The sequence below is a fragment of the Spodoptera frugiperda genome, chromosome 14 (assembly GCF_023101765.2).
Source record: "Spodoptera frugiperda isolate SF20-4 chromosome 14, AGI-APGP_CSIRO_Sfru_2.0, whole genome shotgun sequence".
NCBI classification, from domain to species: domain Eukaryota; kingdom Metazoa; phylum Arthropoda; class Insecta; order Lepidoptera; family Noctuidae; genus Spodoptera; species Spodoptera frugiperda.
The window spans coordinates 642,395-749,682 of record NC_064225.1 but is presented as its reverse complement, the minus strand read 5'-3'; the positions used below and the strand labels follow the sequence as shown (position 1 = coordinate 749,682).

General features: G+C 36.3%; 2 protein-coding genes and 2 long non-coding RNA genes across 13 annotated transcripts; 3 read left to right on the top strand and 1 right to left on the bottom strand.

Moving 5' to 3' along the window:
- Positions 1-23,717: 23,717 nt before the first annotated feature.
- Positions 23,718-24,021, top strand: LOC126911363 (uncharacterized). The gene is made up of 2 exons (XR_007705892.1): positions 23,718-23,919; positions 23,953-24,021. It is a non-coding gene; the product is annotated as an uncharacterized LOC126911363 (long non-coding RNA).
- A 2,449-nt stretch (positions 24,022-26,470) lies between these two features.
- Positions 26,471-73,628, top strand: LOC118279358 (insulin gene enhancer protein ISL-1). 4 transcript variants are annotated; one of them, XM_035599036.2, is made up of 9 exons: positions 26,471-26,986; positions 59,688-59,877; positions 66,807-66,937; positions 67,223-67,290; positions 67,828-67,933; positions 70,340-70,457; positions 70,777-70,939; positions 71,501-71,701; positions 72,209-73,628. In XM_035599036.2, exons 1-9 carry the CDS (start codon positions 26,881-26,883, stop codon positions 72,311-72,313), a joined length of 1,188 nt encoding a protein of 395 aa, XP_035454929.1. In that variant the 5' UTR covers positions 26,471-26,880; the 3' UTR covers positions 72,314-73,628. The 4 variants fall into 4 exon arrangements, with proteins under 4 accessions (XP_035454929.1, XP_035454927.1, XP_035454928.1 ...); XM_035599034.2 differs by having other exon boundaries at positions 26,477-26,986; positions 71,477-71,701; XM_035599035.2 differs by having other exon boundaries at positions 26,477-26,986; positions 70,322-70,457.
- Positions 73,629-79,624: 5,996 nt separating this feature from the next.
- LOC118279348 (uncharacterized) lies at positions 79,625-86,523 on the bottom strand. The gene is made up of 2 exons (XM_050698244.1): positions 86,385-86,523; positions 79,625-81,729 (listed from the first exon to the last, which is right to left on the bottom strand). Exon 2 carries the CDS (start codon positions 81,707-81,709, stop codon positions 81,266-81,268), a length of 444 nt encoding a protein of 147 aa, XP_050554201.1. The 5' UTR covers positions 81,710-81,729; positions 86,385-86,523; the 3' UTR covers positions 79,625-81,265.
- Positions 86,524-89,767: 3,244 nt separating this feature from the next.
- LOC126911376 (uncharacterized) lies at positions 89,768-104,759 on the top strand. Of its 7 annotated transcripts, XR_007705910.1 has the most exons (6): positions 89,770-89,921; positions 90,083-90,160; positions 90,262-90,394; positions 92,598-92,730; positions 102,291-102,422; positions 104,620-104,759. It is a non-coding gene; the product is annotated as an uncharacterized LOC126911376 (long non-coding RNA). The 7 variants fall into 7 exon arrangements; XR_007705915.1 differs by lacking the exons at positions 90,262-90,394; positions 102,291-102,422; positions 104,620-104,759 and adding exons at positions 92,393-92,470; positions 100,285-100,346 and having other exon boundaries at positions 89,768-89,921; XR_007705911.1 differs by lacking the exon at positions 102,291-102,422 and having other exon boundaries at positions 89,769-89,921.
- The last annotated feature ends 2,529 nt before the right edge of the window (positions 104,760-107,288 follow it).

Below are 107,288 nucleotides of genomic sequence, written 5' to 3'. Positions count from 1 at the left end.
ATTTTGGATCACACAAAGTTTTGTACAGCGTTGTAATAAATCGTGTAAGGAAGTTATTGCAAAAAAATATACTACAAATGGAGATTATTTTTACTTTTCTATCGTGATAGCTACTGAATTTGTAACTGTTAAACCAACGAGCAAGTTATTTAACTAAAAATATGCTTATTTAAGTCTACTATATTTATAAACGGCGCATTCCAATAACCTACCTATCGGTAGATTTGCCTACCAGCGGTAGAATTTTGACATAAGCTCCATACAAATCTACCGATAGGTAGGTTATTGGAATGCGCCGTATATCTTATGACAAATAAAGCAAATTTACTATAAAACACAAAATCACCTTACTCTCCATCTTACACTTTAAACAAAACCCACCACAAAGACTACAATTCATCACTCGGTGTCCCGCTAACATTGCCCGCCACTACACAAGGGGCGCACCTCCAATTTCCCTAAAAGCATCGCGGACGGCGCCGGGTGGCTCGCTAGTGTAATAAATTGAATAATAACTACCTACTTTGATGTATTGTTGTGCACTATAGCTTTTGTGTATGTAGGAATATAGGTATATGACGTCAGATGTTCAACTTTGTGTTTTATGTAGATAGATTGTGGACATTGCTTGTCAATTTATTATCATCATCTGATCATCATCATCGGCTGATTCCGTCCGCCACTCAGACACTCACACCCGAAACAACAATTTGTGGATTACACAAAGAGTTGCTCCGTGCGGGAATCGAACCCGCTACACGTTACGCGGCAGCCAGTTGCCCAGCCACCGCGCTAATCGTGCAGTCATCTTTGTTAAAGGAACAGAGAGTAAAGTTCCCTAAGATCGGAAAAGGAGGATCCTCCGTTCTGCCTGGTAGGCTATCTGTCCAATTGTTGTTCGTTGGGATTTTCAATCCATGTTCATTCGCATGAAAACTTCATATAATTATGCGATGTAGGATTTGTGACGTCATGTATTAATTTACTTGTCGATTGTCTAGGTGCGACTTCTATCATGAATCAGTTGTCAAGGACTTCTTCCGCCTTGGGTGAAGCGAGAGGGAGTGTCAGACTCTTACTGACTAAAAACCACCCCGTTCCTACTCCTGCTTTTGGAGCCGGAGCCTCGGTAACCCGCTAGGCAGTCCGCAGCTCCGGATTAGACATTAGCCTTACTGGGATAATGTATTGGCTTAAGCTGTAAAATTATGCATGTTTTTTCTACTAATAAATAAATGGTTAGGTACATATTCATTTAGGTATGCAATAATGCACCTAATGTTTCATCACCTGTGTTCCAATAGTCTAGATACATTTATGATCAGCAACTTCATCGTCTACCAATCAACTAATGTAGCGTACAAAGATAAAGCCAATTAGTATTGGTTCAAACCTACCATCAGGCACAATTCCTACCTACCTACTAGTTACTACTGAGAATAGGGATGATGACGGGGTATGGAAATTAAAAATGTATTTAGTCCGTCAGTAAGGTAATGAAAACATATTAGACCACGTATTTTTTCTTTTGTCATATAAGATAACAAATTAACAAATTGAATCAAAGTTTAGGAGTGCGAGCAATTACGTCATTTCTATGTGTAAAATGAACCTAGAAGTAACGTCACGCGGTATTTCAAATTGACATTTCTTCAAAAGTATTTGTTTCCGTAAGAAAATAAAAAATACGTGTACCTAATGTGTTAAAGTAATATACAAGACGGACAGCAAAATAAAAAAATGTCATTTACCCTATCATTATCATTGTAAAAAACTATCTATATCTAAGTCTTTGACTGCCAATAGACAACTGTTGAAGGCAAATCCTCCGCTAACGTCGGTCACCGGTGACCATCACGGCGTTCATCGTGTTAATCCAAACTCAACATCAAATGACGTCATCAACCGCAACAACACCAAAAAAACATTACGAGATTGGTAATCACACATTACCAGTAATAAATGTAAAACTCCAAGGAAAACAGGATTGCAGTATTAGTATGTATTGGCAGGGTGACAGGGTAGGGTGCATAGAAGAGATGTATGTGTATAATCTGGTAGGTGCATTTATAATCTTATGTTTACTTTGTGGACACCCCCGCGAGGACGGATTCGGGATTTTATTGGTATTTCTATTTTAGATGTGTTTAATAGAAAAAAATTAAGCATTTTTTGGTCCTGTAGTGACTTCAGTAAGTGAAAAACCAAATGTTAATTTTAAGTTTATTTTTGTATTGAAAATTTCCGGCTTAATCTTAGGTTGATTGACGAGGAACTCGACTAGTTTTAAGCCATGCTTTTCTTTTTTTTTAAGGCGGAAAAATCATCTGATGACTTCTCCCGCCTTGGTCGAGGCGAGAAGGAGTGTCAGACTCTTACTGACTAAAAACCATACCGTTCCTACTCCTGCCCTCCTCCTAAACCCGCTAGGCAGTCCGCAGCTCCGGTTCAAGCCACACTAGAATGGGCTCACGACGCGACGTACGTACCGCACATAAGATTGTAATCAAAATTTTTTTTCAGCACCTTCTTCTTAAGTATTTTCCTTTCCTCGTAACTATTTTGTCCTAGTTCCATTTGCAATCGGTCGCCAGACCATAAGCGAATTAGTTGATAGTCAACATGGCGTTATTGTGGAAAGCCAAATAACACCTACATACTTATTTTGAAGTAGTTTCCTGCACCCTTATGTAGCTCCACAATCAATCTGGGTAATGCGTTGTAGTGCAATACTCCTGCACTGGCGCGCTTCAACCGCATCGCGAGTGTGACGCGTTCTTTTATAAGCCGCTACTGCGGGATAGCGGAATGTATTAGCTTGTGGACGGTGGTATGGAGGAGTGAAACAGTATTATATTAAAGTGAAAAAATCTTTGGAATACTTCAAAATTATTAGGCCAGGGTAGTACAGTGGTAGACTATGAGCCTCCCATGGACACTCGAAGTGTTACCAGTGCGTTACCGGCCTTTTGGGGGTTAGGAATTGAAGGGTTGTTGGGGAATCTGGGTTTTCTGTGAGGCCGTGGTATCACTCCGGAAGCATGGCTCTCCCACACTTTCTTCATTTTATTATACATCTTTTGGCTTTATTATTTTAGGGTTTTAAGCTTATTAAATTTGTGTTACTATATATAACCTTAAAAATAAAACCAAAATAATAAAAACATGTTTCCCTCTAACATAACACAAAAATAATTTTCCTACTTCGAACATCAAATACCACAATAAATCGGCTCAGCGCGATGACGGATCGCCGGCTAATCCAAGCCAGGGGGTTCGATCCCCGTTGCGGTCACAACCAATACGTAATTTATTAATTTATCTAAGTAGTAACATAAACTGTTGATCGTATTAACGGATAGAGTTAATATGGCTGACAGCTTTTTTGTTCAATGTCATTCTTTACAAGTATTTTTAAAGAGGAAAATTAATGTTAGAAGACTGTTTGGTTGGATTAGTTGCTGCACGAGCTAGAGATCTCGGGTTCAATTTTGTGGTCGGGTCAAGTGTTTTTTGTTACGGTATAAGCCGGTAAACGAGCAGACTGATCACCTGATGGTAAGCAATCGCCGCCGCCAATGGACACCAGAGGCGTTACAAGTGCGTTGCCGGCCTTTTGGAGGTTAAGAATTTAAGGGTTGTTTAAGAATCGGGTATTGGGATAATTGGGCGACCGGTAAGCTCACTCACAAAACGAAACATAACGCAAGCGTTGTTTCACGTCGGTTTTCCGTGAGGCCGTGGTATCACTTCGATCGAGCCGGCCCATTCGTGCCGAAGTATGACTCTCCCATACTTAAAAGGTTTTTTTGATTATTTGAAAATTATTTTGTGATATACCCAGTGTAATGAACACCAAAGTATTCATCAGTCATGTTATAAGTTACATATAATAAACCTCTATCTTACTTCTCATAGGAAAGAATTACCAAGAAAATCTTAACAGAGATTCCCTGTATAACAAAAAGAGATATAAATCTGTGCTGTTACAAAAAAAAGAATATTATAAAAGATCATCCCCATCATCCAGAAAGGAGGACAACCCCAAAACATCCGTTTAAACAAAGATTTGATCCGGAACATCTATCATCCGTATACCGGAAGCGGAAGTATTCGCGGATAGATTTATCATCGAGAAAAAATACGCTTGTCAAGTGTAACCGCCATTTCGGTAATGGCGGAAACTCCCGCCAATTTTAATTCAATATGGCGCCGATGGCGAGGGAGAATTGTTTATATTTCTTTATTTAATCATGTTTATGGAATCCGTGCTAGACTGATGTTATTGAGAAGATTTAAGTTTATTACAAAACCTTATGATATTCTTTAAAATGTAATGTTTATGTGTTTTGAGTAATTCGGGATAGTAATAATTTATTCTATTGAATTACATTTTTATTAATGAGGACGGATTTTTTTAAATTAAACATTAGTATCGACTGCACGGTTCGATTTTTTTAGCTAATTTTCCAGAAATATGTCTGCTATTTGACGTAAAAACCTGATGAGGCCATAATTTTATACAAAATGCATAGAAAGTACGGTATTGTTTCGAAAAAAGTATTGAATTTCACTAGTAAGAAACTAGCCATTATCTAGCGGGTTACTGGGATAGGTAGTAGGAACGGCGTAGTTTTAAGTCAATAAGGCTGACACTCCTTCTCGCCTTGCACAAGACAGGAGAAGCCATTGGATGATTTCCCTCTTTTAAAACAACCTTACTTCCAAGTTTAAATCACCCCCTTTCTTCACACGATTCAAAACTATCCTTTCAAATGTGCCCAATATGTAACCGCGGCCGTATCCAGCCGTGACGTCAACAATAGCCCACATTAGAGCCACGTGGCGTACGGACGGCGTACGGACGGCGCGACGTACGGCGCGACGTACGGCCGCGTGCCGCACATCCAGTCATTACGGTGTTTTGTGTTGATTAGATTAATGTACCCACCGCCTTCTACTGGAGATAGGGACGGCAGGAATTTCAACTATTTTATGGGTGGGTGCTGTAAAATATTGAGCGTTTGGAGAAATAAGTAAAGTGCTGTCTAAAAACGTATGCGTTATAAGTAGTGTTAGTTAGGCCCACTTGTATTTTATATGCGTCTTTCTCTGTACTCCCAACTACGTGTATGCAATTCCAATAAGATTGGTTGAGTAGATCTTAAATAGATTATAAAGAGTTCACAAAGACACAGTAAAGAAACTTGCTTTTGCACCTATTATTAGTTTGCTTAGATCATGACGCCCCTTTGGATACCTGATCCGGAGCTGCGGACTACCTAGAGGGTATACTGGGGCTCCGACTCGAAAAGTAGGAGTAGGAAGAGTCTGACATTCCCTCTCGCCTCGTCTAAGGCGAAAGATGTCACTGGAAGATTATGCCGACTTAAAAAAAAACACCATAGCCCACTATCACACTTGCGAACACTAGACAACCGAAACAATCTAATATTAAAATAAAAAAAAATATCAATATCAATAACAGTAAGAGTAATTTCGTTCCTCGTTCATAATTCCCCTCACTTTAAAACCATATGACTTCGGAAATGTTAGGGTGTGTCCAGAACTTATTTTATTTCATTCGTACTGACAGCTACACATCAAGCTATACACAACCAGTTTAAAATGGTCTCGGTTTGTATGAACTTTAGTACTTTCAAAGGTCAGTTTATACTGGTTTGTGTAGTTTGATGTGTGGTATTACTGACAATATGTGACCGCACGCGCACACTAATGTTTCCGTCACGGGTAACTGCATCGCTAATTGTATGCATATTGTTTTTTTTTTATCATCAATGGTGAGTTATGGGTTTGTAGTTTGATGATTTTTCTCTATTTCGTTTTAGTTTTCTTTAGTGTCTTTTGTATTAAAAATATTCAATGTTTCAATATTTTTCCTGAGAAATACAACCCGGGTCTTTTCAAGGTAAGAGAAAATAGATACTATCTAAATCTGTGTGCTCCATCCTCGGCCACATCTTTGCTTCGCCGTCCTTACAGAAAAGGGGTTGGTGACCAAACGGAGACTTATCAACGTTAAAAAAAAACTCAATTCTTTATTTGCATTCTATGAGTTATACAGGTGTTATACACTTAAAACATTATATAGAAAACAATATATAGTCCCGGTAGGACACAGCATAAAGAGGTTAGCGTGCCTATTCATGTTGGTGCCATTTTTCATTTCATTAGTTAAACAAAACGTTATTAAAATTTGTTCATTCTTGAGTTTAAAGGCAAAAGTGAATCGATGAAAACTTTAAGTTTTATTATGTTGTTATTCTATTTGGATCATGCCAATTAGCAGATTACTTTCTTAGGTATAAGATTCTCATTATAACATATTGATTTTAATGAATACGTCTAAATCCGTCAATAATTAAAAGAAAAGCTAAAATAAAGACTTAAATTTCTCTTCACGTGTATACTACGTGTATATAGTAACATATAAATTATTACAATTCCATAATGACTCGTACAAAAAAAGCAATCAACACCAAGATTTTAGTGATAAACAAAACTAAAAACGGTACAATGAATCGGAAGCGACCTAAGATTCACCCCTGCGGCACACCCTACCATTACAGTACATTTTAATCAAAAAATCTATGGGTGTGAAGCCCAAACAAACAGGGGAATACTTTCCCATAACGATAATGAAAATAATGGAAAAATATAACAAAAAAACATGATTTTTTGTATATATTTCACGTGTGTCAGTTAATCAAACGCCGATCAGAGATCAGGAAATAGTTTCTGTAAACAATTACTGTGATTGTCGCGGTGATTTTTATTACAACTTTGATAATTATATAGAGGGAGCGTCACCGTCCGTTTGTTGTGTCTTTTTATTTGATATTGTGTGAATATTTCTACTATACCAATATTTGAATTTATCTATGATAGGGTTTTGTTTTACTATTGTGATAATGGCGTGATATCGGTCATTCTAATTGGTATTGATTCTCTCGTTTTGTCTAACTAGATATCAATATGTATTTTGATCCTTTGGTTTGACTTTGTTTTCAAATACCAGAGTTTAGTCAAAACAAAGATGTGATCTTGACTTTTAGGCAATTCTAAAGTCCTTAGTGTTATTATATTCTGTCATTATTAAAGCAAATGAAATGTGGGGTTGGGATCAGCCAAAGTATCTTTTTTTCTGTTTCAACTTCGGCAATTAATAAATACCAAAACAAGACGACCTAACTAAGATCGCAGGAAGCCGCTGGATGCAGGTCGCTTCCAATCGGCCTATCTGGAAGTCATTGGGGGAGGCCTATGTTCAGCAGTGGACGTCTTGTGGCTGATATGAAGATGATGATACTAAGTTGGTGTTGGATTTTCACCAATATTTTCTTACTAATCTCGTAACAGTAAAAATAGTCTCCCAAAAAGCACACTTGTAGGCGCGACGTCATGTTTTATAAACAAAATGAAATACTCGTAGGAATTGAGAAATAATTTGAATAGGTAACGAAAGTGAATGGAGTGTAATATAATAACGAGATCACAAAGAACTCAATGAATTGTACCGAGTGAGTGTACTTGCATATGGCGGCCATTAATTTATACTCTATAGGCAGTTTTGATACTTGATGTTTTAAGAAAGCGGGTTAAATTTTGATATGAGTTGTTAGTTGAATATTGTAGTAGTTTTTGTTTAGTAGTGGGATAAGAAATAGATTTTAAATATGTGATTCCAAGGTTAGTATTAGATTGGGCACGAAAGGGCCGGCTCGACCGGAGTGATGCCACGGCATTACAGAAAACCGATGTGAAGCAACGTACTTGTAACGCCTTTGGTGTTTCGAGTGCTCATGGGCGGCGGCGATTGTTTACCATCAGGTGATCCGTCGGCTCGTTTACCGATTTATACCATAAATAAGTAATTTCAATACTAAACTTACATACAACAATACTATTTGCATAATAAATTGCAATGAAATATGACTTATCCTGTTTCTTCATTCTATTTTTTTTGTTTTTTATTTATTTTACACTTTATGTACATTATACAAAGGTGGACTTAATACCAATTTGGCATTCTCCACCAGTCAACCTTGGGGTGATGCAGAGAGACAACATTAGGTGGTGCTGTTTATATTTTAGGGTTCAAGTACCAAAACTATAACACTGCAGTACAGTATACTCACTCCGTTTTTACAAAAGGGTACAACTTGAGTGACGTCTAAATGAATAATTTTTAACACATTTAAATATTAATTATATTATAATGCATTCAAAATATTGCGCCGAGATTCGTAATGTGCACCATTGTGTGCAACGTTGTGCATTTTGTGATGTATTCATTAAGTTTTATAAAAAATAGGTGAAAGGGTAACGCAAGTGTGTTGTTGTAAACTTATAATAGGTAATTCAGTTAGAATTATGGTTGGAATTATGGTTGATGGTTTAAAAAAATTGGATTAAAGATGTAAAGAAGTTTAATTGCGGCAAAGTGGATAATTTTTTTTTTTAAAGGAATATAAGGAGTGTTAGACTTTTACTGACTAAAACCAGCCCGTTCCTACACCTGCTTTTCGAGCCGGAGTTCCGGTAACCGGCTAGGTAGTCCAGTGGACTATTGGATTACTAAGAATCTCATTGTGATACACAATCCAATTCGAGACTTCTGGCTTTACCTCGAATTTACCTGGCTCGTAACAGTCTGACACTCCCTCTCGCCTTGCTAAAGGCGGGAGAAGCCATTGGATGATTTTCCTCCTAAAAAAAACTCTAAACATTTCGAAGTTTAAAGGCACAAAGATATATTTGTAGGTAAAATAGCGACTCAGAAAGTGTATCACAAGCCCTTTAAAATAATTACGCCCTTATCTTGAAGGTAACAAGGTCGACTCTAAAATTTGCTTTCAACATAACCTGCCATAATACCATTCGCATTACCTACATAAGTCTACCAGGCCCTATGTCTTCCCCAACCTAGTAATTTATCAATACAATGACTAGCAATTCATAACTAGATCAGTATAACAACCATTAATATCAATTCTTGTTGAAATGTGAACATTTTTTAGCAATCTACGCATATGGCGGTGACTGGGCGGTTTTGTACGTTTGAGGGTTACTGAGTAAGTATAGTTTGTGTGTACTGTAGAGTAGATATCACACATACACATCAACAGCTTATTAGTGGCTACTGCTGACTAAACGCCTCTTCTCCCACGGAGCAGGTTTGAGCATTAATCACCACCCTTGCTCAATGCGGGTTGGCGATTTCAAATTAGAAATTATAAGTCCAGATTTCCTCACGATGTTTTCCTTCACCGTTTGTCAGTATTGACTAGTGTCTAAATAATCTTTGAAAGTACATATAACTCAGGAAAAGTCATATTGGTACTTGTAGTTGGTAGGTTTTAAGCCCGTACTCTCATGCATGAGAAGTGGGCGTTTTACATCTACGGGCGACCACGAACACTAAATCGATAATCGATCGTAAGTGTCGATAATCCTTTAATAATATGGAGTCTAGAATTAAACCAGGTTGGCATTAATAGGTCAGCAACTTATCGTCTCCAGGATACGCAGCTAGAAAGGAATAAACCATTTTATATTTAAATAGTAAAAAATATATGCCGAAAAAGAGGATCGAACTCAAACTCTCAAGCCCGGTAGTACCGCTTGCAGCCACTCAACCAACGAAACAACATTTTAAGTAGATAGACAAGTACCTAAATACTAAAAAATCCAAAGTTTCCGGTTTCGACAAAAAAATCGCAGTTTTTTGTGCGACAAATCGTTGTTGCCTTGAGTATGTCGACATGTTGGCAGTCGAGACGTTAAAAAAATCCGTCGCGTGTCGCAGAGATTTATTACTTTCGGTTTTCGAAATGTTCTAACTTAACTAAAGGGTCCATTTGGTGTTTTGGGAGATTTTGATTTTTGTACCATGTGTCATGGGGAGCTGGTGACTTCATTTGTTTCTGACTAACAATTATTTGGTTATTTCTTTCGTGAATTTTTAATTGCCGTGTATTCCTTGTGCCTGATTCCCAATTGGGTTTGTTTGTCGAATTTGTTATTTCTTATAGTATTTCTTTTTCTTATCCTCCATTAATATCTTCTGATTAATTTCGTTGCGGGATCCAAGACAGTCATTCATGTCCCTGGGACGCGCCGGACTTCAGTGCAGTGATCCTGGTGCACAGGAGTTTGGGAGGTTGTGGCGGGTTTGTAGTATTCGAGTTGATTTATTATTTAATCTATATTTCTATAACATAATCACTGAAATTCCATAAATATTTATTTTTTGAAAATTGGTTCTCAGAGGTTTACCGGGGCTCCGGCTCGAAAAGCAGGAGTAGGAACGAGTTGTTTTTAAGAGTCTGTCATTCCTTCTCGCCTCGCCTGAGGAATGAGAAATCATTGGACGATTACCCCCTTAAAAAAGGTATATAGAAATATTTATAATGTCTAGATAATATGGTGAAATCTCGACGTTTCTACCTAATTCTGCCCTTTCCTACGAATCCTGCTCTTTCGGGGAATTAAAGCTTGTGTTAATACACATAATTCCATAGAAAAACCCAGTACTTATCTATTTTCCTGAACAAGCTTATCATAATGGAAAGCCATACATCGGATGATAAAGCAGTTTTATAGATGGGTGTACAAATATGACGAACAAGTTTATCGGCTATCGTAATTGTGCTGGAGTTATCTTAATAAAGCAAATAGTGGACGCCATGCGCCTACTGCATTAGCGATAGTTGGGGATAGCTACCTACTTAACATATGCTGTGGGGACTATGGAATAGAAATAGGTTAGACTTTTTTAATTATTAGGTTTTTCAGCTTATTCATGTACCACTATCAGTAGCAGAGCGACAGTCGCCGCGGCGTGTCTTAAAATGAGCCTCTAGCATGGTTAGAAACTAAAACGTTTTTATTTAGAATTTTGCGTATTGACTACTTATACAAAGTTACTAGCAGTAGTGGTTGTATAAGAAAAGCTGAAGATGAGCTTAGTGCCGATTGGATCTCTCCAATAACACTTTATATGGATATATATTATGATCTCTCATATATCCATATAAATCATCATCATCTTCATCAACAGTTATAAGTGGCCACTGCTGACCAAAGGCCTGAGATTGAGCATTAATCACAATCAAGCTCAGTGCAGGTTGGCGATTTGAAACTTATAATAAATTAGAAATTATAAGCCCAGGTTTCCTCACGAGGTTTTTCTTCACCATATTTCAGTGATGTCTATATAATCTTAGAAAGTACATATAACTCGGAAAAAGTCACATTGGTACTTGCCCTTGGTAGGTTTATGAAAAGCGGGCGACTTAAGCCACCGGGTCACTACGGCATCATAAGAAATAGATTGAGTTTAATTGGTGACTTTCTCACGGTGACACACTCACATAAACTGTACTACAGTAGCATGTGGTTTTGGAACAAAGACTCCATAGTCACATCACTCAAGTGCTTCAATCTACTCGTGTGTAACTTCTATACTTATAAATATTATATACTGCCACACTCAGAGTCATTTAATGGTTACTTAACCCAGTCCTTAGCAATTGTTTTCTATACAAAATCGTTACTAAGGAATGGTTTAAATAACCATTAAATGACTCTGAGTGTGGCAGATAGTGTATTAAAGTTATTATTCCTTTGGGTAGATACCGATGTTACTTATGGTAGTCAAACTATTTAAAAATATTGTCTCTTGGAAGACTTGAGTGTGGGAGAGCCATGCTTCAGCACGAATGGGCCGGCTCAACCAGAGTGATACCACGGCCTCATGGAAAATCGACGTAAAATAATGCTTGCGTTGTGTTTCGTTGTGTGAGTGAGGTTAGTGGAGGCCTAATTACCCTTCCCAATCCCGGATTCCCCAACGACCCCCTATTTTAATTCTAATAATAATAATTTTAATTTATAAAACCAACAAAAGGAGTACAGGCTAAAATATTCTACAATGCTGTCACCATATTCCGCTCAAACTGTTGTGGTTCTTTCCTCAAAAGACCACTACGGAATCAACTTGCGCGGTCCTCTCACATCTTTGATATGTCTGGACTTTAAAAGAGACTATGACCTCTGAGTTTGTTTCGGCATTTCTTCTCAGAGTAGTCGGATAGGAAATGCCGGCCTCATCTAGCTATTTGAGAGATTGACGTGTAAAAGAGTTACATTGTAACCTATTTGCAAAAAAAAAATATCATTTATCATTATCATTTACCATGGATACAGTTTACCTTCTAAGAGCCTGTATACGTCGAATATTACAAAATTTCCTCAAACGCAGGAATCAAACCCATAGCCCGCAATCAAAACATCATACAAGCACATATCTCTAAAACCTTGCATCTGAGTAACATACGAACAACATATTATATTAACCAATAACCAACTTAACAACACACATATACAGCACCTTATGTCATAAAAAATAGAGTTTAATTTACAATAGCAAGGACTTAACAAAGCTTAGTTTCATATATCAGCGTGATAAGGGCGAGCGCACATTACACGATCTTTGATAAGGCTAGGCACACACTTAGTCGGCCGTTTTGTAAACACACCTTTATCTTTACGTTTCGATAAATAGTTACCCGACTGTGCAGAGAAGGGTTATGATTTGTGGTTACGGGATTGCGAATCTCTTTAGTAATAAAGTTTGGGTTCAAGGCTGTGCGTTGCTAAACTGGTTTTTGTTTCTGAACAGGCTTTATACTGGGTAATGTAACTGACTGGGATTTCAAATACTCTTTGAAGATGAGTAAGTAAGTTCGACATTGTTTTTTTTTTAAACGTTACTCCACACTTGGATTTTCTCCTGTGTCGTGTTCCCCGAATCCCCGATTCCCCAACAACCTTTAAAATCCTAACTCCCAAAAGGACGGCAATGCACTTGTAACGCTTTTGGTGTTGCAGATGTTCATGGGCGGCGGCGATTGCTTACCATCAGGTGATTCATTTACTCGTTTACCGGCTTATTCCACAAAAAACAAAGAATTTCACATGCACACGACACTCAGACCCGAATCAACAATTTGTGGATCACACAAAGAGTTGCTCCGTGCGGGAATCGAACCCGCTACCCGTTGCACGGCAGCCAGTTACCCAGCCACCGTGTCAACCGTGCAGTCAGTATTATTGGCCTAGCAACCACGACACGGAAGAAAATCCTAGTTTGGGGCAACGTTATTGGACAAAAAAACTGCCCAACTCGGAAGTCAAACTCAATACCCTTTGCAGCAAGACAGAATCAGTCTTATTAAACAAGCTTTTATATACCAACCTACATCCTACAACCTCTAACGTACTCTATGTTTCACAAATAAATACTTAAAGCCTCTAACATCATCAAAATAATCGAACCTACTACCTCCGTGGGGTAATTAAACAGTCGTCCACACAATAATCTTGGTCCCTAATAATAAAACTGGGGACAGACAGACGGACGAACATTCCGCGTCGGCGACTCACTTATCTGCCAAATAAATTTAACGGACAAGTCCGGCCGAGTGATATCTATGTATTATAAAAGTGGCTGTTTGTCTGTCTGTACCTACGTCTGCGGTTTTGTGGTCTGTTGTGTGTATAATAATATATTGTAGTTGGTTTTGTAATTAAATTCAAGACATTTTAGCTTTTTTCTTATCTAAAATGACTCCAATAGTACTAATATTACTTATATCATAAATCCGAAACTAGTATTAGAACCATACCATGTTTATCTATTTCTACGAGTTTCCGATATTTCTGTACTGTTGCATCGCCATGATCACAGATGAACATTGTTCAAGTTTATAGAAATAAAAAACACGGTAAATATCCCGTTTCGAGTTCTAATACTAGTTTTGGTGACCATGTCGGTTTAAAAACTTATATAAATGCGAAAGTTTGTGTGTCAAAGTCAAAGTAAAATTATTTATTGCAATTAATACATACATAGGTGCTTTTGAAATGTTAACAAATACAGGAATAAATAATAGTGTGTTAGTCTGTCCGTCAGTGATGCTAGTTGCTCGTTCCAATAACATCAAAACGGCTGAAGAGATTGGGATGAAACTTGGAACAAAGATAGATTATGGTCTGCAATAGGTACTCATAACATATTTATAGAATACTTTTTAACTCACGGGAACATAGGTGAAGCCCTTTGCAGAAGCCAGTTACTCTAACCTAAATAAATGTATTTTTTTTTAATAAAATAAAAATGTATTTTTTTTTAGATAAAAGTAAGTACTTTACTATTTTCTTTACTTTCTTCTACGAATAGTTCATTAGTAAGTTACACTAGGCTTTCAAAAATTCCTCAAAAATACACCTTTTACTTAGACTTCGAAGCAAACGAAGCATGTATTACTCACTACTTATTGTTATCAAGAATTCATCTCACATCCACAGCAAAAAGGTTAGACTGCCTCTTTGGGACAATCCTGCACAAAACCATCGCTGTCCAAATAAATAAAGCTTACATAAGAAGACATAGGTACATATACATTGCTCCTTTTGTACGTAAAAACCAGCTTTCACACTATTATAACACTTCAATGGATATTAAAATGCCGGTAGCGCAGTGGAAGCCATTATGATTTTCCGCTTCGACGATTTAAAACGCACATAGGAATTCCACACACGAATTAACAATAAAAAAAAAGTAAAGAGCCAAAGGCGATTATCACATACAGCCACATCGGTGGGTCGGGTGCGTAATCCTCTTTCGTTGCGCACTTGGGTGAAAAAACGCGGCGTTGTGGTGTCGATTTTAATTTTAAGAACATTTTGGTTCAGATGGCCGGGTTGGACATGTAATAATATTGCCTTTTCAAGTGTGACATGCTTCAGCACGAATGGGCCTGGTTCGACCGGAGTAATACCACAGCCTCACAGAAAACCGACGTGAAACAAAGTTTGCGAAGTGTAAGTGAGGCCCACTTACCCCCTTCCAATCCCCAATTCCCCAACAACCCTTAAATTCCTAACCCCCAAAAGGCTGGCGACGCACTTGTAAAGCCTCTGGTGTTTCGGGTGTCCATGGGCGGCAGCGATTGCTTACCACATAGCATAAAAAAATCCTGTTCATTTTGAGAAACTCTAAGATGTAGCATTATTTATATGTATAAAGTCTAGTATATGGTATAGGTACGTCACCTAACCCTCCAACAATGACAGTTAAAAAAATATTTAAACACTGAGTGACACCCTAGCATCGTACAGTTAAAGTTATTAAAGTTCAACGAAACCAAAAATATTCCCGCACAAAATAAACACAGCGTCCAAACTACCGAGTGCGTAAACCAGTAGCTACCGTACTAAAGAGCTTACGCACTAGTCCGTGAAACAGCGGACGTGTGACGTGCTCCCGGTAAACGTGTGACGTGACAATACGTGACACGACGTGACGCTAGTCTGTGACGCGCTCTGTCACGGCACACTACTAGTGTTTTGTTTGAGAAACGAATACAGATAGGTTGGACGGTAGAGGAATATTCCAGAATGTTGGTAGAAGGACATGCTACTAAATATGGTTGATGGGATGTGACAAAATGTGATACAGTTTTGTTGGTGATTTCGGGACATCTGATAAAACTTTCTCTGTAAGAGAGAGAGCATTTGGTTTCTTCTGGGCTACCAATTATTTTCATAAGTGAATTAACAATTTTTTTGGTTGTTTTTTGTCATTGCAATCAACCTATTGCCGATCGTTTCTTATGCAGATATAGTAGAGCTAATTTTGACCTAATATTATACACGAGAAATTGTGTAAGGATGAATGTTTGTTACCGGGGCTCCGGCTCAAAGCAGGAGTAGGAACGAGGTGGTTTTTAGTCAGTAAGAGTCTGACACTCCCTCCCGAATCGCCCAAGGCGGTAGAAGTTATTGGATGATTTTCCCCCTCTCAAAAACAGCTGAATGCTTGTCTAACAAACAACTGAAGAGATTTTCATGATTGGTTGACAGAACATGACTTACCGCCGTACTCAGAGTCATTTAATGGTTACTTTACCCAGTCTTTAGCAATAGCTTTCGGAACAAAATCGTTACTAAGGAATAGTTTAAGTAATCATTAAATGTTTTTGAGTGCGGCAGTTACACTATCCTTTTCATACCCACTCAATGACACTATAGAAAGTAAAAGCGTAACAGACCAAAAGAGCAATATTGTGATGATCTTTTCAAAATATCCATTACATCTCCTGTTTTTATCATCACCTCATATCAAGTTACTGAAGCGGTGATACGTAAACAAGTCTTATGCAAACTCATATTGTCCAGACTTGTCCAGAAAAGGACAAAATCTATTTAAATCTTGACACACTGGACTCAAAGGAAACCGAACACAACATCAAAATGAACAACAATAAACAATGTTTTTTGTCAACAACACAACACAACACTAAGGGCGGGAACAGATTTGCGTTAATCGCATCAAGCGGCGAGCGGCGAGCGTTAAATCCGCACTTTTGTACGCGGCCTAATACGATGTCACCTTCGGAGAAACTCGGTGAAGCCGAAACTTGCCGAAGTGTTACGAAGACTTACGAAGTTAGATTGACTTAGTACTCCAGTTTTGTTTGAAACTTTGAGTTCTATTTCTGAATGCTAATAACAAAATGCTGAAGTTTGATTTTATGTTTTAACGTGCTGGAATTAAGGTTTATTATTAAACACGAAACTGCGAAGTACAGCTAATACGAGTATAAAAATGTGGTTATTACGCTTATAAAAAAAAGGAACGTCACGCCTTTTATCCCCGAAGGGGTAGGTAGAGGTGCTCATTACGACAAGTAATATCGCTATACAATGTACACCCACTTTTCACCATTTGTGTTATAAGTCCCATGTAATAGGGGGTGAGCCTATTGCCATATACTGGGCACAACTCCAGACTCCGTGCTACTACTGAGAAATAAAAAAGCCCAGTAATACTTTGCCCAACCCGGGAATCCAACCCCTTGTCCTGATTTTATGTTTTAACGTGCTGGAATTAAGGTTTATTATTAAACACGAAACTGCGAAGTACAGCTTTTTTTTTATAAAAAATTGCCCCACATAAGGATTTTCTCCTGTGTCGTGGGTGCGTTTACAAACATACAAGTTCACATGCACATGACACCCAGACCCGAAACAACAATTTGTGGATCACACAAAGAGTTGCTCCGTGCGGGAATCGAACCCGCTACCCGTTGCGCGGCAGCCAGTTGCCCAGCCACCGCGCCAACCGTGCAGTCAACAGCTAATGGGAGTATAAAAATGTGGTTATCTACTGAACTAATTTTAATTAACCCTTGATATCGGAACGTAGATCTACACGAGACATAATGTAGTTTTTATTACGTCTCATTTACTGGTAGTTAAAAGGTTGAAACACTTTTGCGCGAGCGAAGCCAGAGGTAGAGCCTAGTTTATTATTTTATTAAACAAAAGCCATCAATATAGCAATATGTGCTTGGAAATTTTAATTATCAGCAGCCTATACGTGGCCACTGCTGACCAAAGGCCTCTTCTCACGCGTAGAAGAATTGAGCTTTAATCGTAACATTTGCTTAATGCAGGTTGGTGATTTCAAACTTACAATCAGAAATTATAAACCCAGGTTTCCTCACGATCTTTTCCTTTAACGTTTGCCAGTGGTGTCTAAATAATCTTAAAAAGTATATGTACATATAACTTGGAATAAGTCATATTGGTACTTGCCGTTGGAAGGTTTTGAAGAAGGCATAATATTCTGGGCCACCACAACATGACGTAGTATTCTCGTTTAAAGAAGACGAATTCGATAGAATGTATTTGCGATTTAATAGCTTTTTCTTAATTATAATGTTATCGGCTTACTCACGTAACGGTTTGACGAGGAACTCGACTAGTTTCAAGCCATGCTAGAGGCTCATATTCATGAGCAGCATTCCACGACACACGACGTGACGACTGTCGCGCTCCTGGCGAATCGAGTATCGCTTCCCTTCCCGATCATTATCTCTTCGCGATCTCTGCTTGGATTTTTTTTCTTGTAAAAAACCATTGATGTTATAGTTCTTTACAAACTAATCAAGCGATATTGACACATTATAGTCACTATCACGCCCCAACCACTGCAGAAAAGAGCAGTGTCGCAAAAAACCTTTAACATAAAGAATATATTATGCAACCAAATTGAGAACCTCCTACCTTTTAGATAAACGAGTAAAATCTTTGAAAATTACGTACATACAATGTGATTTTAGTAAAAAAAAGAAATGTTTATCGAAAAAAAAAATACGTATCTATTTATAAAATGACACATCTTATATAATAATGCGTCACCGACAAAGCTGAACGAGAGATATACCTTTGTCATCGGGATAGAAAAAAAAGAACATTAAAACCTCTTTTGTCAAAATATGGCCGCGTTTAACACGTCGTTGGCGCCATTATAACTTCGAGTGAGATGTTACAGATTAAAATTTAGATAGACATTAGATATTATTGTGTGATTTTTTCATGAAAATATTCTCTTTGTTATGTTTTTACTTTACCTTTCCCTTTCGAGAGATTTTAATCTTGTATCTTTTTTCTTATTGGACAGTTTTTACTGGTGATGGTTAAAAGTCTTTAAAGCTAGTCTTAAGTCTTAATACTTAATTTGTTTACTCTTTAGGTTTCATTTGCAGCGAGTTGCGGATATCAGGCAATTGTCAAAAATAATATAAATGGAGGGCTGGGCAACTGGCTACCGCCAAAGTCAAAGTCAAATTCAAATCATTTATTCCAATTAAACCAGAAATAGGTACTTTTGAAATGTCAACAAATAAAGAAATTATAGTCCGTCAGTCTGACGCACCCACGCCTGTGAAGCCGTGGTATCACTCCTGTCGAGCCGGCCCATTCGTGCCGAATCATGGCTCTCCCACACTACTACTCTCCTAAACGTATAATGAAGTTGTTCTTGATACCCACGGGAAGAATAGGGGTGGCGATAAATATATTTGACTCTGCAATCACCACAAGGGTACTACCTACTCGAATTGAACCAAATTCTACTAAACATCTCTCTCAGTAAGTAGGTAAGTGTATGCGTAAAATGGTACTAATTGAATTAGTTCCTAGTACAACCAATTAACGTCACGCACCATACACATAAAGTGTGGTTCACGTAGTAAGTATCTCGTTTAACTATAGAAACAGAATGTTTATAGTTTTGACATAAATAGCTGGATGAAGGTCTATGTTAAATTCCATATAGGTAGCTCTATTAGTCACCTTTCGGCAACTGCGGTTTTAGTGAAAATACTTGTACTATTTACTAGCGACCCATCCCAGCTTTGCATGGGTGCAATATCCGTTGCATACTATGTAGTGATTATACTATTATATTGTATCCATTTCTTAGAAGAACTCTACCTTTAATCGGTTTTTTTATTCATTTAATCACCAACTATGTTATATAATTATTAACACCAAAAATGTATAAGGCAGGAATCTCTTTCATTAACAATAATTTATTTGTTTTCTTCGCAAAATACCGAGGAAAGACCAAAGAAGAAGTCTTTCAATATGTCTTTTCGAAATATAATTATCTTATGGTCAAAGTATAAAATACCCCTATTAAACTAATATCCTATATCCCCTCAAATATCCTTCAAAATCTCGCAGCATCCGAACTGAGATGTCATCAGCCAATTAGCATTATCATCACAATGGAATGTGGAGCATTTACGAGCAAAAACTGCAGCCCGCACACGAGGGGCGCGGCGCCTGCGGTGACGAGTATATGTTACTGGTGTACATTCTTGTCAAGGACACGGATTGTCTATCTATAGATACCTTTATTTATTTATTTATTACAGACTAATCCAATACAATAGTGGTTCCCTGGCTATTACACAACAACTCAACTTACACACAAAAACAAAACAAAACTGACTTTAAAAATAACTCAAAACAATAACTTTTTACCTAATATATATAGTAAAACTATGATTGGAGCCCTTATTCTAGAAATTGGAAGGAGTATGATATTTGACGCATATGGAAATAAAGTGCAGAAAGTAAGACTGTTATCGGAAACATCACTAATAGGGTATATGCATGTATTTTTTAAATGTTTTTAAATGGTAATTTACATCATTATATAAATGTTAAAAAAAACCAGCACCAAAAAAAAAAAAGGAATTCGGGTAAAAAAAGCAGTTTTAAAATAATAGATTCGTAACAGCATTTTAAACGACCGTCATTTTGGCGCGCTCGCGTGACGTCAAAGTCTATAATAACAGTTGAAACTGCAAAGTGTTTTGGGTCATAATTTGTATATATTTCGTGTTTGTTATTATAGACTTTGACGTCACAAACTACTCTGACCAATAGCAATGCGTTTCAACTAATTTGAATTTCCGCTTATTTTGTGCATTTTGCAATAATTATTTTCTTATTCAAAACAAAATTATATTGAAAATTATTGATAGATTTATAAATCTAAAGGAAAAGAGATTATATGAAAAAAAAATTATCGTTATTTGAATCATGCGCATATACCCTATTGCAATAAACAGAAACATTTAATGATTACTTAAATCAAACTATTCCTTAGTAACGATTTTGTTTCGAAAATAATTGGAGTGAGTTAGGTAAGTTTAAATGACTCTGAGTACGGCGGTTAGTATATTTGAATTATCTAAAATAAGAAAAAAAAGCCATGGCTATTTGGCAGTGTGTTTCTTTTTGTGAGAGGGGAATATCATTCAATAACTAACCTCACCTTGGGCGAGGAGAGAGGGAGTGTCAGATTCTTGCTGACAAAAAATTATCCTGTTAATACTCCTGCTTTTTGAGCTGGGGCCCCGGTAACCAGATAGGTAGTCACAATAAGAGAGCATAGCTACCCTTTTAAGCCGGTAATGCATCTGTAATTTTAATCCCACCCAAAACATAAATGTGAAAGGTTGCCAAGTTCGATAATATTGGAATGCTTCGCCTATAAAAGAAGTGAGATCTAAATAAGTACCAAGTTCCATACACAGACCTCAGTTAAAAATGATATAACAAGTTGGCAAGTTTTCACACACTTTGTTATAAACCTACTAAACGCAATGAGTCAAGTATATAATTTTCTATTAAAACTTGCCAAGTTATATCATTTTTAACTGAGGTCTGTGTATGGAACTTGGTACTTATTTAGATCTCACTTGGCGGTAGGCGAAGCATTCCAATATTATCGAACTTGGCAACCTTTCACATTTGATGTTTTGGGCGGGATTTCATTTATTTTTGTAAGGTTTATGTTCGTTTTTTCTTATTTTACTTTCGACTAAATACAAACCTTCGTAACGAATTTTAGGTCGGTACGGCCATTGGAAGATATAGATATTTTTTTGTTTTAGTTCCTTAGGGGTATGAATTGACACCTTCATTATTTTTAAAACCGACTCACACTTGGCCATTTTCAGATTTTTCTCCTTTAGTTGACCTAAAGACCTACCTCCATGCCAAATTTCAAGTCAATACGACCATTGGAAGTGGTCTAGGTTTTGATGATCTGAGTGAGTGAGTGAGTAAGTCAGTCAGTGGAGTGTATAGTAAAAATAGCGATTTTCTGACGTCAATATCTCAAGACCTACAATAGGTACATTAATGAAATTTTGTATTTTAGATAAGTAAGTAGATCTCGACAGATACTAGAAATTTCATATGCGTAGATAAAATAGATTTTGAGTTATAGGTGGGTTGAACTTGGCCCGAAATGGTTCGTGTAATATAACCCACGGCCGGTGTGTCGGTTTTTTTGCTCGAACTTGGCGGACACACTGCCGTGTGTCTAGATACACCTTTGCGTACCACTGTTACAATGTTAAATATTTATTTGGACTAAACAATAAATATTGTCTCATGTTCGAGATTAATCTGTTGAAATAAACTCTAAGAGCTCTCATCTCAACTCACTGAAAACAATAAAATGAATTAGCCGCAATCAATAAGAAGTCTACGTCACTTCCGGCCGGTCAGCCGCTTCCGTTCGTTTCCGTTTCCTCCCGACACCCGTATCCGGTTCCTGTGGAAAAGTATCGAGAATGGGGAATATTAATTCTCTTTGTGTAAGGATGTTAATGTGTTTGCCTTGTGCACTCATCTCGGGAACTGATGGATCGATTGTGGTGATTGCGAATTCGGATTTTGGGGTGATAATGTTGAACGGTGTTTGAGACATTTTGTAGATGGTAAGTATTTCGATTTTTTTTTTAAAAACGTAGCCCCACACTAGGATTTTCTCCTGTGTCGTGGGTGCGTTTACAAACATACAAGTTCACATACACATGACACCCAGACCCGAAACAACAATTTGTGGATCACACAAAGAGTTGCTCCGTACGGGAATCGAACCCGCTACCCGTTGCGCGGCAGCCAGTTGCCCAGCCACCGCACCAACCGTGCAGTCGATGTTTTTACTTTGTTTTGTAAAGGATGGGAGTTTGTGATTAAATAAAAACTATTGAACCAATCTGAAACAAATCTTTATGGGACTATATTTCAGCTAATCCGCGCCGGAAAAAAAGGATAACGCAAGAATCCCGCAAATCTCTACGTAATCGGTGTACATAGAAAAAAAAACCGAATTGAGAACCTCCTGTATTTTGGGAAGTCGGTTAAAAAACAAAAGTGAAAGATGTGTTGTTGTCCCAGAGTGAAGAACAAATTATTAATTTGCAACAGTACATGAGCAAGTTCCCTACACCGAATAAAATCTAAGTCCTAATAAATTAGTGACTATCTTGTTCTACATAAGGGTTAATAACTTAATGTACAAACTTATTTTAAATATAAAAAAATACACCTACTTACTTCTAAACCCTAATAAAAGAGAAAGGAAAAGGAAATACCAAAAATAACTTCTTAAAAAATCCATTCTGCCAAACATCTGCTCCAAAGATAATGTTATCTATGTCGCTATTTTATCTGTGCTTAACGACTTTTTGGCGCGAACACTCGGCGCCATTTTTTTGCGTCACCTCACACATCGTTGATGAAGTAATTAAGGGGAGAAATTTGATGATTTTTTGTTTTAAAATGTGTTTGTTTTTTGCCAGTATCGAGTGTAGGCGCCGATAGATAGGTGACAGGCTTGTTAGGAAGGTATTGATGGTTTTATCTAGAGATCTGCCTATGCAGTTTATTAAGGAAGTAGGTTTCTTATTTAAAGAATAAATTGTACCTACCAGCGATTTTTCTGCGGAATACCTAGCGAGTTTAATGGGGCTCTGTCTCGAAAAGCAGGATTGGAACGGGATGGTTTTTAGTCAGTAAGAGTCTGACACTCCCTCTCGCCATGCCCAAGGTGGGAGAAGTCATTGGATGATTTTTCACCCTAAAAAGGGTTTTTTTATCAGCACATTAGTGTTATATCAAATTTAAATAATCCAGAAACGCATTCAAAACTTTTCTTCTATAAAAAATGTATTGACTTATTAAATTTTTAATACCCTACTAACTGAATATTTTTTATAGTAATTTTAGCTTTGGCTCTTTGAATTTATTTACGTGTAGGCAATATACCTAACAAGTACCTAAGTTAGTTTAAGTGTCAACAGCTATAAGACATACTACTTTACATCTGAACTAATTACAATAATAAAAAAACTAAAAAATAAACAAAATACTAACTCCGATGTCAAAACTATTAAGTAATTTAGAATTCCATTACCCCATTACACAAAACCATATAAATTATCTCCTTTGCAATCCATCAATGTATGTCCAAAATAGTGTTGCCCAAATTCAGTCTTGGTCTTGCAGTCTTGGTCTTGTTCTTGCGTTTTTGCAAGACCAAGACCAAGAACAAGACCGCGTATTTTTAGCAAGACCAAGACCAAGACTGACCGTGCAAGACTTGAGCAAGAACAAGACATAGCCTGCAAGACTCTTGCGTCTTGCAGCTAGGACTTCGCGCTATTTCACTGAGTAGTTAGGTGTAACAGTTTGGTGTATAGGTAGGTACGCTTAGGAATTCTATGAGACGCAAAAAACTGTATCAAAGAATATGAAAAACTGGACCTATGCGCATTACGACTAATACTATAAACATAGCGAATAAAAAAATATCTACATATTAAAATCAAACTGAGTGCATGCATAGTTATGTTTTAACCATCGGTACTTTGATAATGCGGCATCAAAGGTTTTGTACTTACTTCTCAAAGAAATTTGCCGCTTTTCGGAAGTACATGGTTATGATACACGCGCCGGCGGCTTCTTTTGAAATCTAAAACAATCGTTGCCGCCACGCCGAAATCATAACATTTGACACTATTTGATTGCCGCCATAGGGCGTAGGTATACTCATGCAATTTCGAATTTTAAGAGTACCTACAGGTGTTCCAAAGAATAAATAAGTTTCAGAGTGGTTAGAATGAAAATGAATACATTATACTGATCACGCAAGTAGTATTATGATTAGGATAAAATGGTAAGGATAGGTAGTAGATGTCATATTAATTCATTCTAGTAAGTATATATTATAATATTGATTACTTATATGGTTTTTTTACATGTTTTAGCAAATGTAAGCTTATAAATCATAAATGTTTATTAAGAAACAGTTACTTCCATGGAAAACGACATATAGGTCAGTTGATTTTTCGAATTTCTTATCAAATCTTCAGTTATTTATTAATCTGCTTGATCTTTACTATGACTATGTTAACTCAAGCTCACAATGTTCCAATTCTAATACGTTTTTCTAAGATTTGAAGTAAACTTTAATATATAGTAATAGACTAATAGGTAATTGCAAGACTTGCAAGACTCTTGCTGCAAGACCAAGACCAAGACCAAGACTGGGAGCGCAAGACCAAGACCAAGACCAAGACCTGGTGTATTGGCGCAAGACCAAGACCAAGACTGGCTAAGTCTCGTCTTGTTCTTGCATTTGGGCAACACTAGTCCAAAATAGTTTTATAAAATACTGCCGTAGAATTAGAATGCGTCGCCTGTTAACTATAGTGTTAAGTGGTCTAAACATAGACGCCATTAAAACTAAAACTAAAAATAAATTCTATTTTTTTTTCTGGCTATACATGGCTATATGTATAAATATTTTGAATAAAGTAAGTAGGTATATGTTTGGATAGTGATCACTGATTTATTACTGAAAACTTTTTTTATAACGTCACGCCTTTCATCCCCGAAGGGGTAGGCAGAGTGTACTGAACTGTATTTATTTATTTTATACTTTATTGCACACATACATAGAACACATTTACATTGTAATTAATAGTAATTAGAGTACAATGGGCGGTCTTATCACACACGGCGATTTTTTCCAGACAACCTTTAAATAGAAAATTTTTATTAACCTGTATTCTATCTATAGGAAATTAGTATTTTATCTAGTATTGTTACCTTAAATGTAATTTAGTGGCGAATCAATGCCTATAAAAGATATCTATAGAAAGAGTTAGAAGAAGAGATTCTATAGAAAATCTCCAAATACTAAGAATAATTCTAGATTTAGTGAAAATAAACTTTAGAATCTTTCTACCGCTTTCATAAAGCTCATGAATTCTCTCTTAGGTATATCCTCATCTTAAATATTCACATTTCAACGGATAACGAATTATTCTCTCCTATAACCAAATTGTACGAAAAAAAATACGAGAAATCGTCTTAATTTAAGAAAAAACAATTGAATTTACCAACATATTAACTCTAAGAAATAATAGTATTTGAGAAACAGTTTTCATCAAACTAAACTTACTTACTTACAAAATACTAACTTTAAGAAATACCTAATTGTGTTTGAGATACCTACAGTTTAAATTAAGCCCTTAGCAGCAACCGCGAGTGAAAACAAAAGCTATCGTACAATTTGTACGCAATCTATTAAATTATTCGCTGACGAGCAGCTGATCCGCCCCAGTCTCATCCCCGTCTGACACAGAAACTCCAAATGCGATCAATAAAACGCACCTCCCATCAAATAGGTCGCGCCTAACCTCACTACACAGCCTAGGAACTTAGCTACCTACATAATATCTAAAGGCCCCCATAAAATCAAAACCAGTAATGACGCTCATTTAAAATTCAGCGAACAAACCAAAGCAGAACATAAATAATACCTTCCACACACAGTCCGGATCAAACAAAAATTGGTTCGCGATTAATCAAAAACAAAACACGAAACACCAAAGATTAACATGGCAAGATTATAAAAAAAGTACAAAAAAAAAAAATAAAACATACCGAGTCGACGGATCAAAATCATAAATCATGCTCATTATATCCGAACCGGATTATTTTTTACCGAATAAAATGTTCAAAAAAGCATCAAAAGGCTGTAGGGAGCGCCATTTTGTAAGGGCACCGTCGATTTGGGCGGGAAAATGGGAAGCTATCTGCCAATCAGCGCGCTCGTTGCCAATAGGCGTTCTACGATCCCACCAATCGGAGCGAAGGACGGTCTGCTCATGCGCTTTCGAGTCGATCCATAGAATTATAGATATAATACGGCAGTGTGGGCTTGGCCGGCGCGGGCACACGACGTGCGTGACAAACGAACAATTTTTTTTGTAGAAATAAAATGTCGAAGTGCCTAACAGTAATTAGTGGAATTTTTATTTAAGCCTAATACAACATTTTGGTGTATTCCGTTTGTGATAGACTATAGTGTTTGAAAAGGAACTTTAATCCGAGTGTAACATAGTAGACTTTGGTAAAACACATTTATATTCATACAGTGTGATGTCATTGCAATAAATAAACAACTGGATCCAGTTTTCGAAGCACACAAAGCGAGCTGTTGGTAGGAAAAATAGAAAAAATATAGTCGAAATAAAAAAAACCGGGTGTTAGCGGTTTTTTGTAAGGGATCATTAGTTAAAAGTATTAAAGGTGATCACCGGTGACGATATAACTGCGTCAGTGATGGTGATGGCCAGTGGGGGCGGTGGTGGACTGGTCCAGTCCCCACCCGACATGATGCACCACCACAATATCATGGACACCTCATCACACGTCGAAATGATGCCCAGTGAGTACCATTTTTATTTAATACAATTTTCTAAATGCGGCCCTGGTGATTTGTTGTTGTTTTTAGTTGTAGCAATAGATTTACAAAACAAAATATTTTTCTGATCGCCGATTGATAGCCTATCTCTTGAGTATGATCTAGGCTATTTTATTTTCAACAATATTATTTTAATTATTCCACTTACCTACATTTAGTTTTTGGTTAGGACGGTATGACTTATTCATATTAATACCTATTTCTTTAATTTTTTAATCAATATCTAAGCAAAACAATAAACAACAATCTGTCAATACATCGGTTACACAAAGTCGGACAAATATAAAAAAAATGTTTTTTTTTTGCAAACACCATCCAAATATTACCTCACTTACTATCGTTCAGTCATCTAATGAATAGGTACTTAACCCAGTCCTTAGCAATTGTTTTCGATACAAAATCGTTACTAAGGAATGGTTTAAGTAAAGTCAAAGTCAAAATTATTTATTTCAAATAGATCAGGAAGGCACTTTTGAACGTCAAAGCAAATATTAAAATATAAAAAAATGTCTGTCTGTTGGTCAGTCCTCTAGTGAAGCTATTTGCTCGTTTCAAAGTGTAGATTCTTATGGAACTAATCGTCGGGCAAAGTACCTACTACTTGGCTTTTTTTAGATAATTTCTCATAGTAGCACGAAGTCGGGAATTGTGCCCAGTAAAATGGCAATAGGCTCATCACCTATTACATATGACTTATGACACAAAATTAAATGTTGAAAAGTGGGTGTACAATTTACAGTGGTATAACGTGCCGTAGTGTACACCTCTGTCTACCTCTTAGGAAACAAAAAGACTAACATTGCTAAAAAAAACACTGAGTCGCCGGCAACGTCCCTGTGACTCTTCTGGTATTGCTTACCATCAGATGACCCGTCTGCTCGTTTGCCCTCTATTCCGTAAAAAAGCAAGTTACCTACATTACCTCTCAGCTAAATGCATAAGTCTTAAAATGACAAAATTCCCAGCACATTGTTAGTACAGTGAGGTGTTAATCTAATTATTGAGTGACCGTATAGGTGGCGTGCATGCGACACCCGGTTCGATACCGGTTCGGATCCGATCAGCTTTAAAGAGAAAGGTGACAATTATTCCAAATTATCAACCGGCAACGTCGCGTGGGTTCACCGTCTACGGTATTTTTGTATTTATTTTTATTTATGGAAGATATTTGTTTTTATTTATTACTTATATTCTATATTTTCTATTAAGTTTAGTTTAAAATTTAATTAAAACTAAATTATAAGTTATAATGTGTGAAATATGGTATCTATTTTCATACTATTTACAACTATCAAACTATTTACAAATAAAATATGATGATAAATCTATATTTATCATCATATTTTATTTTTTATTATTAACTTTAAAAAAATACCTACATTCAAATATTTATTTTTATTTCAAAAGATAATGAAATATCAGCACTAATATACTGTTATATTATAAAAGAATATATTTATATTTATTATGTTTAACATTAAAATACTGTATAAAATAAACTTAATTTTACTTGAAAAATAAAATAGATTAAATTATATTTACTGTAATGTAATTGAGACCAATTAGAAGCTTTAAAGATCAAATTACTTTAGATAATTATCTAATTATAATCATCTGTAGGTAGGTACCTATTGGTGTAAAGAACGCTAAGTAAGTACCTAACTAACTCGTTTCTCTTTTTTTTAGTAGAAGAATGTTTTTCACATAAAAAGTATAATTTGTATAAAATTATTAGGTATTTTGTTATAATAGCTGGAATTTATATTAAGCAGAAATGTCGGTTTTAAGAGTTAAAAACACATCATGGAATGTCATTTAAAATACCATTGAATTTAACTGCCTTAAATTTTGCAAAACAACTGAGCGAGATTTTGTATACCTATATAAGGTGTTCTAAAAGTATCTGCCACGGCTTTAATGGGAGGTAGTGTTGTGTTTGAAGATTACAATAGTAAATAAATATAAATTATTGATTATGAGTATTTTTTTCATACAAAAATATCTATGTTTAAGTTTGTTATGTCATTCATAACAAACTCAATCGAAGATCTTTTATTAACTAACTCTTTTATTATTGTTTTCATTTCTTTCAATTGGTTTCATTGACGAAGCGACGTACCTATCGTGCAAAATTTGTGAACCACTTTATGCAGAGTAGAGTACTGCCTCGTTGGCCGAGTAGTTGCAAGTGCGACTGCCGGGCAAGGGGTCTCGGGTTCGATTCCCGGGTCGGGCGAAGTATTACTGGGCTTTTTTCGGATTTTCGAAAATTTCTCAGTGGTAGCACGGAGTCTGGAAATGTGCCCGGTATATGGCAATAGGCTCACCACCTATTAGATGGAACTTACAACAGAATTTGTGAAAAGTGGGTTAATACAGTGGCATTACGTGCTATATTGTGCCCCTCTGCCTACCCCTCCGGGGATTAAAGGCGTGACGATATTTATGTATGTATGTATGTTCTCAAATTGAGTTAACTGGTCCGGGGTACGAAATTTTTCACTATTGTAATCTTTAAACACAACACTACAATGAATTAAAGCCGTGGCAAAAACTTTTAGAACACCTTATATACGAGTACATATATAAGTATATATACGTATATTTAGTTCAACACATACAAAGCTATGTATTCGCAACTTCCAACGAGTCAATATTTCAACGAACCCAAGGCTTTGTGCGACTGTCTTACAATTATATCAAGGTAAACTAAGATTGGGGGCAGTAAGCTGTGTTCTAGAGAAAATTAATTATCTTGACGTCGAAATTATTTATCATTTACTTGACCATGGAATATTGTTTTTCAATTTATTTATATTGACACTCAGACACTCCTATTGACGTATAAAAGAGTTACATTGTAACCTATTTGCAAAAATAAATATAATTTATCATTTATCTTAGACACAAAATCGCTTAGTGCGGTTAAAATCACAATAACTTATTAAAAACACTAAACTAAATAGCTACTAATACGCACGCTTTTATTTATTAGACAAAACTATGCTGAATGTCCCAATGGCGACAAATTGCATTACTTATAGAAAAACAAAATAAAAGTCTACATAACTAATAATCGACTGTTATGTTGTTATTTCTGATTTAAACAACTTGTATTTATTGTAACTTATAACTTGGAAAATGTCACATTGGTACTAGCCGTTGGCACAAACCCTAAGATATTTATAACACTAAACTTGATCTAGTAGTACAAGTATTTCACTAAACTTCGACCATTTTATATCTATATTCCTAGTGAAATAGTAAAGAATCGCTTTTGTATGTTACGGTATATATTGTCTTATTGCAACATATATATATGTATTTCGAATAGGTACGTACGTATGGCAAATGGCCTACAACTTTGTAAACCATGTATTGTCCTCAAAACTTCATATACTGTGTTTATGTATAAAAAATAGTCTCTTATAATATTATTATTAAAATAAAATCGTCTCATAACCAGTCCCTTTATAAAGCCGTATAGGAACGTTAAACAAAGTAAATGTTTATAGCCTAGATTTTATCAGTTAAGTCTATCAAACATTTTTGCGACCAAATTACTTATAAGTTCCTTTTATGCTATAAAAATAAAGGGCTTTTAAGAAACATTATGTTAGAATTAAAATCCCGTTATAACTATATTTATAACGATGCCGCTATTCACATAAAAGTTACATCGCACGCTATTATATTATTATTTTAATGCATTAACATAATATATTATTATCCTATTATAGGGCCATAGGTACTAAATATTCTATGTTTTTTTTTTAATAAATAAGACTCACATTTTGTTTTTAGCAAATACTGTTAAAGTCTACAGGTGTTATTCATAAAATAAAATAATGAATTTTAACACATTAACTTAAATAGGTAACGGTACACTAGTTCAGTGGTCAGGCAAAGCAGTTTTAAATGGTTTTTTTTTTTCAGTTTTTTAAAGTTTCAGAGTAGTATGTGTCTAGCTTAGACTAGTGTCCGGTGTAGTTTAAGGTTTGTTACCTATTTGTAGGACTTAAAATGTTACTATATTATGTAGGTATATGTATGTGTCTTAGTGTAGGAGAGCCATACTTCGGTACGAATGGGCCGTATGAGTGATACCACGGCTTTACAGAAAATCGACGTGAAAAAACACTTACGTTGTGTGTCGTCGTGTGAGTGAAATTACCGGAGGCCCAAATGCCTACTGCCTAAACCTCGAATCCCCAACAATCCTCAAATTCCTAACCACCAAAAGACGCGCAACGCACTTGTTAGGTACGCCTCTGGAGCTTAGAGTATCCACGGGCAGTGCCGATTGCTTACCATAGGGTGATCCTTCTGTTCGTTTACCGGCTTGTACCATAACCTATTCAGATCTACAAAAGAAGAATTTACCTAAAAATGTATAACTACTTGCACACAATATTAAAATACTTTAAACACAACAAAAATAAAATTTAAGATAAAATTTTCAGCGTGCCGAAAATTTTAGTGTAGGCACTTAATCAAATAATGGGGATTCCATCCAATCTTACGACAGAAAGAGGGAGATTTATAAACCGGGGTCGTTTGGACCGGGGCATTATTTTTGGCAGTGCAAGCGTATCTACCCATTAGAGGGTTACGCGGGGAATTTATTTGATAGAGTGAATTATTGTTGTTTAGGTACAGTCTACTGCTACGGCTGTGTTGGGTTATTTTGGACTTTATGTCAAAATATATGCATGTTTATGGGGGTTTAAGACGCCCGCTTCTCATGCATGAGGGTGCGGGCTCGATACCTACCAACGGCAAGTAGTACCAATGTGACTTTTTCCGAGTTATATGTACTTTCTATGATTATTTAGACACCATTGACAAACGGTGAAGGAAAACATCGTGAGGAAACTTGGGCTTATAATTTCGAATTATAAGTTTGAAATCGCCAACCCGCATTGAGCAAGTGTGGTGAATGCTCGAACCTTCTCTGTGTGAGAAAAGGCCTTTAGTCAACAGTGGCCACTTTTAGGCTGTTGATGTTGTTGATACTTATATAGAGAAATGTACATAAATAGATAGAAAACTAAATTTTAAACTTTAAGTAGGACAAATGCTCTGCTGGTATTACTTACCTACTTTATTATATTTTGCAAAAAACGCTTTATTTTCATTACCTTTATATGTAAAATGTTACTTTTCAAATATATAGAAGTAGTTACTGCGACAAATCACACAAAACACGTATTTATTTTAAGAATTTAAACAATCTACGCAGATGAAACGATAGCACATGGAATTTTATAGCAACGGTCGATTCTATTATTTTTAATTAATTATTTGTGGCTACCTACCCATTTATATGAGTGCCAGTTATTTTTAAATGTCAAATTAAATTATTATAAAAAATGTCAAGCCAAATTACTTCGTGTAATTAGTGTCGTGAAATTTTTAAAAGTATATCTATGTAGTCACTAAATATAATGGCTAATTGTGAAATTTAATTAATCGTTTATATTTTTAATTTTGACATGAATTAATTGTAGTATTGGACCATTAGTAAGAAGTTGTTTAAAGGACAGATAGTTTAATTTAATTGGTGTATTTTTATGTAGTTACGATAATTTATATAATTATCGCTACTGTTATTTTCCCAGTAGGGCAGTACCTAGCGGGTTGACCGGGGCTCCGACTCGAAGGGAAGGAGTAGGAACGGTGTGGTTTATAGTCAGTAAGAGTCTGACACTCTCTCTCGCATCGCCCAAGGCGGTTGAAGTCATTGGATGATTTTCTTCTCTTAAAAAAAAGCTACTGTTATTTTATGTATATTTTTCACTATTTTCTGTCAGCGGTTTCAGAATTCTGCTCATACCAAGTTTGTATACCAAATTTCATCAAAATCCGTTCAATAGTTAGTGCGTGATTGGGTAAACATACATTTTTTTTAGTCAATTAATGCTCGCTTTCCAAAGCAAAACAGAATCTCTTTATTTATAGCAGCATACCCTACAACCTATAATATAAGTACCCTATGTATTCACAAATACCTAAATACTTTGATTATGACTTTGAAAATATCCAAATGAATCAACATTGACAATTATAATATTAAGTGTGATTAGTGTAACATAAGGATCAAAATCAATCCACAGCTTAGTCAAATACATACCTATTTGGCAAAAATTTTGCACGACACGTGCAAGCCTCATGTGCTTATTTATTTAGCAGAATATCTCGAAGGCTGCAGCTATAAAACCTTCACTGCATGCTAACCAGTAAACAAATAATTAAAGAAAGTGCTTGCCACTGGGGAACGTCTGTTTTAACAAGACAACAAGACTATGTATGTATGTATGTGTGAAAATGTCTAAATACCATGAGCATAGTTAGTTAGCTCAGGTACCTACAGGTTTTTTTTTGAGGGGGAAAATCATTCACTGTCTTCTCCTGCTTTGGGCGAGGCGAGAGGGAGTGTCAGACTCTTACTGACCAAAAATTGCCCAGTTGCTACTATTGCTTTTCGAACCGAAGCCCCGGTAAACCCGCTAAGTAATCCGCAGCTCCGGTGCTCATTGTGAAGAAGAAGAATATTTTCTATTTCTACTTAATTAAGTATGAAGTATTTTTTGTTAACTCCCTCAATAGAATTGTCTCCTGTACGTGGGTGCATTTACACACATATTAACATACCCTTTAGACGCAGACTTGGAACTAAAGTTAACACGTCGATATCACATCAACAGCCAATATATCTTTTGTCTTATTTCTATCTTTCTTTTGTGGTTAATTCTGAACAAAGACGTTCTCCTACGGAGAAGATTTGAACATAATGAACCACGCTTGCTTAATTAATGATCAGATTTTATAGAATGTGATAAATTGAATTTATAAATATGTGATTATAAAAATAATTCCAAAATTAGCAATATTTTACTTACCATCAAATAAACAGATGACCGCAGCTGGTCTTTCTATACAAAAATAAATTAAAAATTCAAATTTCAAATAACGTAAACTGGATCTGAAGCAGTCTCATAAAAAATATCACTCAAAAACTATTTATCATCCTAAATTCGGTGGCACAAAAGTATGGGTCACTACTTTTTTATGAGCATGGACTAAAAGGCACCTCCATAGACCACCAGAAGGTTTTATGGGGGTGCGAAGTCGGTAGCATCTCACCATGGTGTTTATACTGCAACCCGTTTTCCATTGCCGACGATAGAAAAAAAACATGGCCACCTCTTGTGAGCTACACGATAGCACAGCATTTGGAAATAAGAATTCAAATATAACTTTCATTATTATATTTTACGAAAATAAAAAATGAATAATAAAATAAAATAATGAATATTTTTAAAATAAATAACATTTTATTTCCTTGTAGACAGATGAATATTTAATAAATGTTATTATTATTGAGAGTTACCAATTTTATAATGTGCATTTATGGTAAAAATAAATTTTAAGGAAAGATAACAATAAAATTCATTATGTTATATAGATTTAAAACTAAATAATCATTATACAATAATATTAATAAAAATTCTTTTCTAATTAACTTCGTCGCTTGCTTTTGATCTTTGATTAATTTATATGATACATGATATTTTTCTTATTTAATTGCCATTGGCTACTAGAATACATTCTAAGAGTAATTTTCTAGTCGTTATTTTATTAATGAAACTACCTACTGTAAGAGACGTTAACGAGTGCCGAATTAATTCATAAGTCAATTTAAAGTAGTTTTATTTATAGTCCAGCACATTTGTACGAAAAAATCGTGTGGCATTTCGTTTTGAGAATATTTGGTATACCTATTCGTTCTTTAGTAAAAGTTATTATAATTAAACCATAAATGGGTACTTTTAATATATCAACAAATAAACTAATATATACAATCTGTCAGTCTGTCCATCTGTGAAGCTTGGTGCTCGTTTAGACGTTCGTAGTTTGAGGTTATTGAGTTAAATCAAAAAGATGCGATATTCTGGTCTATTAAGCTGTTGTATTTGTAGTAGTTTAGAAAAAACATAGATACAGAATGCAGTGAGAAATTATGTTTAAAGTTTAGCGTATTAAAAATCGAAAATGTCATTAAAATTTAGTTTTGGATATTGATATACATATACCTATCTACACTTCTGCTTACCTCACTAGCAAACAAAAAGCCTTTTGTGTGTACCTATATATGTTTATTGAATTATACATAGAAGAAACAAACAAACCTATCGATTATAGCAGACATATCTATTACCACACCATCAACACAATCGAAAAAGGACATTACCGCACACATATATAAAGTTGAGAATAATTTGCATTCTAATATCGTAAGTGACCATGTAAAACAACTAGATATAAGTATTTACTTAGATACCAATGTAATGGGAGATGATTTGAATGCTGATGCTATCATTTCAGATAAAGATTTTATGCTTTTACATTTAATATTAATAACTATGCATATATTGGTTGTTTGAATATAAAACTAGCTATTTATAGATATCAGGGAAATTATGGTTTAGCTGTGAGCCACCATCAGCGTTTGCTATAAATTGCGACTTAAGTCGATCCTTTAAAAAGGGTAATTTTGTCTCTTCCCTATTAATAACCTAGTACATATTTTATGGTATAAGCCGGTAAACGAGCAGACGGATCAACAGATGGTATAAGGCAATCGCCACCGCCTATTGACACCCGGAACACCAAAGGCGTTAGAAGTGTGTTGCCGGCTATTTGGGGGTTAGGTTAGGTTAGTTTGTTTTTTTTCTTTATCATTTGCAATGGTTTTTACTCTTATTCATACAGATTTTCAAGTATCTCCTAGCGTACAGTAAACGTCAAAATACGCCTAATACAAAGCTATAATTTAAAACGCTTAAATACTTTTTAATTCCTACAAAAGCTTCCGATCACCTTATTAAAGATAATAAAAAACGAATTTGAATTTTACAACTCCTACTTCTACGTGTCGAAACAAAGGCAGAGGCGCGCGCGTGTCGGACGCCATGATCGTCGCATTACAAGTTTACAATCACATTTATAGTGTTAATTTGTGGGCTTTTGTAGTGGACTGCCGCAAGGAAGTATCTTAGGCCCAACTTTGTTTTCGAAAAGTGATGTGGAATATTCTCTTTTTGACTGCACTGACTAAGCTACCGATTGCCACAGCGTAACGTGTAGCGGGTTTCGCAGCATGGAACATCTCTTTGTATGATCCTTATATTGTTGTTTCGGGTCTGGGTGTCTGCATTTGTATGTAAACTTGTATGTTTGTAAACGCACCTCCGATACAAGAGAAATACCTAGTGTAGGGCAACGTTTAAAAAATATCTGTAATCTTTGAATTTAAAATAGAATTTAAGAAGTATTTTCTTTGTTACCGTACCTAAAATTGATTAGAAATATGCACTATTCTATGAACCATTAAATTGTGAGTTATATGATAGGCTTAAAAGGTAACGCCAGCATTATAAAGACCTAGCAACATAAATGTTAATGTAAAACAACAAAATTACAAACTACTTAAGATACAAATTTAATTAAAATACTCTAGTAACTAGACTACATTATCACCGATTACCTTTAATGCTGCCTACCCTAAACCTACCACAGCGTGAAGCTACCACTTAGAGGGTTAACTATAACATATGTTCGGTTGAACCGTTCGTTATCTAAAACAAATACCCAGTAGTTAAAGTTTAACTTATGCAAATAACTGATAACTGAGGTAATACGGTTAACATGTGTATAACTTGTTTGTTTGTCTGTTCGTTTATTAGACAAGCATATGCGGATTAAGGATTAAAGGGAACGTCCATTTATTGGCTTGTTTTGTCTAAGATTCTTTATATAAACTAGACAGAAATTTATTGCATTTTTACAAAGTGAATATATTATATTGACTGTTTTATAAAAGTTAAAATGAATGCAATACGTACATTAGTTTGAATAGGGACGGTTTTCCGCAAGAGATGTGCTATGTAGCTTTGTTACGAAGATTTAATAGCTAATCTGTGAAACTATGTAACCGTTTCCACTGATAGGTACTAAGTTTTGTCACTGTGCGGGAAAGATGCGCCACCGCAAAGACTGTTCACCGATATGACCGACCACAACAGGATTGAGGGCCTCCACTATTCAGCTATGCTTTTGTCACTGTGAAATCAATATTCATGAAATTAATTTACCTAGAGTTTTCTTTCTTGAAATTTAAGCGTCCAGTTAAATATTAATTACTGTACCACACTAAATAAGGAGGAACAATCGTGTGAATACAACGAAAAAATCATTCATTTTCTGTGTCGCAGCAATATGGCAGACAAGTGGCATTGCCATGGAAATATGTGTCACTTATATGCGACATAGGCGGTTAATGGGTCAAAGACCTTTTGTAATCCTTTAGAGATTTCAGCTAAAATTATATACCTAGGTAAAGATGGACAATATTATATACATAAAACACATAGTAAATAACAATCCTTAACTTATACAAACATGTACATAAGCACTTCACTCTAACCAATAAATAACACACACAACAATAAAGAAACAATTATGTAAAAACCTTTTAACTCTGCAACAATTTCATGCAAATCTGTCGAGCAGTTTTCGATATGAAATAAACAAACGAGTATTGATGGAGCGTTAACATGTAAATGCTAGATGTAGGGTCTAAAAGACCTTTATCTTATACATTGATATTCACATGGAGGTAGCCAAAGGGTAGATCTAGTATCAAGAATGCTCAGATGACGGTTACATATGTATTGGTCGGAAATATTTCTTGATACTCGTTTCTTATCTAGTAGATAAGTCTGCAGTCGGTTTTCAAAAGGATATTTAGTAAGTGTGGGTATTAAATTGCATCGGGTATGTTTATTAATATGTGGTGTGCAATGGTTATGTATGAGTCCGCGTAATAAGAGTTCGTAAATAAGTTTTAGTTTTTATGTACTTAAGTGCCGTACTCAGAGTCATTTAATGATTACTTAAACTTAGTGTCAATTTTGTTCCAAAACCAATTGCAAAGGCCTGTATTAAGTAATCATTAAATGTTTCTAAGTACGGCGGTAAGACACTTCAGCGCATGTTTAAAGCCTACCAACGGTATTCTTCCAATGTGACTTTTCCCTATTTATATGTATGTACTTTCTAAGGTTATTTGGATACCATTGACAAACGGTGAAGCAAAAAAATCATCGTGAAGAAACCTGGGCTTATTATTTCTAATTATAAGTTTGAAGTCGTCAACTCGCATTGAGTAAACGTAGTGATTAATGTTTAAACCTTTTTCTGGTGAGAAGAGGCTTTTGATCAACAGTGGCTATTTATAGGCTATTGATAATGACGTAAACTTGAATCTTTTATACTCCGAATCTTCCCAATCCCAGATTCCTCAACAACCCTTAAATTCCTACCCCTCAAAAGGCCGGCAACGCACTTGCAACGCCTCTAGTGTTTTGGTTGTTCATAGGCGGCGGCGATTGCTTACCACCAGGTGATCCGTCTGTTCGTTTACCGGCTTATACCAAAAAAAAGATGTAAACAGCGATCTCTCTCTAATCCGAATGCCATTTGTGGATATTATGACAAGCCCTCTTACATAAGATAGATAGGTACTTCTTATATTCTACATAATATTATACTCTATACATATAAGCCCATAGTCACCGGTTTATTTGAATTTAATACAACTATAAATTATCACGACATCGATCCAAAATATCGTCACAAATATCAATTAAAATTTCCAATCACCAATTTCAGTAAAACTAACCCTGTAACGCCGGCGTCAAAAAATGTTAATCACCGAACAGTTTCCGGTGATTTTGATCAAAAGATACCGCTTAGCGCCTCCAAATGACCACATTCGAATGACCACATTTCGGAAGTCGAAATATGTTGAGATAGGGATCAAAAGTACCAGATAGGCGGCGAACAGTTAATGTATTAGCTTCAAGTGGCCTTAAATTATCATTTTTTTTCTCTTTTTCGTTTACTCTGATTTGAATTTTGGTGCTGCTTTTGTGTAGGTTTATGGAGTCTTTATTGAAAGCGAGATTTGAGAATGTTAGTTAGGGATTCGAGCTTTTTAAAGTATACTTTTAATTGAAGTAAAGACGTATGGAATACTATAATTTCATAATTACAACTGCCTAATAATTATAAGTGCGACTGCCGTGCAAGGGGTCTTGGGTTTTATTCCCTGTTGGGGAAAAAGTATTACTCGGCTTTTATCAGTTTTCCGGAAATTTCTCAGTAGTAGCACGGAGCCTGGAATTGTGCCCAGTATACGGCTATAGGCTCACCTCTTATTACGTGAGACTCTTAACACAAATGATGAAAAGTAGGTGTATATTGTACAGTGGCATTACGTGCCGTAATGTGCACCTCTGATTACCTTTTCGGATAAAAGGCGGTGACGATACGAGTTCAGTTTATTGTCGATCTGCGGTTTCGTTTGTTTAAGATTAGTGCTAATTTGGAATAATGGCAAGAAGGCTCTTAATAATTTATAGACATTTAAATACCACTAAGAGACATTTAAAGATTACTTAAACTATTCCTTAGTAACGATTTTGTTCCGAAAACAATTGCTAAGGACTGGGTTAAGTAACCATTAAATGACTCTGAGTACAGCAGTTAGAATACAATCTCTATACTTTAATACGATAAACGCCACGGGGGACACCGGTGACCGACGTTAGCGGAGGATTTGCCTTCAACGCTTTTCTATTGGCAGTCAAAGACTTAACAATTGATTAACAATAACCAACAGAAACAATACAAAACATATTACAAATCATCATTCAATTCCCACCGCGTCACTCTCTTCAAGAATTATCAATAGCTCATTGAATAGTTTAAATTTAACTCCAAAAATATGACCGTGGTTCAACACTTGAACTCGCGATAAGATCAAAGGCTCCGGCGTTGGTTCTCTCACACTATCCCAATAGCGTTCGCGGCGTGTCTGATGTTCAGTTGTTCAGTTATCTGATCTCCCCATTGACTTCCGAATATGAAGTTCAAACTTTTTCATCTTCTATTTTTGGTGTTTGTATTTTTTGCTCAGTTAAGTGTGCTAGTAGTTTTTTAAAAGTTGCAAATGCTTTTATGTAGTCTGTAGTGTTTGCTTATTGTATAGGATTTGGGATTAAGCGAGCAGACGGATCACCTGATGGTAAGCAATCGCCGCTGCCCATGGGCACACGAAACATCAGAAGCGTTACAAGTGCGTTGCTGGCCTTTTGAAGGTTAGGAATTTAAGGGTTGTTGGGGATTGAGAAGGGGGTGATTGGGCCTCCGGTCACCTCACTTATACAACGCAAGCGTTGTTTCACGTCACATTGATGGTAGTGAAACGATAGAACTTCCAACTTCGACTTATAATTACAAAACCTGAAGCTCAACAAGTTATTTATAAAACCGTGTACATTTACAGTAATATTCTGTCCATTGTTCCTCTACTTGTTATCAAACAAATTCCCATGAACTTTGAAACAGAGGCACATCAGACTAATTAGTATTATCGTTGATAACTCATGAGAAATTATTGTTGTTCACATTATGTATGTATAGTAACTTACATACAAAATGTTACGCATGTTATTCGCCAAAGATGTAAGTAGAGGTTGACAAAGGTGCTCATTTTAAATGTTTTTTTTAAAAGACTTCTAAAAGAAAAAGGAAGGCATGTAATGCCGCTATACAATGTACACTCAATTTTTACCATTTGTGTTATAAGTCCCATGTAAGAAGGAGTAAGCCTATTGCCATATACTGGGCACAATTCCAGACTCCGTGCAACTACACAGAAATTATAAATAAACTGACAAAGCCCAGTAATACTTCACCCGACCCGGGAATCGAACCCGAGACCTCTAGTCCGGCAGGCGCACTTGTTATAAACTGAAAAAAAAACAGTAATACTTCACCCGACCCGGGAATCGAACCCAAGACTTCAAATCACTCGACCAACGAGTCAGAAAACAAACTGAAATAATCATCAAAACCAAAGCTAACCCTTTGAAACTAAAAAATAATTACATCGGCCATAGGTACCTACATATTGAAAAAGGACTTGGCCCTTATCGAGTGTCCCCATAAAAGCGACTGAGCTCAAGAAAAAGGTACAAAAAAGGTTTTATTCCAACCTACGTTATCTCGGCATGGCGCCGGTGGCACGAAATTTCGACTGTTTTTTTTTTTACTCGAAGAATCTCCTCGTAATTGACAGAATTTACGCAGCTGATAACAGTGTGGAGTCTGGACTGGTTTATATGGACCCTGGAATGTCTGGGCTCTGTAGAGGTGACGTCGTGAGTGTTAAGGGAGGTCCTAAATGTGATGGACATTTTACGGTTAGAAACGTTAAATCACAGATTGGGTAGTTTCGTCAGTAAAATAAATATTATTTCGACTTTTCATAACAATAGAATATTAAAAAAATAATCACACTTTCATTCACAGATTTGATTGGCTACTTGATTTTCGACTTTATATAGCAAATTTTTTGAAAATAACTCTGCTATTTGACGTAAAAATCTTAAGACGTCATAATTAAGTGTGTATTTCATATAAAACTCATAAAAAATATTGTTTTTGACGTTTCGATAAAAGTATTGAATTTGACTAGTTGGAAACTAGCCTATTTTGGATACTTTCAATACTAAAGGTGTTACACGCGTATTTGTTTTTGGAAGAATCTCATGCTGTAGATAGATAGATAGATATTAGCCCAGATAGTCCCACTACAGGGCAAATGCCTCCCTATTCTCCTTCTATTCCTCTCTGTTTAAAACTTTTTACTAAGCCCAGTACTGATGTTTCAAATTTAAGTGCAAGTAGTTTTAGGTTCCTCATTTTGCTCTAAAAACATGTATTTCACAAATCCAACAATATTATCAATTCGCACAGATGGCACAGGAAAAATAATAAGGAAATGAATATTGAAATAATCACTACACGCGGAATTGTTGCCGATTTCATAATAAATAATAATAGTAATAATTTGGATAACTAATTGTACAGGTTATATTTAGAATGGTTAACAGAGATAGCTACGAAAAATACAGAGAAATTCCGAATAGGAAACCTTCATGATCGATTGCTTAAATTAATTGTAATTATAATAGGCTCAAGGCTTTCAAACATTACCTACGAGTATAACAAAATATCAAACATTATGTGAAAAATATGTTAAATAATAATAACGTAATAAAATTAGAGACTTAAAATAAAATTGTGCCCAGTATATGGCAATAGGCTTACCCCCTATTACATGGGACTTATAACACAATTGGTGAAAAGTGGTATACATTGTATAGCGGCATTACGTGCCGTAATATGCACCACTGCCTACCTCTTCGCGGATAAAAGACGTGACGTTGCTTTTTTAAAACATAAAAAAAACAACATTTACAACTTTCAACACGTCAAGAGCTACAAAATTATTGTGTTTAAGTTAAGTTTAGACCATAAATATACACATCCAGGTAAACAATGACCAACAGAAATTCAGCTATGACCACAACACCGCAAAATTCTCAAAATATTTTCCAAAATCTAAGCGTCAATCTCAATTTGACAACACTTTTCCCGCCCGTTTGACAGCTGTCATATTACTTTGACAACTGCGTAGCCGCCTTTTTTTTCGTAAGGTTCCATTTTTTTTTGTAATACTTAATTGAAACGTTACAAGGATTTTGGATAGTTAATTATGATAAATGATATATGTGTTGATTTTTTTGCCTGTGGCCTCGCTTGCGTGGATTACTGACTAACGAAATATGAACCCCTATTTTCAACTGTTTGCGTTTCTATTTTCTATCTATTTTCTAGAAATTTTGCCCCAAAACTAACAAAAACGTTCTCTGTACCCTGACCCAAAGTCTTGTACCTACGAACTTTCGACCAGTATGTCATCCCTCTTATTGATAACCAAGACATTATAACATATTGGCCAAAAAAACATAGTTTGTAATTACATATGTATATTCAAACAAAAGCTTTTTTGCTTAATCTTTTAAAATCACAAAAAAATCTACCTATAGATAAACCACAAACCTAAAATGACATTAACTGCCGTACTCAGAGACATTTAATGATTACTTTAACTATTCCTTAGTAACGATTTTGTATCGAAAACAGTTGCTAAGGACTGGGTTAAGTGACCATTAAATGACTCTAAGTAAGGCGATATTAAGCTAAGACAAAGACCAATAGTACTCAGGTTTAGGTCAATTAAATTAACAACACACCAATACCAATCGAAGATGACCTATTTGTGTATTTATTAACCTGTGTTAATTTAAATAAATTAGGAAGAAGCATGGCTCTCCCACATTTAACTCTTAATTTCACCAACTCCCTAAACTGTCATCTGCAGAATTCCAAAGTCAAATCTCACTCCGCCATTTTTTTCAAAGTGACAGGTATTTTTCTTTTTGTTTGAATGCTGTCTTTATGTTGGATGACGTATCGGCTAAATATTTGCTGTAATCTCAAATAACGGGTGTTATTGGCGCCTGTGATTCTTTGGCAGAATCGTGATAGGTTTGTTAAAGGACGGTCGATGTTTTTCAGTTGAGATGAGTAAGTACGTAAATATCTTTTATTGTAACAACAATAGGGTCCGTTATTCTGTAAATAGCTTAGTTGTAGATAAACTAGGTGTTTTCTTTGAAGCTTTACTAAATCTATTTTGAGATAGGATTAGGTTATTTTAAGATTGTTATCATCAGCTTTTCTGTGTAGTTCTCTATTTGTCATAGATACTGTCACATAAAATTATATTTTCTAAAATATTAAGCAAACGTTAAAATGTCCTTTTTAAGAGAGGGATATCATCCAATGATTTCTCCCGCCATGGGCGAGCAGAGAAGCAGTGTCAGACTCTTCCGGACTAAACAAAAACCCGTTGCTACTCCTGCTTTTCGAGCAGAAGCCCCAGTAAACCCGCTAGGTTAAATGTCTTGATTAAACCTAAAATTTAAATATTGAATGAAATAACTCAGCCTTCATAATAACTATCCACCAAATGTTGGTCAGCCTACAAAAACCGAGCAGAAATTTAATCATCCTCAAAGATATTTAGCAAAACAAACATTGGACATTTTTTATAAATGAACAACAGCACTGACCCTTTCTGAGACAAAGATAAAATAATATAAGAAACGTAACATTCACGCACACAGATTCCCGCTCATTCAATTTTCAATCCCATCGCTTACGTATTAAAACTCAATTTTCCAAAACAAAAACAATCCTACAATAGTCAAAAACTAATGCCATTGTCACCAGTAATTCGACACTATTTTACAACAAATACTCTGCCGTCAATCCAGACTTTAAGCCGTTGTGATAGAGCTTAAAGTTTAATGACAAAAAATGAGAAAAAAATACTATACAGTCGTACAAGGCGCCATGCGTTTGTCGCCAGCGTAATGTCGCGCCGATGATATCCGGTGAGGAGAAAAAAAAGTAAAAAATCTTTTTTTTTATTCTCCTCTTTCGGTAGGGTAAGTGACCATAGTGGTCCAAAAATACGGGACTACTAATGATTTATTGTGGACTGCCGTTGAGGAGTTGTTTTTTTTTTATTTTCTATTGTTTTTGTATTCGGTAGTTCCGATTTTGGGGCGGTCTGTTGGCGCCTCCAATTGGCATAGTTTGCACGTGCTGATGGTCGAGATATTTTCGCTAATATGTATGTTTGGACACACAATGGGCTATTGGCCTGATGGCTTGATTGTTTCTTTCATTTTGTTTTACTGATCGTGAGTGTATATGTATAGGTTTCTATACTTGTTTATCTGACTGCCTCGTTGGTCGAGTGGTCCCAAGTACGAGTTGGCTTCGATTCATTAACTAAAAAACTTAACAATCTATAAAGTCTTTAAATTCAAAATAATAGATCTAAGCATGGAAGGTGTTGCAGACTACCTAGCGGGTAAATTAGAAGTAGGTAAAGTAAAATAGGAGTAGGAACGGGGTGGTTATTTTTAGTCAGCAAGAGCCTGACACTCCCTCTCGCTTCGCCCGAGGCGGGAGAAGTCATTGGATGATATTTCCCCTCCTTAAAAAAAGCATTCAAAGTGTATCTACCAGTGAGCTGTCAGTTTGTCATTAAGAAAGCTTAGCCTTCTCCTTGCAAAGCGTATATTCCTACAGACAACTATAAATTAGCAATTAATTATGAAGTATACCAAATTTTTTTAGGAATTTAATGCCTAATTAAACACTGAACAAGGCACTAATTAGCATGGCAACATAAATATAAATTATTTTTATTAAGAACATACGTTTAGACATGGACGCGCGCTTAGTATTAATCAATAATGTCAATAGAATTTACTAGTACATATCGTATATCAGAGAAAATATTGATTTAAAACAAATTCCCTCACGCCTTACTTTTAATACGTGAATGTACAGAGGACTTAGTACAAGTTTGTTTTACGTTTAACGAGATCAAAACGAGAACGCGTTCGGCGCTCTGATTGGTTGGTTCATTCGCGTCGGCCAATCAAAGCGCCGAACGCGCTCTCGTTTCGTTTTCGTTCGACGTAAAGCAAACTCATACTAAGGGTACAGATAAAATTAAATTTTGTATGATTTCTATAAAAAATATTGAAGTTTTAGAATTTCTGAGAAGCCTAAATGTTTTTTATGTTGACTTAACGTCAAAGCATTTATTTTTAATTAGACCATTATGGTATTTTTCGGGAGTATAACTTAGGTCAAAGATCACTTTTAGGTACGTAACTACCTGCTAATTTATCAAAAAAAATTGTTTTTGTAATGCTACATGCCAGACTCCGTGCTACTACTGATATTTTTTCGAAAAAAACCCGCTAATACTTTGTCCGACCCGGGAATCGAAGCCTCTTGCCCAGCTGTCGCATTTGCAACCACTTGGCCAACAAGGCAATCACAGTAACATAATATATAATTATATTTAACTATAACATAACATAACTGACTAAAACTGGTTCTTCCTTATTAAGTAATACCTATATTTTAGGGAAAAATGCAGACTACAAATTTTGCCTGTTTTTAAATAAATATTACAGTTTATACTATAACACTTCCTCGTTCTATATTTGGACAGACATATACACAAATCTGTGTATACATACATATAATATATATATATGTTGATAATAAATTCATCCGGGAATATGTATCGGGTGTAGTTTTTGTCATATTTTTTGTTCGTCTGCTCTCATTGTCATAAACCCTTTACAGTAGCTTGAGGGCTGTCAAAAATGTAAGTCTTTTTTTTTGTTCTACAGTTAGGCTTGGGATACACTGAGTGTAAAGTTTGATAGTGTAGGTAATTGTGGTTTTATATGATGTTGATTCGTTCAGTTTGTACCAGTGATTTGTGTTTGGAATAGTTAATTTATTTTTGGATATTTTTGAAGAAATAACGTTGAAGATATGCAATTTTATTCTTACTTAACTTTTTACAATTAATTGTATTCTACAATTACATGGAGTTTTTTTACTGAATATGACGGATTTTTTATTTTTTTTCGAAAATAAGATAATTAAGTTACATCAGAACTTTTAATACTCGATCTAGATCATCAACCAGCTTTGTTATTATAAGAAGTTAATACGAAAGTTTACCTAAAATAACATTTAACCTAAAATAACAATATTTTGATTCAAATCACATAGGTACCATTGCTATGTATATTTTTTCTGTGGTCGACCTTGTGGGTCCACATATAGTAGCGACCATCAAGGAGGTCACATATTTCCAACCTATTCAAATGAGACCAGTTTGTCTTTGTTTGTCTTAGGTTAATTAATTATTTTATTCAATATCTATTCTATGCATGACATTACAAAACTATGTTTTATTATTACTTATTCGTTAATATTTCTTGAATAAAAATATCTGTATTAAATAGAAAGGAGAGAGGGTTGAATGATTAATTACCTTTAAAAACGCACACATCTTACTAATATTATAAATGTGAAAGTGATTTTATGTGTTTGTGTATGTATTTGTTACTCAATCACGTCAAAATGGCTGAAGGGATCGGGATGACATTTGTAACAGAGGTGGATTATGGTCTAGACTGACACATAGGATACTTTTTACCATACGAGAACGCGGACTAAGCCTGTGGCAGAAGCTAGTTTTCTTTTAATAAAAATAACATTTACTATGAAAAAGACGAGTAAAAAATCCTTAAAAGCCAAAAATTTAATTAATAAAACTTAGGTACGTGATAATTGCAGTAATGCACGTTTTTCAATTAAAAACCAATAAATACATATTGTTTTTTGTAGATAAACACTTACTTTTCAAAACTACATAATATTCTCATTGATTTTCACCCAGTGTATCCCCGACCTAACGAAATACCTCAGTAAGCTGATAATCTGACAGATGACGTTATTAATATTTTTTTATTACAATATCTCAAAACAAGTGCAGGACAGAACTGGATCCGAGGATCGTGTACAGAGGCGCCTCGAGTTATTGCGTCTACCATGAAGTTTTAATATATATCTTGTTAGTGATGATTCTGAACTGTTTCTGGTGTGAATAAAATGTGTGTTCGGGGCGAAGTTGAAAGAAAACAAATATTTCCTACATCTAATTATGATGTTGGTAAATATAACAGTGTTTTGTCTCTACCATTATCAGATAAAGCTAGAAAATTGTATTTACTAGTTAAAAATACTTTTGTTAATAGATATTAAGTTCTTTTATGTTAATGTGTATATTTTGTTAAGGGTCCTTGAGGCTGACATAATCACTGTAAGATTAAACCCTCCAATTTATTTAATAAAGATTTAAAAATATATGTAATATGGTCTCACAAACTATTGCTTATATTTTGTTCTGTCGATATGCCAGGGTACTTAGTGCGAGTTTGCTTTGTGGTTAAGGAGAGCGTGTTTGGCGGTTGTTTTTGTTCAACGTAAAGCAAACTCGTACTTTGGGCGATGATTGAAAACAATCTCAATCTTCCCAATCCGGGGATTGGGAAGATTGAGATTCCCCAATAACCCTTAAATTCCTAACCCGCAAAAGGCCGGCAACGCACTTGTAACGTCTCTGGTGTTTCGGGTGTCCATGGGCGATTGCTTACCATCAGGTGATCTGTCTGCTCGATTACCGGCTTATACCATAAATTTAAGACAAAAGAAAATGTTGTAGGTATACTTGATCGAAGGTCAACCGTTAATATTATTCTATACCTTTGTCCCAAATTAAAGCATCACTGCCTGACAGTCACCCCCATGGAACAACAGTTGCATTTCGACACTATTTACAAACGGCTGATCTGGCCCTGGCCGTATCAGATTGCCTTCCCATCCCGTGCAGTATTTACACAGTTGTGCCTTAGAATAATAATTCGATTGGAGCAGTTCTACCAGACTTTGTCCGAGGGTCCACCTTCGAACTAGGAAACAAAGAAAGTAAATCATTGGTTTCGCTCACAAATCAAGACTAGGTATTCTATTGGCCCCTTTAGTATTCTGAGTTATTGATAGTCTATACTCTATAGGATCCTTATTATTCTATAGGACCCTCGATATTCTATCTAATTTCAGCCATGCTAAAGGCTCATATTGTAGCGATTCTAGCGCTGCTACTAGGCCCTTGGGTATTTCATATTGCTAACTTGGTAATTCTATAGCCATCTTGGCATCCTACTAGTAGTATTTATTATTTTATATACAATGCATCTTGAATTGTCTACAATTTGCTATTTAGTATTTCTTTTAAACGATGCCTTTTAACATAACAATTTTCTTCTGTGTCGTGGATGCGCTTACAAATATACAACTTTACAGGATACATGACACCCGAGAACAGCAGGAACAACAATTTGTGGATCGAACACCCTACATTGGTAGCACGGCAGCCAGTTGCCTAGCCACCTTTCCAACCTTACAGTAACTTTACAAGAATATTTCAAACGTAACTATTCCTAAATAAAATGTCATGCCGCTAACTACAATAAGATTGATTTTCAAAGAATTTCCGATAAGAATTAATCTCAAATCATTTGGTAGTAATATGGACGAGATTTTACTTTTTTTTCCAAGATGGCGTCGCGATATTTGAATGTAGACGTCAGGCGAGCACGCTGATATTATCTGTGGTCTTAATTTTGTGGCCATAAAGGCCGTTGGAAGAATTCTTGTGGTTTAATTTTAAACTGTTAATTTTGTGTGTGATATTTTTTTGATTAGTAAATTAGATGTTTAGTTGAAATTTGAGTTAAAACTTATTTTTTTTGAATTTGAACCCTGTGTGTAACAAATAGCTTCTGGTTATAACTGGCAAATGTTGATAAAAGATGGATTCCTACCGATGTAGTTTTGCCTAATAATTTTATTTTATGAATGATCTTATTTTACTATTTATATTAGCGTGATGGTTCATAGCCTATCCTCAACCTTCCTTAACAAATGGACTATCCAACACAAAAATAATTTCTCAAATCGGACCAGTAGTTCCAGAGATTAGCGTCTTCAAATAAACTCTTTAGATTTACATATTAAGTATATAAATCACCATTTAAAAAAAACTGAGATAAAGATATTACATGTCCTAACCAAATAAACTTCTATCTTTTAAAAATACAAAGACTCAAACTACATCTTAATAACTCCATACATAATCGCTACCGCTCCCACCACAAGCGTATCACCCGCTGGTTCCAAGGCCCCAAACAAGACAGTAGCACTCTCAGACCTTCATACTTGAGATCACATACAATCACACTACCAATTGCTTCCCACGGTGTGACTAATTAGATTACACGGGTTTACTTGCACTGGGCAGCCAATCAGAGACTGATTGACAGGTCTGATTCTGATTCTACTATCTGTATGGTCTTGTATACGATTCTCATATGATTGTGATTAAGTCTTGAGTCTAGGGTTTGTTTTTCAATTAAGTGATGTTAGTGTAGAAAGCTGGAGTAGAGGCTTCGGGCTTCATTAAAAATTTGGATCACTAGGTTTTTGGATTGAGAAAATTCGTTATAGGAACATAGTATTTGAGGTTGTCTTAGAAATCACATTACATCAACACGATTTCCGGAAAAAAATACTTCTCTCGCCTTGGGCGGGGCGAGAGGGAGTGTCAAACTCTTACTGACTAAAGACTACCCAAATTCCTACTCCTGCTTTTCGAGCCGGAGCCCCAGTAACCCGATAGGCAGTCCGTAGCTCAACTGGGCAGGCATCAACCCTATTGGACCATGTCTGTGGTGGTCTGCTGGTAACAACCAAAGCTTATGTCCAAATACTCAAACGCTACTCAATTTTAAGTCGCTCTCAAGACTAGTTCTGTCGCTATCAATTCTTTATAAAATGACAGAGATAGCACGATATTTAAGTACAACTTAAAATTGATAAGCTTTTCAGTATTCGGGCGTTAGAACACTACTAATTCCTTTCAAAAACACAACTTTCTTTCTTTCTTTCTCCCAAAACACTTGAATCCCAAGCACCACAGTCTCCCCAAGAAATATCAATAATACATAAACTCAATCCATTACATTTTTTTTTAAACGAAACGTATTTTTACCGCGTTCGGTAAACAGTGTTACCGCGGCCGTCTTTGGCGGTAAAACGCGGTAAAAAAGGCTTATAGGACGGAATAAATATTGGGTACTTGAGTCACGGTAACTGGGTAAGCAGAAATGGTGGCTTGGATGTGTAAAAAATGGTGTTTTCGAAGGTTTTTTGAAGATTTTGAAGGTTTAAATGATTTTGAGACGTAAAATATATTTAATAGAGTTGTAAATGATTTGTATCGCTTTTAATGATGAATTCATAGGTACTACACAAATCATCTTTGTATTAATTTTTTTGTGGGAAGATTCCATTTTTCGCATCGATTTTTCTTTTCAACCCGTAAGTCACCGTAACCGTGATTTTAAGTTAGTTAAAACAGTCTGATATGATAATGATAAACAGTCAATGTTAAAAGAAGCAAACTCGAACTACAATATGATTATGTACCTAACTATTCCTTAACTCTATCGGTTTATCGATCCCAACACTACGCTCACCTAGTTGCAACTACAAAAAAATAAACAAAAATTAAACAGGCAACAAACTGTAAAATTAACATCCCAGCAAAACGTAACCAAAGGGAATAAAAACATTGAAATCCCGACTCTAATAACTTAACAAACAATTTATCTTTACCTCAAAACACACATAAGAGTCAAAATCCTTCGAACAATTCTGTACAAGATAAAGATTTCGAATGTGTAATTTGAGTGTTGTGCAAGCTATTCTGACCTGTACGTTACATCCTGTTGACTGAAGAAGTGTTTGTAAAGGACGAAGGTTTGAAATTAGCAAGTCCTACTGCGGTAAAATTTAAAGACTTCTTTTACTAATGTTTAAATCAAATATGGAGTGTAATATGGTTTGGGCGAAGGAGTATTGTCGTAGGGGGACTTAATGTGGGCATTTAACGTGTTAGGAGGCTCATAACTGTGGCGCCTTAACAGTCGTTGTGACAATATGGCGCATGGGAATGCTTTGTGCTAGTGTTTGAGGTACGATGCAACTGATGCTAACTGCTGGTGATATCGTTTAACATCGTATAGTCAAGTTAGTGTTGACGTCGATGCGGCGTTAAAGGAGACCGCCCCGACTTCGTGTAGCGAGGTAGATGGTGTTGTTTGTGAAGATTTTAATTAACATATTGGTATATTGATATCCTTTTTGCTATTCGTTCTGTGATTGATAAGTTCTGGTATGATTTTGTAGGACTAAGTTGCGACAGAGTAAACGTTTTTATATTAACCTGTGTTTTAATGGTATAAGTCAGTAAACTAGCAGACGGATCACCTGATGGTAAGCAATTGCTGCACCTCCATAGGTGCCATCGGCCATCGGGTGTCCATACGCTCGAAACACCAGAGGCCACCAGGGAATCTAAGGGTTGCTGGGGTCTCACTCCTGGACTGATGAACAATGGTTTGTCTCTTAGTGTATTTTTTCCATAATCCTCACTCTTGGGCACAAGATCATTATTAGGACCATGCCCCTTAAACTGAACAAAGGTCTTACTATTGGTCTCAGGATCTTACTTAGGTCCCTAACATCAATTCTGTCTGGCTCTTGTAAAATATCTCTTAAATGAAAGTGAATATTTAATTGTAGTGGATGAAATAACACGAGGAGTCGGGTGTAGTATTATTTTAGTGGAGGGCTGCGGCCGCTCCCGCGCCGTCCGCCGTGTCGCCGAGATATCGCGGGTCGTGTCCGGACCGTCTTTGACTCGCCGCCGCTTTGCCGCGCCGCCTCCGATTCTGTTATTGGCTGTAGGGCTGCTGCGGACTTTGGTAGTGTTACGACTTTTTTAAGTCAAAAGACAAAATTATTTATTTCAAATACATACGCAAGTACAATACATACATGCGTAAAGTTAACAATACATTAGAGTTTTTAGTTTTAATTCTGCTTGTAGATGTATTTTTTAACATAAGGTGACGATCATGATGTAAAAATGTAATGTATTGTTAATGTAGCGTAGATTTACGTAAAGTTATGTTTGATTCTATTCTATGGATTTTTTAAGTGTTGTGAGTTGGTGATTTTCCGCAAAGTAACGCCTGATTCTGTTGACGGTTGGTGATTGTTAAAAATACAAACATACGGAAATACTCCTACAAACGATCACATAGACAATTTTATTTTTAGTATAATATGTATGGTAGAAAACAATATTTTCAAGCACACACATTGAAATTATTCGTCAACAATCGATACTACGAGTGACCTATTCCTGCGTAAAAGCCTCTTCTTATACTGAAAAGAATTACCTTCCTTGATCTGCGGTTTTCTGTCGATGTCTCCATTTACTTACTTACACTTAACGATTATTATTATTCATATTTAGTATTTTCAAAAATATTTCTGTTACAAAATGTTCTTACCCGTGGCAGCCCTACCTCACGCGACGCCAACCTTATTATTGACACTATAAATTCTAACGCACGCGTTTTTAAAACCAGCCTCCCACCCACACACGCACACCGCAAGATCAGGTGTGAACACACACACGACGCACACTACCGCACCAATCAAAAGTATCGGTACGTTACGTGAACTTGTTAGGTGCGCTTGCGCGAAATTTAATTCAGTTTATTTTTAAAAGGGTTTTTAAATGATTTATTATTTTTAAAGGGTTATAAATGCGAAAGTTTGTATGTTTGTTTGTTTGTTACTCCTTCACGTCAAAACGGCTAAAGGGATCGAAATGAAATTTGGAACAGGGGTAGATTATGGTCTGGAATAACACATAAGACATTTATTATCTCCTGGGAACGCAGGCAGAAGCTAGTATTAACACATTGAACGCCGTGGTGGTCACCGGTGACCGACGTTAGCGGAGGATTTGCCTTCAACAGTTTTCTATTGGCAGTCAAAGACTAAATAAGTAGCAGTACAATGATTAATTCGCATGTTGACAATAAGTCAAACGGTTTGATCATCAATCATTACGGAACACAACCGGATCTTATTGCGTCAGTACAACGTGACGTCACGTACGTGCGTAGGTAAGTAAGTACACACTGCTTTGTAGCTTTTTTGAGGAAGGAAAATCATTTAATGATTTCTCCCGCCTTGGGCGAGGCGAGAGTGTCAGACTCTTACTGACTAAAAACCACTCCGTTCTTACTCCTGCTTTTCGAGCCGGAGCCCCGGTAAACCTGCTAGGTAGTCCACAGCTCCGGATCAAGCGTCAGCTCTACTGGGCCTGATGCTTGATCTGTGGTGGTCTAATGACTCTTTGTGTTTTTGAACTTTCATGTAATTTGTACGGTAAAAGAACTGAATCGCGACTTATCTTTTAACTATCTCTGATGGCACGAAGCCTAAAGTTATGATAGTTGTAAGACAAAATCTTACGAAAAAATCGTTTTTATGGTTTTGACATTTTAATACAAGTACTTTACGTAGGCTGGGAAGTAATTAAATTTAGTTATTTCTGTATTAATTACAGAAAATTTACGAGGCGACCTTATGCCCATAAAAGTGCTACAATTTAAAAAATCTAAATTAACACCGGGAGTCAACGCAAGGAATCAATTATTGCGAATTTTTATTTGCAAAATGTAACTTAATGCTTGATAGATAGAATCTACATTACATTGTAAAGGATTTAATGCCTTTTATAAGCCCTCGTTATAAAGGGAGAATTAGCTAAGTATCACTTGTAGATTGTAGATTCGTATCGAAGATCTGTGTGGGAAGTGGCGCGGAGTAGACAAGCAATGGAGACTAAACTCACTGGCAATATTTTAAGAATCAAATCAGAGAGATCTTTACTGACACATCACAATCTTAAATACTACTTATTGACCTTTTTGATACGTCAATAAAAACAATATAGTACCTGATCAACTTTTTAAGTCGGTAATATAAAAGAAAATCAGTGTTGAATTTAAAAGTTTACTATTATCATGTAGCAATACCTAATATTTTAAAATATACAATTTTCATCTTACAAGACGAGTTATTTTACGTTACACATACACATCACTCCCTATTTTTGATGATATATGATATATAAACGACCATACGGATTTCCTGATGGTAAGCAATTGCCGCCACCATTGGACACTCGAAACACCAGAGGCGTTAAAAGTGCGTTGTCCACCTTTTGGGGGTGAGTAACCTAAGAATTGTTGGGAAATCAGGGATTGGGACGGGCTTACATACTATACAGCTGGTGCTTTATAAAGGTGCTACTACATATAAAGCTGGACGTAAACTATGTACATAGTTTAAATCCAGCTTTATAATAATTGGCTATAATATATACTAGGTATTTCATTAAATATGTCGTAATTTTTAATGAGAAAAAAGTAACATTATATAGGTTACTTTTTTCTTTTAACTAATGAAACTGCAGGTAGCCAGTTAATGCACCTAAACACTGAACCATATTTATTTATAACCCGAGATTTTAACTGCGTAAATACTTAAAGTCTCTATTAATATCACGAACAAAGGCTTATTAAACCATGATTTACACGCCTTTTAATTAATAGTTTCACTAAAAACTACATTTTTAAACGTTAATGCAACATTTATGACTCTCTTAATACTTTTTTTGATGTTAAAGATAAAATATAGTACTTAAGAGTACATAATTAAGTCTCTCTTAAGACTGCTTCGTTGATCGAGTGGTCGCAAGTGCGACTGCCGGACAAGGGTCTCAGGTTCGATTCCCGAGTCAGGCAAAGTATTGCTAGGCTTTTTTCGGCTTTTCAAAAATTTCTCAGTAGTAACACGGAGATTGGAATTGTGTCCAGAATATGGCAATAGGCTCACCCCTTATTACATGGGACTTATAACACAAATGGTGAAAAGTGGGTGTACATTGTATAGCGGCATTTAATGCCTTAATGTACGCCTCTGCTTACCCCTTCGGGGATAAAAGGCGTGACGTTATATGTATGTATATATAAGTTAAGACTCTGTACAAAGTCATACTCCGTGGCCAAAGTTACGATATCGGCGTGGCTCAGTAAAACGGATCGTTATTCGCCCGCCAAAGCTTACAACGTACTGTTAATTACCAATTAAATAAATGTGTTCATTAAAATTTTATAACCTTTTTAATTTATATTACGTGCTGCGCAAGGTAGCCCTAGCGTGGTTTTTATGGATTTAGCCTATATTAGTAACATCGGTAGCTACTTAATTTTTGATGTGTGTTTTTTTAAATTAATTATGGTTGTACTTACACAGACAATGTAATGTAGGGGAAAGTGGGGGAAACACGAACACCTAAGGGAAAATATAAATAAAACAGTGGGATCAAATCACAGAGTTTCTTTAATTATTAAATTATAAACTTTACTTATCTAGCTAACGTATTACTAATCAACATCATTATTTTTTTAAATAAAATATAACAAAATGACCGAAAAACAAAACCCTTAGTGTTCGGTTTTACCCAACTGATGTCGGGTAAAGCCGAACACTAAATGGGGTAATCACGTACTAACATTACTAAGGTAAATTGTAGTTTTTGGAACACAAGTATTTGCTGCTCTGCCAATGCTGAGTTTCTTGGTTTGAACATCGACTATAGCTTTTTTGAGATCCTCTAAACTGTATTTAGTTTCAGTTTTTCTTTTATAATTACGGGGCATCTGAAACAATTTATTTGATGTTTAGCATTATCAAAATCACCTGACAACATAATTTAGTACCACAAAGAAATCAACATAGACTGGAAAACACTATACCCCATTTGCCAGTGGCTAGTTGGAAAAAAATATGAACAAGGAACTAACAAAAAAAGGAGCGAGGAGTACTTAATGCCGAACGTTCGAGATTACCCGACATGCAGCGTTCGCCTTTACCCCACCGGGTCGAAAAAAATAAAATGCAAAAATATTTTAAGTTATAAAACTTTTACCAAATGCGTCACTGTCATTTGAATGGTTTAGTATGTAAGTTTCCTACTATGTAAAGGTTAAATAACTATTCTCAATAGAAATAAAGCTACACCAAGTTCAATTTATCAAAAAATTACATCGAAAACATTGAAAATATTAAAATTGACATACCTTGAAAAGTATGTGCGTCCACGTCTCCCGTGTCATTGTCTGGCGCTGGTGGTGCCGTGATATTTGAGTTACCGGCGAGTGATATACGGCTATATCTTTCTAACATATTAAAACTATTGGGTTCGGGTTTACCCCGCGTTCGCGTTTACCCCACTTTCCCCTATATTAAAAAATCACGGTTTACTCACATAAATTAATGGAGAAAAGCTCTACTAGTTTCGAGTCACAGAGGGACTCTTCCGCGACTCTTTTTGTTAATATTTATTTTTGCCTGGCTATTGATGGTCGAGTGGTTCCAAGTGTGACAGTCGAGCAAAAGATCTCAAGTTCGATTTTTGGTTCGGGTAATTATTGGAATGTTGGATGATTGTTAAATGGACTGACACAGGAATCTAACCGAAAATCCTTCCTCAGTAGTCACCGGACATGTGATGACCTAATTGGTTACCGGAAATCCGGCTCAAAGGAGCGGGGAATAAAGGAAAAAAATCAAGAGGGAGGAGTAGGAACGGGATGAATTTTAGTCAGATGGACGCTTTCTCGCTTGACCCAATGCGGCATCTCGCCTAAAAACGGTGTGGTTTTTAGTCACTAAGAGTCATTGGATGATTTTCTCCCCTCAAAAAAAAGCATACACCAAACGTAAATCAACACTGTCTCTTGCCTTATCCAATGCGGGAGTCATTGGTTGATTTTTAAACCTTTAGAAAATAAAGGCACTATACGTAAAAAATTTATTGCAAAATCCTCCTTCAACCGATGAAACAAAAATCCTTCATAAGATAACCTAACCGTTTGACTGGTCACAACCTCAGCACAGGAATAAAGGCGACGAGCTATCGGTCAGATCTTCGTTGCATCGCATTGTGTACCGGCCACTGAGCGTGACGGACTGATGCATGTTGTATGCAGCTAGTTATTTATGTGTGTGTGCACTCTGGGATGTGCGTAATCCTTGATAAACGTAGATCTTTATAATAATCCGTACGTTTTGTTATTTATAAACAGATTGCGTTATAATAAATTACCTAGGTGTACAAAATTTAGTACATTATTATTAAACTTTGAATAAAAGAGAATGGTTGTCAATATATTCTTTTTTTTTGAAGTTGCCCGTCTCTAGTATTTTCTCCTGTGTCGTGGGTGCGTTTACAAACATACAAGTTCACATACACATGACACTCAGAACCGAAACAACAATTTGTGGATCAGAAAATGAGTTCTTTGTACGGGAATGTGGATCATACAAAGAGTTGCTCCGTGCGGGAATTGAACCCACTCCACGTTTCGCGGCAGCCGGTTGGCCGCAGCCACGCTCTGCGCCAAACATGCAGTGTTGTCCAGTCCAATCCAGTCATTATAAATTTATCTTCAAATAAATTTAATTATAATAAAGATATAATTTATTATTTAATTAATAATTAATATAATCCCATTGTAATTACTTTGATAAAATCCTTTACATCGTATAAATTAATCTTAAGCTTCTTCGGTCAGGAGGCGCCACTGTCTTTCTTTACGTACAGAGTTCGACATCCGGATCAGACTAAATAAAAAAGAATGTCCTTAGGTACAATCAGACTTAGTAAATTGTAAGTAAAATGATGGCTTACATTTAGTAGTAGGCTAATCTCATATACATATGTATATTTAACTATTTAATTACATACAACTGTTGATCGTTTCTTAAAAAAAAACAAACATGTTTACAATACAAAATGTAACTTTACTTTACCTTGGCATTAAATAGACAACGAACATAACAGAACACAAACTCACAAAGCATTTGCCCCCAATCTCCGAAACTAGGTCTTACACCAGGCACTCTACGTGTGGTCTAGACCTAAAAACATCAGTTCAATTTCAAACCACCTGACATTTTACAATTACAACATCAACCTCTACGAGGGAGCGAGATAACAGCTAAGAAAGAGACGACTAGATTATCGCAGTGCTTAGGCGAGGGGCGGCGCTTAACCACGCCCACATATTGATCGGAGAGCCATAATTTATTCATAATTTCAGTTATTATGCTCTCTCGTACGAATAATATGTGAGCAGAGGGCTATTTCCAAAAAAATGCTAAGTATAACCTGTGTATTAGGTGCAATTACAGAACCATTAAAATAATTTTTACAAGTCAATTAAATATTCATTAAAAATTATTAATGAAGATTTAATTAGGCTGTAAAATTATCTATTTCCTGGGACAAATTGTTATTAATTATGTTCTTATGTAGTAAAATGACGGAGATTGAATATAAATTGCTGGCTATATAACTTTGATTTAGGTTTCCTTGTTTTTGAGGTAAAATTACACAAAACTAGGCCTCTGACTAATTACAAAACGATTAATATTTTATATTAGACCATTAATAACATCCTTTGGGTTTAGTAACTACTTCATTTAAGTAGGTTATATGATATACCTACCTACGAATACTACATCAGGTTTTTATTAATTATATAAAAATATGCAATAGGATAAATGACTAATTTTTATTTTAACGTCCGTCTTGTAGATTATTTTAAAATATTATACACGTATTTTTTATTTTCTCACGGAAACAAATACTTTTGAAAATATATCGATTTGAAATATCGCGTGACGTTACTTCTAGGACATTTTATACGTAGAAATGCCACTCTTTGATTTGTTTTATCTAAGTATTGTTATGTTACAAGAGAAAATAAAAAAACTACGTGTCTAATATGTTTTCAATACCTAACAGACGGACTAAATAGATTTTAATATTCATACCCCGTTATCATCCCTATTATGTTTGGAACAGACAATTCCTATATACATAATTTGACTACACGGTTGGCGCGGTGGCTGGGCAACTGGCTGCCGTGCAACGTGTAGCGGGTTCGATTTCCGCACGGAGCAACTCTTTGTGTGATCCACGAATTGTTGTTTCGGGTCTGGGTGTCATGTGCATGTGAAATTGTATGTTTGTAAACGCACCCACGACACAGGAAAAAATCCTAATGTGGGGCAACGTCATTTAAAAAAAAACTTATTTACCTATTAACCAACTTGAGACATAATATGTAAATGACCATCACCAAAATTAACTCTTCTTCTCTCTTTCCAGAAAAGCTACGGCTCTCGTTATGCGTGGGTTGTGGTGGTCAGATCCACGACCAGTACATCCTGAGGGTGGCTCCGGACCTGGAGTGGCACGCAGCCTGTCTCAAGTGCCAGGAGTGCCGGCAGTTCCTCGATGAATCCTGCACCTGCTTCGTCAGAGATGGGAAGACGTACTGCAAGAGGGATTATACTAGGTAGGTCTTTTTGATGGTAAAAGAGGTAAACGAGCAGACGGATCACCTGATGGTAAGCAATTGCCGCCGTTCATGGACACTCGAAACACCAGAGGCGTTACAAGTGCGTTGCCGGTCTTTTTGGGATTAGTAAATTTAAGGATTGAAATTAAAATATAACAACGTTATCATAGGAATAACACTACGCAAGCTGGTTTACCAACATACAGTTCGGTGGATGAAAAATATTTACTTAATCTAAGATATGTTAATACGGTTGTTTTTTATGTGGGTGGGAATATCATCCAATGACTTCTCGCGCCTTGGGCGAGGGAGTGTTAGACTCTTACTGACTAAAATCCACCCCGTTTCTACTCCTGCTTTTCGAGCCGGAGCCCCGGTAAACCCACTAGGTAGTCCGCAGTTCCGATGTTACTACCGTAAGGTTAAAACTAAAAACTCTAGAAGTAAGTTGTAGTTGATCACTCGATAATAAAATACTTATTTGTTGAATAAATCTATGAGATATCTTTTAGGACAAGACTTCGATTTTAAGAGAACAAGAACTACTTACTTGCTGCAGTAATGTATGTACCGACCGTAACGTATTTAAAACCTAGATAATAGAGGCAGTAGATGGCTAAACCTATCCTCACTTATTTAACCGAACACTTCTGTATGTTTGCCATCCAAACATTGAAAAATAACGCCAAAGATAGAGCCATCAAGAATTCAAGAATAATATTTTTCCAATAAGAAATGTTAGTTGTCGGTTGATCGATCAAATATTGATCTTCAAATCCCAGTCGAATGAAGACACCGATATTCTCACCAAAGCGTAGCATCAAAACTACACGTTCTCATTAACAGGTCTAACAGCGATCAGTAATTTCACATTTAAAAAAAAAATATTAACTGCCTCGTTGGTCGAGTGGTCGCAAGTGCGACTGCCGAACAAGGGGTCTCGGGTTCGATTCCCGGGTCGGGCAAAGTATTACTGGGCTTTTTTCGGATTTTCGAAAAATGACTCGGTAGCGGTAGTAGCACGGAGTCTGGAATTGTGCCCAATATATGACAATAGGCTCACCCCCTATTACATGGGACTTATAACACAAAATGGTGAAAAGTGGGTGTATAGCGGCATTACGTGCCGTAATGTGCACCTCTGCCTACCCCTTCGGGGATAAAAGGCGTGAAGTTGTGTGTGTGTGTAAAAAAAAATATTATCGTGACAAAAAAAAAGGAGAAAAAATCACAACACAACACAACATTGGTAATCGAAAACCTGCTTATCCGGCCGGTGTAAACGGGAACAAACACAGCTCATGTTCCCGCCGCCCGCCGCGCTGTCAAACTGACGTTTGTTTTGGCGCCAAAATACATAATGCTGAGTTGAGCTCCGTTTGTTTTCACTTCGGCACATCACAGTGAGACTTTACCAACACATTTTACTGTTTGTGAAAACGTATTTTCTGTTGCTTACATTCGATTTTAGTCCTTATTGCTTTTAGGTTAGGTTCTTTTGAGGTTATGAAATTTTTTCTACCAGTTGTTACTGCTTGTTTGTATTAGTGTAATACTATATTTTAGCAGCGAGAAATGGAAGGGTGAAAGGATAAACATTAGAGGTTATTTTAGTGAATTTCATCTTTGGTGTCTGCGTGTACAAAGTGGCGCCCGACTTTTGATTGACGTAACGCCATCTTTTTTTAGACGAGAGTTTTAGCCTTTTTGTAAACTGTTGATTAACGGAACAATTTACATTCCTAACTTCCATTGAAGAATTTAGGAATCGATTTAATTCATGCTAAAGGAACCATGATCAATTTGATTATAAAAGTCAAAGTCAAAGCATTTATGTCAATTAATCCTAATTTAGGCACTTTTGAAACGTCAAATTGAATTGTCCGTCAGTCTGTCTATCAGTGAAGCTAGGTGCTCGTTCCAAAGTGTAGCTTCGAATAGAGAGAGAGATGAGAGTTAAATGGATATTATTATAATGAGTTGAGCTGGGATTTATCTAATTAAGACATTACATCATCAACAGCCTATAAGTGGTTTGAAAAGGTGCACAATGCGGATTGGTGACTTTAAGCTTATAACAAGAAATTATAAGCCCAGATTTCTTCACGATGTTTTCCTTCATCGTTTGTTGAATAAATAACTAAGTGGACCCCTAGAATAGTATAAAAAAAATACTTTAAGACACACGGAATGGAGAAACTATCAACCTGTGTTACACAAAATCGTTCCTACCTACCTCCATAGGTACTACGCCTAAACAAATCCTCAGATTTCCCCCTACGATAGAAACACCGGCCTATTTCATCACTAAATATAAAATAATCTGCTCCAAACATCTCCACATAGACAAAACTATGACATAAGTCGGTACCTTTAAACTTCAAATAAAACAATTGATATTTAACACAATTCTTGGAATCTAGCAATAGGTAGCCGCTTTGTTCAAAGTCCTTATCAATAGTTATTTTACTGTTAAAAATCTACTACATAGTCTATGTATGGATTTTTTATCATTTTCTTAGAATTTTTCGTTCAATCCTTGAAATTATAGGTTAGGTGTGTGATGCAATGGTGTACCTTTTTCAATTGTTTTGTCAAAGTAGGTAATAGACTATGGTAGTACCTATGTAGTAAATAGATGGTACTATGTATATCGGGCTATCAAGAAGTATATTGCCCTTGACTGAGGGTTTGTAAGAACAATTTTTACTTTCAGTTTCAATAATCTCTCTTATTCAATCATTGAACACAACAATTTTAAACTCCATCGTTATTACAGAAAATTGACGTATAAATTAGATAACATAGAAGTGCATTGCAAAGCGTCGGAATCGAATCTGAAAGAATTCTGCAGTCAAACCACTAGGAGATGTTGCGAACTGCCTAGCGGGTTACCGGGGCTCCGGCTCGAAAAGCAGGAGTAGGAACGGGGTGGTTTTTAGTCAGTAAGAGTGATATTCCCCTCTAGCCTCGCCCAAGGCGGGAGAAGACATTGGATGATTTACCCCCTCAAAAAAGGGGCTAGAATATATTCTGCAAGCATTTTAAATTGACTACAGGATGTAGTTCCTTAAAGTAATTACCTATCTGAATATAAACCAATAACATTAACAAACCAAAACAATACCAAAAAAACAATAACCAAAATATAATCGAACGTTATAAATAACCCTTCAAACGCTAGCGTTGGACGGAAATGGATTGTTTACACCACCGGTCGAAGCGACCGCGTCCATCATCCCGCGGTAAATATAGGAAATGTACTGAAAATACTTCATTTCACATGTTTGTTATAGTGAGTACTTTATCATCAATCATTTTGAGGAAATGACCGGGTCAAGTGTTGTGGTGTTTTTGTACCGCGCCAGGATTTCCTATAGGAAGTTATGACGTAAACATTTCAGGGTTATAATTGGTTCACTTTTTACGTGAATAAAAGATTAATGTGTGATTATTTATTTTTTTAATTGTCTTTAAAGACGGACTGATGAGGATGTTTTGTTTTCTGACTCATTGATTTTGAACTTAATCTGATTTGAGAAGATTTTTGCTGCAATAATTTGACAAACAAAAATATACATGTCAATTACAAGTTCCATAATATTTATTTAATACAAATAATCAATAAAAAATAAACACATTAACATCAGGGAAATGAAATGTCACACATCAAAATTAAATCAAAACATTGTGACACATAAAAACAAACTCCATTGAAATTAATCCATCCGATTCCAAATTCAAACACACTGACAGTTCTTACTAAAACCAAAACAAAAAAAAAAACAAATTAAAAATAAAATAAATAAAGAATCAATAATGCCAACATAAGCAAATGAATTACGCGTCCCGCAGCTCCCGCGCGCATGCGTCAATTAGCGTAACCTAACACTGTGTTGGCGTATCGCGTTACTGTTTACATGCTATTTACGGTGACGTGTCCTGATGATGGGTGACGAGGCTGTGTGGTCCTAGGGTACGGGGGTGACGGGAAAGGACCAGCAGATTTAGCCAAGCTTATTTTTATTGGGACAAAGTAAGCCAATCACCCGAAACTGCTGCAACTCCTATAAGGCAATTTCTACAGTAGATACAATCATGAAACAATGAAGTTGGTCCTAAGGACACTGACACACTGGACTGTTTTGGACTTTTAACATATCCTTATCAACCCCTTTACCCAGTTGGACAGTTTCTTTTGTGCCTTTAGGCTTAAGTCATTCTGTCTCCTGCATTAAATTCACCAAGGGAAGTGAAAACTATTGTATTGTTTTTCTTCTTCTCTAATAATGTCTTCTGATTTATTTCGTTGCGGGATCCAAGACAGTCATTCATGTCCCTGGGACGCGCCGGACTTCAATGTTCCGGTGTTTTCATGGTTGTATCCACTGTAGATCCTGGCTTACAGGAGTTGCAGCGGTATGGGAGGTTGTGGCGGGCTTGACCCATAAAAATAATCAACCCCCTTGAACAAATTACCAATAGATACAAACATTTCGTCCCCAATTACGTAAACAAACATTATCAAAAAGTCCATCCATAAAAGGAGATAGCGATCGCAAATAATGTTAGCTTACTATCAGACCGTGATAATCATTGTGTTCGTCGATAATATGATGATAAGTGTGATAGACAAGTTCCTAATTCATCATAGTCTAACATAAATATACTATCAATACTAATAAAGATAAATTCGTTCGTTATATTTTTTTCTCTGTGTGGTTTGTTTCGGTTATAAATAAAATATACAGGGGTATCTACAATTTTATATAGGTAGTCCATTTTACTGTTTGTTGTTCGGTAAAAAATGTCTAAAGCCATAATTTTTAATACAAAATATACTACACTACAAGTGGTCGCAAGTGCGACTGCCAGACGGCAAATGCGATTCCCGGGTCGGGCAAATGATTACTGGGGTTTATTCGGTTTTTTGAAAATTTTTCAGTGGTAGCACGGTGTCTGGAAATGTGTCCAGTATATGGCAATAGGCCCCTATTACATGAGACATATAACAGAAATGGTGAAAACGTGGGTGTACCTACACAGTATAGCGGCATTACGTGTCGTAATGTGCACCTCTGCCTACCCCTTCGGATATAAAATGCGTGACGTTAGAAAATATATTAGTGGTTATTAATTAAATAGAATCATACTAAAATAGGTAACATTCCATTAATTTTAGAATGAACATCATCTAAGTAAGAATTGGAAAAAAAATAACAATCTATCAAAACAAACTGACCATAAAATTACGTCTACTAACTAAAGATATATTGATATTATTTCACCACACGACTCAAAATACCATCCAATATCATAATGAAACCGTACGTAGGTACCTAATTCCTAAATAACCCACAATCCAATTACGAAATAGAACCATTTTTTTACTATACCAACATAAAAAGCGGCCATGCTACCAACATAACGAGACGGGCAATTGTGCCAACATGAAAACACGGAATCCAAGTCTGCCAACATACCTATAGTTACAAAGTAAATACGATACAGGTATAGTATGTATAGGCGATGCTTTTAGCAGGATTGCCGGGGGTGGCAACTTTTCCCGGTCAATGACCCCTCCCTACAGGGTGGATTTTAAAAATACATCGCACCACCGTGGCATAGTCGTTCCACAATCTATTTCAGTTTTATGAAGCCGTCCGCTGATTGATGTAAATTCGATTTTGTTACGAAACTTTTTTTTTCGGGTTGACACTTTTTTGTTTTTTTTAGTCATTTCGTGTTTTGCGATTTATGTTTTTTGTAGTTTAAGGCTATCTTTGTCGCAATCTTGATGAATGGGTTAAAAAATATGCTTTAGAAGTGAGAAGAATAAGGAAGATGGCAAATTTTTCTGTTTTTAGTAGATATCAAGGTATACACAAACAAAGAATCCCAAAAATGAATCCTAATATAATAATGTGTATTATGTTGATTTTTAGTGAAAATTTAAAAAGGTGACAGCTTTGTTAATTGTTTTGTCACATGTGCGACTGCCGGACAAGAGGTCTCCGGTTTGATCCTCGGATCGAGCAAAGTATTACTGGGCCTTTTTCGGTATTTCGAAAAAAATCTCAGTAGTAAGTAGCACGAAGTCTGGAATGGTGCCCAGTAAATTAAATGGCGATAGGCTCACCCTCTAATTACCTGGGACTTATAAAACAAATGGTGAAAAGTGTGTGTACATTGTATAGCGGCATTACGTGCCGTAATGTCTGCCTACCTCTGGCAAGTGCATACACCTTCAGGGATAGAAGGCGTGACATTGCTTTGTTTGAGAAGGCTTCACTCGTAACTAAAATATAAAAAACGGTACCAAATAATTAAATAAAAAATATCAATGATGAATCAGTATATAATGTATTAGGATTCCCGTGTCTCTATGTACCTAGTATATTGAAGGTTGCTATGCCTCATGCGGGAACCGAAGCGTGACCCTGAGTTCGGTAGAACGCTACAATTATCTTTTTATGTAGGTAACTAAGGGGAATTTCCTTGTACATATATTTCCTTATATTTTTCCTGTAGTTTATGTAGGTATTACATATTTGAAGGGGTTTTAAATATTTATCACAGTAATAAAATAAATGTGAAAGTTTGTTTATCCGTCAATCACACTGAAACTACCGAACGGATTTTGATGAAATTTGGTATACAGACAGGTATGAGCGGACTTGGGTAATAGCATACTTTTTATCCCACGAAAACGCCGCGAATCCGATAGCAGAGGTTAGTTTAATTTTGAGATACAGATAATCTTGAATCTCGAAATGAACTAAAGTCTAACACTTACCTATGCTGACTATATGTTGGATAAAAAGAGATATACCTATGTTTATACTATGAAAATATAAACCATATCTCCATTACCCGATCGTAAAGCTACAAAAAATATTCAAACAATTTTGTACCTTTGTCCTCAGGTTATTTGGCACAAAATGCGACAAATGCGGCTCCTCGTTTAGCAAGAATGACTTCGTGATGCGAGCCAAAACGAAGATCTATCATATCGACTGCTTTAGATGTTGCGCCTGCGCGAGACAACTTATACCTGGTGAGTATTGTATCCCTTACCTCCTTCCACCTGTTCGTATATGTGTACTTACTTCATTTGTACTCTATATTTGTCCTTTTGGGCTGAAAGGACCAAATTAATAACAGGGTTTAAAATTCCGTATTGTATAAAAAATGAATCCGGAATCCACTTTGGGTAAATGAACCTATGATGAAAGTGAGTGGTTTTTTATAAATTCTAATTTGGTCCTTTGGTCCTTTGATTCAAAAAATAGACGAAAAGACCAGGGGAATAAATGAATAATAACGGTATTGCTTGTTTCAGGTGACGAATTCGCGTTACGAGAAGGTGGAGCTTTATACTGCAGAGAAGACCATGACGTATTAGAAAAGGTTGGTTCTATAAATGACTATAACTTCAATAACCCTTTTTCCTAAGCCCCAAAAGGCCGGCAACGCACTTGTAACGCCTCTGGTGTTTCAAGTGTCCATGGGCGGCGGCGATTGCTTACCATCGGCTTTTCCGTTCGTTTTCCGGCTTATACCATAAAAAATACGATATAAAATTTTGCAGCAGTTCAGACATTACTATTCCTCTCATAATCATATCTTTGAATTGCTTTTAAATAGCGTTAGTTGACCATTAGATAACCTCACAGACGGCTGAAACCACAAGAAAATAGATATAGTTTTCCATTCAATAACTTATTTATTATTATAATAGCTTACTCATGTGAACTAAGGATTTGAGCTCTTAAATAGTTCACATGAGTATTTGAGCTCTTAAATAGTTTACGTGAGTATTTTTAATTAATTTAATAAAATATTGTAATTAATTTGCTTATACCGCATCACCTATCAATAATCCTCGTTATGTACCAGCGAACATGTAAGAAATTAGTCTAAAAATAGTGAAATATGTTTGTTCAGAGCGCGACCGCGAGCAGTGGCACGAGCGGCAACGCAGAGAGCAACAACAACACCACATTGAGCAACAACAACTCGCATCATCCGCACGAACTCGGCTCTATGTCTGGTGAGTAAGTTGTCGGATACATCTATAGGTCTTTCTATTCATTTATCTATTTATTCACTCTAAACATACATTATAGCCTATAGTTGCTTCAACTTAATAACATAAAAAACTGTACTCTGTAGGTTAACCTTCAGAGTACAGTTTTTATTGCTTAAGCGAGTTATGTAACGTAACCAATAAAATTAAGGAGAAAATCGGTGCCAATCCAAAGAGGATAGGAATAAATGCGTGATTTTGGCAGTTGTAATAAGATAGCTTTGATCCATAATTTTCTGGTTCAATCTCTAGCAGTGTATGATCTAAAATCAAAATCATAATGTCATGCTAGCTACAGTCAAGAAATTCCCAATAGGAAACTCAAATTTTAACCAAAAATTATAATAGTGTATTTTATTGCAGTTACGAAATTCAAATCGACCAATGAACTTAGAGTCTTGTTACCAATTGCCTCACATAAACCAAAGAACTGAGTCATGGCCCCAAAAGACCAAAAAAATACATCGAAAAAAAGGTCGTACTTACATCAAACACGTAAATAGCGATAACGCACGAATCCGCCGCAAAACTTTAGTCTACAATCTTAACATCAACCAATATTAGATCTTTCATATCATAAGTACACGCGATTACTAGAACCTTATCGATATTATCGATACAAATTCGAGTATCGATAATCGTTTCGCGATCATGCCGTGATTTGTCGATAACGCCTTTGAACTACGCCGACAAAGGCACCGACTCTTTTGATATTGCCGAACAGAGTTAGTCGCTTGTAATAGTTATCGGTTAATTAAAAAATGTGTTAAATCTAGTTCGGGGTTTGAGATAGATAAAGATGAGGTATGATAATATATAGATATATACACTAGGCACTTTTACTTTTTGGTCCTAATTTGTGATTAATCTAGGTTTTTCATTCAAAACACAGACGTTATCAGTGGAATAACTTATCACAGTGATATAACCTCCTTGGCATTGTAACCATTTTCAACGATTCAGACAGATATGAATGTTTATCCTCGGTAGATACCTATGAAAACACGAAGGACCAATTTTAACGCTTTGTCGGATCTAAGGACCAATTTGTCGACGATACGTTGATAATGATAGTGATTGTTAGGTTATAGAAATCTGATATTTCTGGTTAGTGTAGTCACAGTACGTTTATCTAGATAGAGGCAGATAGTGGTTGCATTCTGTACATACCAACCTCGTTAGATCACAAGGCGTGGATGGACCTAACACGTTTTACTAGGCAGTGAAATAATTTTCCGATATCCTCACAGTAATGAAACTGATCTTTCTTTTTTTGCATTTCGTTGCTTACTAAACAAGTTTTTGGCATTATAACTCGTATTTAATTGATCTAATTAGAAATTTATAAAAATAATATTGCATCAGGAATATATGATAAACTAGATTCTGCCAGTGGCTTTGCCTGCGTTTCTGTAGGATAAAAAGTATCCTATCACCCAAATCAGCTTATACCCTATCTGTATACCAAACTTGATCAAAATCCGTTTAGTAGTTTCTGAGTAATTGACGGATAAACAAAGAAACTTTCACATTTATAATATTAGTGTGATTACATAGAAATAAAACCCGACTAGTTCCAGTCATCCCCCTACTAAAGAGGTCAATTTCAAAATTAATTTTTAACACCCTTTCACACTGTCCAGTGCAAAGTTAAAATAATTATATCTAATTGGAAATGTACAAAGGTATGAGTGGGATTATAAAGGTGTCAATTGGGGATTGCATGGGCAGGGGCCTTAATCCAGGAATTTAGTGACCCTCTGTTGTGTTTAGATTGTCATCTGTATTGTAGTATAATGTTGTTTGAGGAGATTCAAGCGTGTGCTGGAGTGCATAATGGGTTATTAGGAGTTTTTTTGCTCATTTTTAACAGCGTTTGTCTTGCGTTTTGGGTGTAGACTGTCTTGTTTATAGTGGAATGAATTGTACGTGTTGTTATCTTTCGGTTATTTCCGGATCATATACAAAGTGTGATAAACATACCACTATTTTATTGTATTGTGTTCATTATGGATTAAAAAAAATAAATAAAAAAGAGAAATACTAATTTGGCACAGACCATTTTTTTTATCTGATTCACAAACTATTCTGTTCTGGGTCCAGATGTGATGTATAGCATCTCTACAACCAAGAAAATAATTCTAGGGACTCTTTCTAAACTTATAGGCTTATCCTGTCAAGATTCGTTAGCACTGATCTTCCTTACTACAATATGGAAATAGTTTAGATGACAATGATTAAGCCTTTCACTGCCAACAAAAACTATTAAAGGCTATTCTTCAACTAGTGTCGGTCAGTCTTGTCCGACATGGCCTCTAATGTGTTAAAGTATAGATTTTTATTAAAAGTTAGATTTCCTTGTGTCCGCAGATTCGGGCAGTGAGTCGGGATCGCATAAGAGCGGCCGCGCGCGCACTACCGCGGCGGCTGATGGGAAACCGACGCGAGTGCGCACTGTGCTTAATGAAAAACAGTTACATACATTGAGGTAAGTAATTTACTTATTTAAAATAAGTGATAAGCAAAAACTAAATATGGTTAAGCAGTTAACAGGTGCAATGCTACCAGTTTTTTCGGCATTCTGCTATACGAAAATGTCGAGGATTCTTTGATGTTTTATATAAATTTTACTGGTTATTTGTATTATGTAAATCATAATGTCTAGTAATATATACCAAACTTGCAACTTGCAAAAAAGGTTTCAAAAGCAAATACTATTTTTAATTGTTTAGTGAATTTTACTTTGTCATAGTTCATACGTTCTAATGCACCAATTTTACTAACCTACACCCATTTCTCACTAACAGAACTTGTTACGCCGCCAACCCCCGCCCTGACGCCCTGATGAAGGAACAGCTAGTGGAGATGACAGGCCTCAGCCCACGAGTCATCAGAGTCTGGTTCCAGAACAAACGATGCAAAGACAAAAAGAAAACTATGCAGCTTAAGATGCAGATGCAACAAGAAAAGGTGTGTAGTCCTTCATACTCGAAACTTTGTCTTTTAGGCCCGTATTATAGAACTACACTCAAGTCGAAATCTCTTTTCAACTGCCGTTAAAAAGGGATGCAAATACATTCAACAGCATACGTGCATCTCTTTCCAACTATGCTTTAGCAGAAATCTTTGTTTGAGTATCGTTCTATAATATCTATCTTGGACACTTAAAAATCTAAACCTAAATGGTTGGGGGCGAGGCTAGTTATTTGCCTCGAGTTGGAGCAAAAGTTGAAACAGGGTAGTTTTTAGTCAGTAACTGCCACACTCAGAGTCATTTAATGGTTACTTAACCCAGTCTTCAGCAATTATTTTCGGAACAAAATCGTTACTAAGGAACAGTTTAAGTAGTAATTAAATGTCTCTGAGTGCGGCAGTAAGAGTCTGACACTCCCTTACGCATCACCCAAGGCAAGAGGGGTATACCTAATGATTATCCCTTAAAAAATGTCGGAGTAAGCCGTTACACTATGTGCAATAGTAACAACACAACCATCTCTATTGTCGAAGGTCCCAACTTATAATTTGCCACAGGAAGGCCGACGTCTCGGGTACATGTCCATGGGAGTACCACTGGTAGCCGGGTCTCCAGTGCGGCATGAGCCAGCCGGATCCCTGGCTCTGGAGGTGACCGCCTACCAGCCTCCCTGGAAGGCTCTCTCCGACTTCGCGCTGCATGCAGACCTGGACAGGGCACCGCAACATAGTGCTGCGTTCCAACAGCTTGTCAACCAGGTTAGTTGGTCCTTTGATACACACTGCAATATCACGCCATTTATCCCCGAAGGGATAGGCAGAGGTGCACATTAAGGCACGTAATGCCGCTATACAATGTACACGCACTTTTCACCATTTGTGTTATAAGTCCCATGTAATAGGGGCTGAATCCTTGGTAATGTTATAGGAGTTGGTCCTTTGAGTCATAATTATTTAAACAGTAGAAAAATATGTGAAAAGCGTGCGTGATTTTTTGATTCAAAAGACAAAAGAAAGTCATTAAGTACTATTTTGAAAGCCGAAAAAACAATAAGAGATGGAGAAAAACTACATAAAATAGTAAAACTTTTTTAATTACACCAGTAAGGCTGAAATACCTATATAAACTTCATACGATAACCCTCCTTGTATTCAACAGCAGAAATGTTTCTCTTCACTTCACTTCCTTGCTATTACAATAGGACCTCTCTCCACCATTGAACTCAATCTACAACATATTTAATCACAAACTCCATTACCTTTCAGATGCACGGCTACGACATCCCAAACCTGCCCCCGCCGCGCGCGCCGCACGAGGACAACTACGTCACCTACCTTGAGAGTGACGACTCTCTCCCCCCCTCTCCCTAGTGCCGTGTCACCTAAACCAAGCACTACGACAGTGCTCAAAACTATCAACCTAAAATAGCCTTTATTGCGAATGAAGTACTGTTCTTTTTTCAATGGTGTTTGGTGGATATAGCACTTTCTGGTTTCGAGTGAAGAAGTTTTCGTGCTTTCTGAGTTCTTAAGGCCTGAAAATGCTGCGAAGTGTCGTTTCTTTGTTCGTCTGGAGTTATTGGGAGATTGTCTATATTGTAAATACACTATCAATGTGAACTAAGGATGGCAGTTTGTCGTGAATGGGTGAGCCAACCCTAGATTGACGATCGAAGAATGAAGCTTCGGTACTGTTTGAAACAAACTAAGTAATTTCACAGTAAAGTCTGCTAAAATATCGCTGAATAAAAGATTTCTGTTCTAAGTGATAGGAGTAAGGTTAAACAAAGCTACTACTACAAAATATCGAATATTTTTGAGCAATAATGACATACTACTTATATAAAAATAATGTTTTCAATATCAGTACTTATAAATAAAATGCCTGTCTTATTAATTATAATTTATAGGTGGACACTTTATATATAAACTTAAACATTATAACTGCCCGAAAATATGTAATATACATAACGAGAATTCGATGTATTTAGGTATTATAATAATTATGTGATGTTTACCATTAGTTTGTATATTATATTATATAAAATGTACTTATAATTTTTATAGTTTATAATTTTACCTTTGGGTATGTTTTTTTTTTATTTTTATATTAATGATCTGTTAGTGTTTTCGGTGTAAATAGTTTTCAATGTAAATATTACTGTATAAATTATGAAATATAAATAAATAAATAAATGTAATTATATTTACTTACTAATTAATGTAAGCGTGTATCAACTAAGGCCTTCTTTATGTAAAAACGTAGTCACTTTTATACATACTATTTTTATTTTGTCGTGTAATATATAAATAAATAAATTGACATTTAAATTTCACTAAACAGAAATCTTTAAATTTCTACCAACTTATTTCTACAGTTACCAGTGTCGCTAGTTTCTTTGTAAAACAAGTTACTATGCTTAGGATTTTGTTAGTTCCAATTTTATCCGTCTGCACGAATAAGTTGGTAGAAAATTTACTGTAATTTTTTTAATTGTTGTTTTTTTTTTGTAACGCATTGTTCTAGAGAAATATGTATCGAATTGTAAAAAAAAAACAAAATATATCGATTTTTATCGTTCTATTTCGATAGGAATACCAACCGTTAATTTATTTGGTAGCTAATTACACTGTACTTAGATTGTGAGCATAATATTATTAATAAAAATATTGAGTACGTATTAAATGTCGATTTTGGTCCTTTATTGGTCCTTGTTCCTTTTTTACCCCAGATATTTTTTTAATACCCCAAGTTTACCTGTCTTAAATTATCTCTATCTCTATACATATATAAAAATCAATAGCTGTTCGTTAGTCTCGCTTAACCTCGAGACCGGCAGGATCGATTCGGAAAATTTTGGTCTTGTATTATTTGTGGAAGTCCAGGGAAGGTTTAAAAAGTGAGAAAAAAATACTTGAGGCGGTACGAAGTTTGTCGGTTCAGCTAGTAATAAATATAATTCCTTATTTAATAAGTAAAGTAGTCCATAGTTAAGAATTGTTCCCGGTTCCCCATTAGACTTACCTCTTTAACATTGGTCTCGAATATTATGGGGAATAGATGCTACGTAATTCCGGATTTACGGATAACTTAACAGGTTCCGGTAGGGCTTCGACTGAAAGTAGTGATTGTAAGTCAGTAAGAGACAGTCTGATACTACCTGCCGCCTCACACAAGAGGTGGGAAAAATCAATAGATGATTTTTCCCACCTCTACAAAAAAATGCTACATATTACTTTCAAGAGCATTAAAAGGTGCTAAACTTCGTTTAATACCTAAATAAATAGTCAATGTATCAATTATTTTTCCCAGTAATCTGATTAAAAAGTAATGATTCAGTTGATAAATAATTATAAATACAGTATAATAAACAAGATAAACACAGATTCTTTCCACACGAAAAGCTAAAAAGTCACTGATAAAACTTAAATAATATTGCTAACGCCATCTATGTTCATACCGTGGAACTTTGTTCTATCGTTGTATGCTAAACATTAACGCCGTTAAAGAACGGGATGTGTAAGAAAAGATTCGTGTCTAAACACACAGATGGCGTTAGTAGTTAGTACACAATATAGTTTAGTTATACAGCTGTAGATGGCGCTGTTTTAAACTTGCAAAATACGTTTATACTTTTTGTTTCCTAATATTAAAATTAATCAAGTTATCTAGTTTTGGACTTAACATTCATTTCAAATACAAGAGCTCTAATTTAGTGGATTAGTTGCTATCAAGTGGTGTATTGTATTAAATTGGTATCTAAGTAATAAAAACTTATTATGCAATGTAATTAGATGACTTTTTTACCTGCATGAGGACATTTGGAACCCAGGAATCGAATGCAAAATCCTTTGCATAGCCGCCATGCGGCTTTTATCGAGTAGCCACTCGAGCAACAAAGCTATTTTGAAATTAATAATAATTAAGTTTTTTTTCTAATTAAATATTAAATAAAAATGTAATTAACAAGAAAGGTAAATAAATAAGTGAATAATTAAATTTCAAACAATAGTTATTTTTTCTTTCTTATATCTAGGGGTACTTATGATGTAAATAAAACAACATTTAGTACATTTTTTTGGCACTATATTACTAAACACATAAGTAAATAGTATACGATGACAGTTGGAAATCCTGATACATACAAATATGAGAAATGACAGAATAAGTCTGTTACATCAATTTAGTTACTTTGTATTGAAATGGGTAGTTATCTAGATAGATAGATATATTGTTACGCCTTTTATCCACAAAGGAGTAGGCAGAGGTGCATATGACGGCACTTTTCATCAATTGTGTTATAAGTCCCATGTAATAGGAGGTGAGCCTATTGTCAACCATAATGGGTACAATTTCAGACCCCGTGCTACTACTGAGACATTTTCGAAAAACCGAAAAAAACCCAGCAATACTTTGCCCGACTTGACAAACGAGGCAGTCTTCTCAGTGTAATTTTCAGTTCATTATATGATTTTAATTTTTGAGTGTATTGCAAAAGCATATACTTAGGCGAATATCCATAAAATTAGATTTAGCAGATCAAGGTAATTTGGTATGCTGCATGACAACTACCCATTTCTGATACATATGTAGTTTCAATACATAGAAATACTTAGACGTAAAATATTAGAGATATTATAATATTTACTGATTATAATGACTTCTACAATGTTTTAAAGTAGATTCAAATTATTTTTAACGGTGATTGAGTGAGACGTGTTTGTAAATATGATTGCACTATTGACGCGGTAGCCGAGCATGCAACAGGTAGCGGGTTCGATTCGGGTTAGATTTTTTCTGTACATAATATGTGTATGTATGTTTTAGCTTGCTTACGTTTTCTGTTTAGGTACGTATTTTTTCATAGACTATCTTGAGTAGCTTTAGATATTTAAGTATCAGTAAATATTATAAAGTCCCTGTGTCCTATAAAATACTGACTTATTATCTATCCAACCCATTCCCCCGCGTGTTATAATGTACCGTGATTCTCCGGAAAATTACATTGTCTTTATGTCCAAGCTTTTTTGAAACTTAAGACATAATATACATAGTGTCCCTTTTCGATTGCCCAATCTCTGTGATGGTACCTTGTCAAACCAATCTTTCATACTTCACTTGAAATAAAATTACTCATTAATTTACAGTCAAGTGATATTGATTTCTATTCTGTAAGCAATACGGTTGACTTTGAAAGCAAATGAAAAGTTGTTTAATTCTTCCTGCAGTTTTCATATGTCTTATTACTGAGGTGATAAGAATCAAAATCGCTTGATTTGACTGTAGATGTGTTTAGTAATTTTATTTCAAATGAAGTGTACTTAGAACTAACAATATCATAGAGAACATGATATGAGAAATGAATGAGAAATATTCTTAAGACAAATACTTAATTCTAATGAAAAAAATAATACTTAATACGCAGACGATATTTCAAAGCAGAAAATATTTTATGTCAGAAAACAATACATGAATATGAAAACATACAGACATGAAGATGATTTATTATTTGATTATTAAAGTGTAGTTTTCTGAGGCCTTTGTACGAATTGCTTTACGTTCATCATCATCATCATCAGCCGAGAGACGTCCACTGCTGAACAAAGGCCTTAGTAAAGGCTTTACGTTCAAAGAGATCGAAATGGGAGCGCGTTCGGCCCTGTGATTAGTTGGTTCATTGGAACGCAGTTCTTGATGTAGGTATCTCGTTAAATGTCAAGCAGACTCGTACTAAGCTCTCTAATAAACAGATGAAATTATCACATAGATTGGTAGTTGAAGTAAATTCTATTGCAGTTTTTGTAGCCTAAATTAATATGCTTATGATTTCGTTACCTTTGACCATTGATTTAGATATCAAATTCCATTGCATTGTTGTCTGTTGTACCTAATGGCATATTTTTTCGCTTCTGATATTATTAAATTTGTATGAATATGATTATGTAATAATTTAATCTATAAGTTCTTCGTAGAGAACAATAATAATTAGTAATGCTGCCATCTGCATAGTTTTCATTCGATTTTGACACTTTTGTTTTTGTTATAAGGTTTGTTTTTGGTATTTTAGGATGTTTGTTTCATTTTGGTAATAAGTTTGGCACGAAACATTAGATTATAGGTGTAAACAGTTTTCTAAAAAGGTGTTTTATGGCAAAACTAAAAGATGAATGAAATCGATTTCAGTTCTTAATCGATTGAGGCTTATGTTATTAGAATATCGACGTTAAAACGTTAGCCTCAAAGTCTATTTTAGACTGTCCTATCCTGTCTTAGTTTAAGGTGTCAAGGAGAAATCCTTTGGCAAGCTGTTTTGAACTTCCACTGGCGTTGTGACGATGGTAATTTGAAAAACCACTATAACTTGACATGTCATTTCAGTGAAAATCGTACTAAATGACAAGTTAATTTATACTGGACAATGTACCAGGTCTGCGCAGCCAATCAAAGTACTGCCAAAGGGTCTATTTGATTTCTAAAAGGTCAATCAACCACGTGTTGAAACAGCTCGTGAAATACCATTGGTAGCTATTTATTTATCAGCCAATCACGTATAGGTTTGTTCAATTGATTTCCTTTTAAAAACCAAACATGGGCCACATAAACACAGAATAGCTTTGCAAAAAGTGATTCTGTATCTATCTAGTTAGATTCCTGATCACTCGAGATTTCCCATGAAAAGTGGAGATGCGACATCAGACAAGAGTTTGAGATCGTTTCATACTGAGTGTCAAATTCTTCAATGAAGTGTTTTAAATTCTGTTGATGGAGTTATTGAGTTCATGTTTACAAGATCAACACTGTCTGTCGAGTTGGATGAACAATGTTTGCCGGCAGAGGGCGCGATGAGCGCGCAATGCCGCCAGCGCTAACGCACGGTCTAACTAGTAGACTGCGCGACGTCTGCGGACGCTGCTCATGATGAAGAATCCCTCTGTGACTCGAAACTAGTACAGCTTTTCTCACTACTACGTGAGTAAACCGTGATTTTTAGTTAATTTAATATGTCTCACGATAGTTATGATAAAAATTTCAACACTGTCATTGAAGATTTTAACGAAGCTAGTCCCTGAAAGCTACAGAGTCATCAGACCACCACATATGGGCCCAGAAGGGCTGATGGAGCCGGAGCTGCGGACGACCTTGCAGGTTACCAGAGCTCTGGCTCGAAACAGGAGTAGAAACAAGATGGTTTTTAGTCAGTAAGATGACACTCCCTCTCGCTTCAGCCGGAGCTGCGGATGACGTTGCAGGTTACCAGGGGCCTTAGTCTGCTATTACAATTGTGTCAGAATGGTCGATCATATATATTCCCTCTTGCACTGCTCAATGATCGACCATTCTGACACAATTGTAATAGCAGACTAAGGCCCCAGGGCTCTAGCTCGAAATAGGCGTAGAAACAGGGTGGTATTTAGTCAGTAAGAGTCTGACACTCCCTCTCGCCTCACCCAAGGTCCCTATAAGTAGCTGCCTGGACTTGGCTCTTACCTTTTTCATCTGGACTTAGCTCTTCAGTAGAACAAAACCTCGTAACCCAAGCCCCATCGCACGTCCCGAGGTATCAAGATCTCTTTGTCATTGAATCTAGGTTTGTCATCACGTTCATCATCATTATCGTCATCATCATCATCAGCCGAGAGACGTCCACTGCTGAACAAAGATCTCCCCCTTAAAGTAAAGGCTTTACGTTCAAAGAGATCGAAATGGGAGGGTTCGGCCCTGTGATTAGTTGGTTCATTGGAACGCAGTACTTAAAAGTATGTAGGTATCTCGTTATCGACCTCAGGGAAGACGGTAGCACAATGGTCACGTGCTGCCGTATAACTTGCACAGCGAGGCTAATGGGAGGTACACGTCTCCCTAAGGATGTGCCGTAGTAGGCGTTGCACCACAGGGGCTCCGGAGCAGGTCTAGTTAGAGGTCTCGGTGCTGAAGGTGGCCCCCGGGGTAGTTTTATTGAGGTAAAAATCCCACTGACTAGTTTTTCTCCCCAAAAAGCTAGGCGCCTTTTGTTGGTTTCCCCCGAGAACAAAAAAAAACAGGTATCTCGTTATACGTCAAGCAGACTCGTACTAAGCTCTCTAATTAACAGATTAAATTATCACATAGATTGGTAGTTGATGTAAATTCTATTGCAATTTTTGTAGCCTAAATATGCTTATGATGTCTTTTTTCATTTGAAGACCTTTGACCATTGATTTAGATATCAAATTGCATTGCATTGTTGTCTGTTGTATTAATAACATCTTTTTTCGCTTATGACATACATAATACGAGTATATGTAATAATTTAATCTATATGTTATTGAAAATTCAAAATGCTGCCATCTGCATAGTTTTCATTCGATTTTGACACTTTTGTTTTTGTTATAAGGTTTGTTTTTGGTATTTTAGGATTTTGTTTCATTTTCGTAATAAGTTTGGCACGAAACATTAAATTATTGGTGTAAATCGTTTTCTAAAAAGGTGTTTTATGACAAAACTAAAAGATGAATAAAATCGATTTTAGTAATCGATTGAGGCTTGTTATGACAAAATCAACGTTAATACGTTAGCCTCAAAGTCTATTTTAGACTGTCCTATCCTGTCTTAGTTTAAGGTGTCAAGGAGAAATCCTTTGGCAAGCTGTTCTGAACTTCCACTGGCGTTGTGACGATGGTCATTTGAAAAACCACTATAACTTGACCTATCATTTCAGTGAAAATCATACTAAATGACAAGTTAATTTATACTGGACAATGTACCAGGTCTGCGCAGCCAATCAAAGTACTGCCAAAGGGTCTATTTGATTTCTAAAAGGTCAATCAACCACGTGTTGAAACAGCTCGTGAAATACCATAGGTAGCTATTTATTTATCAGCCAATCACGTATAGGTTTGTTCAATTGATTTCCTTTTAAAAACCAAATATGGGCCACATAAACACAGAATAGCTTTGCAAAAAGTGATTCTGTATCTATCTAGTTAGATTCCTGATCACTCGAGATTTCCCATGAAAAGTGGAGATGCGACATCAGACAAGAGTTTGAGATCGTTTCATACTGAGTGTCAAATTCTTCAATGAAGTGTTTAAATTCTGTTGATGGAGTTATTGAGTTTATGTTTACAAGATCAACACTCTCTATCGAGTTTGATTAACAATGTTTGCCGGCAGAGGGCGCGATGAGCGCGCAATACGCAACGCTAACGCACGGTCTAACTAGTAGACTGCGCAACGTCTGCGAATTTAATATGTCACGATAGTTATTATAAAAATATCAACACTGTCATTGAAGATTTTAACAAAGCTAGTCCCTGAAAGCCACAGAGTCATTAGACCACCACATATGGCGCCCAAAGGGGCTAATGTAGCCGGAGCTGTGGACGACCTTGCAGGTTACCGGAGCTCTGGCTCGAAACAGGAGTAGAAACAAGATGGTTTTTAGTCAGTAAGAGTCTGACACTCCTACTTGCCTCAGCCGGAGCTGCGGATGACCTTTCACAAGGTGAGAGGGAGCATCAGACTCTTACTGACTAACAACCACCCCGTTCTTGCCCCTGCTTTTCGGACCAAAGCCCCGGTAAACCCGCTAGGTAGTCCACAGCTCCAGATCAGGCATCAGCCCTACTGGGCCCCATCTGTGGTGGTCTAATGGCTCTTTGAGGAGCGCGCGGAACGCGACGCGCTGCACGCATGTAAGTAGTTGCCTGGACTCTTATGTTTTTCATCTGGACTCAGCTACTCAGTAGAACAAAACCTCGTAACCCAAGCCCCATCGCACGTCCCGAGGTATCAAGATCTCTTTGTCAATGAATCTAGGTTTGTTTGTATTCTAGTCCTCGCTTTACCCCTGAACTATAATGGACCATTGGAAACCTATTAGTATCAGTTGAAGTAATAATCGATCAGTCATAATGATTTCTCTGTCTGTGAAATAGAAAAACAGGAATTTAGATACTTTTTGACAGGTATAGAGCTCAAAATACTAATTATTATCGTAATGCCCTTTATCCCCGAAGGGGTAGGCCTCTGCCTACCCCTTTGCTTTGTGCACATTATGTTAAGTAATACCATTGTACAATGTACACCCACTTTTCACCACTTACATGGGTCTTATAGTTATAAGACCAGAGAGACTTCAAGACTTGAAAGTATGTAGGTATTAATTCAAAAACATTTTCATATGGAATTGGCCACTAATTTCGGATGGTATTAGCCAGAATTCCATTAATTCACAGATAGCTAAGTCATTCTAACTGATCTTACGAGACGATGACAAATATCTCTACTCGGTTCCCAATTCGGTCAACAAAAAAAAAAAAGAAAAAAGAAAAGGAGCTAGCTTAAAGACGGCCCCTTCCATGCAGCTTGTAGAGTAACTCCTCAAGCTGCTTACTCACAACAAAGAACTCCTGCTTCCCTCTGAAGAGTGTATCGACCTCTCGCTTGCACTCCTCCTGAGTGATATTCCGCTGCAGATTATAATAGTTGCGAATGAAGTTGGTCAACTCCACCCTCTCTCGTTGCAAATTCTGCAGCTTGGCATGCTTCTCTTGCAACTCTTCGTAAATCTTCTTCATCTCTTCATCAGCGTTGTCTGGCAAGAAGACCAGGTTCGTCAGTTTGTGAAGGAACTCATCCTGCTTCTTGTCATGTGGTGGTAGGACTTCTTCCAGCTGTTCGCGTAGGAAGGCCATGTAGTCATTGCGGTTGGTGATCATCACTCCGTACTGGTCTAACTCTTCGATTGGCTCCTCATATGGAGGCTCTTCGGTAAGCTTCACCATCTTCCTCGGGTGGGCTGGGTCTGGAAAGATGAGAGGAATGTTGGTTAGTTTTGGTTTTACGTTGAATTTGTTTTGGGAATCATTTGGGTGTAATGTTTAAGTGAAATCGTTTTGTGAGTTTATGTATGTGTATATTTGTTAGTCAATCAAGTCAAAACAGTTGAAGGGATCTGAATGAACAGGGGTAGATTATGGTCTGGAATAACACATAGGGTACTTTTTATCCGATGGAAACGCAGACGAAACACGTTATTGTTTAATAACGTGTTTTGCCCTTCAGTAAATCTTAATGTGATGTTACGTAGTGTTAACTGAATAACCACAAACTCTTACCACCGTACTCAGAGTTATTTAGAGGTAACATATACCAGTCTTTAGCATTAGCTCCTTGTTTTCGATACGAAATCGTTACTAAGAAATAGTTAAATAATCATTATTTAGGGATAAAAAGACTTATGACTTATCAGGCATTATTTTACCAACGCATTTATCGCATAGGGTTAAGAAAGATCATCTATTAGGATGCTTATAAACATAATGTCTCTGAGTGCGGTTGTCAATCCACAATTACGTTGGCAAATTGTTAAAGTAAAATCAAATTTGTTACAGGGAGTGGGTGTCTTAATTTATAGCACAAATAAATTTTCTTCAAAGAAGGAAATCCGTAGTCGATATCTATAAATACATAATAATCTCTATTAAAAACGGGAATTTTCCAGAACTGTTTAAAAAAAAACAAAAGTCGATCATTAAAACGTTTTAATCCTCTTAATTTGGTCCAGTAGCTCTATTTCCGAACCATCACGCTATCAATTCAAACAAAAAACAACGTTACTCTGACGTAAATAGAGTCCAATTCCGAATAAAAATGTCTAGTAAAAATAACAAACAACCTCACTGAAAAATACACTTTATTTGTTCGCTTATAAAGACGTATTTCCTAAACGTTTGTTTAACAGTACATTTCCGTTCAAACATGAACAAAATTGAGTTCCAAATAACTGTATCGAATACAGCCATCGGAAAAGCTTTCAAAGGAAACTATACTCTAATTTCCTACACATCAAAGTTGACTTTCCATTAAACTACGGACCTACAAAGCATTCAAAGGAATTTCGACGTACAGCCCATACGTTAAAGTTCAATTTTCCAGAAACATTTAACGCAATACAGGTATATTTTATAGTAATGCAAAATTGCAGGGCGTTGCATAAAATCAATATTGATGGCGCATGCGTGTCGCGGTGGTCTAAAATGTGCCCTACACGTGTTCTAGCCCAGATGAACGAGGTAAAATATTCATAAAGTAATATGTGTTTATAATACTAGCAAACCCGGTGAATTCCGTTTCGCCACCAATGATTTTCTCTGTTTTCCTGCTTTTCTCTTGATTTTTTTTTTTATTTTCTTTGCTATAAACCTCACGGAGTCTGGGACCTTTCCAACGAATGTTATCGTGTAAATCGGTTCGTGCGTTCTAGGTTATAGTGTCAGGAAGGAAAACCCAACTTTTTTTTATATAAGAGATATATCGTCACGCCTTTTATCCCCGAAGGGGTAGGCAGAGGTGCACATTATGGCAGGTAATACTACTCTACTATGTACATCCACTTTTCACAACTTTTGTTGTAAGTAATATGTGGTGAGCCTATTGCCATATACTGGGTACATTTCCAGACTCCGTGCTACTTCTGAGAAGTTTTCAAAAAATCGAAATAAGCCCAACAATACTTCACCCCACCCAGGAATCGAACCTGAGACCTCTTGCCCGGCAGTCGCACTTGCAACCACTCGGCCAACGAGGCAGACGTAATAAAGTAATATTTTTTCCTCAATCACCCCTCCCTTACAACGAATTATAAAACTGAGGCCAATTGAAGTAAGGAGCTTACATTTTTAGTCAAAATGTGACCCTTATTCATTAATTAGTGCTAATTAATGTAAATCGGAAGGTTTAATCTCTTCGCTTCTTGTGCATAGGAACACGGGTTTGAAATCTATGAACGAAAAGTACCAATGTTCCGAGTTATCTTTTCTTTTTTATAAAAACGTTGCCCCACAGTCTGACACTGTGATTGACTGTGATTGATAGACATTGGATGATTTACTACCCTTAAAAAAATGACTATACATTTGACAGAGACCGAGCTGCAGCGTTCTCTGATAAATCTTAACTTTTTAAACTGCGATATGTAACCCGCTTGCCAAGCGTGAATATGTCATAACTAATAAGCCTTCTCATGTAGAGATGGCCACGTTCCAGATTTGAACAATGAGTTGCAACACCCACGCGTTCTTATTTCGGCACGTGTAAGAACAAAGCCATCGTTACCATGGCAACGGTAGGTTGTTTGCTAAATTGGCCAGTCTACTTATGATCGTATTAACAGTCTAATAAGATCCAGAATACTTTGGCATGTTAATAGCAGCTCATGTAGTGTTTCCACTCACTTGACGGTTTACTATTGTTTGTTACGTGATCATGTTTTCTACATCAATAAATAAATATTAGTCAGCTATGACCAGTTTGGCTATATATTAAAAAAGGGCCAAATTAAAAGTACCCTTAACCGACTAACATACAGTGAAACTTGGTTAAGTGGGACCTGGATAAGTGAGAAACCTCCACAAATGGAACTCATACTGAGGTCCCTACCCATTGGCACTGAATTACCTCTATTAGTGGGACAAACAACCCTCTATAACTGGGATTCGTTCTTTCGATTTATCATCTTAGTTACCTCTATAAATGAGACAGCAAGTGAATTTTAATGCATAAACCTCAGTAACTGAGACAACATCGTTTTGTTTGTTGATTTACTTATTCTTATTCATTTATAATGTGCACATAACACATTGTATTATTTAAGAATCACACCTCTTTATGTGAAATAACCCGTATGTTCACCTCCATTAATGGAACCCTCTGTAAATGAGACAAATGTTTATTTATACCTGGTTATCTGAGACACTGGGTTAGTGGAATACCTCTATAAGTGATACCAATTTGAAGGTCCCTTGATGTCTCACTTAACGAGGTTTCACTGTATATGACTAACGTGGCTCTATTGACGCTCCGGATCTACTAGAGGCATTATCGCGCTTGTACGTCCCGGATAACTACTGCCGAGGTAAAAAGCACCGACTATTTGCCGTGCCTTCATGTCGTACCGTCGCACGTGCTAAGTCACCGATTCCTCGCACTCTGGCCGCGCTCAATGGTCTCTTGGATGCAAATCCAACAAATGATCTGTTCGTGGATGGATGGAAGGAGATTTTGTCGGAATGCCTGAAGTACTGCGAGGCGAACTTATGAATGCTGTTAATTCCTGTTTGATTATGTTTTAGTTATGTATATAAGTTGCTTTAATTGGTTGTCTACCGTTGTAACTTTTGAATTAAATAAATAAATAAATAAATGAAAAGACTGATAACTGTTGATGAAGCGAAAGAGGTATATAAGATTCATAGCAATTGGCGTTCCATTGTCTCTGCCTACTCCCATGGGAGACAGGCGTGAGGTTATGTGTGTCACGTGGACAAACAACCTTATTCAGGAATAGCTCATAAATTGTAGAGGTTGTCCAATAAACAAGGATGTAGTGAGATTGAAAAGTAAAGGTGTAAGGCGGTAAAGGTTGAACTGTACGGTTGGTGCGGTAGCTGGGCAACCTGCTGCCACGCAACGTGTAGCGGGTTCGAATCCCGCATGGAGCAATTTTTTGTATAATCTACAAATTGTTGTTTTAACTTTGATTACTTTACTTTATATGTGCCTATCTTTTCGACCATTTAAAATGAGTCCAAAGATACAATAGTGATCATTATGCTGTGAATGCTATTTTTTTTTAATGTTAGAGACAAAATATGGAGACATTATAGTAAAAAAATATATTACTTTATGGATTATGAAAGATCGCGTAAGCTAGTAAAAGTAGCGCTGAGCTACCCTAAATTAATCAACGCTAGCTGAGATTGGCATGGATTGGTCAAAATTTTTTACAACTAAGTCGTAAATTGTTGTAAAAAAGTCCAAAATTTTAAAGACCGACCCTTGAGTCAAAAGCCTACCAGAGTGTCTAGCTAGGAATCTAAAAAGGATACAGCATCTCTTAACAAAAAAAAGTGAAATATTAAAATATAGTTAGAAAAAATATTATGAAAACCGACGTGAAACAACGCTTACGTTGTGTTTCGTTGTAATTAACCCCTTCCTAATCCCCGATACTCCATCAACCCTTAAATTCCTAACCCCTAAAAGGCTGGTAACGCACTAGTAATCGCTCTGGTGTTTCGGATGTCCATGGGCGGCGGCGATTGCTTACCATCAATTGATCCGTCTGCTCGTTTACTGGCTTATACCATAAAAAAATTAGAGGAAAAGCATTACAAAAATAGAATCAAATAAAATAACAAGATGGATTCCAATTATTCCCTATTAACAACACGTGTAATGAATAAAACACCGGCTCCTATACTTAGAACACAACAAAACATAACACAATCTAAAACATCGTAAGTAACAATTTGAACGTTCAGCAAAAACCAGTCTTAACTTAAACACGATAGGGTTGAAAATCGTTATCACAATTGACAGTAAATAACAACATTGAACAAAATCCATTATACATAAGAAACTGAATTTTAAAAAATATATAGATATGATAATTCTTACCTGATCAACAGCAAACCGCAGAACACAGCACTGACTCGAATTAAAAGTGATTTAAAAATATTTTTGTCGCAGAAAATTGAATACGTCCGCTCCGTAAGGCGGGCAAAGCTAGACTGCTATACCCCGGGCGAAGCTCAGGCCACATAGACACCCTAGGGTAGCTAGCCGATCGATAGCAAAACATAAATAGGTTTAACACTTATGTGCAACAACCTCATTGGTTGCAGTTTGTATCGTTTTAAATTTCGAAGCTTTGGGTAGCGGGCTTTTGAAATTTTGAGGGTTATGTTTTATCGTTACGCCTTTTGTCACTGAAGGGGTAGGCAGAGGTGCATATTATGGAATATAATGCCATTGTACAATACAATAGTACATCCGCTTTTCACCATTTGTGTTATAAATCCTATGTAATAGGGGTATGAAGGTTTATGTTTGTGGCGGGAATTATTTAAAATTGAGTTGATGCGCTGGCTAGGCAACTGGCTGCCGTGTGTCGAGTAGCGGGTTCGATTCCCGCACGGAGTGATACTTTGTATGATCAACAAATTGTTGATTCTGGTCTGAAATTCATATGTATGTGAAATTTATGTTTGTATAACGTACTCACGACACAGGAGAAAATCCTAATGTGGGGCAAAGTTTATTTACAAAGAAAAAATATTAAAATTAAGATAATTATGCTATGATTACTCATCGTAAAATCGTTTTTGTCAAATAATTTCCTTCATTTAGTTGTGTGAGTAATTTTTCATGACAAACTTGTAACTGAAAGGTTATAAATCCATTGAGATGACGGCGAAAAGTGAACTTTATCGTGTAGTATTAAAGTGCAAAATTGTTTGGAGTCTAATTGGTTTGTCGTTTATGCTTAAAGTACCAAAATTTCCTCTTGGTTTGATATGATTTCTTAAATCAATTTACTTCGTGATTTTATAAGCTTCAGTTAATTTATTTACATTTAATAACATCACTAAAGTGGTGACCCAGGAGTACAAAAAGATTAGGTCAACAACACAATAATTTGCTCGAGTTGGGAATAGAACACAAACCTAATTTAATAATCGGGCGTGACCTACGACTATATCTTTAATTTTTATTCAACCAGGGAATTATACTCTTTACTTCGTAATGTTAAGCAAAATATAATTTATAACACACAAGTGATCAATTCACAGAACCACGCGCGGCGTAGATATAATTCAGAAGCTCACTACGTAATTGGCTACGGCGTAGCACGTGGCTACGAAAGTGCTACGCCACTATATCTTACTAATGACTTGTTTTTATTTAAGTCCTTGCAAGTGTAATTTTAATTATATTATAGGTTTGATTCTCAGTATGAATTAACTTTAAGTATTAATATGAAACGTGTACACAGTACATGGAAATGTTTACAGAAGCTTCTGTTTACTGGGCATAATATTTTAGTACCAATTTAATTCTGAAATAAATCTTAACAGTCCCTTTTTACAGCAAAGAATGATACAAATACTACTACTACTCTCTGTCCTAAATCGCGTATGAGGGTTATTGTTTTTACTCTCGACAGATGGCAGCACACCCCATAAAACTTTATGTGGTGATGATATACTGTAGGTCATAGAATAACCAATTACCTCCCATTATTGCTAGATATCCACTGATCCTTGTTTATACAAATAGTAAGTAGGTTTGTTTGTAATCTAGCCTCAGTTTAGCACTCACCAGATGGCAGCACTGTCGATAAATTTAGTTTTGATTAAGGTACCTCACTTCTCACTGTGATGGTAATGACGATAGTAGTGGAATAGGTTTTGTGATAGGGCTCATATTAGTTACAAAATTTAAAACTAGGTGGCGCTGTTCTACTATTTTTTTATTTATTCTCGGTTCCAAGCTGAAGCAACGAGTTGTAGTAGTTGTGAAAGGTTTCAGTAAAATAAGCAATTGAATTATGAGTATCAATTGGACATCTATAAAATACAAGAAAAGATAACACGTAGTACAACGTAGATATGAGTGCTACGGCGTAGCATAAAGCGTAGCAAACCCGTAGCATAGTACGTAGCAACACGTAGCAAGCAATCGAGTTTATTACAATATAGAAACTAGTTTTGCATCATGTAAGTATCTACCACATTGTACGTAACATCACATCACAACAGACCATTACACGGCAGATGGTGGAGCCCCTATCAACGCTCAGTATTATAATTTAATACCTAGGTACGTACTCGAAGCTTAAAGTGTCAAGAGCGAACCGGTTCAGCATTTGGTGTTCCGTAGACTCAAATATACAAAAGTTGTGGACGCAGGTACACTCAAGTGTGAGATACATTTTCATGGTGGATATTTCATATTCCACCACTTGCACAAAGCATTTCGTTTCAAGTTTTTTTATAAGAACCGTTTTTTTAGTAGGAAATTTCAACCAATGACTTTATCCTGCCCTAGGTGAAGCGAGAGAGAGTGTCAGACTTGTACTGACTAAAAATCATTCCGTTCCTACTACTGCTTTTCGAACCGGAGCCCCGGTAACCCGCTACATAGTCTGCAGTTCCGGATCGGGCATCAGCACTACTGTGTCCGCATCTGTAGTAGTCTGATGACTCTTTGAGCCACGCGCGAAACGCGACGCGCCGTACGCACAGTGGTAAAAACGACTAAGTTGTTGAATTCCTTGCCAGAGACTATATTTTCTGCAGGATATCCAAGGTATCATCAAGTCCCGATCATTTTATGCAGATGGAGTAGATATTCAGCTGTTTAAAATAACAAAGTGTTTCTTAGGAGACAAAATCAAATATCGAAAAAAAAAATCTTAAAATAAATATTGAAAAGCTGGACGGTACCCTAAACAGCGACTCATTGTAAATAGGGGTGCCGACGGAAGTTGTACATAATATACAAATGCACAAAGTCTATATTGCAGTTATCGATCTGTCTGTGTTCTGTATGTGTGCGTGCGACGCCAGTATGCATGTGTGCAGACCATGTACTTTACTCTAATCTTAGTGAAGAGATGATGTCGATAGTTACTGAAGAATAATAGAATTTTTCTGATATTACGTCACAAGTAAACCAATTTTGAGGCAGTAGTAAATGATTAACAGCATATCACATTCGAATATGTTTGAGTATATAGTTTAAGCTGGTTTTAACATGATAACATGACAGTTAATACGAAAATAATTAAATTAAATCTCAAAATATACCTTATATGACAAAAAAAAGATCTTCGGAGGAAGTGAAATGATGAAGGAAATGAGATTTCACAAACTGAACATTTCAGTCAGACGGTACCCTCAACAGGTAAAAACCTTATATACAATTATAGCAGTTATCGATCAAAATCGGTCTGTATTGTACATGTGTGCGTACGACGCTAGTGTACATGTGTGCAGACCAAGCGTTGTGTCTACACACACATCCCTACAGTACAGACGCCGCGCCGCGCACATCTAGCCAGTCTCGTTACGGACCATGCGCGGTACAGACGTGTGTCGTAATTTCACAAATATTAAAGTAATTGTTTAGTAAAAAGATCCAGAATTTTAGGTAAGTGTCTACACTTAACTATATGTGATATATAACAATTTAAAAATATATTTCTGTGACTCCTAAGGTCAGGAAGACAGAGTGCGTGTTCGGTGTTAGGTGACCCTATACTAAGTTTTATGGTATAGACGTGTACTTATGTAATATATTTTACTTTCCAGATCTCCCTGCCTCGTCCGGGATGACCTCGAGAATCTTCCACAAAAGCGGTGTCAGGGAGGCGCGGAGTGTAATTAAAGGTACGTACTTATTAATGATACTCTTTCTAGAAAACTATGATTTTGTTAATCCGCTCCTCATATAAGATAATATAATCTAATTAAGTTTATTTTATTTCCAGTTGCTGCAGTGCTGACTGTATACCTCACGGGTGGCCGGTAGTTATTGTAGATTATTTAAACAGTTTCTTAATGGTTGTTTCGATGCAACTCAAAACAAAAGCGATGTCAGAGAGGCGCGGAGTGTTATTAAAGGTACGTACTTATTTATGATACTCTTTTTAGAAAACCATGACATTTATTGAATAGAGGGATAATAAATTGTTTTGGATGATAATTAACTAACAACAAGTTGTATAATTCCAGTATCTGTGCTTTTATTTCTGAGAATTTGTAAAATTTAAAATCTTAACAAGTTTTACCTTAACTCTAGATTCGTGTATGCTCCTCATATAGTATATAATCTGATATTTTGTTTATTTTATTTCCAGTTGCTGCAGTGCTGACTGTATACCTCACGGGTGGCCGGTAGTTATTGTAGATTATTTAAACAGTTTCTTGATGTTTGATTCGATAGAACCTACATGTACTTTCATGTAAACATTTTTAAATAAATTACTGTGACTTATAAAGTTGTTGTTTATTTAAAACCTTTGATTGTATGGATGAATTGATACATAATTAAAATATTGTGTTTTTGCTATAAATTATCTTTAATAAATTACCGTGTTCGGGTTCGATCCCCGAGTTGTTTGAATTAACTCAGTTTCCAAAATACTTTGTTCATATGTAAATATTTTAATCAAAAGCATATAACCTAGTTTATTTTTTTATTTTATATATTTCAAGTTAAATAATCTTTCACTAGATGGCACGGCAAAGCATTGTCAGATTCCTTACTTCTCACTGGCAGTAACGGTGTGCTTTAACGGCTTTGGTTTCGTGATAGGGTTCAAATTAGTTACAAAGGTTATAACTAGATGACGCTGTGCCCCAAATGAACAGAATTACCACGGAACACAAAGTATACTACAAAATCAAGTTAACAAATGTTAGTAATAGTACAACTGCTGAGCTCATGACAATATTTCAGATTTTTGTCAGCTATCACACGAGAGATGAGAGTGATTGTTTGAGTTCTCAATAGATGGCAGCACTGTCTATGTAGTTTTGTTATAACCGGTGAAATCAACAATTTTCTGAGAAAGTATTAAGACTTACTTCAGCAAATATTCAATTGTGACAAATATTTATTATTTATGAAGAATATATTTATTTCATGACGTTGTTCAATGTTATAAAAATGGATAGGAATTGAATCGTAGTTAAAGCGTAGCGACGTAGTCATTAGTGCTACGCCGTAGTTGATAACGTAGCAAGTAATCAAAATACTTGGTATTAAAACTATAGTTTTACATCATCAAACGAATTAAAACCACCTCAACCCAGACCGTTACACGACAGATGGTAGGGCCCCTCTCAATGTACAACATTAGTACATAGTACCTAGGTACGTACTCGAAGCTTAGTCAAGAGTGAATCGGATTGTTTGCTCGCGTTCCGCATATACAAATGTGCAAAAAGTAATTATGGTGGACCATGATTTGTGTAATGAAACATATATTTTTATTAAGTTGTGTCTTTGACAGTTTATCAATCAAAATACTTTAAAAATTATGCAAATGATGGGCAATTGCTTAAGAGTGGTCATCTAATTATATTCATACAAAATAAGTAGGTATAGTCGAATCCGTGTAATATATAAATTATTTAATTTCTAGAAGTATTCCACATATTACGAAAATAATGATCTTTGAGGGAAATGAGATGATGAAGGAAATGAGATTTCACCAACTAAACATTTTAGTCAGACGGTACCCTAAACAGGGGCCTATTGTAAATAGGGGTTGCTAACGAATGTACCTTATATACAATTATAGCAGTTATCGATCAAATCCGTCTGGATCTGTATGTGTGCGTGCGACGCTAGTTTACATGTGTGCAGACCAAGCGTTGTGTCTACACTACACATCCCTACAGTACAGACGCCGCGCCGCGCACATCTAGCCAGTCTCGTTACGGACCATGCGCGGTACAGACGTGTGTCGTAATTTTACAAATATTAAAGTAATTGTTGATTAAAAAGATCCAGAATTATAGGTAAGTGTTTAAAAATATATTTCTCTGACTCCTAAGGCCAGGAAGACAGAGTGTGTGTTCGGTGTACTTATTATAGTATATTTTACTTTCCAGATCTCCCTGCCTCGTCCGAGATGACCTCGAGAATCTTCCACAAAAGCGGTGTCAGGGAGGCGCGGAGTGTTATTAAACGTACGTACTTATTAATGATACTCTTTCTAGAAAACCATGTTTTACAATGAAGAAACGATTAGTGAATTATTTTTGTGACCGAGATGTGTATTCGTTCCTCCTCTAATTAAGTTTATTTTATTTCCAGTTGCTGCAGTGCTGACTGTATACCTCACGGGTAGCCGGTAGTTATTATAGATTATTTAAACAGTTTCTTAATGGTTGTTGCGATGCAACTCAAAACAAAAGCGGTGCCAGGGAGACGCAGAGTGTTATTAAAGGTACGTACTTATTAATACTCCTTCTAGGAAACGATTACAATACGGAAACGATTTGTGAATTCTTTTCAGTAAATTATTTACGAGAATTTTTGAAAATATCAAACTCAAAAATTCTTTTTCTGCCGATAGTTAACTCGTCGTAACCCGCCTTTTCGATCCCTTTTGATGATATAGCAGCTAGGGCTTTATGCAACTCAGCATTTACTCAATTTACACTTGCATTGTATAATGATATTAGATATTCAGTCTAATCGCGATCACCAGCTAAATAACATCCTGTATTGACTAATTAACCTAATTAAATTGTAATTAATAAATAAATATTTTTTTAATCAAAACCCCGACCGCCGAAACATAACTGGCGCAGTCGGTAGGATTCGCGACACTCGAATTTCGGATATACCTCTTCGGGATAAGAGTGACGGTTCTTAAATCGTTCCTTCGCGATCCGCAACGAACCTATCGTGCGGTCGGACACCTTTATAATCATCGGGATAAATCTTCCGGAGAATTGGAGGAAGCTGCGCTGATTGAGAGGAGACTCGACAGGAGATGCAGTGGCTATTTTGGTAAGTACTCTCGTTTTACCAAGTGTCCTTGCTCTATTTCCTGCCTTAGTTTAATTTGTGTATTTTATTATATTGATAAGTGTCTGTCTATAAGCTATAATCGCAGTAGGCAATCACTCGTAATTTCTTAGAATAAACTCAGGTGTAGAATTACTCCCATTGTTTCGCACCGAGTGCCACTAGACAGTTAAGTTACAGAAGTACAATGTCGCTCAGAGATTATGATGCGAACTACAAACCATACAAACTAATTGCAGATTTAATGCCAAAATATGATGGCAATCCTAGGTTATTGAACTATTACATTAGAGAGGTAGAATGCTTATTAAATTTAACTAGTGAAGCCGATCGTTCACATCCAGCATTGATATGTTTAATTAAGAGTAGGCTTAGTGGTACGGCCTTGGACGCAATAGCATACGAAGATACTCTGAATTCGTGGATCGCAGTTAAAAATGCGTTAATTAGACGTTTAGGTGAACCACGTAATGAAATCCAGGTTATGCAGGAGCTCACTAGAGTGCGTAGGGCTAAGACAGAAGACGCCGAGACCTTCGGTAAACGTCTCCGTGAGTTATTAGATACCCTATATTCTGTAGGTGAGCACGGCAACAAATCATATTACGAGAAGATGGTTATTGAGCAATACGTCAACCAGTTAGACTTCCACGTGTCTCTAGGTGTAAGGATAGCCAAACCAGACACCTTCGAAGCAGCCATCGTAGCGGCTAGGCAAGAGGAGGCTAGGATCGCATACAATAGACAAAGTTATTTTAACCCTTCAACGTCTCAAGCGAAACCAAAGGAGTTACCTAAACCCCAAACTAATAATAACCACCTTCGTAACCCAGTAAATCCATTCGCACAGAATAACTTCCCTAACCAACCTGTTACCCCATTTGTACCCCAACCGAATTTTGTACCTCAACAAAACAACTTAACCCCCGAGCAACGTCAGCAGTGGATTCAGTCCATGTTGCCATGGAAGAACAGATCATCATCAGGTAATTACAGACCAAATGGTTCAGGCAATTTTAGGAGTGGAAACTTTAGGAATCAGCCTAACATTCCAAAACAACAAGTTCCCACGCCCGTGTCATCTGACGTTACAATGCGTACGGCAGGTAAGCCAGAAAAACCACAGTTTGCTTCTCAAGAATTGTTCTATATGCCGAGTCAAATAAATGCTCAGGATCAACTAGGACCCAGTGATGAAGATTACTCCAACCATGTCACTGATGGTAATGACTTAGCTAGTTCATACCCAAATATGACCTTGGATGAACAAGAGGTAAGTTACGATCAGGATTTTACCTTGGACATCAACCAAGACAACCGGACCTAGTATCAATTAATTTCCAAGACACCAAATTCCTACCATACATTATACTACCAGAGTTCGACGGTAAGTTTCTATTAGACACAGGTGCTAGTCACTCTACCATAGCAACAGACGTTATCGCAGGTACTATATTCGAGTACTGTGTTGAAACCGAACCCTTTCTTATAAAAACAGCTCATAGTTCATCAGTTCACGATAAGGTAGTGTATCTTCCGTTACCTCCCGCGTTTAATAGCGATATAACACACAAATTTCTAATATTCGATTTTGATCCTAAGTATAAAGGAATTATCGGTTGTGACCTTCTACAGAGATTAAAGAGTAACATTGACTTAAATAACAACGTGCTACGTACACCCACAGCGGAAATATCAATACACTTTACTTCGCCACCCCGTAAGATATACGTCGACCCTAGATGCGAAAAATTAGTCAAGCTTAAAACTAATTATTCGGACGGACAATACTTGCACGATGACTTTATATGGTCAGACGGTTTAGTATCTCCCGCGGCTATAGTTAACGTTATCAACGGTTCTTTTAACACATCGGTAATTAATTACAGTGACCATAAGAAATGTATTCCGGTTAACCCGTCAATCGAACTTGAGTCATATTCAAACTCTAATAAAATTAATAGTTATAATATTAACACCGCGCAAATACAAACTGATATTGATCAAATATTAGTTGAGAACCTTAAGAAAATTCAAACGGATCATATGAACGAGGAAGAAAAACGCGAAATTACCCGGTTATGTTATCAGTACAGAGAATTATTCTATTCAGAGGATATTCCACTTACCTTCACTCACGCTGTCAAGCACGAGCTTAGACTAAGTGATGAAACTCCGATATTCATACGTAATTATAGGCAACCCCCTCAACAACGTGAAGAAATTCGCAAACAAGTAGATAAACTTCTTCAACAAGGTGTGGTGCGAGAGAGCGTATCCCCTTGGTCATGCCCCGTACATATCGTCCCTAAAAAGCCAGACTCATCCGGTAACGTAAAATGGAGACTTGTCATAGATTATCGCCGTCTTAATGATCGTATCATTGAAGACAAGTACCCCTTACCTAATATACACGACATATTAGATAGATTAGGGCGTGCTCAGTATTTCACAACCCTAGATCTCGCTAGTGGATATCATCAGGTTGAAATGCACCCCAATGATATCGAAAAAACCGCGTTTACTACGGAACGAGGTCATTATGAGTTCCTTAGAATGCCCTTTGGACTTAAAAATGCACCCAGTACATTCCAAAGACTGATGGATCACATTCTAAGAGGCATCGATAATGTTTATACGTACTTAGACGACGTAATAATAGTGTCCACCTCATTACAACAACACGTAGAAAAGCTTAAACAAGTATTTGACCGATTTAAAACACATAACCTAAAGATTCAACTAGATAAATCACAGTTCTTACAAAAACAAGTTAATTTTCTAGGTCATGAGCTTACAGATGAAGGCTTAAAACCAAACAAAGATAAGATAAAAGCCGTATTAAATTTCCCGCTACCTAAGACTCAGAAAGAAATCAAAGCTTTCTTAGGTTTAGTTGGCTATTACAGAAAGTTCATCAAGGACTTTGCCAAACTCACCAAGCCAATGACCCTTTGTCTTAAGAAGAACAGTAAAGTAATACATTCCCCAGAGTTCTTAGAAGCTTTCCATAAGTGCAAACAAATATTAACTAACGCACCGATACTGCAATACCCTAATTTCGAAGAATCCTTCATTCTTACTACTGACGCATCCGATGTAGCTCTAGGTGCAGTGCTATCACAAGGTGTAGTAGGTTCCGATAAACCAGTCGCTTTTGCGTCTCGAACACTTTCAGATACCGAATCCCGGTACTCTACAATAGAAAAGGAGCTTCTCGCTATTATATGGGCAATCAAATACTTCAGGCCTTATCTATACGGTAGAAAATTTACGATCTACACAGATCATAGACCACTTACCTGGTTAATGTCACTAAAGGATCCTAATTCTAAACTAACTAGATGGCGTTTAAAGCTCGCGGAATACGACTACAATGTTGTATACAAGAAAGGTCGTCAGAACACTAACGCAGACGCTTTATCACGTGTTAAGATCTTTCACGGTAGTATGGATTCGTTAGCGGTTAATCTAGATGATAACGACGATGACGAAATCATAAACAGAATATTTGAAAACGCACGTAGGCAAGCTGAAAATGAACAAATGGAAATAGAACCTAACGAAAATGTTCAACCACCTGACCCGCGTCCCGAATCTCGTATGGACACAGAGTCAGATAGCATGAGTATAGTGTCAGCAGAGCCCGAGTTAGTCTCTACAAGACATACCCAGCCTGACAACGAAAATAGAGGCATACCCATTACCACAGACGCTATTGATAGGCAACTTAAACAATTTCATATTCGAACAACACCCGGTTCCACTTATAGAGTAGACAACAGGTCCACTAATTCTAAAGTAGTAATAAAAGATGTCTTTATCCCAATCAATGATACAGAGTCGGAGATAGTAAGATTCCTTAAAGAACATACTATAGCTGATCGTGTATTCCATTGTTACTTTCATAATGAAGAACTATACCCTGTATTTTCGAGAGTTTACACTACAATATTTAATGACAGAGGTCCCAAATTATTCAAATGCACTTCTCGCGTAACTTTAGTCGAAAATCAATCTGAACAACAAGATCTAATTAAGAAATACCACGAAGGAAAGACAGTTCACCGCGGTATTCAGGAGACATATAAGCAGTTGCATAGAAATTATCACTGGCCCAATATGCTTCTTACTATCCAAAAATATGTAAACCAATGTGATACATGTTTAAAGTCTAAATATGAACGCAACCCTCTTAGACCACCATTAGCTATTACTGACACCCCGCGTAAACCTATGGAACACATATTCATGGATCTATATTCTACAGGAGGAGCAACGTTCCTTACAGTTATTGATAATTTCTCTAAGTACGCTCAAGCAGTCCCTTTAACAGCATCAAGTAGTGTTCACGTAGCTGAAGCATTACTAAATGTCTTCTCAGTGTTAGGTCTACCAAACAAAATAACTACGGATTCCGACACTAAATTCGATAATGATGTCATTAAGGAAATATGCGCACTGCATAATATTCATATACATTTTACTACCCCATACAACCCTAATTCTAACTCTCCTATAGAACGTTTACACTCTACACTAGCTGAAATAATTAGGATACAAAGAATGACTAACAAGGATGATCCCATTCAATTAATAATGAAGTACTCTATTATAGCTTATAATAACGCTATTCACTCAGCAACTGATTACACACCTCATGAGTTATTATTTGGACATACAGCATCTAGAAATCCATTAGAGTTGTATTACCCAAAAGAATTCTACCAGGATTATGTTATTAAGCATCGTGCTAATGCCGAGGCTGTTCAAGAGTGCATTGCAGCACACATGTCTAAAAACAAGGAGCAGGTAATTGCTAGGCGAAATCAAGAAGCAGAAGAAATAAGATTTAAGGTAGGTGAAACTGTTTATAAGCAGGTAGCCAAGACAGCTCGAGCAGATAAAACCAAGCCTGTCTTCAAAGGACCTTACAAGATTCTTCACTTACACCCTAACAACGTAGCTGAGATAATAGGTAACCATCCCAACTCTAAGTCTATTAGAGTTCACTTTAAGCTACTACGGAGGCCTCATCTTGTTACAGGACCTTCATCGCCGGAGCCCTCGTGCTCAACGCAACAGCAATCGTAACCATTGACCCTGTAAGCAATCATAATGGTATCCTTCTCCTTAAACAAGGTCAACTCCTTAAACAGGACAACTACTTTAGTCTCGCTTGCGTGTACAACATAAGTGATTTGCATTTAACATCTATCGAACTTATGGCATTATATGCGAGTACCAAAGCAGCTGAGAATACCGAATCTGGAGCGTTACATAAAACGTACAGAAATCAAATAGAGTATAGTTTTAGTATAATAGGTAGAAAGATTAAGTTTTTAACGCCGCAAGTTAGAAAGCGACGCGGTCTTATAGATGGATTAGGTACTGTAGTTAAGTCTATAACAGGTAATCTGGATCATGAAGATGCAGCTAAGTTTGAGGCAGAAATCTCAAACCTAAGGAACAAAGTTAAAACTGTTCAAGATTCGCAAAGAAAGTCCTTAATTTTGGCCCGTAATACAATAGATGAGTTTAGTAAGCAGTTAACTAAATTAAATAATAACCAGAAAAATTTGGCTAGTTTATTGAGAAACATTACTAGTAATTCCAATGATGTATCTAACCATTTACATTTCTTAGATATTTACGTACAGATAGATTTTAGTTTACAGATAATTCTTGATAGATTAATGTTGTTAGAAGATGCCATGACGTTCGCTCAGATGGGCACCATGCATCCTAGTATTATAAGTCCTCAGAATCTTATAGAAGAGCTAAGGAACTTAGAAAGTAGGTTTAAATTTAGACCAGTAGCTAGTATTAGCCTTAGTAATATGTACATGATAGAAAAGTCAATAAAGGTTAAAGCTTACAGTACAGAACACTCTGTCAATTTTATACTTGAAATTCCTTCAGTCACCCAAGAAACCTATGACCTTATTCATCTCTTTTCTATCCCAAATAAAGACAACCTAACTATTATTCCTAAGTCCAAATACCTTGCACTTGGCAACGATGAGTACGCTTACCTAGAAGAAGCCTGTCAACCACTCACCGACGATATCCAGCTGTGCAAGCTCCTGGACACCAGAAGAATTGAAGATGCAGATGACTGCATACCGTCTCTCATTCAACATCGCCCAGCAAATTGTACACACGCTAAGATGAACTTGAGAAGAGGAAAGGTTCAGAAGATTGGAGATAACAACTGGCTACTTGTTCTCAAAGAAGATGAAGTCATCAAAACACAATGTCATACGAAGACAGACTACAAAAGGCTATCTGGTATCTATCTCATTACTCTCACAGAAGATTGCCAGATGAACGTCTTGAACAAGACTCTGCGGTCTCACACGGACACTGTCGTCATTAATGAAGTCATACCCTTACCGGAGCAGCATCAAGTTCCGCAACAAACTATACAGTACGAGCTTCAGTTAGAAGACATCTCACTGGACAGCATCCATGAACTTATAAACAAAGCAGACGACATCTCCGTGCCAGAAGATGACGATTGGCCAACTATCACAGCATCACCTAGCTGGACCACAATCGTACTCTACATACTACTGATATCTGCAGCATCCTGGAAGCTGTATCAATGGAAAATCACCAATAAGAAGAAGGTCCCGGAGGACACCAAGGGCAGCGAGGACGCAGCCAGAAGCAAGAGTTGCTTCTATCCTATGGAGGGAGGAGTTAACTCGTCGTAACCCGCCTTTTCGATCCCTTTTGATGATATAGCAGCTAGGGCTTTATGCAACTCAGCATTTACTCAATTTACACTTGCATTGTATAATGATATTAGATATTCAGTCTAATCGCGATCACCAGCTAAATAACATCCTGTATTGACTAATTAACCTAATTAAATTGTAATTAATAAATAAATATTTTTTTAATCAAAACCCCGACCGCCGAAACATAACTCTCTTCATAATAAATTTTATTTTATTTCCAGTTGCTGCAGTGCTGACTGTATACCTCACGGGTGGCCGGTAGTTATTGTAGATTATTCAAAGAGTTTCTTGATGTTTGATTCGATAGAACCTACATGTACTCTCATGTAAACATTTTTAAATAAATTAATTTAACTTATAATGTTGTTGTTTATTTAACCTTTATCCTAACCCGTGTTCGGGTTCGATCCCCGAGTTGTTTGAATTAACTCAGTTTCCAAAATACTTTGTTCGAACGAAATTAATCAAAAGTATACAACCGAGTTTTGTTTATTTTTTAAACATTTCTAGTTAAACAATCACTCACTAGGTGGCAGCATTGTCGATGAAGGTATTTTACCTTACTTCTCACTGGCAATAGTAACGATATGCTTTAGTGGATTAGGTTTCGTGATAGGGTTCATATTAGTTACAAAAGACAAAACTAGATGGCGTTGTGCTCAAAATGATTTACAACTAAACACAAACTGTACTACTAACTCAACTTATCAAATGTAAGTAGTCGTACTACTGAGCTCATGACAATATTTCAAATTTTGGTCAGCTATCACACGAGAGATAAGAGTTGTTGTTTGAGTTCTCAATAGATGGCAGCACTGTTAATAAAGTTATATTGTAACCGCTGAAATTATCCAATTCCTGAGAAGATATTATGGCATACTACACCAAACATTAAATTTTGACTAAAATGTACTAACAATGAGGAATATGTTTATTAGATGACGTTGTTTAGAAAAGTAGTTCTCATAGCTCTTTGATTCTGGATTATAGTTGTTAAAACATTGCTAGAGGACATTTCATCAGAACAAGTTTAAGTCACAAGTACGGATGTGATTACACCATCGCGACGTAGGTATAAGCGCTACGCTGTAGTCGATTACGTAGCAACACGTAGCAAGTAATCGAAATACTTGAAATTAAAACTAGTTTTACATCATCAAGTAAAGTAAAATCGCCTCAACACAGACCGTTACACGACAGATGGTAGAACCCCTCTCTATACACAATATTAGTACATAGTACCTAGGTACGTACTCGAAGCTTAAAGAGATAAGAGTGAATCTATTTGGTTGCTTGTGTTCCGCATATTTAAATACGAAAAAGGTGATTTTGTATGGTAGACTATAGTTTGTGTAATGAAACATACATGATTTTGTTATCTGTTTAACAGTTTTTTAATCAAAATACTTTGTAAAATTAGGTAGATTACGAATAGTTGCTTAAGAGTTGTCACCCAGTCTATTCATACAAAGTGAGTGGAAATAATCGATTCTCTGTGATATAAAACTCAGTGAAATTCTAGAACTACGAAATAATCCTCACATGACGAAAATAGTGATCTTTGATGGAAATGAGACAATGAAGGAAATGAGATTTCACCAACTAAACATTTTAGTCAGACGGTACCCTAAACAGGGGCCTATTGTAGGGGTTGCTAACGAATGTACCTTATATACAATTATAGCAGTTATCGATCAAAATCCGTCTGGGTCCTGTATGTGTGCGTGTGGCGCTAGTTTACATGTGTGCAGACCAAGCGTTGTGTCTACACTACACATCCCTACAGTACAGACGCCGCGCCGCGCACATCTAGCCAGTCTCGTTACGGACCATGCGCGGTACAGACGTGTGTCGTAATTTCACAAGAAATTCAAGTAATTATTGAGTAAAAAGATCTAGAATTTTAGGTAAGTGTCTACATTTAACAAGATGTGATATATAACAATTTAAAAATATATTTCTCTGACTCCTAAGGTCAGGAAGACAGAGTGCGTGTTCGGTGTACTTATTATAGTATATTTTACTTTCCAGATCTCCCTGTCTTGTCCGGGATGACTTCGAGAACCTTCTACAAAGGAGTCAGAGAGGCGCGGAGTGTGATTAAAGGTACGTACTTATTGATAATACTCTTTCTAGAAACCCATGTCTTACAATGAAGAAACGATTAGTGGATTATTTTTCTGATGTGTATTCATTCCTCCTATAATTATTTTTATTTTATTTCCAGTTGCTGCAGTGCTGACTGTATACCTCACGGGTGGCCGGTAGTTATTGTAGATTATTTAAACAGTTTCTTAATGGTTGTTCTGATACAACTCAAAACAAAAGCGGCGTCAGGAAGGCCGGAGTGCTATTAAAGGTACGTACTTAATAATACTCCTTCTAGGAAAACATTACAATGAAGAAACGATTTGTGAATTCTTTTCAGTATATTATTTATGAGGATTTCTGAAAACAGTAAACTCAAAAATTGATTTTCTGAACCGATTCCTAATTCTGTATATTTTATTTCCAGTTGCTGCAGTGCTGACTGTCGACCTCACGGGTAGCCGGTAGTTATTGTAGATTATTTAAAGAGTTTCTTGATGGTTTATTCGATACCACTTACATGTACTCTCATGTAAACATTTTTAAATAAATTACTGCGACTTGTAATGTTGTTGTTTATTTTACCTTTATCCTTTACCCGTGTTCGGGTTCTATGCCCAAACTGGTTGAATTAACTTAGTTTCCAAAATACTTTGTTCGAACAAAATTAATCAAAAGTATAGAACCGAGATTTGTTTATTATTTTATACAATTCTTGTTAAATAATCAATCACTAGGTGGCGGCATCGTCGATGAAGTTATTTTACTTTACTTCTCACTTGCGGTAGTAACGATGTGCTTTAGTTGCTTAAGTTTCGTGATAGGGTTCATATTAGTTACAAAAGACAAAACTAGATGGCGCTGTGCTCTAAATTACTCTAAACAAACGTAAGTAGTAGTACAATTAGTACAATTGCTGAGCTCATAACAATATTCCAAATTTTGGTCCGCTATCTTAGGAGAGATGAGAGTTGTTGTTTCAGTTCTTATTAGATGGCAGCACTGTTTATAAAGTTATGTCGTAACTAGTGGGATTATCAAATTCCTAAGGAGATATTGCGACTTACATCCAATTCAATTGTGACGAATATTTATCGTGTAGAATATATTTATTATATGACGCTGTTCAGATAATTAGTTAATATTGCTCTTCTATACCGGATTATAGTAAATGGCAACTCGTGGGAAATATGTCATCACAATCAATTATTAAACTACGAATAGGTGTCATACATATAAAAATGGGAATATATTAAATCATAGTAAAAGCATGGCGACGTAGTCATTAGTGCTACGCCGTAGTGGATTACGTAGCAACACGTAGCAACACGTAGCACAAAATCAAAACATTTGGAATTAAAACTAGTTTTATAACATCAAGTAAAGTAAAACCATTCCAACGCAGACCGTTACACGACAGATGGTAGGGCCCCTCTCAATGTACAACATTAGTACATAGTACCTAGGTATGTACTCGAAGCTTAATGTCAAGAGTGAATCGGTTTGGTTGCTCGTGTTCCGCATATTCAAATATGCAAAAAGTGATAATGGTAGACTATGGTATGTATTATGAAACATTATTATGTTTCATTACCTTAATATTTTTTTCATTTTCATTATTACAAAATATTTTTGAAAATTGTAATGTAAATTAGATACTTATATAATAAATAGCTGGGCAGTTGCTTTAGGGGCAATCGACAAGTTTTTTTATATAAAGTGGGAATAGTTGATTCGATGTGATTAATTTAGTGAAATTTTAGAACCACAAAGTATTCCTCATACGAAAATATTTGATCTTTGGGGGAAATGAGATTTCACCAACTAAACATTTTAGTCAGACGGTACCCTAAACAGGGGCCTATTGTAAACAGGGGTTGCTAACGAATGTACCTTATATACAATTATAGTAGTTATCGATCGAAATCCGTGTGTGTTGTGTATGTGTGCGTGCGACGCTAGTATACATGTGTGCAGACCAAGCGTTGTGTCTATACTGTACATCCCTACAGTACAGACGCCGCGCTGCGCACATCTAGCCAGTCTCGTTACGTACCATGCGCGGTACAGACGTCTGTCGTAATTTCACAAGAAATAAAATTAATAATTGAGTAAAAAGATCCAGAATTATTGGTAAGTGTACTGTGACTCATAAAATCAGGAAGACAGAGTGTGTGTTCAGTGTTAGATGACCCTATACTAAGTTTTATTGAATAAACACGTACTTATGTAATATATTTTACTTTCCAGATCTCCCTGCCTCGTCCGGGATGACCTGGAGAATCTTCCACAAAAGCGGTGTCAGAGAGGCGCGGAGTGTTATTAAAGGTACGTACTTAATAATGATACTCTTTCTAGAAAACCATGTCTTATAATGAAGAAACGATTTGTGAATTCTTTTTGTGACCTGAGATGTGTATTTACTCCTCCTATAGAGTATAATCTAATCAAGTTAATTTCATTTCCAGTTGCTGCAGTGCTGACTGTATACCTCACGGGTGGCTGGGAGTTATTGTAGATTATTTAAACAGTTTCTTAACGGTAACTTTGATACAACCTACATGTACTCTCATGTAAACATTTTTAAATAAATTACTGTGACTTGTAATGTTGTTGCTTATTTCAAACCCCACATTATTGAAATGTACATAATGGTATAAATAGTTGTTTTGTTCCTTTTACAAATTAGCTTTACTAAATTATTGTATTCGGGTTCGAACCTCGAGTTTGTTTAATTTTACTTTGACTCAAAGGGAAGAGTTGGAACGGGGTTTTAGTCAGTAAGAGTCTGACGTTCCCTCTCGCCTCGCCCAAGGCGGGAGAAGTCATTGGATGATTTTCGTCCCTAACTAAAAAACTTTCAATATACTTTGTTTAGATGTAACGAAATATGAATTTACACATTTCTAGTTAACTCGTCTCTCACTAGCTACATTATCGATGAAACACTCACAAGATATGCTTTAGCGGATGAGGTTTTGTGATAGGGTTTATATTAGTTACAAAGGTTACCACTAGATGGTGCTGTTCTCAAAATGAACAAAATTACCACTAAACACAAACTTTAGTACTAAAACAACTTATTAAATATAAATAGCAGTATAACTACAGAGAACATGCCAATATTACAAATTTTGGTCAGCTGTCACACAAGAGATGAAAATTATTGTTTAAGTTCTCAATAGATGGCAGCACTATCTTTACAGTCGACGTTGCTTGGGCAATATATCAAACTTCACCTGTTTTTAATAGACTTAACTTGATAATTACAAAGATTATCCCTAGGTGGCGCTTTGTCTAAGTAGACATTGGTAATTTCAGTTGAAACTAGATGGTGCTATTCTTGAAATTGGTTGTATTGTATAGTGTGAAAGCACTTTCTCTTTCTAGGAAAAGATTTAAATGAAAATAAATTAGATACATTTTGTGAGCATCAATCGACCTGGCTTACCTGGCAATAGTTGCAACGGAATATATTTTCTTTCTTTAAATATTAAAAGCACAGCTGCAGCTTTTAAAATTGAAAAGCTGTACAGTACTTTAAGCAAGGGCTTATTACAATAAAATTATATACTGTCTGTAAAACAGTTTTAGATCAAAACCTGTCTGGGTTATGTATGTGTGAGTACGATACAGGTTTGAGTGAGAAACCGGTTATTCCCTAACGCTAAAATTAAACTTAAGGAAGGGCAATAAGAAATGTCGATAAATTTTATACGAAAAACTAAAACCTACGCTTAGTGCTAAAATCGGTTAAAAAAGTATTGCTCTAGACAGAGCAAACAAAGCGAAAACAACTGACACCTTACCTGTTAATGAGTACCTATTGAATACCTACCCTTTTCCACCATCTTAAATGAAAATATCAGTCTTTATATTTTCTTAAAGTAACTCATACATTCTTTATAAAGAAAGACTATCATCATTCTAACATTAACTAGACTTCCCTCGAAAATATCTGAAGTATCGATAAATCTGCCGTGTCCACACCGCACATCCCTACTGTACAGACGCCGTACCGCGCACATCTAGCCACTTAGCCAGTCTTGTGATGAGCCACGCGCGGTATAGATGTGTTTAATTTTCCCAAAAGTAAAGTAACTATTATTCACATTGTTTGTATAGTGAAGCTGAAGATTCATGCAGGTAATATATTGTGCTTTTTACTGAGATTTCGCTGAGGAATGAAAGAGTGAAGTGTAATTAAAGGAAAATAAAGGTACCGTATATTAAATGTCATCGTGGTGGCCTGGAGGTTCAAGACGCCCGCTTCTCATGCATGAGAGTGCTGGTTCGAAACCTACCAACGGCAAATACCAATGTGATATTTTCCGAATTTTACGTACTTTCTGAGATTAGTTAGACACCGGTCTAATTATAAGTTTGAAATTTCCAACCCGCATTGAGCAAGCGTGGTGATCAATGCTTTCGTGTGAGAGAGCTTCCATTTAATAGGCTCTGATTGATGTTATTTCCTAATATGTCGTACATGTTTTATTTACAGTTTACGCTATTAGTCATCAAAGATGCCTACTACAGAAGTGGCGTCAGGGAGATGGGGAGTTTTACTAATGGTATGCACTTGTATTACTGAACGTGGTATTTTTATTTAGAATAGTATCTTTGAAACCGTAAAACACCAAGTTACTTATCATAAGTCAGGTTAATATATTCTTACTCGTTCCTTCGTTTTTACCTGTAAAGGCCCCAGTACACGATGGCCTGTGATGGGCCATGCTTTACAATGCACAACTGTAGGCCACGATCACTTGGTGTTCACACAATGGCGCAAGGTTCATTGTTGCTTGGCAAAACATTTGCGATCCCTTTGACAACATTCCGATTGCGCGCCTCGATTGACAATTGTCTGCCACTACATACCGTTAATCCCTATACACAATGGCGATCGCCTGTGGGCCAGCATGTACGTCATTGTGTACTGGGGCCTTAAGAGGCTACGGGTAAAAAGTGAGAGTATTAATACACCTGCCTACAGATATATATATAAAAAGAATAATTTTGTGTTGTCTGAGAGTCGTCGTAGATGCACTTAATGCCTCGTGGTAATTTGTAACATGTTTCTTTTTGCAGTTACCGCATCGAAGTGACAGAGAAAACAGAATGGACATCAAATACG

Coding starts and splice junctions, on each gene's coding strand:
- LOC118279358 (XM_035599033.2), top strand. CDS start 26,881: ATGGTGATGGCCAGTGGGGGCGGTGGTGGACTGGTCCAGTCCCCACCC. Junction 67,291..67,827: donor ACCATGACGTATTAGAAAAG/GTTGGTTCTATA, acceptor ATGTTTGTTCAG/AGCGCGACCGCGAGCAGTGG. Junction 67,934..70,321: donor CGAACTCGGCTCTATGTCTG/GTGAGTAAGTTG, acceptor ATTAAAAGTTAG/ATTTCCTTGTGTCCGCAGAT.
- LOC118279348 (XM_050698244.1), bottom strand. CDS start 81,709: ATGGTGAAGCTTACCGAAGAGCCTCCATATGAGGAGCCAATCGAAGAG.